This window comes from Meles meles, chromosome 16, assembly GCF_922984935.1.
Source record: "Meles meles chromosome 16, mMelMel3.1 paternal haplotype, whole genome shotgun sequence".
NCBI classification, from domain to species: domain Eukaryota; kingdom Metazoa; phylum Chordata; class Mammalia; order Carnivora; family Mustelidae; genus Meles; species Meles meles.
In genome coordinates this window covers 82,624,344-82,756,139 of record NC_060081.1, presented here as the reverse complement: position 1 = coordinate 82,756,139, position 131,796 = coordinate 82,624,344, and the positions used below count along the sequence as shown (strand labels likewise).

The window sequence follows — 131,796 nt, the reverse complement described above, 5'->3', positions numbered from 1 at the left end:
AGTGACCTGGGTGAGCTCCGTGTTGGGTGTTGATGGGCTCTGCGGGCTGACGGGCACCATGGGCAGGTCCACGCCTAGTCACGCGGGCCGTGGTACCGTCTCAGAAGTCTTGCAGGCAAGGGCCACGTCCTTGGCGATGCTGCGCACACGGTCGGACACCTGCGTCTCCCGGCGCAGGGCAGGGGCACAGCAGAACTTTCGGAAGCAAGCCTTGAAATTCTCATCCAAGAAGGCGTAGAGGATGGGGTTGAGGCAGCTGTTGACGTAGCCGAGCGCGGTGCAGAAACGCAGGACGGCCACAGCCGTCTCGCTGCCCGGCTGCACCCCCAGGCCCTGTGCCAGCACAAAGACCTGCACGGGCGTCCAGCAGCCCACGAACACGGCCACCACCACCAGCACCAGCCGCGTGATGCGCCGCAGGTTCCGGTCCTTCTCCCGGGAGCCGGACAGCAGGCGGACGCCACGCAGCCGCCGGATCATGAGGCTGTAGCAGATGGAGATGATGAGGACGGGAATGATGAAGGAGAAGAGGAAGATGCAGATGGCAAACACGGGGCCCCAGTAGTCCTGCGGGGCCGGGATCTCCACCAGACATTCGATCTCTGCGGGGAGAAAACCAGGGTCAGGGTGGGTGGACCGGGAAGGACCCTCTGTGACCCAGGCAATGGGAGCACTGGGGAAGGGGGGCCGCCCACTGACCTTCATCCTCGACCTGCGCCGAGCCCATGATGGCAACGGGAATGCCGACAACGGACGCCAGAGCCCAGATGGCCACGTTGACAGCCTGAGCCTTGCTGGACGTCCGGACGTCGAGAGCTCGGATGGGGTGGCAGATGGCTACATAGCGGTCCACACTCATGGCGGTCAGGGTGAAGGTGCTGGAGAACATGTTGTAGTAGTCGACGGCGATGACCGTCTTGCACAGGGCGTTCCCAAATGGCCAGAAGCCCAAGAGGACATCGGTGCCCTGGAAGGGCAGTGTCAGCAGCACCAGAGTGTCTGCCAGGGCCAGGTTAAAGATGTAAATGTTGGTGGCCGTCTTCATCTTGGTGTGTCTGCGGGGAGCACAGGGAAGAGGGAGGCTTCATCCAGTGCCCACGGCTGGACCTGGCAGCAAAGGCCAGGGCCCTTCTTATGGCCACCATGAGGAGCGCCCAGTCTGAGGCCCTTGTTAAAATGCAGGTTCCTGGGCCCAGCATAAGGGCATGGACCGGGGAGCAAACAGTCCTTCCGGCACACACAAAAGGGTTCCAGCCCCGAAGACTGGTCTGCTTTGGAGAAGGTGGGTATGTAGGGCAGCAGGGCACACATCTGACTCCACATGGGATCAAAGAGGGGGGACTCCTGAGAAAAAGAGCCTGTCCTCCTCCTCCCTTTCGAGTCCTCCTGAAGACCCTTCACGGACTACAAGGTTGGCCTTACAGACACCAGAGATTTCTAAGGGCTCCGAAGTCTAGAAGAGCACATCAACGGCCGTCACAGCCATGTTGTGGTCTGGGGACAGAGATGGGAGATGGTGACAGGCACGGGAGAGGAGCTAACGTGGTCTGGCTGCACCCAAAGAACACGCCTGGGGACATGACAGCTGCTTAAGAAATATCTGTTGACTGAGTCAATAGTAATGATATTGGTGAGTGTCGGGGGTGGTGAGTGTCGGGGGTGGTGAGTGTCGGGGCTGGAAGTGGGGGGCTGGAAGTGGGGGTGGTAAAAGGGTGGGGGTTGGTAACTGTGGTGGAGACGGAGACAGCAGTGATGGTCGTCGTGATGAGGTCACAGAGGTGTGAGGAGCGATGGTGGGCGTGACAGTGTTCGCTGCAGCAACACCAGCGGGGACAAGGCTCCGTGTCACTGAACCTGCCGTAAGAGGATCTGGGTCAGTTCTGCCTCTTAGAGAAGGATTTGGAATCAGCACGAACAGGCCTTAATTAAGACCAAATAACAGCACGAGGGCCGCAACAGCAGACATCTGAGCCAAGCTCGCCCCACGGATTTCATTCTCATTGAAGATTTTGAAAGGCAATGTTGGTCCACACTCGGTACAGGAGGACACTTAGGCTCAGAGGATCTAAATGGTCTTAAAAAGAGCAGGTAGGGACACCTGGCCGCTCTGTGGGTTAAGCCTCTGCCTTTGGCTCAGGTCGTGGTCTCGGGGTCCCGGGATCGAGCCCCGCATCAGGCTCTCCGCTCGGCGGGGAACCTGCTTCCTCCTCTCTCTCCCTGCCTGCCTCTCTGCCTGCTTGTGCTCGTGCTGTCTGCCAAATAAATAAATAAATAAAATCTTTAAAGAGCCGGCAGGAAAACGGAGCGGATCGAGAGAACCAGGCGACGAGCCCCAGCCACATCTGACAGAGCGCTGCTGTCAAGAATATACAAGAACCGTTAAAACTCAACAGTAAGAAAACAGAAAGCCTGGGGTGTCTGGGGGCCTCAATCAGTTCAGTGTTTGACTTCTGGTTTGGGCTCAGGTCCTGATCTCAGGGTCCCGGGATTGAGCCCCGTCTGGAGCTCCCTGCTCAGGGCCGGGTCTGCTGGAGAGTCTCTCTCTGCCCCTCCCCTCCCTGGATCCCTCCTCCTTCTCTCTCCCTCTCTCTCTCTCGCTCTCTCAAAAAAAAAAAAAAGCCAAAGACGGTACCAGACACCTCACCAATCAGAACCGGGACGCCTCCTGGAACGGGCACAACCCGGAGCCCTGGCACCTCCGGCCGCGAGCGTGCGGTGCCGCAGGAACCGTCGCCGTCGCTGGGGGAGGCAACAGGGCGCAGCCGCCTTGGAAGACGGTTTGGTGGTCTCTTACCAAGCGAAACACACTCCCTGATATTTACCCAAAGGAGCTGAAAACTTCCATCTACACCAGAAAAAACCCGCACACAGATGTCCGCAGCAGCTATATCCATAATTGCCAGAACTTAGAAGCAACCACGTCCTGCAGTGAGTGATGATGAGTGGGCCAGAAAACGGAGCAATATTCAGTGATACAAGAAACGAGCTATGGGGGCGCCTGGAGGGCTCCGTCGGTGAAGCGTCTGCCTTCGGCTCAGGGCATGATCCCGGGGTCCTGGGATGGAGTCCTTCGTTGGGCTCCCTGCTCAGTGGAAGTCTGCTTCTCCCTCGCCCTCTGCCCAGCTCTCCACTTACGTCCTCTCTCTCTCCCCCTCTCTCTCTCATGAATACATTTTAAAAATCTTAAAAAAAAAAAAAAAGAAATGAGCTTTTAAGCCACGAAAGGACATGGAGGAAGCTTAAGTGTAAATCACTAAGGGGAAGAAGCCGTCTGAGAAGGCTGCAGTGTACGGTTCCAAGTACATGACCTTCTGGAAAAGGCAGAGCAATGGAGACAGCGAAAGACCAGTGGTTGCCAGGGCTCGGGGGGTGGGGGGGTGAGAAGGCAGAGCATGAAGCGGTCTCGGGGCCGGGAGACGGTTCTGTGGTACTAAATGGTGGACACATGTCATTAGGTATTTGTCAAAACTCACAGAATGTACACCAAGCGTGAGCCATGTGTCAACTACGGACTTGGGGGGACCAGGTTGTGTTAACGTAGGTTCAGTTTTGTTTTAAGATTTTATTTATTTATTTGACAGACAGAGATCACAAGCAGGCAGAGAGGCAGGCAGAGAGAGAGGAGGAAGCAGGCTCCCTGCTGAGCAGAGACCCCCCGATGCGGAACTCGATCCCAGGACCCCGGGAACATGACCTGAGCAGAAGGCAGAGGCTTAACCCACGGAGTCACCCAGGTGTCCCCATGTAGGTTCAGTTATGAGACTAAGCTGTTATTATTGTAAAATGCACGATGCTGGTGGGGATGTTGGGAACAGGGAGACTATGCATGTAGGGAGCAGAGGGCATAAGGGAAATCTCTGTTCTTTCCTCTCAACTTTGCTTTGAACCTAAAACTGCTGTAAAAAAATAAAGTCTCGGGGCACCTGGGTGGCTCAGTGGGTTAAGTCTCTGCCTTCAGCTCATGTCATGATCCTGGGGTCCTGGGATCGAGCCCCGTGTCAGGCTCCCTGCTCAGCGGAGAGCCTGCTTCCCCCTCTCTCTCTGCCTGCCTCTCTGCCTGCTTGTGATCTCTGTCTGTCAAATAAATAAATAAAATCTTTTAAAAAAATAAAATAAAGTCTCTTAAGAAGAGCAGGGCTTGCAAGTGGTGTCTCTGACCCTTGGGGCAGCTGATCCCAGTCGGCGGGGTCAGAATACACTGTCCTGATGCGCAGGCTGGTCCCCGCCCATCAGTGTCTCTGGGGACCTTCCCCGGCTGCTCTGACGAGGACGAGAATGTGGCTCTGAGTGTGGATGCCCCACGGCAGAGGAGAGACCGAGAAGCAGTGATGACAGGAAGGGTGAAGCAGACCGCCGCAGGCTGGGACACTTGTCACCCGCAGCACACTCCCAGCCGCAGGGCGCCACGTGAGTCCGGTCCCTGGGGTTCGGCAGACAGACGGCTGCTCGTCCCTGCCCCTGCATAAGTGTGCACCACACACACCAACACACACACCTGTGCGCGCCCGTGTGCACGCTCACACCACACTGGTCTCACACTCACACGTGTGCACGCTCACACTCGGTGTGCCGGGGCACACTTGCCTGTGTGTGCTTGTACACGTGTGCCCGGCTGTGAGGTACACATGCATATCACAGGCAGCCGCACCACACGCCACCTCATGTGTGGACACGCTCGCCCGTGCATGTGTGCGGACACACGCGTGTGCATGCTGGCACCTACGTTATACACACGCACGCACGCACACCGTCCTCACAATGTCCCCAGGCTGCTCCTATGACGTCCCCTCTCCTGCAGCCTGGCCAGCCCTTCGGATCCCCCAGGCTTTCCCAGTCTGAGCACCAGCGCGGGCTGGAGTCAACCAAGACCCCCACCCCCACCCCCACCCCCCACCCCAGCAGTCGCCGAAGGGGAGGGGCTTCGGGCCCGGAACTGGCTGAGCCGGAGCTGCCTCACAGGGTCACGGTGAGATCCATGCGATCTTCCCACAGTGGCTGGGCGCCCCCCCATCGGGGATGTGATCTGTCAGGAGTCAGGGGGACATTCCAGCGGGGACACGGCTGCATCTCCCCGCCTCCCGCCTACCGGGACCAGGGTGAGCAAGGCTGATCCCTTCCTTTCCTTCTCCCCACAGTCCTGTGCCCCAGCCGTGAAGACGGGAGCACCCAGGGCCTCAGAACCGACCCTGCCCCTGACGCCACCCGACAGCATGACCAGAAATTGAACGGGAAAGATGCAGAATGTCTACCTGGCAGGCCCGCCCCACACAGCCCCTGCCTGCCTCCCCTCTGCCGTGGCGTGGGCGGGTCCCCAGCCTACCTGAGGACGACATACATGACGAGGCCGTTCCCCAGGAGCCCCCCAACGCAGACGGCCAGGTAAAGCCCCACAATGGCGACCTTGAGCCCAAGGGGCAGGAATGCGGCGTGGCTGGTGTTGAGCAGAAGGTGGGGGGGCGGCAGGCTGTGGTTGGGGCTCAGGAGGGACAGGTTGCCCTGCAGGTGGCCACTGTAGAGGACCTCCCAGAACGGGGCAGGGAAGAGGGACTCCATTCTGCCTTCCCGTGTGCAAGCCACCTGGTGCCTGGGAGAGAACAGGGACACATGACCACAGCACCTGACCCCCACCCAGCCCAGAGGCCTCCAAGCACAGGGTGCGTGGCCCCCGCCACCCCCCGCCACAGCCGTGGACGCAGAGGCACACACGCACACACAGAAACCATGGAGACGAGCAGACCTGTGTGCACAGACAGGGATGTGTCTAGAGGCGTGTGTGCAGAGGCGGACGCGGTCTCGCGCAGCCGACAGTCTCCTGCATGGACTTGCGCGTGTAGTCACGCAGTCACACACCGACACACGTGTCCACCCACAGTGGCTCAGGGGCACACAGCTATCCATGTGGGCACACCACCCACAGAAACGTCCAGACCTGACCTCGGGCACACACAGACACCGAAGGGGCAGAGACACACCCAGAAACCCGTGGGACACAGGACACGACTCCCTCCTGCCCCTCCCCAGTCCTGCCGAGGGCTGCAGTCTGCCCACACCCGACCCCAGACTCCCGACCCCGACCCCGCAGCTTAGGCCTTACCTTAGCAACCTCCGTGGGAGCCGAGGCTGTGGCGGCTCTAACCCTCAGCCCGGGCGGCGCGGGGCTGGGATTCCACTGCGGGACCAGCCGCAGGTCCGCGCGGGGCTGCACGGCTGCGGCTGCGGCGGGAGCGAGACTCCTTCCCAGCAGACGCCAGACCAGATGCCGCAGCCGGCGCGGAGCTGGGGGATGGGGCGGAGCCTGCGGCTCCCGAGGAGGAGGGGCCCTGAGGGCGGGGTGAGGGACCGCAGGGAAGGGAGGTCGCCGGCCCTGCACTGAATGTCCTTTGAGTGCACGCGGCGAGATGAACGACAGAGACCGGCTCCCTCACACAGACACAGGGACACAGATCCACACGGGAACTGAGTCGAGGGATAGACATACACACAAGGACACAGACAGGGACATGGGACGGAGACTCGGGGACGCACACAAGACGCACAGACTGGGACACGGAGGCGGGGCCTCGTCTAACACACAGAGACAGGGCCTCAGGTGGACCCAGACCAGCCCAGTTGGCATTCTGGGCCCAGAAAGGGCCCCTCAGCAGGTGTCCCCAGCGGAGCAGGGGCAGGCCAAGAGGAGGGTGTGTGTGCAGCAGGGTGCCTGCCCGGCCAGAACCACGTGGGTCAGAGCCTTGTGGACCAGCAGGGTGTCTCGACTCCATGGTGCACCCTGGTGCCCACTGCGCACTCCACAGGTCCGCGGTGAAGGCTCCTCAGTCCCCGCGCATGAGGTCACTGCCTGGGCACCAGCTTTCTGCAGACGGGAGCGTTAAGCCTCGGCGTTGTGAAACCCAGATCCATCTGCCACTCTGAGACACACCAAGAGTGTCCTGGCCCCCGTTGGGTCCCAAAGGGACAGCTGAGCTTCATTTCCTCACTGCCTGGGCCCCTAGCACCCATGCAGCAGAGCAGCGCCCACGGAGCTGCCTCCTTCCTCGCACTGGGGTCACATGCTGTGTGGGTGACCCCTTAGCTGAGTGACCAGCCTCCAAGTCATGGGGTCCTTCTTCCTGCACAGGCTCTACTCACACAGCCCAGACCCACTTGGAGCATCCATCTCCGAGGATGGGGCCCTGGTTGCCAGGCGACGTGCAGCAGCGTTGCTAGGATACCCGGCAAACCAGGAGACCACGGAGCAGGCAGATGCCCTAGGACTCAGCATCCCAAGCTGTCCCCCAGGACTTTCCTCTGCATCTTCACTGTAACAGATTCGGGGACAGTATGGAGACATGGGGCACAAGCACGGAGACACTCCCTCGGGACACGCAGGGACACGCGGGCTCACGTGCCCGCAAACACACATGAAGACGCCCAACAGACACGACTGAACACAAAAACGTGGGTTCGGAAATGCACACACACGCTCACAGGCACAAACACATGGGCCACGCACACGTGAACCCACAGCAACAAGCACTCGAGGCGCACGATGGAGGGGCAAGAGCAGGGAGACCCACAGATCAAGGCTTCCGGACCCCCGGGAGACTCACGTGCCCCCACACCCTCCAGACGAAGCCAGAAGCCCAAGGAGGCTTAGCCCCGCAGCCTCCCCCGCGGGCAGGAGCCCACAGAGCTGCGTTCCACGGTGGCCTCCGGTGGCTTCCCTGCTCAGGCACAGACTGGGGCCATGAGGCTGGTCTGGAAAGGCCATGTGAGTGCACCCAGTGGGCCTGGCACAACGGATAGCCAGAGGCAGATCCCTGGCCCCTCACAGGACAGTCTAAGGCAAAAGACAGGCTCGGTCACCCGGCTCGTGAGTGGCCAGGCTAGGAGGCTGACTGTGCTCCCTGGACACGAAAGGGACCCCACGGCAGGGGCCGGCAGCACCGAGGACGTGGCCCGGGCTTCTCTGGACCCCCGAGCAGCCAGGCTCAGACACCGAACACAGGTGTCTCACAGGGGACAGCAGGGACACGTTCCATGAGAGAGCATTTGTGTCCCATGCAGGCAAAACAAAACGCACAGGTGATGTGGAAATGTTAGGGTTCGGAGGCAACAGCCAAGAAAGCAGTCTTCAGTGGGAGAAGGTGTGTTTATTAGCGCACAGGGACAAGGCCGTGGGCACAAAGAGCTGCACGGGCCTTGTGAGGACAGGCCGATGACACACTTTTAAGTTGGAGGGGTTAGGGACAGCGCAAGCCTCTGAGGTGTTTCAGAAGCAAGGTTTCCAGGACACCGAGGGGGCTAGCGACTGTTAGGAAAACAGTGTTATCGCTGTCTAGTAAACCCGCGGTCATGGGACCTTTCCAATGTATATTGGCGGATCATACGCTTGGCGGACGGCGGCCAACATACCTTTTGGGGAGCAGAGATAAAGGAAGTTTCCAGAGGAATTTTTGTATGTTAAAGTAGACTCAGGGGTGCCTGGGGGGCTCGGTCGGTTCAGCATCCGACTCTTGATTTCCGTTCGGGTCATGATCTCAGGGTCGTGAGGTCGAGTCCCACATCAAGCTCTGTGCTGAGTAGACAGCCTGCTTGGGACCCTCCCCCCCCACACTCTGTCCCTCCCCGACACCCCACCCACCCCACTTGCCCACCCCCTTTTTATCTCTTTCTCTCAAGGAAAGAAAGTAGATTCACAGGACCCCGGGGGGTTGGTTAAGGTCGCCCGTAGTGAAGAGTCAACATCAGGGCCACTGAGCTCCCAGAGGAAGGTCAAGGATTTATTTGTCCATGGGTTATAAGTCGTAAGGACGTTTCATTTTTCTTTGGCCTTTGTTTCCCATATCACAGGGAAACCAGGGACCGCCCAAAGCAGGCAGCTCACATGAATGAGCACAGAATGCGTGTCCACAAACCCTGGCTTCGGCTGCCTGGGCTGCACTCGGGAGTCGTGGCCTACGTGGCCAGACCGGGTCCCAGAGAGATTTACACCCACAAAGAGGGGCGAGTGCACTTTACTCTTGCCTCGTGAGTCGGGGCCTGGGAACGCCACCACTCACGGCCCCAGGCAGGCACGCTGTCCCCTCCCCTGTGCCTCAGCTTGCTTCCCCATCCCTGGGCTGTGCTCAGGGATCCCGGCACAGTCACGGAAGACACAGAGCAGCCGCTCCGGGGCAGGTCAGCCCCAGCCCACTTGTGCTGTTAAAAAGTAAAAGGGCTTTAACGATTCTGAGTTTCATCATGATAAATTTGTTTGTTTAACTTTACCATAGTTATATAAGTAAGGCAAGAGGAGAATTGAGCTGTGCGTGGCTTTTCAATATAATGTTAAATTCTGTAGTCATTTAATAAAGCTTTGAATTTTATTTTGGCGTTTTATTTGCAGGCTCCAGAACCATCAACATGCCTTTAGCTCTCAGCATTTCCATAAGCCCTTGAAAAACATGTGAGTCCTGGACACAAATAGAGGAAAGACGGCTGCCTGGTCATCTCTCCCAGGTGCTGGGCTCCAGACACACGGGCGGCACCTCCGCCATCCACAAGGTGTGGGAAGGAGCTGGAAGAAGCTACTTGCAGGAATGTGAGCCGTGTGGGCACCAAGCCAATGAGGGTTAGGGAGGAGGGGTACCAAAGTTTTTCAACCCTACAAAAACGGAGGGAAAGTTACAAGTCCCTTCCTGCAGGAAAGCATGCCTCCACTTGCCCTATAAAACCCACCCTACTGCCAGAAGCCAGCAAGCAATTCCCCTTCTGTGAGGCCTCCTGGGCCACCTGGGAAGCTGAGAGGAGAGCCCAGACCTCTGTCTCCCAAAACTCACCAGCACGCACAGGAGAACAGAGTTGAGCCAGAAGCAGCCCCTGCCTCGGCTATGTGTCTCCAGGAGGCCTGCCTGGAGGAGGCTGCCGGCTAGGTGAGACTCCCTAAGCCCTCATTGCTTCTGGATCCCAGAGACCTTTGTCTTCAACAAGCCCCAGGGTGGGTGCTGAATCCCAAGGCCCAGGCCACACCCCGAAGGCACATGCTGGGCAGGAATGGATAGCACCCAGGGAACAGCTTGTGCCAAGGTTTGGGGGCTGGAAGGGTGGACAGTCATTCACTCTGTGGAGCTCAGGACTGGTGCAGGCTCTGCGATATGGGGGCACAAAGGCCAAAAGCTCCGCTGAGATCCCACCCCCAAGGCCAGGACAGTTCCCCGCTCAGGGGTGGTGGTCCTAAGCCGCCAAAGGCACCATTGCCTGACACACATCCATGAACGAAGGAGACCGTTATGAGGGTGCCCTGGAGGTCCCCCACGCACCAGCAGATTATGGTGCGACCTGCAGCACCACAAATTCTAGAACACACTGACGAGTGCACGGGTGAGTTACAGAATTAATACCTGATAAGTGAACTGGCTGTGGGACAGTACGGCCTTAACAAATATGCAAACAGACCACAGAAATCTAGGTCCCAGCACCCAGGACCCAGAAATTCTGGGTTCAGCAAAACCTGGCTCTGGGAACTTGCAGGACCCCCGAGACCCCAAACTTGCCCTGGAAGAGGTGAGGGGTCCTGAGCTCTGCCCCAGTATCCCTTTCCTGTGAACAGTAGCGGCTGTAGGAACCCTTTTGGCTCATGCGTCAGGAAAAACCTATCAGACAGGAAGGTCTCATAAGCGATGCCCTCTGCCCCCAAAACTAGCCCCCCAAGACCTCTCCAGCCAGGAAGCTGGCCCCAAAGACCCCCGAAGAGTGCGTTTGGGGCTCCCCGGGATGCCAAGAAAGGGCACGGGGGCTGCGAAAGCGGACAGTCACTTCCTCCAGCCAGGAAGAGGCCCTGCACAGACGAAAACATTTGGCCCCTGGAAAGGAGGCACCCTCCGAGGACCTGGACCCCCACTCGGCTCATGCCCTTCCCTCCCCAGGGACAGCCCGGCTCCCAGTCCCCCATCCCCGCTCCCCCTCCCCCACACAGAGGGCGGAAGGGGTGGGATTCCTGGTTGCCAGGCAACGGTGTCAACAAGCCCCAGGGAGTCAGGGCTCAGTTGGAGGCTCAGACCCTAGAAAGTGGAAAGTATGGGGTGTACAGAAGGGGATCCAGGGGTGGGTAAGAATGGGGTGGGGGAAGGAGCTGGCCGCCAGCAGACGCCACGCCACAGTGGGCCAGGATGTGGCCCAGGGACTGGGGCCTGAGGTGCTCTGGGCTGGAAAGGAGCCCTGCAGGGCTGAGCCTGGGGAATTTCCCTCTCCCGCGTGTGGGACCTACCTGGTCTATCAGCACCCTGGGCTCCGCTCTCCCTCCCTGCATCCAGACCCAGCAGGGACAGGCTAGGAGGATGGGGTCCCCCATTATCCCCACACCCCACCCCGCCTTGGGCAGCAAGCCTGCTGACCATCCTGCTTTCAGCGCCCCTGGAACACATGCAGGACCTTCACAGACGCACGGATGGACCCACACAAGAACATACAAACCCTCGCACACACATCTCCTCTGCCCACCCCCATCTCCAGCCCCTAGACTACAGCAGCCCTCGGTTCCGGTGTCTGGGGGTGCGCTGACGGACTGGCAACCACAGACATGGGGGGGGCCCTGGGGTACATCAGGGGTCCCAGAATTGTGGGGAAGGGTCCACCGAGCCTCACTCACATCAGTCCTAAACTGGCCTCCACTCCTGTGTAGGGCTGGAGGTCAACTCAGGGGTCTCAGCATTTTCTCAGTGGACAGAGAAGCAGCCCGTGGGCAGAAAGGGAATTTTCTGAAATTAAGTGAATCAGAAATTTCTGGCTGACTGCAAGGATAAATAGGACGTGTGCTAGGCTTGCCCAAAGGTGCAGAGTCTGGGGCACCGTGGGTCCAGCAACCGACTCTCGATTTCTGCTGAGGTCGTGAGTGGATGGGCGTGGGGCTCCCAGCTCAGCGCGGGAATCTGCTTGAGAGTCTCTCTCCCTCTGCCTCTTGCTCCCCGTGCGCGCACCCGCGCGCTCTCAAATAAATAAATCTTAAAGAAAGGGAAAAGGCGCAGAGGCTGGAGGTGCGCAACCTCAAGCCAGCTGCGGGGAATAGAGAGGGGCCAGGCCAGAGGGGCCGGCAGGTGCCCAGTGGGACTCACTCTCCCCTCGGCAGGGCCCAGGATGCAGGCGCGGAAGGAGGCCGGGCGCGGGGGCCCGCGGGAGCGAGCGGGAAAGGGGTCCCGTGAGGAGCGAGCCAAGGGGCCGCCGGCGGCGGAGCCCCCCAAGCCGGGTTGGGCCCTGTCGCTGGAGGGGCTGGGGGCCATGCGCCCCCCGGAGCGTCGTCGTCACATGCTCTTCGGGGACCTGCTGGAGGACGTGGGCGCGGCCGCCTCCATCTTCCCCCGCGACTCCGTGGAGCTGGGGCACCGCATGCCCGACCTGCGCGCCTGGACGCGGTCCCTCGAGCTGCCCGCGGTGCGCCAGGACCTGCTCCTCGGCGTCCTCAAGGCAGCCGAGGCCCGAGGACGGATCCGGGCCCTGCGGCTGCGCTACATCCGCATGCGAGTGAGGCCCGGGGCCCCGGAAGGAAGGGGCGCGCGGGCGGGAAGGTTGGGGTGCGGGCGGGGCGGGGAGACTCGGCCTGGTCCGCGAGCGGGGGTCAAAGGGCGGGAGGGGCCGGCCCGGGCGCCCCGCAGGAGGGGGCGGGCGGAGCAAAGCAAAGGGAGGCGTAGACTCGGAAACACCCCCGACCCCCCGACCCCGCCCCGACCCGCAGGCGGAGGAGATCGCGCTCCTCGTCCTGCAGCAGAAGTCCGCGCGCGCCGCCGTCCGGCTGGAGCTGTTCCTGCCGCCGCAGCTGAAGCCCACGCGGATCCCCGACCCGCTGGACCGTCGAGAGGTACGCAGAGGCCCGGGAAGGGGGGATTCCCCGCCCTCCTCTCCGCACGCCTGGCCCCAGCCCGTTTCACCCGCAGAGGAGGCGCGTGGAGACCATCCTGGAGGAGAAAGTTGATGGCAGCGTCTTCCCACGTTGACTGGGACCCCACGGGGTGCCGACGCGCCCCACCGTCCCACATAAAGTTCTCATTGTCCAAGCGTCCCCTGGTCGTCACGCTGCCTCTCTCCAGGGTCCCCGCGAGGGAAGGGGACAGTGTGGATGCAGCCTCCGGCATCCGATGTCACAGACATCTGGATACGTGGCGCGGACGTGGGAGGCGGGGAGGGCGGTCCAACAAGGTAGAAGGAAGGGCAGGTTCAGACAACAGAGGCCGCTGGTAATCCCTCAAATCCCGCGCTGCCCCCATCAGGCAACCTGGTGCCCTGCGGGTCTCGGAGGGCCCCCAGTCTGAGGGAACAGGAGTAAGAATTGGGCCAACCACTGTCCCAGCCCCAGCAGTGAAGGGCGAGCTCAGGGAGAAAGGGGGGGCCCAAGCGGGACCCCACATTGTAGGGTATTCCTTCAGGGGTCGGAGAGGAGGGTGACATTCTGGGCAGGACGAGGGACTGCACAAGCCTAAGGTGGCATTTGGAGCCAGCTGTGCCCCAGGGGTACTCCAGGGGACCATGGTGGGGGAGACCCACTCAGGGAGGCCCCTCCTTCTCCAGACAGAAAATCACCTTTTCATCTGGAACGACCTTCCCAGCTCTGCCCTGTGCCCCTTACGCATAGACGCACACATGCGGGAAGGAAACCACCCATGTCCCGTTCTGACAAGCCTCCTCCTGTGGCCGCTCCAAGTACTTACTTCGTAGACAGATTTTCCTGTAGAGAACTTACTCTTCTCACTGTCACACAATTTTTGAGCCTAGAACTTGGCCATGTCTCCCCTTTCTTCCCTCCTAGCGCTTAGATGGCTGCTGCAGTGGGGGCTGAAAGGACTGAGACAAACCCCCCCGGGGGGCCAGGGAGGCCTGCTGAGTGGCCCCAGGAAGCCCTTCTCCCCCTGTACCCGACCCTTCACCTTTTCCGTGCTGTCGCCGCCCTTGGCCTCGTCCGCACCCAGAGCCATGTGTAGAGTCTGCGGCAGGTCTGGGACGAAGGGGAGAGCCGTGCAGTGCGGCCGTGGTGAGGGGAGGGCGTGTTTGAGCAGAGCTGGGGAGGGAGGAACAGGGCAGAGCAGGGGCTGAAAACGAATCACCAGGGAGAGGGAGGCATTCTCTCTGTCACGCATAGGATAACGGCCAGCCCTGACTCTCCAGGACCCCAGCACTCTGTCTCTTGCGCAGGTACTGACCACCTAGGACCGTGTTATCTGTTTGGTAAATGCAGATCTCATTCCATCACTTCTCTGAGTCCCCATTTCTTTATCTTTAAAATCGAGATCTTGAGGGTCTCACCTGGGCCGTGAGTGAGCACAGTGAGGGCTCCACAAGGGTGTGGTCCCTCTGCCTCGGGCGACCACACAGAGTCCCGCGGAGAAGACCAGCCAGAGGGTGGCCGAGGGCAGCTCTGTACCGGGCACTGAGCTGACACATGGCAGGCGGGCCCTTTGAGCCCCACACCAGGGAGGGGGGCCCTAGGTCTGCAGAGGAGGCCAGGGCAGGTGGCTGAGGACATTTCTCTGGGGCCCAGAAGAGGCTTCTGCGATGGGAGAGCGAAGCCTACAGGCAGAGCCCAGCATCCTGGGGACTGCCAGATTGGCTGGATTCCTGGGGCTGTGATCATGCTCATGCCCTGCACAGAGGGTCCTGGTGTTGAATCCCACAGCCACCGCACCTGCTACACAACCTCCAGCAACTCCCTGCCAGCCCGTCCGGGCTCCCAGCCGTGGAAGATGGGTATGCCCTGGGCAGAGACAGACTCACCGGAGAAGACGCAGGACCACCAGGATAGCTGGGGTGAGGGGAATGGAGTGCAGGCCCAAGTGGCCCGAGGACATGGGTGAGTGGCCACAGAAGGTGCGGTGTATGGAGGGCTGAGAGGACAGGGGAGTAGGGAACAGCATGAGTGGGCCTCGGGGGGTGCTGAGCTGCCCCCATGGTCAGCTGGCCTCACACTTCTCGGGACGCAGCCTGGCTGTTCGACGGGCACAGCTGTGTCCTGGCTCTTTGGGACCCATCTCTCAGGATGGTGACCAAGGCTAAACAAGAAGCAGCTGCCCGCCGGCTGGACAGACTTCCAGTCTCTGCTCTGGCCTTGCTGTTGGCCCGGCAGCCAGAGAGTCTTGTGGTCATGCCGGCCAAGGCCCCCGGGGCACACAGCCCCAGGAGGCCCATCAGCCTGCAGGGCCCCCTCACCTCTCTGACCTTGTCCCACACTCTCCTCCAGCTTGGCCTCCCCTCTCCCAAGGCCCCTGCCTGGCCGTTCTCCAATGCTCTCCTTTGCTGAGTGATGCCTGCCTCCCTCTGCTCCGAGGTCCTCCTTAGCCCTCCTGACCCCTAACCCAGTCTGCCAGTCTGTTTCTTGTCTGCGCCAGGGCAGGTCGGTCTCACTCGCTGCTGGGGCCCAAGTCGGGCGCACAGGGAACACCCAGATAATTGCTGAATGAATGAGGAGCCCATGTAAAATCACCACTTCCCTGGTCACCTTGAAGAGTTCTGAGAAACGCGGGCATATCGACTTGTGCAACTGGAAGGCATTCTGTGAGCCGGCCTCAGGCATCAGGAGCCCACCGGGCGGCGGGCCTGCTAAGGGCCAGGACATGCTCGTGGTGCGAGGCCGGGGGCACAGACCCTCTGCAGATGTTTCCAGGGCAGGGTCGCCACCAGGGTGACACTGGCCCAAAGCATGCTGGGATAAGAAAGCTAACTGACAGCTGTAATGGGTCATAAAGTATCAGGAGGGTCAGCCAAGGGGAAGGGACAGGCATCGTGGCAAAACAGGGAGGGCGTGGCTTTAAACTTTAAGGCATCGTGGGGCAACTGGAGGCTTCGGAAGAGACTCAGCCTGCCCCACAGACAGGAACATTCGGTGACTCCAGATGTAAGAACCCACACCCCCTGCACCCGCCGGCACCTCGGCATCAGACCCCCTTTCCTGGGGAAGTCCCTCGAGCAGCCGGCGTACGCTTAACCCCACCTTACAGGCGCGAGTCCACAGTCGCAGAGACGCTTAGGGCTGGGCCTGGAGGGACCCCCGAGACTTGAGGGCTCTTGGGGTCAGACACTGGACCAGAGTCTCGTGAACACCCACAAGAATGGCAAAGCCGGACTGGCCCCCTGAACAGAGTGGGGGACCCGGCCACCCCCGTCTATCCGGTGCCGGCTCAGGCCGTCCTGGCGCCAGAGGCCCCGTTATAGCCCCCATCTCCACGGGCTACCCTGGGCGATGGTGGGGACCTGGGCGCCCCGCCGGACCTGCCGGGTGCTGGGGAGGGGGCGGGTGGGGCATGAGGCCCGCCGAGCGCGGGGCGGGGCGCGCCTGGCAGGGCGGGCCGGGCGCCTCCCCGCGCGAGGAAGTCCCGGCCCCGCGCTTTGGGGAAGTGCGGCCGAGGCGCCTGCGCACTGCACCCTGCGCCCCCTCCCCGACGATCCAGCCGGACCTCGGGGCGCGCGGGCCAGCGGCGGCGGCGCGAGCGGCTCGGGAGCGCGGCCGGTGAGTGCGCGCGCGCGCGCGCGCGCGGCGCCGAGGACGGCGGCCCTGCCCCTCCGGGCCCCGGGCCCGGGGGCCGTACGGGGCGGGAGCCGCGGGAGCTGGCGCCGGGATCCGCACCCCAAGGACTCCAGCCGCGGGGTCCACGTGGACCCTGGGCCGCGGCGAGACTGGAGCCAGTCCCCCGCGCGTGGGGGAGGGGGTGCTGCAACCCGGTTCCCCTTTTTCTGCAGCTCAGAACCTGGGGAAGTGATTGCTCAAGGGGGGGCCGGAAGAACCCCCGTTTCCGCGTCTCCCGCCCCCCCCAGCCTGGTGGGGAGGGGCCGAGGCGGGACACCCTGTCCGCCCCCACCCCCATCCCCTTGGATCTGGCAGCCACTCACCCTGCAAGGCGCAGGGGAGGCGCTGCGCCCCCGACCCCTGCTGATCGGGGGCTCCCGGCGCCGGCCTCCCTCCAGAACGCCGCAGGAGTACGTCCTGCCGTCCGAGTCGAGTCCCTGCTGCTGCGGTGCACGCCCCTTCGGCAGCCAGGGTGGGGCCCAGAGGGAACCTGGCACATCCCGCCCCCACCTCGCCTTTGGGTCGATGGTGAGTGGGGCGCCATGGCGAGTTCCTTGAGACAGGGGTGGGGGCGTCAGAGGTTAGAGGAAGGGGCCCCTGAAGAAGGAGACAAGCTCTACCAGGCCAAACCTTGCCAGCAGCAGGAGGAAGAGAGAAGTAGGTTGCCCCCACCACTGCAGAAGGGGGGGGCAAGGGTCACCAGGGTTAGAAAGACCTGGCCTGCCTTGGAGGAGTCAGGCTGGGGCTCCCCCCACCAATCAAATGGGGGGGCAGCAGACCTCAAGGGTACTGAGTACCCTCAGAATCAAAGAAAGGATCCCCTCTGTCAGCCCTCCGCCCAAAGGTTATGGCATTTTTTTCTGGGATTGTCACATTTTCTTCTTCTTTTTTTGGACTGGGCGGGCTCAGGGACGTTCTTTTTCCTTCTGCGGAGCAGAGTAGCTGCTGCTCCCAAGGGAACCTCTGTCCCCAGGGGCCAGGCTCGCTGCCTGTCCAGCCTCTCCCATCCCAGACTTGGGGACCAGAGCCCCCAAGGGGCTGGGAAAGGGGAATGCATCACCTCCCAAATGCCAGGATGGGGGACAGAAACCCCAGTTCAGACCCTGTCGCCCCTCAGGAGAGAGCGGGCGTCCAGAGAACCCCAGCCAGCCTGAGAAGGGCACAGGGAGCCAGTCCAGGCCTGCAAGAGGGACAGAAGACACGGACCCCAAATGCAGCCTCCAGCCCCAGGGCCCCCCTGGATCTGCACTCCCAGACAGGGCCCCTCCTCTAACTCAGAGCTGAGTCTTGGGGTGCGGGGGGGGGGAGGGGACAGACCCTGCCCCCACTCACCGTGGGGGGGGGTGCAGAGGAGGAAGAGCAGTTTTCCGCCTAGACCAGAGGTTGCCACACCCCTTCCTTTCCCCAGAAGCGCGACCCCTGAGGGAGAGGCAGGCTCTCAGCTGCTGCTCCCCCATCTGCTTGCCCAGAGTCTCTGGGACCCAGTTTGAGGGTCCCCTCCCCCAGGATCTCAGGGGAAGTCAGGTAGCTGGTCAGGGGCCTCAGCCCCAGGGAACCCTACACTTGACCCCTAGCTTTGGGTCAGGGCAGGGACTCTGCGTGCCCAGGTCCTGGAGGCAGGGGTGCTCTGGTGTACATGCCGTCCCGGCGTCCCTGCTCCAAGACCTGCCCAGCCTGCTTCTGCCATGGTGCCTGTCCTAGAGCTCCTCCTTCCCTCCTACCCTGGGAGACCCCAAGAAGCCAACATGGCGCAAATGGGGATTGAAAGTCCACAAGCAGAGGGGTGGGGACAGCAGGGAGGATGGCAATGACGTGAGAAAATAAAGTGAGAGCAAGTCATGAGCCTCCAGGCGCCAAGATGGGGGTGAGGGCAGGACCGGGTGGCTCAGGAAGGGCCTTATCAGCCGTGCAGGGGAGCCCCTGGGCCCTGTGTGTCCTCACTTAGGCCAAGGTGGGCGCAGGCAGGGGCCGTGCTGGGAAAGCATTCAGAACTGCCCCCAGGGCACTGATTGACCCCCTCCCCGCGGTGGGGACTCCGGGATCTGTGGTTGGCCTCATGAGGGGATGGTGGTGGGAGGGTCAAGCTCCTCACCCTGTCTTGGGACTCCAGGGCCCAGGGTCCCCTGCGTGCCTCTACCCTGAAACGTGGGTACAGGTACTGAAAAGGATGCTGACCCTCGCCTCCTCCAGCAACCCCACATGTCTGACTCAGGGAGCAGGACACCCCAACCCCTTGCTACCCCCCACGCCCCTCCACCACTGGCACCGAAGGTCGCATTGGTTTCCACAGCCTGGTGGGGTGGGGGGAAGGGAGGCTGGGAACCCCTGGGTGTGGTCAGTACCAGCTGGGGGTTGGGTCCTGGAGGCAGGGCCCAGGACCCAGAGGACAGAAGCCATGGGCTCACGGCTAGGGGGTTCATGGCCCTCCTCCCCCGCGCCCTGCTGCGTTTCCCACCCTGGGAAAGTCCTGGCCCACTCCTCTCCATGCTGCAGGCCTAGAGACCTGCAGACAGGCACTCCCGGCGGGGGCGACCCTCCCCCCGCTGCAGAAAACCCAGAATGGAGGGAGCTGGGGAGGGTCCAGATGTCCGGCCACCACCCCCGTGCATTAACCTGATAGCCCCAGACCCGTGGGGCCCCCAGTCCCCCTGGGAGGGGCCAGGAGCCGGAAACCAAGAAAGAGGAACCCAGACTTCCGGCTTCCCAGGGACGGAGCAGATGGGGGTGTCCCGGAACCTCCTGTGGAGATCTTGCCTGGGGCCCCCTCCTCACCAGCTCTGTCCCGGCTCACGGCGCTGGTGTCGGCCTGGGCGGAATAGGAGCCTGAACGGAGTGGGGGGCAGGGCAGCAGGCCCCCGGGGTCTGGGAAGGAGGGAGAGACTCTCGGGACCCCTTCCAGGGCACGAGTAGAGGCTACGGCCCCCGGTTCTCAGTGAGAACCTCCACTCTCTTCCCAGACCCCCAGGCTGTGGGGAGGGTCCCGGAGCCAGCACCACGGAGCCGGGCCACCGCCCCCCACCCATGCCCGCCCCACATGAGACTGAGAAGCAGGTGCACCACCTCCTCCCCTGCCTCTGCCCCCCTTGTGGGAACGGGGCGGGGGGGGGGAGAGCTGGGAGGCGGGAGGCGGGGGTTGCCCACCCAGGGGAGTCGGGGAGAAGGTGTGTGGGCCGCGGCTCGGCCTGGAGCTGAGGAAGCCTCCGTGTCACCAGCACGTCGGGCCGCAGGAGGCAGACCAGCCCCCCTCGATGTCCAGCCATGACGCAGCCCCCCCGGCTGCCCCCAGCCGCAACCCCTGCTGCTTGTGCTGGTGCTGCTGTTGCGGCTGTTCCCGGTACGTGGGGTCTGGGGAGTGGGGGGGCAGGGCCGGGGGGGCGAGCTGTGCAGATGTGGGGCTGTAGGGCCTGTCCCCAAACCCTCAGGTGGCCTCTGAGGCATCCCCTGAAGGCAGGAGGCCTGTGCCCCCCACAGCTCTTATCCCAGGGCCCCTGGGCCCTGCTGACCAGTGGCCAGTGCCCAGACCCCTCTGCGTGTGTGGCTTTTCAGGTGTAAAGGGTCTGAGGGTGTGCCCGTGTGCAGGCACTGGCCAGCCCACCAGGTGCACCACATCTGTCCATTTACTCAGCACTTGCAGACGCCGCTGGGACACAGCCTCAGCTGGCCCTGGGGTCCCACAGAGGGACGAGACAGAAGCCTGTCCTACACAATGTTACGGGGAGGGACAGTGAGCAGGGACCTGGCCTGGGGACGACGGGGATGAGCTTCCAGAGCAGCCTGCCAGAGGGTGGGGGTGGGGCCCCCAGGTGGTAAGGGGGTTCTGTAGGCCAGCAGAGATGCTGTTGGGAGTTTTCAATTGACAGAGGCCTAGCCCTATTCAGGCTTCCAGCTCCTGGGGGTTGAATGGACAGTGCTATGGGGACTTAAAGGGGGATCTTTTTTTTTAAGATTTTATTTATTTATTTGAGACAGAGAGAGAGAGAGAGCATGGGCACAAGTGGGGGGAGGCAGAGGGAGAAGCAGAACCCCCACTGAGCCGGGAGCCTGCTGTGGGGCTCCAGCCCAGGACCCCGGGATCACAGCCTGAGCCGAAGGCAGACCACCGACGGAGCCCCCCCCATGTGTCCCTCAAAGGGGTATCAGCTGACCAGTGAGCAATTCAGGCGTGAGATGGGAGAGGGGTGGCCACGAAAAATTAGGACGCACTGACTTTGCCTGTGGGACCGAGGGAGAGTTTGGGGTTTAGCAGGCAGGGTAAGAGAGGAACGGGGGCTGGCTGTTTGGGTTTGAGATGTCTGTTAGACGTGGAGGGAGGTCTGGCTGGAGGCGTGGCTGTGGAAGCCAGCCCTGATGCCATGTCTTGAAAACTTAAGGAAAACTTGTATCTTAATGAGAGAAAGACGCTGTTACTTTAGGGACACTTTAAACACGATGTAGTTTTGGGGTGCCTGGGGGGGCTCCGTTGGAGAAGCATCTGCCTCAGGCTCAGGACACGATCCCGGGGTCCTGGGTTTGAGCCCCACGTTGGTCTTCCTGCTCAGCGGGGAGTCTGCTTCTCCCTCTCTTGGGGCTCCTCCCCCCTGCTGGTGCTCTCTCTCCCTCAAATAAATTAATAAAATCTTTTTTCTTAACTAAGTAAATAAATAAACACAATGTAGTTTCAGGGCGTCTCCCTGCTATGTATATACATGGGTACTGTTACGCACACACACCCCCGAGTGACGACGCGGGTGCTTGAAGGCTCAGCCCTTCCCCCGCGGGTGGGCCAGGAGCAACTGCAGAGCGGCCCTCCCGCAGGGCTTCACGCAGAAGCTGGGCGCCCCCGTGCCTTGTGTGCGCGCGCGTGTGTGGGTGAGGGTGCGTGTGGGTGCGCGCTGTCTGTGCCGTGGGTGGGTGCGCGCGTGTCTGCCGTGCGTGTGGGTGCGCGCTCGCTGTATGGGTGCGCGCGCGCGTCTGAGCGTGGGTGGGTGGGTGCGCGCGCGTGTCTGTGCCGTGGGTGGGTGTGTGCGTGCGTGCGCGCACCCAGCGCAGGTGTACCGCGGAGGCCAGAGCCACCTCTCTCTCTGCGGGCAGGGCTGAGGAGCGGCGGCGAGCGTGGCGGGCCTCCCGGGAGAACAAGCTGCGGCCTCTCCCCGGCTGCGAGGCATGGTAGGTGTGGCCGACCGCGTGCGTGCGTGAGTCTGGGTGGCGGGGGGTGCAGGCCTGACCTGGCCTGGCGGGGAATGCCCACAGCGCCGCGCCGAGCCCCGAGGAGGTGCAGAGCTGGGCGCAGTCGTTCGACAAGCTGATGCACAGCCCGGCGGGACGGAGCGTGTTCCGGGAGTTTCTGCGCACGGAGTACAGCGAGGAGAACATGCTCTTCTGGCTGGCCTGTGAGGAGCTCAAGGCTGAGGCCAACCAGCACGTGGTGGACGAGAAGGCCAGGCTCATCTATGAGGACTACGTGTCCATTCTGTCCCCCAAAGAGGTGCGCCGCCGTGGGGACCCAGGGCGGGGCTTGGGGGGGCTGGGGCGGGGACCCCTGCAGGGCCCCTGACGCCGGCATCCCCTCCCGCAGGTGAGCCTGGACTCGCGCGTGCGGGAAGGCATCAACAAGAAGATGCAGGAGCCGTCGGCGCACACGTTCGATGACGCGCAGCTGCAGATCTACACGCTCATGCACCGGGACTCCTACCCCCGCTTCCTCAGCTCCCCCGCCTACCGCGCCCTGCTGCTCCGGGGGAGCTCCCAGTCCTCCAGCGAGGCCTAGGCTGCTCACCCGCGGCGGCACAGACTCGGGACCCCTCTGGCAGGAAAGGACTCGGTTACCTGCACAAACCTGCGCCAGCAGGTGTCCGGCAGGCCCTCGGGGGCCCAGCACCCCTGGGGGCAGTCCCAGACTGGAGCCCCCTCTCTACCCAAGGGACATGGTACCCTGAGGTCCTGCTGAGAGGCAGGTGGGAGGGCCTCTGGGACCGAGCAGCCCCTCCCCAACCGGCTCCCTGCTGGCGGCCCAGTGCTCCTGCGGGGGCTTCTGCTCGGGGAGAGGGACCCTCCCAGGAGTGCTCACAGGCCCAGTGGCTTGATGGGGGGTGGCCTCCTCCCCGGCAGCCGGGGACCTTGCAAAATGCCTCTGACGGGAAGCAGAGCCTCTGTGTCGTCCAGTTGTGACGTGAGGAGACCCTCTGACTCGAGCTGTCTGCGCCCAGATCAGACCCAGAACCTCAGAACTAGGCTCAAGGCAACAGGAGCCAGTTTCTTTTTTATATTTTCATTAAGTGTAAGCCTGGAAACATGTCTTTACTGTATTTTATCAAAAAAAGGAAAAGATGTTTTCATATTTATCTCCATTCCTTCTTCATCCAAAACAGGATCTTATTATTGAAGAAATTTTTAAAGCAAATGTTCTCTCCTTTCTTCTCACACTGGGGGAGAGTCAAGAGTGATGGATTGTCCCAGACCCAGTGCAGGGAGTAGAGGACACCTGGCCCCGGTGGGCCGCTGCGCTCACCCACGGGCCCATGAGGGGGGGCCAAGGCTAGGGCGGGGCACGGACGGGGCAGCCTCCAGGAGGCACACACGCTCGCCGCCCGTCGCCTGAATTTCCGGGCGGCGCAGCGACTCCAACCTGCAGCGGTTGCAGGGCCCACCCCATCCATTCCGTCATCAGGAGCAGAGGGTCAGGGTGAGGACATCCTTGTGGATGGCCGGGGCACCCAGACGCAGCCTCCTGCCCATAAGCCCTGGGCCCAGAGCTGTGGTGTCTGGGGAAGTTTGGGAGACCCTGGGTCCCGTACCTAAGGACCCTCCTCCCGATCCCGTGTGTGTGTGCCCCCAGCAGCTACCCCTTCACGGGCACGCCCAGGCAGAGTCTGCCCCCAGTGTCCTGAGGGCCCGAGGGCTCTTCCCTCCATCTCCGTTCCAGCAGAACCAAACCCGAGTGTCACCTGAGCCAAGGAGAAGGGTTGCCATCCCCCTGCCGTGGGGCGGGGGAGGGCCAGACAGTGGGGGCAGGAGACCCAGCTCACAGCCCAAGACTGTGCATGGTCCACCAGAACCAAGGGCCAGAAACATGACAATGGCAAAAAGAAACATTTAATAATTCGGGAGAAAGAGGAAGAAAGGTGAACCGCAGGCAAGGCTGGGGAGCAGGGTGCACAGCCCTCCGGGGAAGTTCGGGCGGGCACAGGGCGGGTGTCGAGAAGCAGTGTCTGTCGATAGAGGACACGGGGAGGCCGCGGCCACGTGCTGGCCACAGCCTGAGGCTTCACGCGCATCCCAAGGAGGCTCAGCAGAACTGCACCAGACGGATGAACGGGGTCAGCCACGTGGGCCGTGAGCCCCGCAGGGCAAGCAGCAGGCCTGGGGTCTCCACCCACCTACTCGGAAGCCCCAGGAGGCTGGCGGAGGACAGCTGTCCCCCATCCCCCGTTACATGGGTCCCACACCTGGGAGGACGGAGACACCCACCTTCAGAAAAGGCCCGCCTACCTTCCAGCGATTTCCACACTCGTTGCAGACGACGAAGGTGGTCATGGGCTCATCAGAGCTGCGCGTCTGCACCTGCCGGGAGGGCCGTGGTGAGAGGGGGCCACCCCCCACCCCAGGGACTCAGTCACCTGGAGCAGGAGGCCCGAAGGTGCAGGTCTTCCCTGGAGTCCCGACTCGGGGAGGCTGCCGTACCCTTGAGCGGTGCTGGTGTCGGAGACACCCTCCCCCCCGGCCGACCGGCCAAGGCTGCCACAGCGGCTCCAACCCTTCCCCCTCAGCAGGGACCCGGTCACACCTTGCGGTCCACATCACTGTCCACCTCCACGGGTCTGAGCACCGTCCAGGCAGCACAGCACACCCACCCACTGGCCAGCAACAACATCCCCTGGGGCCCCCACACGCTGGGGGAGGCCAGGTCCCCCAGTTTCAGTGCCCAGAGCAAATCACCGCCGAAATGCTGCGTGCGGGGGACCGGGGGTGCCGGGCAACCGAGGAGGAGCCCTGGGCCCTTCCCTGTGTGTGTGTGCAGGGGTCAGCCCCAGGCCCAGGAGCAGGTGCAGGCTGCTGGAGCAGGAGGGAGGGCCGGGGCGCACCTGCGTGTAGGTGCAGTTCTTCCTCCGGCACTTCCCGCAGGTGAACAGGTCCGTCTGAGTGCCCCCCGTGCGGGCCATCTGGTGCTCTCGGATAGCCTCCTTGGTCATGGCCTTCCGGATCTCCTTCAGCTCATCACTGGCCATCTCCTGGACAAGGCACCGTGTACTTAGCGCAGTGCGCGGGTGGGGCCCACACCCCTGCAGCGGGACTCACCTCCGATGTCATGACCGCGATCTGCTGGGGCGTGATGGCGCCACACAGGACGTTCCGCCGCAGGTCAGGGTTCTTAGCGTCCTTGAGGTTGGAGATGCGGCTCCGCACACGGTTTTTGTACTTCATGTCTGTGTTCCCCACGTCCCGGAAGATGCGTGCAGGTGTTTAAGGACCTGTCCAGAGCCTAGTGTGACCGCCTTCCACTCCCCATGGGGCCAGCCAAGGGGGCCAGTGAGGGGAAGGGGCCCAGCAACACGGTCTGCCACCCGTGCCTGGCAGCAAGGGGCGAGGCTGCTGAGCGGGGCCCCCTAGACCCCCAGCCGGCTGAGGCCCAGCCGTGGCTGCAAAGCCCTGGGACCCGTGCCCCGGTGCACTCAGTCCCTCAGCAGGTGCGGGGGAGCCTCCCGGTCCGCCGACCCACAGCCTGGCATGGCCCCCGGGGAGCAAGTCCGGCTGTCTTCCTGACTCCACCGGAAAGCCCCGGATTCCAAACCCCCGCGTAAAGGATATATTCCTCAATCTGGGCCGACAGGCCCTCGCAGTCCGCACCGACAGCCACGTGGTCATCTGCAAGAGACAGCCCAGACCGGTGGCCCCGCCAGCGGCACCCCTCCGCCAGCCACCCAGCCCCCGGCCCAGGATCCAGGGGCTCTGCTGGACCAAAAGGCCCCCCGCCCGCTCCCCCCGGATGTGGGCTCAGCGGCAACGAGCTAGGGGAGAAGGCTGTCCCCCAGGGCAGGCCTCGTCTGGTCTACCGCAAGACCCTGGGCGCGCGTTGGAGGCGCTCACGGTCCGTCCGCAGGGCTGCGGCCAGCATCTCCCGGCACTTGTTGCGCACGGCGTCGCACGTGACGGGCGCCGGCGGGAACGTGGTGATCCTTGGCGCCGACGGCATCCTGGGTAGCTCTGGCCTCTTGCGGCTGGAGAGAGACAGGCCCCCTCCGGCCGTGTGCACCCCCGGGACACACGGGTCCCAGAAAAGCCAACAGGACAGCCACAATCCCCAGCCCTGTTCCTTCTTACCTTGACAGCAGCCCGTGGTCCCCCCCCCCCACTCCAGCCCACCATGCCCCGGGGGTCTGCCCAGCTGGCCAGAGCCAGAAAGCCCAGCGGGTGGGACTTTCTTCCCAGCTGGGGACAGCGGGTCCCTGCCCTCCAGGAGGCCAGAACACAGGGCCACACCACTCAAGACCAGCTGCCAATCCCGGGAGAGGCAGATGGTGTCCGGGGTCGCCCAGACCACAGGTGGCCCCATCCAGCTCGGACGCCCCTGGATGGGCTGGGCACTCCCCACAAGCTGCCTGATGACGCAGCTGCACCCACCCAGCCCTCCCCCTCACACCCCTGCATCTTGTGAGCCCCACAAGTCAGGGGGAGCAGGGGCCTCCTGGAGGGAACAGGTGCCGATGGGCGGAGGAGCCCACAGCCCCGCACAGCTACGCAGAGTCTAGAGATCAGCCTTGGCCGGTCTCCTCCCACTTCTGCCCCATGGGGTCAAAGGCGAAGCAGCCTATGGGCCACAGCCCGTCCCCATGAGGACCCCCAGTCTCCATGACTGCCCTCCCTGGGGCCACAGCAGCGAGGCCTCAGGGCCCCCAGAACTCGCATCCTGCCGCAGCCTGGGGCACCCATGGGGGAAGGGGGTTCAGCAGCGGTGTGACTCCAGCTAAGGGGGCTGCTCAGCTAGAGCTGGCCAGTGAGCAGCAGACCCCAGGACATGGACGTGGAGCTGGGGGACAGCTGCAGAGGGTGGACACAGCCTCACCCTGCAGGTGGTTAGGGCTGGAAAGACACAGGGTCCGGAGGAGCTCTGGAAGAAAAGGGAGCAGCAAGAGGCTCCCAGGCCAGGTACGGCCCCCCAGGGAAAGTCCCCTCCGAGAAGTGTTCATTCCAATGGTCTCAGCAGCCCCAGGGCACAGGGAAGCCTGCCCCTTCCATCTGCAGAGCAGGAGGGACGGGGTGGGGTCAGGGGCAGGAGGGCAAGCCCCAGTCTTCCAGGGGCACTACCTGGGGTCCTTGGCCTCGGGGGCCTCCTTCGAGGACGATGTGGGGAGAGGCCCCCCCCTCCTCTGCTCCCTGGCTTTGGCATCAGAGGCATCTGCAAGTGCCAGGAAAGGGGGAGGCTGGCGAGGGGGATGCAGAACTGGAAGGCAGGGCCAGGCCAGGGAGGGGAGCCGATCGCTGCCGAGGCACAGCCTTGGTCAAATCACCAGCCCTAGCAGCCCGCCCTAAACCCCGCTGGGGCCCTAGCTGTTGAGACTTCTGCACCAGGGCCCTCTGTCCTCCCTCCTCAGGCGTCCCAAGACAGCCCCCCACCCCTTTCCTACCCCCTCATCACGCTGCGCTGCCTGAGGCCTCTCTGGGGTCTGCCAACCCAGCAGACAGCACAGCCGTCTGCCCAAAGTGACCCTTGAGTCCAGGGTCCCCTGCCTGACAGCCCCACAGACGGAGTGTTTGAACTTGGAAATAGACCAGGCGTGGTCACGCCCCCACTGGGCCTTGGGGGGCACAGTGAACCGCCGTTCACGGAGCACATCCCCCACAAGGCTCCTGAAGCCCGAGCCAATGCTGGGGGACCGTCCCAGCCCCCCCCAGCAGCAGAATAAACACACTTGTCCAACACGTAGGCCACCGGCCACTCAGGACTAAAGACAGACCCAGGACACCAAGCTCTACTTCGCAAGGGTCTGGACCAAGCCCAGGAAAGGCTGGGAAGGGGTGGGGGGCCTCAGGGTCCCGGGGGGGCGTCTTACGACTCCAGCTTCCCCCTTCTCCTCCTCTCTCCCTCGACCCCCAGCTGTCTCCCCCCTTCTCTCCCCCACAACTCCTCTAGCCCCTGCCCTCTAGCTACACTGACCCCCTCTCTGTGTGACCTCCCCACGCACCGCAGGTCCCTCCAGGGCCCCTGGCCACCCCGCAAGGCACTCCTGCTTCTACCTTCTACCTTCACAGTTCTCCTCGCTCTCGAGGGACCCCCTGGTGTCCCAGCCCCAAGCCTTCCCGGACCAGTTCTGGAACACCCGCTCCCAGGCGGCCCTGGCTCAGGAATAGCACTGCCCGCACCCTACACAGTGCTGACCAGCAAGGGGCCCCAGCTCCCGGCCCGTGCCGCCTGACCCGCACCCAGGAGCTTCTTCCAGGACTTGATCAGAGACTTGGCCAGCGCGATGACCTCCTCGTCAGAGCTCTGCTTCCGCAGGGCGTTGACGGACATGCCAACGCGTGTAGACTGCAAAACAAGCAGCCTGGGCTGGGGGGGGCGGCAATCACACCCCACAGACCCTCCAAGGCTCCCACGGGGCAGGGAACGGGGACCAGCTTGTGCAGTGGATACCCTTTCTGAGGGCTTCTGTCCCATGAGGAACCCAGGAGCATCAGCAAGAATCGCGGTGGGTTATCCTTAGGTGCCCCTTTGTCTTCCTGAGCAACAGATAGAGGCACGGACGGTGTCCTCCAGGACAGACGTTTGTACCAACCGAGGCCCCGAGGCAGGAGCCAGGAAGCCCTGCCAGGCCCCCGGGAGCTGTCCCAGGCAGGAGGCACGCAGAGCCCTACCTGCAGCAGGTGCAGCGTGACGGGCATGGCCTTCAGCTCCCGCAGCAGGTCCATGGCTCCCTCCTGGAAGGAGAAGGGGGACCTTCATAAATGACTTCGAGGTTTCTGTGGACAGTGCCCCTGCCTCCTATTAAAGAAGGTGGGGGGCACGAGGCGTAACAATCTGGAGATCCACCTGGGGTCAGATGCCCAGAGAGGGCCAGAATGAGACGGAAAGCGGCTTGGCAAACTCAGTCCCAGGATTTTGGGTCACTGACCAAGCGACGGCTGCAGGAAACAGCTCCAAGGACCGCAGCCCCCGCCCAGCAGGAGGGTCACACCCAGGGGAAGGTGTGGCCCCAGGGGTGCTCACTGCCCCATCCAGTCTCCTGACCCTTGTGGTGGGTTGGGCAGCTTCTCCCTGAAGTGGATCACCCACTAGCTGAGAGGGGTCAACCCGGCAAGGTCAGTGTCCCCTGCAGAGGCCAAGCATTACTGCTGTCACACCCACACCCGGATTCAAGTCCCATGGCCCCACCCTTCATCAATCCCTCCAGGCCTTGCCTTAACCCTCAGGCCAGCCACCTTCCCCTCCTTGCCCCCCCAACCCCACATCTTTTTCTTCAAAGCCCTCCCCCACACCGAGGCCATGCACAAATGGGCTGCTCTCTCCGTTCCAGGCTCAGCTTAAGGTTCCTCAAGAAACACCTCCCAAATATCTACAAATTTGCACCCTCCTTCTTTCAGTTTATTCAAAGGACACCTTGGCAAAGCCCCTTCTGCTGAAAGCTGTGACCACCCCCATGCAACACCTCCGCCCTCCTCCCTTCTTGCCGTCTTCAGAGCTTCACTTCGCAACACACGTGTGTTCGTGTGTGGGTCTTTCCCTTGACAGGAAGGGGCAGAAATAACCTGACCCGGCCACCCAACGTTGTGAGACCCTCGCGTCTTGCTGGGTCTTCAGGGCTGGCCCTGCCCCATCCCCCGATCTGGGTAACATCCATGCTCTAACCCGCCCCCCACGTCACCCCCAGCAGGCGCTGCCCCTCAGGCCGCGCAGAGTCCAGCCCTGAAGTGACCCCCTCAGAGGAAAAAAGATGGTCATCAGAGCCAAAGACAGGGCTGCTCACTGATGGGTTTTCCGTGGGCTCCAGACCACTGGCAGAAACACCATTCCTGACTTCCCAGTCATGGGTCCCAAATCCCCAAGGAGCCTCCCAGGCACTGGAACTTCTGGTAGCGCTCTCTGCCCGCACCGCAGTACCCTCAAACCCCAGGTGCCTTCCCGGCCCAGAGGGTGCTCAGCTCCCCCTCCTCGTGCTCCTTGCTTCTGCCTGGACAAATCCCCCAGCTCACCTGCCCCTGCCCAGCCCTGCGTGGACCCATCTCTGACCCCACCTGGGGGGTGTTCTTTGTCTCCTTCAAGAGAAGCAGCAGCTTCTTTCTCTGGTCACCTCTGGAAACGGCTCTAGGTTGCTGCCCACGGCCTCCCGGGGGCATGAACGCAGAGTGTGTGTGTGTGTGTGTGTGTGTGTGTAGGGGGCTGCCGTGTGCTGAATGAATGAGGGGAGCCAGCCCCCTTTCAGGTCCCAGTGTCAAACCCTGTCCAGAACCTGGTCAACAGGGACCCAGGAAAAGCCTGCTTAACCCAAAAAACCACTCGGAGCCCAGAGCGAGCAGACAGTCCTGAGGGGCCGCCCAGGGTCGCAGGCACATGATGGACCCTCCCCCACCCTAACCAGCTGCTCGCAGTCTTGGGGGGAGAAGGCCGTGTTTACAGAGCCTCTCAGGGAGCGGCCAGGACCCCGCCCAACATCCCAAAGGCAGGTACCGCCCCCCAAGGATGCGTCGGGGAGGCCAGGTAGGTTGTCAGGACCCCAAAGCTGACGTTGGAACCCCATGTGCCTGGTGCCTCTTAGAGACCACGGCACAGCCTCGTCCAAAGACTCACAGGCCAAGGACCACGGGCGCCAGGCAGCACAGTGGCCACAGCTGGCCAGCGGCTCTCCCACCTCCCAGGGCTCTGTCCCGAGGGTCTCTCTACAAAACTACCCATTCCTCAGTTGCTGCCGCCTGAGTCCTGGCTAGGAAGGGAAAGAATTTATTAGGGGAACCTGGCTCTTGTAGGGCGGGGACAGGTCCAGGGTAAAAGGGGCCGCTCCGCCAAGAAAGGCCCTGGCTGGGACGCGCAGCAGCTGGGGTGGGGGCGGGACGGGGGCGGTCGGGGCGTCCAGTCTCTCGCTCCGAACTCCTGCAGGCTAAGAAAGGACGTGGGGGGCCTAGGGCGGGACAGAAGGCTCTGAGCCGGGGGCGGGGCTCCGCGGAGAGTCCTGGGGCGGGGGCGGGGCAGCCGGGACGAAAGGTCCGCACGGGCTGGGGCGACCGCAAGGCCGGGAGGCGGCGCCCCACAGTGTTCCGCGGGCCGGCTCGCGCAGGGCGGGGCGGGGGGCAGTCTGCAGTTGGGGGCAAGGGGGGAGACGGGTCTCTCGCCCGGTAGCTGGGGTCTGAGTCCAGAGAGCGCGGCTCCCGGGACCGGGTCCAGGCCCGACTGCGGCCTCAGCCGTGGATGCGGGACTGAAGGGCAGGGCTGGCCCAGGGCAGGGTCGCGGCCACCGACGGGGTCTCCCCACGTCCCGGGAGTCTCTGCTGGGGCGGGGTCTCGTCCTGCCCCTCGGGTGGTCTCCCCGACCCTGAAGGGGGCTCGGCAGGCTCGGCGGGGGTCGGCGGGGCGGGGGTCCCGGGGTCCTGGCGGCCCGCGCCCCTCACCGCACTCTTCTTGGTCACCATCTTGTCCAGCCTCCGGGCGATCCGCGCAATCTCCTCTTCCTTGCCCATCATCGCCTCGGGGGCAGGGCCCCCAGCGCCCGCCGCGCCAGCCTCAGCCTCCGGGCCTGGACCCCTGGCCCGGCCGTCGCCGTCGCCCGCACCCGTCGCAGCCGACGCAGCCCGACCGCGGTCGGGAGACCCTCCGTTCAAACCCCCGGCCCCCGCGGTCGCCGCGCTGCATCGTGGGACATGGAGTCCCCGCAGCCGCCCGCCTCGCGCGCGCCGCCCCCGCGCTGGACCACAACTCCCAGAAGACACGCGGAGTCGCACGGCTTCCTGGGAAGTGTAGTCCTGACGCGGGCGGTCGCCGGAGACCGACGGGGCCGCGAGACTCGCAGTCCCACAAGCGCCCGCGCCAGCCCGCGAGCCGGCTGGGGGCGCTGCGGTAGCCCCGAGGCCCAAGGAGCGTGCGGGGCGGGCGCGACCCCGGGTTTGTGCGTCCCCGACTCCCCCCCCCCCCCCGCCCCGGAGCGTTGGGGTCCGTCGCCTGTCCCCCCCGCTCGGCGCCCTCTTCTCCCACCTTCCGCTACCGCGGCACCCCGCGGGAGAGCGCCCGACCCCACGCCGCGCCCCGCGGCCGCGCGGACCCCCTGCGCGCCCCGGCCCGGATCCTGGTCTCTGAGCGCGGGGGCAGTAGGCGGGTGCGGGGTCCGAGGGAGCCGGGGGACGCGGAGAGGCCGTGAGAGCAGGTCCCGGGCCTCCTCGGCGTCGCGAATCCCGGGCTCCGCGCTCCAGGCAGTGCCTTGACCCCTCGGTGCGTCCCGAAATGCCGCCGCGCGGCGCTCCTGTCGGCCGCTGACGCACACCTCGCGCGGAGAACGGCTCCGGGGACACCGCGCGAGCCATCAGGTGTCACCTTTGCGGGGGGCGCCCCTGGGAACGGCCGCCGGCACCTGGCTGGAGGGGGCAGGGGGGCAGATCCAGCACCCTCGGCATCTGCGGCGCACTCAGCGGCCCCGCGCCCGCGCCTGGCGACCGGGCACAAGTCGGGGGGAGGGTCCGAGCCCGGGAACTCGTGTCCGTGGTGCTGGGAGCCCCGCCGTCCCTGAAGTTCCGCCCAACTAGCTGTGAGCCCGGACAGATGGCATGACCAGACGGCCTGCGCCGACCCGTCGGCTGACCAGGCCTTGGACTCCCGGTGGTATTAATTCCATGATGACTGAGCTTCCCAGCAGCCAGAGTGAAAAGGAAAACATGGTTACTTACGAGATTCCTTAGTAATCATAAGGGAAAAGCATGGAGTTCCTTAGAGGGAGCCGAGGTTTTCCAGGACAGAGGCCCTGTGATGGTGAACACACCGCCTCGTTTCCAGACCAGCTCTGGTTCTGCCCCTCACTGTGCGCCGGGCCATAGCTCCGATCCTCCCAACCAAGCAAGCCCTTATGGCCAGAATCCCATGGTCTGAACATGCGTGCAGCCTCTGAGGGTCTGGCCACAGCAGGGACACGGGGAAGCTGGAGTGAACACCCTCCAGCCCCGCTCTGCGCAAGCAGTGACCGGTGAGGACGGAGAGCTCGCTGGGCTCCGGCACAACAGACACCAGCAAGAACCCCAGAGAACACCACCTCAGAGATTCACCCTGGCCCCCATCGCCCACAGGGACGTGTCCATGGAGGCTCCCCAGCCACGCCTCTGAGACAGACGGGTGAGCTGATTCAGGGGATTCCTTAGAGCAAACCCCCAGTCGTGCTGAAGACCTCCAGCCACCACAGCCCAGCACCCTGGGATGCTGAGCTCAGCCACAGCTTCTGACAAAGCCTGGACCACAGGGGAGGGAGGGCAGACAGAGCACTCAGCCTCTACCCTCCCGCGCGGGCAGGTGTATGTCCGAGAGCACTCAAAACAGCTTGAGGAACCGGAGTCCGAGAGAGCAGCACAGTCCTCTCAGAAGCATCACCTGGTTCTCAAGAGGTTCATGCCAGACACCGGACCTTGGCCAAAGGCATCAGTTGGGGCAGGGTCTGGGCCATCAGCACAGCCCCCTCGGGCAGGTCACTGTCAAGGCCCAGCCTCAAGGTCAGTCCCCACCTGATCTCCACTGGACAGATGAGCACCAGGTGCTGGGGAGGAGAGCAGGCAGGTAGACAGCCTGGGAAACCAGCGTGGGGCTTCACCTTGACCCTGCCTGGGAGCACCTGCTGCTGACCGACGGTCCCACTGTCCATGCAAGGGACTTAGTACAAGGAATGCCTCTCTGTGGGGCTGGCTGAATGGTTTAAGCCACAGAGATGTGACTAAAGCATGACCAAGGGAGCTGGTTGAAAATGAAGACTCTTAAGGGCGCCTGGGCGGCTCAGTCGGTGAAGCGTCTGCCTTCGGCTCAGGTCATGATCCCAGGCTCCTGGGATCGAGTCCCGCGTCAGGCTCCCTGCTTGGCAGGAAGCCTGCTTCTCCCTCTGCCTGATTCTCCCCCTGCTTGGGTTCCCTCTCTCCCTGTGTCTCTCTCTGTCAGATAAATAAGTAAAATATTTTCCTTTAAAGTGCTCAGGTTTCCATAACCCACTTTTTTTGTGTTTTTCTATATCGAACATTTTAGGAAATATTTAAATACCTGTGTTTCACTGTAACTGGTTTCCCTTGTAACCCTACAAGCTTTACTTCCTGCACTGCCCCATTACGTGGCCCCAAAGTGAAGACGTGGAGGAGAGAGAGCCCTTCCCCCACAACGCCAGAACGGAGATCCTGGCCTGACTGCCTAGGACCCTTTCTCCTCCAGGAGAAACCAGATGGTGTCCACCTCCAGGGCCTCCAGCGACAGACCTCCTAAGGAGCCTAGCATGTCCCCTCCGTGGACCTCCACTGAGACTGGAGACGAATGGAGACCGAGACACTGGGGCCTCTGCAGGGTGATGGCCAGGAGGTGGGGATGCCCTGCAAGAGGCAGGGTGTGTCCCAGGAGCTGGGGGTGTCCCAGGAGCCTGGCCCCAGGCAGGGCAGGTGACAGGAAAGAGGGAGTCGGCAGAACAGATCGGGGGTACGGGGCAGAGGAGGGAGGGTACTTCCAAGCTGGAGAGCTGGGCGCCACAGCTGCTCCCCGAGACAGGAGCCCTGTACCTGGCAGGTCAAGCCCTGCGTGGAGGGAGTAGGGCCCCAGGCAGCGTGAATGGGAAGCCCCGGGTTCGGGTAGCATGACCCGGGGGCGTGGCCTGTGTGTCCCATGAAGAGCACTGGCCTCTAGGTGGCGGGCGGGAGCCACAGACCAGCTGGCCAGTGCGGTGTCCACCGCCCTCCCTCTGGGGAGGTGCAGTCCATTCTGGCCACGACCGTGAAGCGGACCCAGTAGGACAGAGAGGACCTCGTGGGTGGGGGCTGTGAGGGCTCCCACCGTCACCAGGGCTAAAGCTGGGGCAGCACCCACCAACCCCAAAACTCAGTATTCCACCGTCAAAGTCCTGGTCTGGGGGCCCCCATGAGTTCATGACCCTGGGAACCTTGCTCAGGACGTTCGCAGCCTGCCCCAGACCCCTCATGGGCCCTACCTGACCTTGGGAACTTCCTCCTCCCAGAAGCTGCCGGGGGCCCCTGACCAGCCGGTGCCCTCTGAAATCTGCTCCCAGAGGGCAGCATCGGAACCACTCTCTTCTCCCCGAGGGGATTTATGCAAACCCGCTGTACCCCACTGGGGCCCTCCGCAGGGCTCCGGCCTTCCAGACCCTACCCTGACCCCTCTGCCAGTGAAGAACTTCTTTTCCTTCCTGACCCCCACATGAACCGCAGTCCCGGGGAGACAAAGCTGCTCACAGGCGCACACGACGGCCATGCCTGGGGTCTTCACACTCGGACACTCAGAACCACCTTGGACTGCCCGCCAGGTGTCTGTCTCCCAAGGACTACTCTGCTGGGAAAACAAGGTCTCCCACCCACCCTCTGCCACGTTCTCAGCCTGGGACACTGAAGAGCTGCTCAGTAAACATGTGTCTCATGAAAGGAGGAGAAGACAATAGCAGGCAGGGGGGGCAGGAAGGGACCCGTGTTTACCAGCCACCACCCGGCACCCGGCAAGGGAGCCCCAGAGACAGGCCCCACCCCCACGCCCAGGGAGGCCGGCTCAGAGCTGACCTCCCTGTTGCATCTGGGCTGAAGGCCTGATACACGGACCCTCCCAGAACCAGATGGGGCCCTCCTCCGAGGACCCACAGCCTCTCCTGCTGAGCCGGGTCCGGGCCGCAGAAGGGGTGGGTGGGGGACAGAGAGCTGGGAGCCAGGTGGCCCTGACGAGGCAATGGGGAGTCGAGGCCGGGCCTTGCCACCAGCTCAGGAGACGGAGTGAAAATGTGGATGTATGCGTGGAGACCCAGGGGCTCCTGATTGGAGGTCAGAGGTAAAGAGAGGTCAGCAAGGGGCAGAGAAGGAGCCCCCGGGGGCAGGGAGACCACCCCCCCTTACTCCGGAGTGCTCTCCCAGACACTCCGCGGGCCCACTGCCAGGCGCCCCCCTCAGTGCCCACGACGGTCCCATGGGGCAGCCCCCAGAGGAGAGAAGTACACGGACCTGCCCTCAGGAGCCTCCTCTGTGGGAAGCTGGGCCCTGTCCTGGGGCCTCTGAGGGGGAGACACCCTTGACAGTGGCCTGGGGACACCCCAGCGACACCGCCAAGGTCCAGGACCCACAGGCTGGACCACACCTTTGGCCCAGAGGCCTGCCCCTCCCCCATCCTCAGTCCGGAAACATCGGAAGCTCAGGCCATTTATTTTTCTATTTGTGTCCCCCACCCCCTGCCCGCCCCAAGCCGGCCATGACCCAAGCCGGTCGCATCCGCGCTTCCTTTCTGACCGAGGCAGGGGCCTCGGTGGGAAGGCCCAAGCCGCAGCGCTCACACGGAGCCCCGCCTCGCTTCCCGTGGCCCCAGAAGCCCCCACCCATCCCGTGCTACGTTTAGGCAGCTCCCCCCACCCCAGCCTGCGCCCCCCTCACCCCCCAGACCCTCAGCCCAGCACGGCGACCGCCACAGAGGCTGGGTAGGACGGTGACCCCAGCCAACCCCCCCCGCAGCTTCCCTCAGATCCTGGCCTCTGAGGTCCGGCAGGGCAGCGGCCAGGGACTGCGACCGGGCAGGAGCCCCCCCCACCCCCGGCACGACAGATCCGCCACCGCCACAGTCCTTCCTCGGGGCCTCAGTTTCTCAGTCTGCAGAGTGGGAAGAGCTGCCCACCCACAGGAGCATCTTCAGGAAAGTCCCCAGGCCGGCCCAGAGCCCTGGCCCGGTCCCAGCTCCCTCCCCCAGAGGCAGGACTTGGGGGAGCCAGGAGGCATCCCCTAGAGGCCAGCAGCAGCCCTGGCCGCCTGCTCCAGGCTCGAACAATGTGCTTCCCCCACACAATTCCCAGAAACGCAGCCCTCCCTGCCCTGCCCGCCAGCCTGGCGGCCACTCCACCCTCCCCATCCCCAGGGGCAGGGGGGGGGAGTGGGGGGGGGGGTCCAGGGCTACAGGTGAAAGGAGGAGGTCTGACTCCCAGGGCACCAAACCAAGGGATCCCTGAGGGAGCCTCTCCCAGGGGTCTGTGCGCACCACCCCCACTGCCCTCCTGGAAACTCCTCAGGGAGGCAGCTTTCCGCTGGGCAGCCAGGAGCAGACCCCCTCCCCTCCTTTCCTGGTGGTGAGTCCATCCTTCCTGAGCTGCCCAGGCCCATCTCCGCACAGCAGCTCCGCTGAAACGGTAAGTCACATCACACCCTCCTCTGCTCAAAACCCTCCTAAGTCATCAACTCTCCCTCAGAGAAAAAGACCCAGACCCTCCCAGGCCTCACACAGCTCCCTGTCCCCTCCCTTCTGCACTCCCTGCTCTTCCCCTATAGCAGCACACCTCTCTGCCTCAGGGCCTTTGCACATGCAGCTCCCACTGAGTACAACACTCTTTTCCAGGTATCCCTTCATCTCTTGTACACATTCCCTTCTGGGGTTGTCTCAAAAGTTACGTCACAGAGTGACAGGCCATGCACACCCGTGACACGGCCCTTCCCTCCCCCACAGCCGGCAGCACCGTTCTCCAGAGCGCAGTCTGCAGCCCGGCGCCCCATACTTTGCCTTGTTTCCGGATTTATTGACTGTCCCTCTCCAGTAGAACTGGAGCCCCCCGCCCCAGGCAAGGACTTGGGTCTGTTTTGTCCACTGTCTCCTAGAACAGAGCCGAGTTCACTCAATAATGTGCAAATGAATGAGTCCTGCCCCTGAGTGAGAAGGGGTGGGTGGTCCCCAAGAACACAGACCTGCCCCCCAGCCCGCAGCTGGTTGGGCCATCAAAGCTCGGGCAGCAGCAGAAAAGAAACGCGAGCTGCAGGGCTCTGCTCCTTCTCTGCTCCGTTCCCGGGGCAGCTGAGGACTGTCACCAGAGCCTGGCAGGAGAGCGAGAGGGGCCAGGCCAGCCCAGGCAGGGAGGTCAGGGTGGGCACTGCCCGAGACACCCAGACGGCCTCACCTCTGCTCCTCCAAAAGCCCCGGAGGGGAGTGGAGCCCAGCTCCTGCAGGACTAGGACCCCTGCCCACCCAGCCCCGGGGCGTGCAGCCTGGAATAAAGACAGCCATGGTCGCAGGGGCCCAGGGCGCAGATCGGGGGACCTGCAGGGCGGGGAGGGGTGGGGAGGCAGGGCTTGGGGCAGGAGCTCCGGGGCCCGCCGGACGACTGGACAGACAGAGTGTCTGGCGCCTGCTCAGCCAGGCCGGCCGGCTCCCTCCTCCCAGCTGTGGCCTTCCTTCCTGAGCCTCGTTTCCTGGCCCCGCCCTGCTGTTGCCACGGAAACCCAGAGCCTGGTTCCCATGGAGCCCCTGCTGCGCCCGCGGGGCCCACACAGCTTGCTGAAAGCTGGGGGACCCACAGGGCCGCCCCACGCCGCCCTGGGCCTCGCCGCGTCCAGCGGCCCAACTCGGCCGTTGCAACAGCCCCCCTTCTCCAGCAGCAGCCCTGGACACCTGGGGCGGCGCGCAGTGACTCCTGCCACAGGGGACCACGCCACCCTCCTCGCACCCACAAGGCCCTGCGCCCCTTCTCCCGGAGGAGCCCCCACCTGCTCCGTCCCGCGGGCCTCCGTCCACCCCACACACTGAAACACCCACAGCGTCAGCACCGTGTCCTCCGCTCCAGACCCCCAGCCAGTCTGACGCCCCCACGAGCCCACTGACACCCTAGTTCCCGAAACACCTAGCTCGGCCCACGACCTGGGTCCCCGTGAGGGGCCAATAACCCGCAGCCGCCAAGCCTGACCCTTGTGACAGCTGCTGCCGCTGAGCCCAGCACCCATGCCTGCCCCCGCCCCTTCTCGGAGCAAGGCCCGCAGCGTCTGGGAGGCCGGTGGCACTGTGCACACCAGGCCCAGCATCCTGGGGCTGAGAGCAAGAAGGCATGGGGGGGGGCACGAGTCCCAGTGTCCACCTGGACCGGCCCGTCACTTGGGGAGGGACACGCGCATATGCTTCTAGGCCGTTGGGCAGTTCCCTCTGAAGCCCCGAGCCCTGGACAGAAGTCAAGGCTGACCCGGCACCTTGCCCTCCCCACCCCCAACCTCAGCCCTTGCAGCAGGGTCTGAAGAAGGAGCATCAGGATGAGGGCCGGGCCCAGAGCCCCCTGGTCTCAAGGACCCCGAGGTGGGATTCGAACCGAGCAGTCAGGCTCCAAGCCAAGGTCTCAGGACACAGGAGACTCCCCTCCACCTGGACCTGTGTCTGATGGGAACCCTACCCCCACCTTCCAACAGAAGGAGGGTCCGGCCCGGAGGGATCCAGTAATTGGTCCCAGACTCCCGCTCCTGCAGCAGCCAGGGCCAGGCGGGTGGGATCTTGTGAGGTCTGTGCCCCGGGCAGCGCCTGGGAGGTCTGCCACTCCCAGAGCCCAGCCAATCCCCCACCCAGAGCCACCGAGGGGAACTGCCCAGCATCCTTTGCAGGCTTCACCCAGAGCCTGGGGGTCTGGTCCTGGCTGATGGAGGGCCGGCTGGAGGCCAGGGAGGGCAGTGTCCACTCGGCACTCAGCCCGGCCCCACACTTGCAGAGAAAGCGCGCCCCTCTACTCCGCCTTTCTGTCTGGGACACTGGGGGCTGCACACAGGGCCCCCATAAGGGTGGGCCGGAGCCAACCTGGGCCAGGCCAGCCCAAGGTGGGTTCTAGACATCAGGAATGGCCCAGACTCACGAATCACCCCCACGTTGGATGGAGCTGTGCTCTTGGGGACCGCCTCCTTGGTGGGTGTTGAGGGCGAGGGTTTCACTGAGCAGGACCCCCATTCTACCCTGTGGGACCCCCCCTCCGGCCGCCACCTGGCTCCTAAGGACGTGGGCAGACTCCAGCGCTAGACGCTCCCGCAGACACACACAGACCACACACAAGCGCAGACACACATCTGATGCCCCTCCCCCAGGGGCGTCCCCGGGGCTCTGGGGTCAGGGCCACCCCGACTGCAGTTCCCACCCCCCACCGTCTTCCCATCTGGACAAGGGGTCAGAGCCACTGTCCTCACCCTGAGCACGCAGCATGTGCACACACACGCGGAAAGACAGCCTGACTCTGAAGAGGCAGGGAGCCACCCTGGAGGCTCTCCTCTTGCCCTGCCCAGCCTCAGCCCACAGGACAGGACAGCTGGACACCTGAGCAGCACAGCTCTGCCAAGAGGGAGGGTCGCTGGCTGGTGCTGGGCGAGGTGGCTCTCCTGGGGGGGGGGGGGGGGCTGGAGGGGACCGCGGCCGTGGTCAGCTAATGCCGGATCAGCCTAGATCCATCCTAATGTGGGGGGAGGTTGCAGTGAAGGACGCTCAAGGCTCCCTCCCAAGCCCCAGGGACCACCAACCCAGACCAGCTCCTGGCCAGGCTAAGCCAGGCCCCGGTGAGCTCGGAGCACACCTGGAAGGGGAAAGGCCGTCTCGAGTGGGTGCTGGCTCCTTGGACCCTCTCTTCAGCCTGGAGTCCTGCTCACACGTGTGTACCCCAACCCCTCATGGTGCCCAGTCCACCCACTAACACTGGCCAGGCCGGAGCTGGCCCCACTGGGAGAGGACTGCGCATCTGCCCACCCCAGGGCCCCCCACCCTTGCCTGCCTCCCGGGAGAAGCTGAGCTGTCCCCAGACCCAGAGAATCCACGCCTTCGTGCCTTGATGGCCGCAGTACACCAACCCTGCTCTAGGTGGGGAATGAGGCTGTGGGGTCCCCGGGATCTCGAAACCGGTCGGGCACACCAGGGCTTCACTCCTCCAGGTGACGGACCAGGCCTGACATGACAGAACCCCACGCAGAGACAGGATGGACACCCAGCAGCCCTCAGGCTGAGGGTGAGGGACCTCTGCGGGGTGCTGCTGGCCTTTCCTCAAACCAGGAGGGCTCCTGGGGGCAGCTCGGGAGCTGCGCTGGGCGGAGCCGGAGGACCCGCCCCATTTGCCGCACTAAAAGGGCCAGGGGACTGATAGCCCCTGGCCACACAAGCCCAGGGTCACCGACACCTGGGCCCCGAAATGTGGAGCTCCCAGCACTTGGTGGGGAGGGGAGCACGGCTGCACAGATCCTGGGCTGTAAGTGGATGTCTGGGAGGGAAAAGGCCCCCAGAGCCGCTGAGCACACTCATCCCATCCTCAGCTGGGCAACAGTCCTGGGGGAGACCCCTCAGACCCCCCTGTAGCCCAGGTCCCCTCTCAGACTTCGAGGAGGCCCGAAGCTCCTCTGGAAACCCTCCCAGGCCCAGGGGAGGGCCCCCTTGCCCTCCCCCTCCCCCAACCCTGGATCCGGCGCCTCACTCTACTGCTTGGCAGAGGCCGGAGCCCGCCAGGGCGGGCGGCCAGGTGCAGCTGGTCCCAGCCCCTGACTCCAGCAGGCCGCGGGAGGGGGGACAAGGCCTGGGACTCTGCACCTTCCGTGGAGGTCCTGATGCCCTCTGGTTTCCCTTCACTCCCCTGTGGGTCCAAGGTGTCCAGCGCTGAGGTTCTCCCCGTCTGGAGTGGGCTCTGGGAGTGAGGCAGGGAACACCAAGTCCGTCTTCTTGAACCCCACGGACAAACAGGGGGTCTCGGAGCCCCCAGTGGTGAAAATTCCACATGTGTGCATAGGGTTGGGGACGTGATGCGCTGCGGTTACCCAGGACACGCTCCCCCAGGGACAGGGAACTTTTTCCAGAGTGCCCCCTTCTTTTGAGCTAGACCCCAAGAAGGCTTCTTAGGAAGCCTCCCAAGAACATGGCTTAAAATACGCCCCTCTCCTCCTCCCAGTGTAATTGCAGGAGGGGGCGGCCACCCTCCCCCAGAGACGGTCCGGTCCGGGGGTCTGACTCCGTGGGTGGGGACGGCAGCTCGTCTGAGAGCCGGACAGCCCCCGTGAGGATGCCGCCTCCCCAGCTCCGGCCCACAGGAGCGGCCCGTTCGCACTCCGGGCGAGGCGGCTGGGGGGTCCCTGGCTCACAGAGGGCGCGGGGGCCGCTGCGCGGAGGAGGCTGCGGTGGAATCCGCCGGGCGGGAGAAGAAAGGGAGCCCCCGGGGAGGGGGCGGCCCCAGCCCGCCCCGCCCCGCCCGGCCTGCCGCCGATTGGCCCCGCGCCGCTATATCTGGGCGCCCACCCGGCTCGAGGCCACCGCCGTCCGCGCCGCCGCCCGCCGCCCGCCGCGCCCCGCGAGTGCCCGCTGTCCGGCCGCCGCGCTCCCGCGCTCCGTTCCGCCCAGGCCGCGCCCAGCTGGAATGCAGAGATCGCCGCCCGGCTACGGCGCACAGGACGACCCGCCCGCCCGCCGCGACTGTGCATGGGCCCCGGGACCCGGGGCCGCCGCTGAGCCGCGCGGCCTCCCCGCCGCCGCCGCCCTCGCCGCGCCCGCCGCCCCCGCCTCGCCGCCCAGCCCGCCGCGCAGCCCGCCGCGTAGCCCCGAGCCGGGGCGCTATGGCCTCAGCCCGGCCGGCCGCGGGGAGCGCCAGGCGGCCGACGAGTCGCGCATCCGGCGGCCCATGAACGCCTTCATGGTGTGGGCGAAGGACGAGCGCAAGCGGCTGGCGCAGCAGAACCCGGACCTGCACAACGCGGTGCTCAGCAAGATGCTGGGTGAGGGGCTCGGGCGCGGGCGGGCGCGGGGCGGGGGGTGGGGGCGACCCGGAGCGGGGCTGGGCCGGGGCGCGGGGTAGGGGGCGCCCACCCTCGCGGTGCGGCCCCGGGGGCTCGCGCCCGCCCGACGGCAGCTGACCCGCGCCCGCCGCCCCGCAGGCAAGGCGTGGAAGGAGCTGAGCGCGGCGGAGAAGCGGCCCTTCGTGGAGGAGGCGGAGCGGCTGCGGGTGCAGCACCTGCGCGACCACCCCAACTACAAGTACCGGCCGCGCCGCAAGAAGCAGGCGCGCAAGGCCCGGCGGCTGGAGCCCGGCCTCCTGCTCCCGGGCCTGGCGCCCCCGCCGCCCCCGCCGCCCGAGCCCTTCCCCGCGGCGCCCGGCCCGGCGCGCGCCTTCCGCGAGCTGCCGCCGCTGGGCGCCGAGTTCGACGGCCTGGGGCTGCCCACGCCCGAGCGCTCGCCGCTGGACGGCCTGGAGCCCGGAGAGGCCGCCTTCTTCCCGCCCCCCGCGGCGCCCGAGGACTGCGCGCTGCGAGCCTTCCGCGCGCCCTACGCCCCCTCCGAGTTGCCCCGGGACCCCGGCGGCTGCTACGGTGCGCCCTTGGCCGAGGCGCTCAGGACCGCGCCCGCGCCCGCCGCGCCGCTCTCCGGCCTCTACTACGGCGCCCTGGGCGCGCCCGGCCCGGGCCCCTACCCCGGCCCGCTGTCGCCGCCGCCCGAGGCGCCCCCGCCCGAGGCCGCCGAGACGCTGGGCCCCGCCGCCGACCTGTGGGCCGACGTGGACCTCACCGAGTTCGACCAGTACCTCAACTGCAGCCGGACTCGGCCCGACGCCGCCGGGCTCCCGTACCACGTGGCGCTGGCCAAGCTGGGCCCGCGGGCCATGTCCTGCCCCGAGGAGAGCAGCCTGATCGCCGCGCTGTCCGACGCCAGCAGCGCGGTCTACTACAGCGCCTGCATCTCGGGCTAGGCGCCCCGGCCCGCGCCCCGCTTGCTCCCGCCGCGGCGCGACGGGATTGCTGTGCACCCCCGCTCTGGCTCCCGCCTGTCCTGGGGCTCTTCCAGGAAGCCCAGGCCTGGGACCTGTTGGCTGGCCCGGCCAGGGCAGTTCTTGAAGCGCCTCATTCTTTTCTGGCAGTGCATTTTCTAGAACCAGGCTGTATTTTTTACTTCGCCTTTTTTATCTACTTAATACAATATATTTAATTTTTAATTAAACTTTTAAACTTTTTCTTCCAAGGGGTTTCAGTGACCAAAAGCACCCGTGTAGCGAGTATTATGAACACAAAGAGTACCACTGTTTGTCTGCCTTAAAGCAGGAGCAGGAGCTGAGTCGCCCCTGAGCCAGGCGAGGCCACAATAAAGTGACGGGCTCTCTCCTCTGAACACCCGAGTCTGTGGTCCTTGGGGGAAGGGGGAGCGGGGCACTCCATGACCCTGGCCCTGCCCTTCCCCCACAGAGCCCCCCCCCCCCCCAGCTTGGGTCCCAAAGCACCCAACCCTCCAGGCTACCTGGCAGATGGAGCTGGCGGGAAGCATGAGGTGTGGGCGCCCTCCCCTCCTGCCCCACCCCCCGTTTTAACTGAAGCCTAGAAATCCCCCCAGACCCCACTCGCGTTTCGTCATCCTCGTCTCTTTTTAAAATTTTCTTCTAAACTGCAGACACACATACATAGAATGAAAATAAATAAATGCATAACTGAAACCTTCTTCAAACCCAGGCTCTACTGCTCAGGTCTGTCCTCTCCAAGGGGGTTGGCCTGTGACAGCTGTAACAGGCATGGCACCCTGGGGCCCCGTCTGTCATTTTTAAACCAGAGTGCCCAGAGGGGGCATGCTGCCCCCCACAGTAACCTCCAGGCTCTACTAGGGACAGAAGGCCAACGGCCGGGCAGGGAGGCTCCAGCCTCTCCCATGAGCCCTTCCCCACTTGCAGCGGAACAGGACACCCCCCTCTCCCGATTCCTTGGTCCCCAGTCCCTCGCTGGGGAGCTGATCACTGACACCCCGATGTGGAAAGGTCTCTCACAGCTCAGTGTCCCATGTGTGAGGGAGTCCCGGGGTTCTCCAGACGCTGCCTGTGCCCCAGGGCAGCCAGTGAGCCAGCTACCCAGGCATGTGTGTGCGGAAGGCTCCCAGCATGGCTGTGACCTTGTGACCACGGGGGCATCCACGAGGATGACCATGTGACCCTGTGCGTCTGTGTGTGTCCGTCCCGAGTCTGCGGCTGGGTGTGTGTGTGTCCCCACATCTGGGCCTGCTGCCTCAGTGTGTGTGTGGTGGGGGGGCAGGGGCGGTGCCCAGGCCGTGGGGCCGTTTCTACAGATATGCAGCCTCTCGGGGCAGTGACGTCACCTCTGTGTTGACTGGCCAGAGCTCCCCACCGAGGGGACAGAGCAGGGTGACCGCTGTACCTGAGCCCCCAGCCCTGCCCCAGAGCAGCAGGTCCAGGAAATCCAAAGACAGAGCCAGAGGCGTGGAGGAACAGAACCAGACAAGCACGGGAGGGCGGGAGATGAACTCACCAGTGCAGAGACACCCAGGGTGGGTGGGGGACAGAAATAGTCCACAGGACGCCAAGGACACTGTCTGCTCCTTCCGAGTGTACGTAATAAGTATGGTGCCTGGCAGGGACACGGAGGCACAAAGGCCGGGCCAGTCCAGCCACGTCAGTCATGGGCTTGGAGGGGAGGGCACTGAGGCCGCAGTGCCGAGTCCCGGGCTCGTGCGTGGAGACGAACGTGCAGAGCTGTGAGAGCAGGTCACCAGCTCTTGTGGCCAAACTCCTGCTCTGCTCTGGGCCAGCCCCTTAGTGGTGGGACAGCTGACTGGCCCCCTAGCGTCCTGCGTCCGCTGAGCCAAAGCATGCCCCACTGCGGGGACCCAGGAGACTCTGACCCCGGTGTGCACCTCCCTCCACACGCCGCACCCACTGGCCAGGGCAGAGAGGAGACAGCACCAGCCCAGATTGTCCTGGCGTGCAAACAAGCCCACTGAGGACCTCCCTGCCTAGGCTGAACCACTGTCCCCTGTCCCACCTGTTGGCCCATCGCAGACACACCGCGAGGATGGGCACGCAGGGGAGGGTGGTAGATGAGCGGACGTGGCCAGCTGTGTCTCCCCGTTTCCTGGCAGAGGCTGGAGTAATGGTCTCCCCTCCCCCATTCTGGGCTCTTCAGCCCACCCCACCCAGAGGGTCCACCCTTCCAGGGCCCGTGGGGGTCAGTAGGATGGGGAGCCGCAAGGGTGTCCCCCGGGGGGACGGCAGGCACCATTGCCCCAGTAGGGAGAAGGCAGAGAGCTTGACACCTGGAAGCCCCCCACCCCCGTGGCAGGGCAGGAGGCCAGTGGGGGGCCCAGCTTCGAGCAGGCCCCATGGCCAGGGGCTGGAGGAGTGCAGGAGCAGAGTGGGAGCAGGAGAGGGCCTCCCACAGAGAGCAGCTGTTTCCAATAGCGGCGCCTCCACGGCGGCGTGGGCTGGCAGAGCAGGGCGGGGAGGGGGTCTCCTCGAAGGACCCCGGCCCAGCGCCGTGCCTGGGGCGCTCTCTGCAGGGGCCCGCCTCGGCCCCCTCAGGAGTGAGCAGTGCCCCCTGCCCCTGTGCAGGACACACTCCCCGGGGCCGTGGGGGCTCCAGCCCTGGGTTTCCCACAGCTCACACTCCTGGCTCCACCCACCTGCCTCCAGGAGGGTCAGAGAAGGGAAGTCCGCACCCCCAGCCCCCGCTGAGTCAGGCTGGCCAGGAACAGACCCTGGCGGCCTAGAGCCTGGCGGGAAGTCCCAGCAGCCGGGGCTGGCACGGGCTACAGCTCCCACGCCCAGGTCGCAGCCGGGCCCAGGTGTCGTGCCCTCCCCAGCAACCAGCCCGGGGCGGGGCGGGGGGGGGGGGAGTCAGGGAGGCGGGGGCGCGGAACGGGTTAGGGGCACCCTCTCTCCAGGAGACACACCTGGGGACGCCACACGACCTCCAGCCGCTCAGCCTACCAGGAGACACATCGGGGCCCAGGCCGTGCTCCGATGCCCCACCCCTACACGGGCGAGGACGGACCTGCAGCTCCTCTCCGCTGCACAAGCACCCGGACAGCCCAGCCGCTTAGCCCGCACCCTACAAATCCTGCCAGGGACTCGGGCAGCGCAGTCAGGGCAGGCTGGTCCTGGAGTCCGCCCTTGGAGACAGAGCTGTAAGGCCACTGGCCGCCACGCCCTCCTCCCAACGTTCGCCCGTCGCGGCGACAAGAAGCCCTCGGTCACACGCAGCCTTCCGGGCCGCCCCCTTCTCTGCGGTGTGGCCTGTTCTGCACATCTCACAGGAACGAGGCCATGGTGGATTAGGAGTGTGGCTTTGTTCACTGAGTGCGACATCCTCAAGGTTCGTCCACGGTGTCGTGTCCTTCGTTCCTTTGCGAGGCTGAACCGTACTCCTCCGCATGACCAGACGCGCCAGCTGACGGGCGCTGGGTGGTGACCCTGCTGTGCGGCTGTGGGTCGTGCTGCAGTGAGCGCTCATGCACCGAGGTTTTGTGCGGACGTGTGTGTTTTCATTACACGTTTATACTGTGAGCCGGGGGCTAAGCACATCAGAGCCCTATGCTACAGCAGCTGCCCCAAGAAGGGGTCTCGAGCAGCTGAGCTGCAAACCTGCCAGCCCTGCCCAGCCTCCGTCTGTCCTCCCCACAGCCTATCCCACTCCGGCCCCAGGCTGAGGAGGGGCCCCAGGGACCAGGCTCCAGTCCACAGAGGGTCTTGGCCAGGTGTGTGGGAATTCCTGGCCCAGGATCGGGGAGAGAGCTGTGGGCTCCTCCTCATCGTGTGCACAAGTCTGCTCGGGCTCCCTCCCTACCTGCAGGCCTGCGAGGACACCAGGTAGGGCTCAGTGGGCTGGCTCAGTGCAGTGGGAGCTCCCCACCGTCCCCATGTCTCCTGTGGTCCCGCTCTGTCCCCCAGGACACAGCCCTGTCTCCATGACCCTGCCTCATGCCCCAGCACCCCGGCCCCAGCCCTCACTACCTAAACCTGTGCCCCAGGGCCCCGCCCCACATCCCACGCCCCTGCCAGCCTGTGCGCCCGAGAAAACAGGAAGGGGTGCTCAGCAGCGGCAATGCAAGGAGGTGCAGGAAGTGGACGCCGGGTGCGGCGCTTATCTTGGGCCCCAGCTGGGGACCCCTGGCCTCACGCCCCGCACAGGCCCGGTGCACTGGAGGACGGGGCCTGCGCACCTGGCGGGGAGCCCCAGCCACCTCCCCCAGGGGACAATGGTCCCAAGCAGCCTCTCGGGGCAGGACCCCATGGAGCCAGGCGGTGCCGCTGCACAGACTGAGCAGAGGTCCCCTCGGGACACAGCTCGGGGTACCCAGCGGGCTCAGCGGGAAGCGCCTGCACCTCTCCATCTCCGGGTCGTGAGCTCAAGCCCCATGTCGGACGCAGCGTTACTTTAAAAAAATGAACTTCAAACAAACAAAAACCCAGACACAGCCCAGAGGTGACCTGGGGACCAGTGTCCAATCCCACCTCCTCCACAATACACTCCCCTTCCCAGGTCCTGACCTTCCCATTTCCCCCCAAACAAGGACTCACTTCCCCCAGCAAGCGTGAACCCCTGCTGGTTCTTCAGGAGGAAAGCCGAAGAGGTGGGGTTCGTGGGGCTTGGGGGGATAACGGTGGTTGTTTTCGTCTGTGTTTACAAAGCCGGGTCTTTTCCTCGGGAGGGGACAGGATGGGGACAGTCCCTGGGAGCCCCCCAGAGTCCTACAGGCTGCTGGCGGGGACAATGGGCTCCAGCACCTGGCACCCCCCTCCCCCCAGCCCTGAGCACTGGCTTTGCTTCCTGGAGCCGGGATGGGACGTGTTTGTTCCCGCACCGACCGCAGCTGGCCCAGGCCGCCTCCTTGCACACCTGCAGGCCGGGGGCCCACACGCGGCCTCACACGCAGGGGCCAGTGCCGGCCAGGCCAGCGCACCCTTCAGCTCTGGGCGCAGATGCTTCCTCCGGCTGGAGTGTGAGCCCGCGCCCCCTTGGCGCCCAGCGCCAGGTGCAGGGTCTGGCGAGCTCCCATCCGGTCCTGCAGCCGTGGCTCCGAAAGCACGGGAACTGCATCTGCCCGGGGTCTGGGCGTGGGCGACGCTCGGCTTTCCCGCCACCTCCCCTTGCTCCGAGCGGGGCTGATGGAGGGACCCCTGGGGGAGGGACGCGGAGGAGGGAGGGGCCTTCTGAAGGGTCAGCACGAGGGGCTGGATGGACCCCCGTGTGGTCTCTGGCGCCTGCGGAGAGGCAGAGGTGGGAGGGCGGGAGAGAGGACGGGTGGTCGGGGTGGGGAACACACAAGTGGCAAAGTCGGGACAAACTTTCTGGTTTTCCAATCCAGGGCCGAGTTTGCCAGTCGCCCGTGTTCCAGATGTTCTTTCAAAAGCTCCCAGTCTGGGGAGGCTGCGGGACACAGGCTCCCCTTCAAAGTCGGCCTGGCCCCCTCCTTCTGGCGCTGCACACGGGGGGTCCGGCTCCCTGGCTTCAGGAAGTTGCACAACCCTGGCCCGTGCCCCGCGGCCCCATGTCCCACCCTGGCACGGCCCCTCCTTCGGGGACCTGGCCCCCACCTCCCTGGAAGCAGCGGGGAAGGCACATGGACAGGACAGGACGCCACCAGGTGAAACCCCAAGCCGACCAAGAGCCCCGACGGCGGCAAGAGGGACGCGCAGCACAGCTACGGCTTCGTCCCTGGTTGGGTCCCTCCATCTCTGCTGGCTCTGGTCAGGTCCAGCCTGCGGTTCTGTGCTGTGATGGGCAAGCCACAAGGAGGGTCTCGGGCTGAACACGTGAGCAAACGCCATGGGTCTGAGCGAGCAAGCCTGGCTTGCCTCTAATCTGTGTCTTGACAGGTCACTGTGGCTGTCCTCCTGCCCCCAGGCCTGCTCTGGTTGGGATACCTTCACTCTGGGCAAGTGGACTTCGTCCCAGGAGCCAGAAGCCCAACTTGCTGCCATCCTATGTGAGCCACGACATGGCCATGGTGGGATGGTGGCCCCAGGAGAGAGAGGGCCACCTCCCAGAGCCCATGGGTCGGGGCTTATTTAGAAAAAAGGCTCTTGGTAGATGTGTCTCAGGATCTTGAGGTAAGGAGATCATCCTGGATCACTCAGGTGGCCCATCGCCTGGGGGCAAAGACCCTCGTAAGAAGGAGAAGGCTGGGACGCCTCGGGGGCTCAGTTGGTGAAGCATCCGTCTTTGGCTCGGGTCATGATCCCGGGGTCCTGAGATCAAGCCCCGCTTTGGGCTCGCTGCTCAGCAGGAACTTGGCTTCTCCCTCTCCCACTCGCCCTGCCTGTGTTCCATCTCTCACTGCGTCTCTCTCTGTCAAATAAATAAATGAAATCTTCACACACACACACACACACACACACACACACACACACACACACACCCAGAAGGAAAAGTCTCCGTGGCTGTGGGAAGCCAGGCTGGATGTGGCCCAGGAGGGAGCACAGCCCGACAACAGCCCGTGACAATGACTTCGGGCCTCCAATCTTCAGGACTATGAGGGAAGAAATCTCTACTGTGTTAAGCCACACCACTGTGACCATCACGGCAGCCCCAGGACACTGATACAGATGGTGTGCGATTTGGGGAAAAGGGTCCAGGTCTCCACACCCTGTTATCAAGTGGTTGGCTAGACGACGTGTGGGTCTCCGCAGGGCATGCAGGCTGCTCACTCCAGTGAAAGGGCAGGAGGGCAGGGTCGGGCGGGGATCGGGGCTCACGCTGAGAACACATCAGGAGCGAGACTGGGGGCACTGGGTTCTGCCGGCTCAGGCCACAGGCCTCCAGTGTCTGCCCCAACAAGCTTACCTTGCCAGGGCAGACCAGAGTTAGACTTCAGCCGGCTGCCTGGAAGAGGGGGGCTCTGCCGGGCAGGGGGGCTGGGCCAGCTCCTCAGCACTCCCATGTGTACACACACACACACACACACACACACACACACACACACACAGGGCCTCCAGGCAGGAGCAGTAGGGTCAGTGCGCCCGTGCACAGAGCTGTGGTCTCGGACCCAGGACTGTGTCCCGTGCACGGAGCCATGGTCAGGATTGTGTCCCCAAAGCTCTGAGGCCGCTGCTCCCTCTCCTGCCACCCCCCACCCCAGGCTGTTGCTCAGCTTTGGCAGAAGGAGGGGCTGCCCCTCCCCCCTCCTTCCCGGACCGGCCGGCTGCTCTCCGCAGCGGAAAGGGGGCACTGTGGGTGGACAGGAGGCCTGACGCCCCAGAGGTAGTGCTCTGATACCACTTGGAGAGGAGTGTTGTCCCCTCAGGGTCTGGGTCTGGGCCAGACCTCAGGGCAAGGAGCCTGTTGGGAAACAGGAGCGGGGGGGGGGGGGAGCTCCATGGAGAGCCTGTCCCCCTCCTGTCCCTACACCCACACCCTCACACTCTCTTACTGACCTGCAGCCCTCAACTTGGTGGCCCCTACCTACGCTCCCACCAAACTGGGACTCTTCCTCCCACCCCGCCACGGAGGCAAGGGCACAGGAGAGGAGTCCAGCGATGGGAGCCGCACCACCCACGTCTGCTGCTCCGCCAGCCCCCTCCAAGCCACACGAGGACACATCCAGGCGCTCAGGGTCACTCCTCACCCCTGCAGGGCCACCGCACCTCCTTTGGCCCCATCACCACACGGCCCCAACCCCCACACTCCACGTCCCTGCAAGGCATAGGGATCTTTCAGGATCTGGACTCCGGCACCCCCCTCCGCTTAGACTGGACGCCCCCGGCCGCTTCCTCAGCCCGACTGCGCCTCCTCCCGTGGCCTCGAGCTCCAGACCACGGCACACGCACGGAGCGCGGGCTGCAGACACCAGAGCCGGAGGATGCTCCACGGGGCACACGGTACCTGCCCCGTAGACGCCCCCTCACCCCGCGACGGAGCCCCCGGGGCAGCTGCACACCGCTGGCAGGCGACCAACGACCCGCTGAGGTCTGGGAAGCTGGGTTCCCTGCCCTGCGCAGGGTGCACACGGGCCCTAACCGTGCTCCGGGCCTGGGTCTCACCCAGCTCTTAAGGCTCCGGGCTGTGTGCTTCCGGACAAGGGACGACCTCCCAGGGCCTGGGTCTCGTCAGGAACCTTTGTTCTGTTGCACAGACTAAACGTGCTCACACGTGTGCGGCGGGAGCTGGGTCCGGGTCGGCTAGTCTAGCTCTCCACGTCATGCCAGTGGGGACCGCCCCACCGCCATGGCCCTTCGGCCATGGCACCCCAGAGGCAAGGTGTGCTCTGCTGCCTGCTGGGTCCGTCCACCGTCCACGGAAGAGTGTGATGGGTGTTGGGTCCACCAGGTGTCCTCCTTGACCAGGGTCTCTCTCTGCCTGCCCCTCTCTCCCTCCCCATCGGGTGTGACTGGGGAGGGGGCCGTGGACACCCAGGTCTATGCAGCTGTGGCTTGGGGAGTCCAGGATCGGCCCCGCACCCTGCCAAGCAAACATACGGTCCCAGAGCACAAGAGTGGACCCCTGACCAGCCTGTCCGGGTCCAGAGAGGGGGCCGTGGCCACCCCTCCCAGGGCTGCAGGAAATGGCCCCACTTGCAGCCAGGGCCAGCGACTCTGGCTTCCCTTCAGGCCCGTTTCCTTTATCCGGTTGTTTTGCTCTGAATTCACAAAGCTCGGCCTTCTCTCCCCCTCCGTTTCCACCGCTTCCCCCACTCCAGAGCGGAGCAGGACGGATACCGGACATTTCAGGGCCCGCTAGAGCCCCCCACCCCCACCCCGCCCTCCGCCCGGCGTCCCGACCGCCCCCTGCTGCCCACGGCCGGGAGCACAGCGCCGCGGTCCTCGCGCAGGTGCGGGGCGCGGGCGGGCTCCGCGGCAGGTGCGGCGCCGCCCCCAGCGCCCACCCCCGCGCGGTCGCAGATGCGGGGCGGCCGGCGGGCGAAGGGAAGACGACCAGAGCGCAGCGCCAGCAGTTTATTGAGTCCTGGCCTGGCGCCCGGAGCATCATCTCCGGGTCTCGGGCCCTCGGAGGAGCGCGGGCCGCGGCGCGGGAAGGGCCGGGACCCCGCGCGAGGCCAACCAGAGGGAGAGACCGCGCTCGGCCCCAAACGAAGCTCGAGCCCAGGCCCCGCGGCCCCGCCGGCTGCTCCTGGGCCCGCGCAGGACGCGCGCTAGGGACCCCCGGGGGCCGCCGCCCGCAGCGCGAAGAGTTTCTCCCAGCAGGTGGCGACGGCGTCCAGGGCGCGCACGAGGAGCCGCCTCCGGCCGCGGCGACGCCGGGGAGGGCGCGTCTTGGGCCGCCGGCTCCGCTGTCGGGGACGGGACGGTCAGCGCGCGCCCACGGTGCCCGCCGTCCCCCCACCCCCACCCCCAGGCTCGCGTCTGGCCCCCGGAGCTCCCAGACGGTGCCCCGCGGGGCCACGGGGCGCGGTGGGGGGTGGCGGGCGCCCGTGGAAGGGGAGGGGCCCGCTGTGGGCGCGCGCACCTGGCTCAGCATCCCGCAGTGGCGCCGCATCACCGCCTCGGTGCGCAAGGCGACGGCCCACGCTGCCTTCTCCAGGGCCCCGCGGCGGCCCCGGGCCACCACCCTGCGCAGGGTCCGACCCAGGGACGCGATAGACAGGAGGATGCCGTGCTCCTGGGGAAGGGAGGGAGGAAAGTGGGGGCTGGGAGAGCCCTGTGGGGAGGCCCCCAGAGGGAACCAGAAGGCATGGGCGGGGGCGTGGACTCCGTACCTTCTGGGCACTGCAGACAGCTCCGCCCCGCCCCCGCCATCCAGGGCCCGCAGCTCCGGTCAGGTTTTTGTGAATGAAACGGAGGTGTGGGGAGCCTGGCCCCGGCCACTCTGCGCCTGGCCCAGCGCGCCTCACAGCTGCCTGCAGGTCCTCAAAGATGACGGCGCGGTAGTGGCGGAGCACGTCAGGGACGCTGCAGGTGCGGAGCCCGGACTGGCCTGGCGCCATTCCCAGCAGAGCCAGCAGGAGCGCCCAGAGCGCAGGCTTAGGAGGCACCTGGAAGGGACTCGGGGTCAGGGTGGGGTGCCCATGCCTGTGCAGGGGGCCTCCCCTCTAGCCACCCCTCGGGCAACTTGCTTTGGACAGTCCCCCAAGACAATCATCCCCGGGGGCTCGGAGCTGGTATACAACAGAGCTGTCGCTGGGCCATTCAGGACTAGGCACAGATCGAGCAGGACAGACAGACAGCGAGCCTGCAAACCAGACAGCTCAGCACTCATGCAGAGATCTGTGGGTGGATGATACCCGCACGGGGCATGGGGCTGGGAAGGCAGGCCCACTGGGCCAAGAGGGGATGGGGGCTCCAGAGGCAGGAGCATGGGGCGAGAGCCTGAAAGGCTGCGGGGCAGGGCTGACCTCGGTCCAGGGACAGCCTCTCCCCGGGCCATGCCTGAACTCATCCCCACACTTCCCAACACCACCTGCAGCAGAGCGAGGCCCTCCTCCAGGGGAGCAGCCCCTGCTCCCCAGAGCACGGCTCACTGTGGGTCCCCAGAACGGGGTAGAACTGACCGACCCCCACTCCTCACCAACAGACCTGTCGCAACCAGCTCTCACCGCCATGGGGAATGGGTTACCCCTGCACCTCCAGCCCAACCAGGACAGGGCCCAGCGCTCAGAGCTCAAGGCCACACCCCTTTGGGAGGGGAAGGCTTGGGGAAACCCCCAGAGGCAAGGGAGGAAGGGGCCACATTGTGGGCCCACCCTTCTTTCTCCAGGCCTCCCCCTGCAGAAGGGCCTGGCTCGGGGAGAAGCCCACCCCCACCCAGAACCCCAAGAACCAAACACAGGGAGCAGCTAGTTCCCAGACCCTAGGCCACACACCCGCCCTTAGGCCCCCAGGCAAGAGTCAAACAGCCACTGGAAAGTTAATCATGTGCAGCCAGCGAGACGCAGGACTCGACTCCGCTTCCCAGCCCCAGGGGTGAGCCTGACTGAGCAGTACCCCGACCCGCACAGAGCCCGGGGGGCCGCACTGGCAGGAGTACAGATGTGATTTGCTGAGGCCCCTCCTCCAAGCTGCCCGCGGGCGTGCCCAGCAGGTCAGAGGTCCCAGCCAAAGCAAGAGCCGTGGGCACTGAAGGCAGACCCACGTGGGGCAGGCTGGCCATCTCCCAGCCCAGCCAGGGAGGACAGGACAGCCCTAGCACCAGGAGGCTGACCTGGGGGGCCCAGGAGACCCCATCCTTCCCCACACCCTCTGCCCCCCCGCCCCTGCCGGGAACAACAGGCAAGAGCACCCAGGGCCAGGTCTGGCAGGCCGAGGTGACCGGAACCAAGGGGGATTTCCCAGTAGGGCACAGAAGGTCACCGAGCCTCCCTCAGGCTGCGCTCACTCCCAAACCCTCCGCGGCACGGCCGTGGGTGAGCCCCCTCAGCTGCCCAGCGCAGCTCACCATGGGGCTCTCGGGGTGAGGCCCTCCCTTACTCCCGCTGGCGGGCCTTCCACATGACCATGGGTCCTCAGGTAGGGAGTGTGGCTGCTGCTCCAGGGCCTCCTGCTCCAAGCCTGGCCAGCAGGGCTTCCCAGGACAGGCTGTGGCAGGGCGGGCTGGCGGCAGGCAGACAAGGCTTTTGAAGTTGGCTCCTCCGAGCAAAGGAGGGAGGGAGCAGGAGGGAGGCCCCAGGATCCCAGCCCTACCCCCTCCCTCTCCCCACCTCCTATCCAATCGCTTCTTCAATTAACCTGACCCTGCAGCGCTGCAGCTGCGGGCTGTCTTCCCACCCAGTGGGTCTTGGACTAAGCCATCAGCCCCGGGAAGATTCGCTCAGCGGAGGTGGAGGTGGGGTGTCTGGTGGGCAGGGCCAGGGCCCAGCTGGGGATGGGGTGGGGGGGCGGGGAGGGCAGCCAGAAGAGGCCAAGGGCCTGTGCACCCCTCCACGGGGGCCTTCCCCAGTGGTCAGTAGGTGCTGCCTCTTCTGGGAACCTGGCTGCCGGCAGAACGAGGGGAGCTGGACCTAAGCCCCAAGCACCGTCACAGACACCGGCCCCCGCAGGTCCCAGGTGTGGGACTTCCCGGGCTCCTCCTGCCGCTCAGCCCTCCTGGGCTGGGGGCAGTCACGGCCGCTGGCCAAAAAGGCTCTCCCGGAGCTGGGCCACCATATCCCTGCCTGGCGGTGCCAGCTGGTCGTCCCTCCAGCCCACACCGCAGAACGAGGGCAGCCAGAAGCCAACCTGCCTTGAGCTGGAACTGAAGAAACGTCAGCTACAGAAAACCCAAGGTCTGTTTTCCCCAGGGAGGAAAGCGGTCTCACCACTTCAGAGCGAACGACCCCCGTCCAAAGGGGAAGACGACATTCACACTGGATGGTCCAGACGCAATGGAACTTTCAAGGGCTCTGCAGAAGGCCTCACCTGACAGCGAGCTCCGAGGGGTGTGGGGGAGAAGCCACATCCATCTCAGGGCCCTGGTCTATGTGTGGAAACCGGCTAGTCTTCACGGTCCCCAAAGCTTCGGGACCCTGTCTTCAGTGCAGCAGGGCAGGGTCCCCCTCGCCTCCTCCAGGAGATTGAAGGAGACACCCCAGTCTCCGTGAAGGCCCTGTGAGCCTCCCCGCGCCGCTTCCCAGGCCTGGCCCTCCTCGGGGTGAGCAGAGGAGGCGTCTCCCGACCCACAGTCTGTGAGTGGGACCCAGGCCACACGGTGGTCTGCTGCCCGCTCTAGGCTGGTGGCGTCCTTGGGCTCCCAGCATGTCAGAGGTGGACCCAACAGGGCCTGCGCTCTCCAGGCAAAGGGGCCTGTGCCTCAGGAGCAACGTCAAGGCAAGCGCTCCCCAACCCGGGCCACCTGGGAGGGCTGAGCCGTGGGTCAGTGACTGAGCCCCACCACAGGCCCCCTCATCCGTGTAACCCAGGGGCTGCTCTGGAATCTTCTCATACACGAACACGGGGGAGCAGCTGCCCTCTACTCTTCTCCGCCCCGCACGAACAACCAGCATCTCCTCTCCCCGGCCCACGGCCTCCAGGAAGCCCACGGCCTCTGGCCACATGTCCGCACCCTTCTTAAGAGAACCCGCTGGTTTCCAGACGGACACACACTCGGGGCCAGAGCGAGGCCTTTGTCCTCACATAGCATTCGCAGTGAGAACACGCCAAGCCTCCCAGGTCACGCATCTTTCAACCCAGAGATATGGGCAGTTATAAGTGCCTCAGGGCAAAACGGCTGATTATAGATCAGCAAAAACTTATCCACATGCAAATGTGAGAAAATCGCTTCCTGGTCACGCTTCCCTTCAGCACACACCCGATGGGCCTCACGGTTACCCCTTAGCAACACACTGTGGAAGGCACGTCAGGAAGTGGGGCCTGGTGTCCGCATCGCTTAGGAAAGTTACCTACCCTGGCGGGCAGACCTGCGGGGTGCCCCCCACCCAAAGAGGACAGATGAGTCACCAGGAGAGCCTGTCCCAGCTGCTCCCATAACATGACCTGCCCAGCCCCTTCTCCCAGGGAGGCACACAGCTTCCTCCGAGGCACAGAGGCCGTCTGCACGAGGCCCCCGCGAAAACGGGAACCTCAGTGAGCCGACGGGGGTCGCAGACCTAAGTCTGCTCGTGGGGGAGGCGGCGCGGAGAAAAGCTGCAGGGCACCAACCCGGACACGCTACCTGGAAAACTTTTAATTAAGAACGGGACGGCCCATCCCTGGGACGACGGCTCGGGGCCCCTCGCACCCGCTCCCACCGCTTCGTGCTCCTGCACGTGCTGCCCCAAGGGCTGCGGCCGCAGGGCCTGGACGGACCGTCAGAAGGCGTTCCTGATGCGGGCCGCCACCAGCACGAGGATCTCCCCGATCTTCCTCTGCCAGTTGGTGGTGTCCTTGGACACTGCGCACCACAGCTCCCCGTGCCGGGGCTCGGCGTTCTCACAGCGCCTCCTCACCTCCTCTCGCTGCTCCTGGGCAGGGACCAGCGGGCACGCGAGTCAGGCGAGTCCCCGGCTCGGCCCACCACGCTCACCCAGCTCCACAGCCCCGGGCCTGGCCGGCAAGGGGGCAGAGCAGTCTTTCCGGTGTGTTTGTCCAGACGGCCCCTCCGCCGGGGGGCAAGCCCCGCCACACGGACCCTCCCCAGAGCTGGTTTCAGTACACACGGGTGAAGTCAAGCCCAGCCCACGTCTGTGCCGCGCCCGAGTGCCCCGGGCCTGCCTTCTCTGCACAAGGCGCTGCCCGGAGCCCACGCGGCACAGCTCCCACCTCCTGCAGGGACCCCGGGCCAGCCTGGCTACCCCCACCCCCACGAGCACAACCCTGACAAGGTTTAGTGCTGGGGGCGGCGGAGACGAGCGGCTGCTGCCAAGGCGTCCCTGCACGCTGCCCCCAGGCTGACATGTAGACAACACTCCGTGGAGCAGGAGGTGAATCTTCAGGGCCTGACCACCACCCGCGTTCCACTGCGAAGCCACGCCCCAGCCGCCATGCGGCCTCACCTCTGTGCCGTGCTGCAGCTCAAACTTGTAGAAGAAGGCCCAAGCGTCCCCAAGGTCTGAGTCGATCTTGACGGTGCGGTGGAACCACTCCCTGGCCTTGGTGATCTTCCGCTCGCTCCAGAACAGCCTGTGCGGACGCATCCGTGCGGGGACCCGTAAGTGGCGCCGTCTGGGTGCCTGAGCAGTGCTGGCCAGCGTGAACCACAGAGGGCCCGGCCCTGGCCTCCTCCGGCTGCGGCGTGCCCATGCGAGAGGCGGACGGAGCCCAGTGCTGGCGGTGGCCGGCAGACTCTGCCCCTCTCCCTGGCGAGCCCCCAGGCGCCCAACAGGAGGGCCGAGGAATGGCGCCTGGCTCCGTGGGGGTCGCTCCAGGTCACTAACCTTCAACTGTCCTTCAAGGGTCTAAACAGCTATTTCTTTAAAAACGCCCACATGAGAACTTCAAGTTCCTGTAAGTCATCACCTTCCCCTGGATGAAATACTAGAGGGTCAAAGTAAATCTGACAAAAACCCAAGTTAAGACTTTGATCAGAGAAAGTGAAGTTTCAACTTGCTCGTCAATGGACACCTTCTGGGTCATTCTTCCCACCCCTGGCCGCCTCCAGCAGGACCCAGCCCACCTAACAAGAGGGGCCTCGGGTCAGCCCCAGGTACCCGAACCGCAGCAGACGCAGACATCCGAAAACCACGCCCATGCTAGAAGCCACGAGCGAGGAAGTTCAGAAACCAAACCAAGGACCTGTAGTGCTCTCCTGACACACCAGTGCAGGCAGGAGGGGTGTTAGGATGACCCTCTGATGGCCGGAGCGCCAGGGGCTGTTCCTCGAGCACCTCTGGCCCCGCAGCCACAGGCCCCCGAGGCGACCACACCACCAGCCCACGGGTCAGGCAGCTGCTTGGACCCGCCTCAGTGACAACACAGAGTGATTTTGTGCCCTGATAGCTTGATTGTTTTTTAAGCCTTGTGGTATTCTTAATTGCTTGGTGTTAGATAAACTATGACTTAAAGAGCACAAACCCTGATAGCAGGTCCCGGGAGCCCCAACCTGGGAACAGCAAGGAGTGACTTATTTACTCTGCAAAGCCTTTTACGAGGGTTTATGGCCACGCTATCAGGGCGTCCTACAGAACAGTCACTCCAGGAGGCGGAAGCACAGGCCGGAGGGAGGGGTCCCCAGCGGCGCAGGCAGGGCCTCAGGAGCCGGTGGGTGGGAAGCCTCCACGTGCAGTGCCCTCAGCCTCCCAGCGGCCCCGACAGGCCCTGTAGGACCTGAGGGAGTGGGCCCCCCCCCCCCCGCACCCCCCCCCCAGGCCAGACTCCGGCTCTGGGCGAGGGCAGCACATGGCAGCTCGGGGGCCACACATGCTGCCTCCCCCAGGTGAGGCCTGAGCAGCAGTCCTGGGAGCCCAGTCAAGGCTCTTCCTGATGACCGTCCACCTCAAACCCACCGGTCACCTCCCAACCTCCTCTGAACACACCCAACCCCCACCCGGCTCTCAGGCCCCCACGCACCAGCCGCAAGGTCACTGGATCTTCCCAAGGCCCCGCCCTGCACACCACAGGGCTCCCCAGGACGCTCCTGACTCAGCCCTGGACACTCGAGCTGATGGCATGGGGTCACTGGCTGACGTCCTCTTGCTCTCAGGCTCGTGCACCCTGGTGCACCCTGGAGGAACCACGGTCTCCAGCCCACGCATGTCTGCGCCCCCAGGCAGGCTGACTGGGCCTGACAGACAGACCCTGGACCGTCCTCGAGGTCACCACGGTGAATCTCTCTGCTTTCTCCCTCCCACGGGAAAACCCGCCCAGAGCCCCTGCTCCGCTTACTACTTCAATTCTGTGTGGACCGACGTGAGCGCTTTGTTTCCTACAACTCAGGACCGCGCCGACGGGAAGTGCCCCTTTAAAAGTGCCACTCCCATCAGAAGGGTCAGGATGGAAGGAAGGAAGGAGGGCCAGGCCCAGAGGAAGCTGCCCGTTCGTGGTCAGGGTCGGCCTCAGCCATCGGGTCAGCACGGGGCTGCACGGCCTCTGCCTGCAGACGGGGCTGCTCTGGGTCAAAGAAAAGTGCTTTATCCTGGAGCTCTGGTGGCCAAAAGGACTCTGAGAGGTTCCACCGGTCCCACGGTCAGCGACCCCACGACGAACCCCCCACTCACTTGGCCACAGCCAGGAGGACGTGGGGGTCGTGCTCACACTTCTTCAGGGCATCAACGCTCTTGGTCTTCCTCTGGGGCCTTGCCTCAAGAAAGATGGCTTCAGACCACAGGACACCTGCAATTCAGACACAAGGACACCACCACTCAGACCCGCCTCTGCTGTCAGCAGCGACCTGTTCACGAGCAGGCTACCCCAAGAGGGGCTAACCCGGGGTGTCCTCAGACGGTGGCTAGGACCTCCCAAATGTCTGCCCACGGGGCCTGCCTAGAGAGAACCGCAGAGGTCGCCCCACCGGCCACCGCACAGCAGCCCTGCGGGCACAGGCTGACAACTCTCCGGCAGTGACTGGGTCGGATGAGCCCCAAACCTGTGAGGTTCACTCCCGCCAACTCTAATTCCACATCTGGGGGTTCGCCACAACAAAATGAGCAGAAATACTAGTAAAGATTCAAACTGACCGACAGGGCAGTGGTATACTTCTGGTATAGCCACATGGGTACATTTTATGAAACCACTAAAAAATTCACTTTCTTGAAGACTGGTTGGCTCAATCAGTTAAGCATCTGTCTTCAGATCAGGTCATGATCTCAAGGCCCTGGGACTGAGCCCCAACTTCAGGAGTCTGCGTCTCCCTCTGCTTCCGGCCCTCTCTCCTGCTTGCGCTCTCTTTCCCTCTGTCTCAAATCTTAAAAACAAATAAAATCTTTAAACCAAACAAAACTTTCAGCTTTAAAACAAGGCACAACCCTAAACGTAAAACAACTTCCGTGGGTACAGTAACACGCACTGTAATAGTACAAATAAGCTAAAAGCAACAATTTCTCAGTAGCAGACTTACAGAGGACTTTTTTTTTAATTACTTTGGAGTAATCTCTCTGCCCGCTGCGGGGCTTAAACTCACAACCCGAGATCAAGAGTTGGATGCTACACTGACCGAGCCAGGGGCCCCTACGGGTGGTTTTTAATATCTTATTTAAAGATGTTCATGCTACAGGCACGTTTAGATGCGGGGTGAGATAAAATGGAAATTCGGTTTCAGAAGAAAAAGCAACGGGGGCGCTTCGGAACAGGAAGTCAAAGTCCCCCTGCCGAGCACCGGAGACACCGTTCGGGTATCTGCTGGAACTCTGACCGACCGCACGCTTCACGGACACCTCTGAGCCTGAGCCCTGCTCCCTCAGGAAATGCCACCGCCGGCCAGCCCGGGAGCCAGGAAGCCGCTTACCGGAGCTGGGGCACTCCTGCAGCGCCTTGGCCATGAGCGTGTTGGCGATGTTCTTCAGCCCCGCACGGTACTCCAGCCTCACGGACTCCAACCTGAGGAACGGGGCCCACGGAGAAGGTCCGGCACCCACGCGCGCAGCCCGAGGACAAGCCCAGCTGCAGTCCCGACGTTCCCGGGACGCCCCGGGGCTGAAGCTCTCCCACCAGAGAAGCGACGCACTGGTGCCCCCCCCGCACCACGAGGGTCCCCGGCGGCTGCCGCCACGGCCGAGACCTGGGAGCCCGACATCACACAGGCGCGAGGAAACACGTGCAGGACGAGGGCCGGCTGGCATGCCGTCGCCGCCGGGACGGGGAGCACCACATCAGCGGCGTCCAGGACCTGCCTATCTTTCTGGGGTCTCCTTGGGGAATCACCAGGCCCCACCCCTGACATTATGAGCCCTACACAAGCCCTCTCTGCAAGCGGTTTCCTGCGGACAGAAGGTCATCCTCACCTGATGACCTGCTCGCTCCTTAAAGCCTCGTCTACACATCCCCTCTTCTGTGCGGTCTCCTGGCTTCCTCCAGCCGGCTCCCCCACTGTTAGCTCCTGGCTCCCCTGGGCACCGTCTGCCCGAGCACCCAACTCTCTACGGGCCCATGTGAGAGTCCAGGCTGAGCCTCCTCACCGCCGGCACCTGCCCCCCTTCCCCGGGCCCGAGCGGAAACGCTGCCGCGCACGCGCACGTGACTGCGGGAGCAACCGTGGGCCGATGGTCGTCGGAGGGGGCCGGGCCGCAGGGACGCACCAGAGGCCTGGGTTCTTTGGGTTCTTCAGGCGTGACTTCTCCAGGATGGCCCGAGCTCGGGTCAGCTGCCCGACCTTCTCCTCCAGCCGAGAAAGCAGGAGCCACAGAGGGGTGGAGTGCGGACATTTCTTCAACTACAGACCACAAAGACAAGCAGGAGTGGGCTCGCGGGTGTCAGGGAGGGTTTGTGACAGCTGTAGCCAGCCCCTCAGGCTGGGACGGGTTGCAGGGGCTCATGTCCACAGAGACCTGCCCATTTCACGCCTGGGTGTGGGGCTTTAAGTGCACTGCCGGGGCACGTGCACGCGTGCATACGGGAGAGCACACGGCGGCCCTTCCATCACGTGTGGTGCCACCCGCAATCCCTGCATGCAGGGCACAGAGTTTCGCAGAAGGAGAAGCGCGGGCCTGAGTGGGTACCAGGTCTCGCCCTGCTACCACTCTCACAGCTGGGGCCCAAGCAAGTCCCTAACCCCTGGGCCTCCCATTCCCATACCAGGGGAGACGAATGGCACCCTGGAGCCCAGCGTCCTGTCTGCAAGGGCCAGCTCTGAGTGGCAGCCCAAGACGCAGGCTCACCCCCTGGCCGCAGGCCTCCCGAGCCCCCAGCTCACCCCCTGGCTGTAGGCCTCCCGAGCCCCCAGCTCACCCCCTGGCCGCAGGCCTCCCGAGCCCCCGGCTCACCCCCTGGCCGCAGGCCTCCCGAGCCCCCGGCTCACCCCCTGGCCGCAGGCCTCCCGAGCCCCCGGCTCACCCCCTGGCCGCAGGCCTCCCGAGCCCCCGGCTCACCCCCTGGCCGCAGGCCTCCCGAGCCCCCGGCTCACCCCCTGGCCGCAGGCCTCCCGAGCCCCCGGCTCACCCCCTGGCCGTAGGCCTCCCGAGCCCCCGGCTCACCCCCTGGCCGCAGGCCTCCCGAGCCCCCGGCTCACCCCCTGGCCGCAGGCCTCCCGAGCCCCCGGCTCACCCCCTGGCCGCAGGCCTCCCGAGCCCCCGGCTCACCCCCTGGCCGCAGGCCTCCCGAGCCCCCGGCTCACCCCCTGGCCGCAGGCCTCCCGAGCCCCCGGCTCACCCCCTGGCCGTAGGCCTCCCGAGCCCCCGGCTCACCCCCTGGCCGTAGGCCTCCCGAGCCCCCGGCTCACCCCCTGGCCGCAGGCCTCCCGAGCCCCCGGCTCACCCCCTGGCCGCAGGCCTCCCGAGCCCCCGGCTCACCCCCTGGCCGCAGGCCTCCCGAGCCCCCGGCTCACCCCCTGGCCGCAGGCCTCCCGAGCCCCCGGCTCACCCCCTGGCCGCAGGCCTCCCGAGCCCCCGGCTCACCCCCTGGCCGCAGGCCTCCCGAGCCCCCGGCTCACCCCCTGGCCGTAGGCCTCCCGAGCCCCCGGCTCACCCCCTGGCCGCAGGCCTCCCGAGCCCCCGGCTCACCCCCTGGCCGCAGGCCTCCCGAGCCCCCGGCTCACCCCCTGGCCGCAGGCCTCCCGAGCCCCCGGCTCACCCCCTGGCCGCAGGCCTCCCGAGCCCCCGGCTCACCCCCTGGCCGCAGGCCTCCCGAGCCCCCGGCTCACCCCCTGGCCGTAGGCCTCCCGAGCCCCCGGCTCACCCCCTGGCCGTAGGCCTCCCGAGCCCCCGGCTCACCCCCTGGCCGCAGGCCTCCCGAGCCCCCGGCTCACCCCCTGGCCGCAGGCCTCCCGAGCCCCCGGCTCACCCCCTGGCCGCAGGCCTCCCGAGCCCCCGGCTCACCCCCTGGCCGCAGGCCTCCCGAGCCCCCGGCTCACCCCCTGGCCGCAGGCCTCCCGAGCCCCCGGCTCACCCCCTGGCCGTAGGCCTCCCGAGCCCCCGGCTCACCCCCTGGCCGCAGGCCTCCCGAGCCCCCGGCTCACCCCCTGGCCGTAGGCCTCCCGAGCCCCCGGCTCACCCCCTGGCCGCAGGCCTCCCGAGCCCCCGGCTCACCCCCTGGCCGTAGGCCTCCCGAGCCTTCTCCGTCAGCTCCTCCTGCTCCTCGATCTGCCCCTTCATCATCCACAGCTTGGGGAAGTCCTCGTAGTGCTTCAGCGCCTCCTCGCACAGCTCCTGGGCCGCCGCGAGGTTCCCCAGCACCCACTCCAGCTTCACAGACTTCATGAACACCTGCGCGGCAGACCCGCCGTCAGACGGTCCCCGTCGCCGCACCCAGCCCGTGTCTGGACGGCATGGTCACCTCCCGCACTGGGCCCGGCCAGGCCAGGCGCCCCCGCCGGGATAACACTGGCCTCACCCCACAGCGGCCCTCACACGCCCTCTGCCCCGCCGTGCTCCACAGACTTTCATGAGCGGCTTCCCGTGCCCTGCGTCGCATCTCAAAGTCGAGGGTGAACATCAAGACCACAGTACTGTGGCCTCAGTGGGCACCTCACACCTTCCTGAGGCCACAGGCCCCGGGGGCCCCGGAGGGCCCGGGCAGCCCGCTCACCCGGGCAGTGGGCGCACTGCTCCGCGCCTTGGCCAGCAGACGCCGGGCTCGCTCATACTCGTTGTTCTCAGACTCCAGCTTCACGGCGGCGAGCCAGATCTCCTCGCTGTTGGGGTTGGCCTGCAGGGAGAGTGCAGCAGCGTCAGGAGGGACCCGAACCCAGAGGCAGGGCTTGGTCACACTTAATCAAGAGCAGCCAGCTGGGGCATGGGGCTGGGCCTTGCTCTCTGTAGCAGGACAGTCTGATCCCACCGTCTCCAGGGCTAACAGATGACAAAGTCGGGTCTGGCCCAAGAATGCTGACCTACCTGAAAACAAGCCAGCCCACTTTGCAGGCGCCCAGGCACATTTTCCCAGGGGCCTCTCGAAACCACCAGTGTGCATCGGCCACACCCATCCCTCTCCCAAGCCTGGTGACGAGGCACTGGCCATCTCAGTGCGTCCAGGGGAGCAGGAAGGAAGGATGCCCAGGGGTCACGGACGGTGTGGAGGGCTCCCACAGGCCAGGACTGGGCCACATGCAGAATCCAGCAGACCCAGGAGTGGGGTCCTCACGGCCTCCAGAAAGCACAGCGACCCACCAGCCACACTTGCCTGGCTGCATCACAGACCCGGCAGGCAGCCCCAGGGTGACCCCAGGGTAACACCCGAAGTGGGGCGTTAGGGACAAGCAGCAGCATCCAGGCAGAAGGCAGGAGAAGCTGTGAGCCAGACAGGAGCAGCGTCCTCAACACGTAGCTGTCCTCCAAAGGACAGCAGAAAGCCAAAGCCCAGACACAGGCCAGTCCCCTCTCGTGGCCTTTACTCAAGGAGGAACAAATGTCATTCTCACGCTCGTCAGGGTTGCAACAACAGACAGACATTCACGCTGGACTCAGCAGTTTATAAAAACGCAAGCTGTGAGCACCGAGTGAGGGACAGAAGTGTGGGATCGCTGTGTCGCGCACTTCCCGAAACTACCAGAACACTGAACGGCAACTCTCCTGGAATGAAAACTTCCAAGGACTTCAGTGCGCTGCAAACTGCTGACACGGAGTTCATGCCCTTAGCCGCCATGAGCCCAACCGGGCACAGCTGTCCGGGCGCAGCTCCACCGGCCCGAGGGGCCCGGCTGCAGCTAGTGGCCCGTGGGCAGAGTGTAGGGACCAAACAACCGCGTTTCCACACAGGAGAGAGGTTATCACTGTGCTCTTCTGAGCACTGTGGGGAAACGGTGGTCTCTGGCGACTGCTCCACTCCCCTGGGGAATGCCGCCTGTCGGCCCTATGTTCTACGTTCTGGAACGTGTAGCCTGTGGTCACAGCGAGCAGCCAAGACCAAGAGCCCGGTCCACCAGCTGGCCGTTCTCCTGCTCCTGGGAGCCCTGGGGCCCCAGCTGCCTGTAGAGCACCCAAGCTGGGTGCAGCCGACCGTACACATCCCCTCTCTTAGGCCAGCTCCCATCAATGAATGGGGGAGGGCTTTGGGTCACGTGCACTCTGAGCCCTCAGTCCCCCACAGGCCCTGGGTCGGGGTTCAAGTGCACACGCCCCCGAGGCCCAGCTGGAACCAACCCACCTGAAAGGCCAGAGCCAGGATGCTCCTCGCTGCGGGTACATCCCCTGCCAGCCACTTGGACTTGGCGCCCATCAGCCACAGCACCTCCGCTTTGGGGCAGTGGGCCACGGCCCTCTGCAACAGCGCCTCTAGGGACTCCCTGGAAGACAGGGGGCCACAGTCACCGCCAGGGCACGCGGGGCGCTCACGGCCTCAGCGGGGTGCTGAGAAGAGAGTTACTGCTCCAAAGTTCGGCGCCGTCAATGATTCACCAGGTTTTACGATGGGGAGAGTGTGGGGAAATCTCTTCTCTTCATAAAGGTTCTCAAAGCAACGACTGAAGAGGGTACCACAAAGCAAGGCATTGTTACAGGGCGCAGCCCGATGGAGGGACTTCTCGGGGCCCTTTTATGGTCGGGTGTCCTGAAGGGAATGATAACTTCACGGTCCGGGTGGCAGGAGACGTCTTTTCATCTGTAACCACAGATCCGCCGATAAAGATTATGACCCCGAACCCACTCTTCGGTGTCCAAAGAGCCGGTCTGATTGGAAAGCAGTTACTTTGGTCACTGCTGAGCGAGACAACGCCAGCCCGGGCACCCGGTACGAAGCCCCCGACGCTCACAGCCACCGGCCCTTTGCGGCGCGCCGGCACTGATGGCCGCTGGGGCCTCGAGGGCAAGAGAGGGACTCGCTCTGTGTGGAGTGAAGCCCATGAGCGGACACCGTGCTTCCCAGACAACACCAGAACCAGGACCCCAGACTGGGAGCGCCCCGCCTCCTTGCGCCATTCCATTGTGTGAGTCAGCCGGACGGGAAGGGCACCAGGGGCGGCGAGGGAACTGCCCTGAGCCCAGGACCAAGGGGAGCAGTGCCGGGGAGGCACACATCCACAGACCACGGGGCCAGCAGAGGCCCTGCTCAGGCCTGGCGTGTCCCAGGTGAACTTGCACAGGGGTGAGCCGGCAGTCATCTCAACGCATCCCCCAACGAGTTAATTCCCAAACACCAAACCAGATGGTGGGAGTGGGGAGGAGACAGGCGCCTCAGCGACACCCCAGGGACAGGCACCCTGAGCAGATAGAGATTCAGTAACGCCAGGAAAAGAAAAAACGGGCCTCGGTGGGCTCCCAGCAGAAGCCTGCAGAAATCAACAAGGCCTACCCCCCTCGCGGCACCCGAGCTCAGGGAATTGCCGCGGAGGGCACGGGCAGAGGGCGCACACAGCGATGGGGCCTGGTACCCCAGAGAGGCACCCTGAACACCAGAAACTGCAACACCTAATTTAATCGGCAGCTACGGCCAATAAGGCGGACCCAAAGCTTTTTTCAATTAAAGAATACAATTAGAGAAAACTGTCAAGGACCTCCTCAGAGCACAAAACAAGCCCAAACCCCCAGTCAGCACAGCTTTAAATGAAAACCATGCCGGTCTGGGCGCAGACGCCACGCCGCCCACACTGCCGGAGCTGGTGCTGGCACAGACATGGGGCTTCGGGCCCCCGCCTTGCCCCGGGGACCCCTTGGGCCGGCAGGCACCCGCCGGCTCGGCTGCAGGCACGGCCGTGAAGAGACACCCTCGGCAGCTCAGCCTCTTCGCTACAGAGCAGTGAGGACCCTAGCACAGAAGGGGCCACAAAGACAGGCCTCCCAGCCTCCAGGGCCGCAGGAGCCTCTGCCCCTCACCGCAGAGAGCTGGATCGCAAAGGGAGGCCCTCGCCCACCGGTGGGGACGTGAGGGTCACGTTCAGCTCTGCCCCAGCCGGGGTCAGAAGCTCCGTGCGCGCAGGGGTGGGGGCCCCACCGCGTACCTGGTGCCGTGGTTCTTCTCGAAGTACGCAGCCCGCAGCCACACGCTCTTCTTGCTGGGGAACACCTGCAGGGCGTAGGCGTAGATGGCACGTGCGCACTCCAGCGCGTTGTGGGCCACACACTAGGGCGGAGAGACGGGTGTGAGAGCCCGCAGCCCCGCACAGGCCTGCGAGCAGGAGGCCCGACGGCATCTGCTCGAAGTCACACAACGGGAGGACCCACGGGAAACCCAGTCCGGGAGAAGGACGCCCCGCGAGGACGGGCGCGGGAAACACCCAGGGCCACCGCGGGAGCCGCTGCGGGGGGGACGGCAGCACCAGCCGCCAGCGAGGGAGGCCGGCTGTGTGACCACAGACCACACACACGGGCTCCTTCGCCGAAGCGAGGTGTAGCACAGAGCTTCCGTGACACAAGACACACTCCTTAGCAACCTGTAAAACACGGGCGAGCACAGAGACGAGAGCAAGCGCCCACGTACAGGAGCAGGAGTGGCCGCGGGTTCCGGCTGCTAGTATAGCCCTCTGGAGCCCCTGGGCCACACGCGGCCAGGGGGCTGGAAAGGCAACTGTGAGGGGAGGTGTATTTTTTTTTTTAAGATTTTGTTTACTTATTTGGGAGAGAGGGCAAATGAGGGGGGTGGGGGGACAGAGAGAGAGGGGGAAGCAGGCTCCCCCTGAGCAGGGAGCCCGATGTAGGACTTAATCACAGGACCTGAGCCAAAGGCAGACATCTGACTGAGCCACCCAGGTGCCCCAGGACGCGTGTATTTTACCATAATAAAAAAATGCAGCTGAGGGGCACCTGGGGGGCTCAGTGGGTTAAGCATCTGCCTTCGGCTCAGGTCCTAACAGTGAGCCCCACGTCGGGCTGCCTGGCTCAGTGGGAAGCCTGCTTCTCCCTCTCCCACTCCCCCTGCTTGTGTTCCCTCCCTCGCTGTGGCTCTGTCAAATAAGTAAACAAAATCTTTTAAAAAAATGCAGCTTAAAAAAGAACGAGCCCGTCCACTCCGACGGACCTACCATGAACAGTCACTCAAGAATGACTTTACTCCCTGGTGAGCATCAAGCAACACACGAAAACCAGGACCTATCTGTGGTGATCACGTCTCTAGATGGTCACAACCCAGGGACACTCGCTGGGACAGGCTGACAGCTGGGGTCACAGAGCCTCCCACAGGAGACAGGCCGGCACACAGCTCTCCCACGCGCGGCACACGCGGGAAGCACTCTCGTACCGAAAGAGGTTTTGTATCCTGAGGTAAGTGAAAAGCCACCAGGAAGAAACAAGGTTTTGCAACAGCGACCATCAGAATGGCGCAGAGAGACCCAGACAGGCAGCCCCCGAGGCCGCCTCCCAGATGCACAGCCGCGTCCTCGCAGAGAGCCTCGAGCAGGCCTCCTGCTGCTCAAAGTCGGCCGCGTGGACACGGGTGTGGAGGACTCAAAGAGCAGAGACGCAGCTAAGACCTCCTTGTTCAGACCGGGTTCCTCCTTGGCCACATGGCCTCAATCTGACTCAGCCACCACAGAAACCAGGAAGGGCCCTGTCTCGGGCATGTCCTGACCAGCAGCGTCTGGAAAAGTGAGGGTTAGACCCCACACAAACTGGTCTGTACCCCTCTCTGTGGCTTCTGACCAAGATCCTGAGGGCAGTCAGCCCAGCCGCCAGGATCACGTGACAACCTGCCCAGGGTCTTGGGTGTGGGTGACCTGGGCCAGTCCCCGAGGGGCGGAGTACCAGGAAAACACTCCGAGCTTCGAAGCACAGAGACTCCATTCTCCCTCGGAAGCCCGCCGCCCTGTGACAGCTGTGCTCGCTCCGGGACACGAGCAAGAGCCAACAAAGAGAAGTCTGCAGCGGCTGGTGGGCTTCTGCTCTCACAGTCCGTCATCCGCAGGGCGATGCCCCCCACCCCGGGCTCCCCGGGCCTCTGATGCTGTCAAAGACAACTCGGAGAACAAAAGGGAGTGGAGCGTTCAACGCCACACGCAGGGTAACTAGGAGCTCAACCACCAGGGACTGGGATTCCCTTGTGCGGTTCGGGGTTTTCCTCCAATACACAGACTGAACGTGTGTGTTAAGTGATTCTTTACGCTTTGCATCTTGACTATTCCGTCGTGAGCAGCATTTAAAAATCATTATCGTTGGCCTGGGTCTTGCACTCCGCTAAAGAACCAAGAGTACCTTCGCTGTGCACAAGGCCGTATGTCGGTCACAGGCCCCGGAAAAGGACTGCGCGGCCGGCCCCTGTGCTCAGGGTCAAGGCACACAAAGCCTCCGAGAGGCGGTTAGGTGAGCTCCACACAAGGGAGGGCAGCAGGCGGGGCAAAGCCGCAGAACAGAGCCGGGATCCTTAGTCTCTGCTAAGGTAAGGAAGCAAATACCCAGTGAATCAGGGACAGAGGAAAGCTCTTCCAGACTAGAATCCAACTGATAAACACTAACGCTACGTAGAAGACACAGTACGTAGAAAAGCACCGCTTGGCAAATACCACAGTAGTAACTAACGCAGGACAAAACCTCATTAATGGACCTGCAAACGAGTAGGTCAAAGTCTGACAAGAAACAGGATGTTTCGTCTCAGAGTGTCTCCCCACGAAGCACTTATTCGTCACAAAGGGCAAGAAGAGCAACCTTCCAGGGGAGAAACCTGACAGGCGCCACTTGAGCTGGCTGGCGCTGAAGGGGCACCGGACCTTCCAACACAGCCAGGAGGACCCAACGTCCCGCCAAGATGCAAGCCTCAACTCCACAATGCGGAAACGTCACGGAGACCTGAGTCAGGGGGACCCCACGGCGTCACCGGCCTGTCCCGACAAAAGCCAGCCTCATGAGAAACAAAGGCAGACCAGAGCCCCTGCAGGTATCGGGGCCACGGAGGCCTGACGGCGTCCCCCTGGGCAGCCGCCACGTCACAGCACAGCGGGGCCTTTCCTTCTGCTAACGGGACGCCCAGGAGGGCGACGGATGACATTTGGAGAAGGTCTGCAAACTACTTAATTGTACGGTAGCCACGTGACTGCGATTCTGCCGGCTATGCTGAGACTGTGAGAAAACGTCCTCTAACACACACTGAAGGACTTCGAGGAAGGCCACGGCCTCTGCAGCAGGCTCTCACGCACTCGGGGGAGATGTGGGTGTGTGAGCGTGGCTGGAGAAGGCAGGCGTGGCAAAGTGGTCAAGTGTGGAGGAGTCTGCATGAAGGGCACGGAATTCTCTGTACAGTTTCGCGACTCCCCTATAAAGCTAACATTATCTCAAAGTAACGGTAAAAAATAAGGAGGGCCACAATTGTGGCATGAACTACCTAAAACGTGTATTGCTTTTGACCCCATGCTCTCTTCTCTGGAAGCCTGTTCTAAGGAAAGAATCTCAAAGCAGGCCAGAGTTCCCACAGAAGCCACAGGGCGGGGACGGGAGACAGCCACGAGAGCTCTGCGGGCTCCCGCTCTGCACCGGCTCTAGGTTCGCGGCCCAGAACTCACCGCACATCGGAGGTGTGCGGAGAGTGGCTCCCAGGCAAAGCCGGGTGAAAAAATTCGTTCCTACAAATGCAACACTCAAACGTCAGCAGCTCAGAAACGCTTTCGGCGGCCCAGCGCCCCACACACGGACTCCGGCCCGGGAACCGGACTTACACTGTCGGCGTCTTCCATCCACGTGTGCTTCCGGTCCTCCTCCTCGATGCCAATGCCGATCACAGCGCGCATGACGGCCTGGCAGGTGGCCACACTCCCAGCCTTGTCACACTCCTCGGCATCCTGAAAGGGGGACACAGAACTGTAGCCCGGAGCTGCAGGCGCCTGATAGGCGTGCGCCGGTCCAGCGGGCTGAGGACCCAGAGAGCCTCCGCAGTGCAGGCGGGCAGGGGCACGCACGAGGCTCCGATGCCTGCCGGACCCTGCCCCAGTCCACCCACCTGGATCTGCTCGGTCACTGCGTACCCACCCCTGCCACGAGCAGATAACCGCCATACAAATACCTGAGGGCTTGCCAAAGCTGCCTCTACCTACTCAACAAACATTCCGTGAGCACCTACTGTGTGCAAAGTTCCATCGGGGATGGCTCAGGGGCTAGCAGGTTCTTACACAGAAAAGAAACTTCCCAAGTAAGAGCAATCAAGACGAGCTCACTAACATTTGTGTCTGTTGGTCTGAACTCAGGATTCAAAATGGACAAAAGAAACAGTCTAACCAGAACAGACGGGGGTGTGGAGGGAGCCTGACACACAGAAGGTGAGAGAGAAACCCAGAGCGGGGACCCACCACAAGGGCTTCCCGTCAGGCAGGCGGGCAGGTGGCCCCAGGACTGGACTTTGGGAAGCAGGTCTCAGGACGTGCAGACAACACAGCCGTGGGTGTCCGGCTGAGACGCGGAAGTGTCACTGAAGCCTCCTGTACGTCAGTCAGGGAAGGACCAAAATAACAGTCGGGCAAGGATGTGAAACACACACAACAGTTCTCCAGAAGACAAAGCTGTAAGTGGCTTTCAAACATCGGAGAAGCTGTTCTTCTTTTTCTTTTTTTGTTTAGATTTTATTTATTTATTGGACAGACAGAGATCACAGGCAGGCAGAGAGAGAGAGGAGGAAGCAGGCTCCCTGCTGAGCAGAGAGCCCGATGCGGGACTCGATCCCAGGACCCTGGGACCATGACCTGAGCCGAAGGCAGAGGCTTCACCCACTGAGCCACCCAGGCGCCCCTCTTATTTTTCTTAAGTACCATTTTATACACATCAGATCGACAACACGAAAACACGTGCCAACACACATGTACGGCCGAGGTGGGGACACAGACACTCACACACGGCTGAGGACCACACGTGGACAACCCCCAGAGGGCAATTTCATGTTCGCCATCAAAGAAAGAAGTACAGGGCACCTGGGCGGCTCAGTGGGTTAAGCCTCTGCCTTCGACCCAGGTCGTAATCATGATCCCAGGCTCCCTGCTCAGCGGGGAGCCTGCTTCCTCCTCTCTCTCTGCCTGCCTCTCTGCCTACTTGTGATCTCTGTCTGTCCAATAAATAAAATCTTCAATGCCACTTTAAGTAATTCCTCTTACAAATACGTTTCCGTATGTGCAAACCGACCTCTGCAGCGGGACACTTTCATAGCACTCTTTGCAACAGAAAAGGGTAGAAACCGCCCTCTTCTACCTCCTGACAAGAGATTTATGATACGTGGTAAGGGAAACGGTGCAGGAGACATGCTGGACATGCTGACCCAGAGGCGACCATGGTCAGAGCTCCATGTGAAAGGGGCCAAAGAAGCCCCACCTGGAGGTCCTTGGGTCCCTACGAGCCTCAGAGAAGCACCCCAAGCAGAGAGCAGAGCCAACGGCAAAGACCTGAGGAGAAGGTATGATGAGGCCAGTAATGAGCAAGGAAGCCTCGTGGCAAGTTAGTGGAGCGATGGCCCCGAGCCCCGACCTCAGGGCCCGCAGGCCTTAGCAAGAGCTCTGGGTTCTACTGCAGCGGCAGGAAGGCACCCAGCGACTTCTAAACTAGAGAATGAGTCCTATGATCAACCTTATTTTTTTTTTTAAAGATTTTATTTATTTGTCAGAGAGAGAGAGAGAGAGAGAGAGAGCGCAAGCAGAGGCAGAGAGGCAGGCAGAGGCAGAGGGAGAAGCAGGCTCCCTGCCGAGCAAGGAGCCCGATGTGGGACTCGATCCCAGGATGCTGGGATCATGACCTGAGCTGAAGGCAGCTGCTTAACCAACTGAGCCACCCAGGTGTCCCTGATCAACTTTATTTTAAAAGGACTGCCTCCAGGGCACCTGGGTGACTCAGCTGGTTGAGTGACTGCCTTCCCCTCAGGTCATGATCCCGAGGTCCTGGGATCGAGCCTCACATCGAGCTCCCTGCTCAGCGGGGAGTCTGCCTCTCCCTCTGCCTCTGCCCCCCACTCCTCTCCTTGTATGCTCCTGATCGCTCTCCCTCTCAAATAAGTTAAGATCTTTGGAAAAAATTAAAAAACAAAAGGACGGCCCTGACGGTGGTGTGTAGCATCAGCAGGGATGGGCGTCAGGAGTGACTGCCATGTCCAGAGGAGGCTGTGTCTGGCCGAGGACGGCCGCAGCCGGCTGACAAGCAGTATCCGGAGCAGCGATGGACGGGAAGGCAGACACAAACTGCTCACCAAGGTGAGCTCGGCCGGGACGGGCAGCGTTTGTGGGCAAAGCAGGGGATGCGCCCCAGACGCCCCCGGCTGCGGCCCTGGCACGTGTTCCGGGGGGGACACAGGGCAGCAGGGGAGTGATCCAAGACCCGGGGAGCGCCCAGAGCACAGTCCACATTTGGGGGTTCCTGGCGTGGAAGTTATGTTCCTGACAATGTGGGAAGATGAGATCTCCACAGAAGCAAGCACAGAAAAGTCTCGAAAGGAGGCGGAGGGCCAAACCACCAAGAGATTTAGATTCTGAGAAGAGAAGGAGAGCAGCAGAGGGCAGGGCGGGGAAGGAGAGGCCCCTCAAGACAAAGGAAACACAGACACAGCTCGAGGGCGCAGGCAGGCTGGGCGGGACCTGCCGGGAAGGCTCCTGCCCATAGCAGGGTGGTGGGCCTGGACTGGGCTCCACAAACCGCGGGAAATGGGAAGTAAGGAGGCAAGGGTTCATGCGTCTAGCAGAGTCTGGCACACCACGGGTGCTCAGTAAACGGTGACTTGCTCAGGACGTGAAACACCTGAGAGCCACGTACTCGGCAGGACGCCACCACGGAAGTAAGTGCTGACCTTAAACGACCGAAGCGAAACCATCAAACGTCCAGAAAGACCCTTCTCATCACATTTCAGTAGAAGCAAAACACGAAATCTGCAGAGAGTTTCAAATGATTCTAGATCATGTTGCCTTCCGCACTGGTAGTGCCTAATGGAGGGTCTGTAGGAGGCTGGTCTGAGAGCCGGCAAGAGGAGAGGGGGGACAGCCACGGTCACCTCTTGCAATCGTCCATCCTGACAACATGGAAACACAGATGGCAGAAGAAATGGACGTGCTGTGGCCAAGCAAACGCACCCCAGAAAGGGGGCTAGGACCGGGAATGACAGGTGGGCGTCTCTGGGACCACAGGACCCTCAGCTCTACCGTGGGCAACACAGTTCCCAGGGCTCAAGGGAGACCGAGAAGGCGCTCAGAGAGCTGGAGCAGCACACCCTGGCAGGGGCACCATCAGCCTCCAAAAGCCCTCAGAGGACCGGAGAAACTGCTGACCCAGCTGGAATTCCCTGCTCCTGAGACAACCACAGCCCCAGACAACATCATGAAACGGGGGTCGCTACGACCCCTGGATGTAGGGGGCAAAGGGGTGTGAGGGTTGAGACCCAGGAACAGACCAGAGAAGCCCCTGCTGCTCCAGCACACAGCCCAGAGACTTTCCGGGCCACGGTGCAGGGAGGGGAACCCAGGCAGGGTGGGTGGAGGAGGCAGAGCCGAGCCCCAGAAGCTCAAGGAGCAACCAGTACACGGGACTGAGCACCAGAGAGGAGGAGCGCTGCGCGGGGGGAGAACCCTGGCACGGGCTCTGCAGAGGGCCGCCCGGGAGCGCTCACGGAGCCCCAAACACAGCAGGAGTGTTGGGAAAGAATCCCAAAGGGTCAGAGCAACCCTCGGCAATCACACGGAACCGGGAGCAGTGCCTGTCTCCACCAGCCAGACCGGAAACCCCCAGGAGAAACAGGCCACCGGGCAGAGTGCACAGAGAGTGCACAGACCTCCATCGGCCGACTAGGCCTGATTGTCCCAAACCCACTACTGCTGGGGCTCGACCCAGCAAAGCACCGAAGCAAGAGCCACAGGGTCAAAGGTCCGGAAACACAGCTGCACTCCAACAGAGGAGTCTAGGGCATGCATAGGGCGCCAAGACGCTAGCCCCCAACACGGGAAAATTCACCACGTCTGGCAACAAATCAAAGATGACCAGCCCCACAAAGAAACAAGAAACGCAACCTGTAATGAAAGGAAATGTGTCCAACAGAATCAATCCCAACCTGACAAAGGTGCCAAGAGTTCGGAGACAAGGGAGCTCAAACAGCTATGACCACTACATTCCATGTGTTCAAAATATCAAGCGGAGGCAGCAAAAAATCTAACATTTCATGTTAAAAATGAGAAGCAGGTTTTTTAAAAGATTTGTTATTTTTAGAAAGAGAGAACATGAGTGAGAGAGCACGAGTGGGAGGAGGGGCAAAGGGAGAGAGAAAATCAAGCAGGCTCTGCGCTGAGCACGAAACCCGAGGTGGGGCTTGATCCCAGGACCCTGAGATCACAACCTGAGCTGAAACCAAGAGATGGACACTCAGCTGACTGAGCCACCCAGGCGCCCTGTGAGAGACATTTTTAAAAGAACAAAATTAAACTTCTAAAAATGAAAAAAGACAAGATCTGAGGTGGAAAACCCCCTAGATGAGATGAACAGCAGCTCAGACTTTGAGGACAAACCCACAGAAGTGATCCAAATACACTGCTGAGGAAGAATTAGTCTTTCAAACACGACCAGAGAGCATCGGTGAGCTACAGGACTAACACGACACTCAACTGCAGAACCTAGATACCTCGTCCTAAGATCCGGAAGGAGACAAAGATGTTGGCTCTCCCCACTTGTAGTCAACACTTCACCAGAGGTTCTAACCCAAGACAATTAGACAAGAAACAAAAAGGCATTCAGAATCATGGGGGGGGGGGGGGAGGTGGGCAGGGAGAAGTAAGATTATATAGGCAGACGGCATGATCTCGTATACAGAAAATCCTAGAGAATCCATGAAATCTTTTATGACTTAAATTTCATCAAGGTTATATAATATAAACTCAGTATTCAGAAAACAACTGTATGTCCATATACCAACAATGAACTACTTAACAATGATATTAAAATTCCACTTACAGGTGCGCCTGGGTGGCTCAGTGGGTTAAGCCTCTGCCTTCAGCTTGGGTCCTGGGATCAAGCCCCACATGGGCTCTCTGCTCGGTGAGGAGCTTGCTTCCCCCTCTCTCTCTGCCTGCCTCTCTGCCTACTTGTGATCTCTTTCTGTCAAATAAATAAAATCTTAAAGAAAAAAAAAAGATTTTATTTATTTGACAAAGAGGGAACACAAGCAGGGGGAGCAGCAGGCAGAGAGAGAAGCAGGCTCCCTGCTCAGCAGGGATGCAGGGCTCGAGCCCAGGACCCTGAGATCATGACATGAGCCGAAGGCAGAGGCTTCACTGACTGAGCCACCCAGGCGCTCCAAAGGTGAGGGATTTCTTCTGGGAAATAATAGAGAAGAGAAGACGGCAGAGATCTCTCTTTGAAGTACTCCCAAAAAAGGAATGTCGACCTAAATTCTATACCCAGGGAAAATATCTTTCAAAAACAAAGATGAGGGGCGTCTGGGGGGCTCAGTGGGTTAAAGCCTCTGCCTTCGGCTCAGGTCGTGATCCCAGGGTCCTGGGATCGAGCCCCACATCGGGCTCTCTGCTCCGCGGGGAGCCTGCTTCCCTTCCTCTCTCCCTTCCTCTCTCTCTGCCTGCCTCTCTGCCTACTTGTGATCTCTGTCTGTCAAATAAATAAATAAAATCTTAAAAAAAAAAAAAAACAAAACAAAGATGAACTCGTAAGAGCTGGAAGAATCTACCATCAGACCTGCAGTGCAAGGAACACCAGTCCCGCAGGAGGACGACAACACTGGCTGGACAGGTGGGTCTGCACGAAGGGATGAGGCATCAAAACTGTAACCGCATGTCACCACACGTAACCACGTGGCTAGAAACACCGGACAAATCAAGGGACTGAATCTCAATGATTAAATTTTAGAGAAACATGCAAGGCCTTGCACTCAGGATTAAAAAAAAAAAAAAATTGCCTAAACATAGAAAGGGGCCACATGGCTTAATACCCATGCAAGAAAGAGGACAGAGTAGGGGCTCTGATCCAGAGGGACCCCAGGAATAGGGTAGCACCACTTGAGACCCTCCTGGCCACACTGGGAACAGTTCGGCTTGGGGGCTGTTCCGAGAATGGTAATCAGACGTGTGGCAGCAGGAGCAGGCGCGGGCGCAGAAGGCCTGAGACCATCTTCCCAGGGCCAAGGGGCAGTAGGTGAAGCAAGGAGCCTTGCTCTATAGGGCTCTTCATGGTGGAAGGGAGCAGATCACTGTGAAGAAACACTTTGCCCTCGGCTGACTATACTTCAGGCAGGGCCCCCCAGGAGATGGGGGGCCCAGGCCCAGAGAGCTCACATGGTGGAAGTGGAAGGTAGGAGAGGTCGCCTGTCCTGGAGGCTGGGTCAGAAGATCTTCAGACACCGCACTAGCCATGGGCCTATCATTCTCCTTACACCGTATTATTTCTACTTGCAAAGCGGTACTATTCCCCAGTGCCCATACACAGGAAGCTCCTTAGAGTATCCAACCCCAAGACGTAATCAAAGTGCCAACTCTACCAAAACCGAGGTTATGATCACATAAGGAAAAGCCACACATGCCTGCTTCCCCGGCATGCAAACCGTTTCTCAGGTGCTATCCAGCAGTCCCTACCCTAGGAGAGACCCCACCGTGCACTGTTAAAGCAGACAGCAGGACACCTGCCCGCAGTGGGGACCCCACCTGCTGACCTCACCTGGATCCACTGCTCGCGGTTGATCTCCACGCCGTTGGCCCGCAGAGAGGTGATGGCTCGGTCAATGATCTTCTCTACCATCTGTGTGTTCCCGTTGGCTTCCTCCAGCTTGGCAGCCGTGATCCAGATGTGGCGGTCTGTAGGGATGTTCTCACGGGCCTTATTCAAGACCTTGCGGGCATTCTCATAGGTCTCTAGCCTTGCTAGAGCAAGCCAGAGCTGTGTGCAGAGAACACCAGCAAAGGAGAGGACAGTACTCAGCACAACCTGCCAGGTGAAATGGTGAGCCAACCTTACTGGCCCACAGCACTTCCACAGAACCCTTCCTTCCTTCCCTTTCTTTTAGATCTTATTTGAGAGCAGCAAGAAAGAAGGTGGGGAGGGAGAGGCAGAAGGAGAAGGGAAAAACCTCAAGCAGACTCCACGCCGAGCACAGAGCCCAACGTGGGGCTCGATCTCATGACCCTGAAATCACGACCTGAGCTGAAACCAAGGGTCGGACGGTTAACCCGACTGAACCACCCGGGTGCTCTCATGGATCCTTTAAACAAATCCACAAATGTGTACAACATTTTCACTGCTCTGGCCAACTGTTCAGTTATGCTTCTGACTTAGTGCCTCTCTGGTGAACATGAGACGTTGACAGATTCTCAGTCACACCAGTTAGTTACACGTATACAGCGTGTCAGACCCATTCCAGGTGCTGGACAGAGCACGAGCAGGACGCGACTGCTGACTTCACAAAGGACACACGGGTATCCAGCCTTCTGGGGTTGAACACCCCAGCTGCTGACCTGCAACATCTCATCACCAAAAATGTGGATGGGTTCTATTTACTTTTACATAAATAAAGATTAATTTTTCTTGGAGAATTTCACAATACCTCTGAGGATAATTAAGGACATAATGGATATCATAAAACCAAGACTAAAAATCACTGCACAGAACGTCGTGAACCTAAATGTTTGAAACTAAAGACATCCAACCAGGGGCGCCTGGGTGGCTCAGTGGGTGAAGCCTCTGCCTTCGGCTTAGGTCATGACCTCAGGATCCTGGGATCAAGCACCGCATCGGGCTCTCTGCTCAGCAGGGAGCCTGCTTCCCCCTCTCTGCCTGCCTCTGTGCCTACTTGTGGTCTCTCTCTCTGTGTCAAATAAATAAATAAAATCTTAAAAATAAATAAATAAAATTAAAAAAAAAAAAAAAAAAAAAAAGAAATCCAAGCAGCTTTGAGGCAACGAGCCAAGCTCATGCTGGGCTGAGAGAAAGATCAATCGGTATTTCCTATCGGCCTCCACTGTTCAGGTCCCATTTACAAACTCTGAGCTGATGTGGGACTGGCCCTTGAAAAAGACTGCCCCGCACAGAGAGCTCTGGAGTGGCCAGAGATAGGCTAAGCTTCCATTCTGCACGTCCACCAGAAGCGCGACAGGCCGCAGCCAGCTGGTCACTGTGCCGGGCGGCTGTGTTACTCGGGGGCCTCCTGTGACTTCCCACTGCCTCACGGGCCCAGAAATCACAGTTCAGTGCTCTGCTGATGCCACTGCGGATGCCTCATCAGACTCAGGCAGTGCCCGGCAGACTCACCTCCACACTGGTGGGGCAGCACTCCACAGCTCGACTGAGCATGATTCTAGCATCTTCGGGCTCCTCAAGCTCAACGGCCGCCTTCCACAAGCGGACGGAGTTTGGAACATGTTCAAGCGCTGGGAAAGGTCAGACAAGAAACCAGGTCACAGAAAAGCAGAAGCAGAAGCAGGAGGCTCATGTCCCAGAGGACACTCCGGCCAGCAGAGTCAGAAGGCTCCGTGCTTGGCACTGGGCCAGGTTGTCCACCTGCCCCCTCACATCTGGGGCAGACACAACCGAGACTAAGGCGGGACACAGCAGACAGCAGGAGTGACGCAGGGGCTCTGCAATGTCTCTGCTCCCGCTCCGGCTTGAAACTCAACGTCACAAAACAAAGCCATGCAACCACAAGAAGGCAACCCCCTTCACGTGAAGGGCCAGGCAGGTTGTGTGTGAGCGTGTAGAAATCATAGGAAAAGAAAACAGAAGTGGCCCTGGGATATGCATCTCTCCAGGGTGGCGTGCATCAGAGGGCTGGCTGGGCACGAGCTCCTTCCTGGCCCCCGAGGCGCACTGTGACATCATGCTGACGGCAGCCAAGCCTCCTGGGCTCTGTGGCAGGTGGACTCCCTTGGTGGCCCAGAGGCAGCCAGTACATGGAGGGACATCAGGGAAGGGGACAGACACTCAGAAGAGCTACCACTTTCTGCAATCCAGAAACTTCCAAACCTTTGCTTAAGCAACAGAGCCCTTTCTTCACACACAATTCACCAAAAGCCCCCAAAGGCAGATAAACACAGAGCTCTGCAACGTGAGTATTAGTGGAGAGCGAGGCCAGGCCCCCTAGTGAGCCCCTGGCGGGGGTGGGCTGACAGAGAACAGCACAGCTTGGGTCACCATCAGGAAGCCAGAGCACCTCTAAGGCAGATCCCAAAGGGCTCTTGTTTCTCAGAAACGCGTGAGCCAAGCATGTGGAAAACAGGCCTAAGATTTAGTAATGCAGAGCGTGCAGACCCACAAAGTTTCCCGCACGAAATCAGGGACAGAACAGGGCCTCTGAGGACACCTGGATGAAGCCAGGATGTGACACGCCAAGCCTCCCTCTCCGGCAGCAGCAGCTGGCGGGCCTCGGGGCACGTGTGGCCCCTGCCGGCGCCATGGGGCTGTGCACACGGAGCAGGACCATGAGGGCCACTCGGGGTTGACGGGACCCTCCCAAGGGGGACCCGATGACGCCGCCGAGCCCCCCGCTGAGCCAAGCCCCTGCCCAGAGAACTGTTCCCTAGTCAGTCCCCGGACTCGGCTGATGTCCTGGACCCACTCCACCTGGAGCGGCAGGGCCCAGCTCTTCCTGGGTGGCTCCTTCCCTGCCTGCGGACCCTAGCCAGCACCACACCCCATCACGTGTTCAAGAAACTTTCCTCACACAGAAGGCGTGCAGCGAAGGGTTCCGGCCACGGGAGTGCCTGGCCTTACAAAGCCGTCATTTGAAGCCAAGGCCTAGCAGGACAGCACTGAGCAGTCAGAAGGACGGGCCGCGAGTTTCCGGGACGCACAAACACCACAACACAAGGAAAGGCTATAGTGGGGCTCACACAGTCCGGGAAAAAGCAGCATCACCCAAGGGCTCCCCAGGCCACACAGCAGAACCCAGTGGGAGAGCAGGTTCCCGCCTCCACACCCGTGAGCTCTGCTGTCAGGAGGCCTCCTCCCGAGAGAAGATGCGTGCCACGTGGCGCCGAGCCCCGTGGCGCCACACTGAACGCCGGGGCAGGCGCCCACCTCCCCGTCTTCTGACGCCAGCGCACCGGCCCTGGCTGGAGAGCAGGGCCCGGACTCCCACGGTGTCCTGGGGGACGAGAGCCCAAAGAGTCCCAAGCACGGGCTCCAGATTCCCAGTCCTAAGGGTTAGTGCATGCAGGGCAGCAGCCCGAGAAAGCAAGAGCACTGAGGACGGCGCCGGCGCAGGAACACCAGTCTGAGCCCCCGGTCCACGGAAAGAGCCCTGACCAGGTCGGGGCTAGCAGAGGGCGCTAACCTCCAGCCCAGAACAGCCAGAGAAACGAGGGCTCAGCACTGCCCATGCCCTGCTGCTTCCGCAGACGCACGTTCACGCCTCCGCCTCTACCTTCCTTCTCCCCGAACACGGGGTTATCAGTGGAACTGAACTCCGTAATTCAGCCCCCGGGGTACAGAACGTGCCCGTGGGACTGAACTTACGGAGTCACTAACTTCACCCGGAGATGGGTATGACACCAGGAACCCGTGTCTCTGCTGTTCAGGAAACAGCGGGAACTCCTGCGCTGGTGACCCATCAGCAACCCCGGGCACAGAAGGTAAAGCCAAGTGCTGCCGGCCGACCCCGCGCCGACCCAGGGTCCTTCGGGAGGCGGCTGCCGTGCTGCAAGGCTGCCTGGACAGGCTACCGGCACTGGTGCGGAGGGGCAGCCCCGATGGGAAAGACCGGTCTGAACTAGGTCTACCCGCCGGCAGAGGAGGGGCTCAGCCACGACCCCGGCAGGGAGGACACCCCGGTGCTGTGTGCTCACGGTGACCCAACACCGACAGCTGCTGGAGGCTGCCGCGCGTTGCACACCACAGTATAGGGCTTGGGGGTAAAACCACCTCACTTTTGTAGAACTGTATTAATTACGGAGTAACACCGAGCTTCATGCCTTGTCGCAGTGACTGAGCTGACAGGAAGCAGCCAACAGCCCAGCCGCAGGCCCACGTGTGCCGGTACAGATAAGGACACCGCAGCTCAGAGGTCAGGGATCATGCTCGGCCTCTTCAGGTGTCAAACTAGCATCCCAAGCTCAAGTTCTTCCAACAAAGGACTAAGATGTCAGCAGCACCCAGCTGAGACCCAGAGCTCACACGCCAGCGACCAAGGGCCGGCAGGGCGTCCCACGGCACTACCGAAGTACTGTTTTCACCCAGAAGTGAGTGAAGCACCGGGTGAGGCAGCACCTGGCTTTGCCCCGGGCACCTGAAAAAAAGAATGCTGTTTCTGGAAGTACTCTAAGGATGGGGGCAGGGACAGAGGCTGGCTTGGGGACTCAGGGTTCTTTCTACCTCAGCACGGCTCTCTGAGGGAAACAGAGCCAGGACAGCCACGGCCCCCGAGATCTGGGACGTCCTGGAAAAGTCATCACTCAGCACTGCCCGCAGCCCCCCTCCGAGCCCACTCCCCTCTCCAAATCGGAAGCCAGCTGGAAATGAACCCAGGTAATCTGGCGGTGAAAAAGGCGTGGCCACAAAGACATTCTGACCATTCATCATGATACCGTGGCAGGCAAGACTCCGGAGAGCTTTCCTAAATAAATAATGCTAATTACCCAGAGCTTAATGTGTTTGTCATTAAAGAACTATTTTTCTGGCTGAAAAAAGAGAAGTTGATTTTGTTTCTTTTTAAGATTTTATTAATTTATCTGCTCGACAGAGAGAGAGAAGGGGGAAAGAGAGGAAACGAACAGAGGGGGAAGAAGAGGGAGAACGAATCTGAGGCAGACTCTCCACGCAAGGCAGGGCTGGACCCCACGATCACGGGATCATGACCTGAGTCCAAACCAGAAGTTGGATGACCGAATGACTGAGCCATCCAGGTGCCCCAAGATAAGATGGTTTCTAGAAACCAAGACAGTGCTGACTTTCTGTTCCTGGCCTCGTTTTAAGAGACTGGCTCTGAGTATTTGATGGGTCATAGGGCTGCAATCAGGAAAGCAGACCCAAGAGAGAAACACGCACCTGAATGAACGCACACAAGCACACAGTCAGGGTGTGGCGGGGGGACTCCGCCGGGCCTCTGTCAAACAAAGAAGCCGTGTGTGATGACACCCACGTGGCCGGACGTCAAACCCTCTAATGTCGGACGCAAACACAACTTACAAACGAGAGCTGGAGCCCTCACTGGAAACTGCCCTTGATCCCACACGATGTACCTTATCTGACCCACACCCCAAGTTCAAGCAGAATAGGCAATCTGCACAGGTTTCCTCCTCATCAACCCTCTGACCCCCATCTGCTCTAGAACTCGAGAGCAGCACCTACTATACGGTCCCGGGGACTATACGTCTGGGGACCACAGCCCCAGAGGCACCCGCTGGTGACGGCATCCCCACGGAGGCTCACCTTTCCGAAGAACCCGCTTCTTGGCACGAATGTCCGTTTCCAGCTCTGCTGCTCTGATGTAGATCCTAACAGACTGTGGGAGGTGACGGACAGCTTGGGCCACCACAGCTTTGGCTGTGTCCCCAGGCTGCAACCTGGCTGCTTCCAGCCAGACATCTTCACTCTGTGGGGCGAAACAAAGGAACAGGAAGTGGGGGCAGAGGCTGGAGGCTGAGACCGAGCCTCAGGGACGGGCCGGGCTCGTCAGACCATGGTCCCGGGTTTACAATCACACCGAAGTCCATCGGCCTGGCCTCAGGTACGCCTGCACCAGAGACCCCGGTAATGCCACTACCTGGCACCGCGGCTACAGCACCTCTGTGTCCCCAAGTCGGGGAGACACACAACAGCACCACGAGAGAAGCACACAGACTGTCCTTCGGGGCGACAGGTCAACCAATGACAAAACGGAAACCTATCAGCACGTGGCTGTGCAATGGCCTGGGAGGTCCTCATTGAGGCCTGCTGTCCTGGTCTAAGTATTCGGAGAGGGTATCTTCCACGGCCAAGGGCACCCCAGGCCGCACAACAGCGAGGGAGCTTTAGAGGTTCTCAGAGCACTTTTCAAAGCTTGTCTAGTCACTCTACCTCCCAAAAAAGTGCTGGAGTAGTGTTCTAAGACTTACATTAATCTTCACGTTTCCTACATTAGGTGGGCCGGAAGAGCTGATCAATTTAGCCTTCTTGTTAAGGTTATCCTGGCATTAAACTAATCGTGGGTGGGCCTTTGCTCTAAGTGCAAATAAGCAGGAAAAGCCTTTCCCCACCTTTCCCCTCTTTCCTTTTTTTTTTTTAAGATTTTATTTATTTGTCAGAGAGAGTGAGCACAGGCAGACAGAATGGCAGGCAGAGGCAGAGGGAGAAGCAGGCTCCCTGCTGAGCAGAGAGCCCGATGTGGGACTCGATCCCAGAATGCTAGGATCATGACCCGAGCTGAAGGCAGCCGCTTAACCAACTGAGCCACCCAGGTGTCCCCCCCTCTTTCCTCTTGACTGTCCTACTGTCTGCAGTTCCAACACCGAAAGGCAGGCAGGTGAGTCTACCTTAAGTTCACACCCCACGGGTGTCCCGCCTACTACAGCCACCCAGGGTCCCTTGAGGGGCTGGCACTGTGCAGCCTTCCAGGAAAATGCCCTAACTCCGGCCTTACCTTGGGGCACATCTCTGTCCCCTTCATGATGAGGTTTCGTGCTACTTGCAGCTTCCCGGTGACTTCTTCCAGGCGGGCTGACGCAATCCAGGCTGGCGGGTGATGAGGGTTCGTCTCCCGAACAGACTTGAGGAGCAGCCGTGCCTTCTTGATGTCACTGCAAGGGCGAGAAAGCAGACAGGGTCAGCTGCCACACTGCTGAGGACGTGCCCAGCCGCAGAAAGCAGCAACGACGGCCACGACACCGGCGTAGCACCGGGCGAATCTGCTGTCCACGTGACAGAGCAGCGGAGGACACGGGAGCACGTGCTTTCCAGCTCAGCTCGCACGCGGGTTCGGACTATCATTCATACCACGGTCCGCACCCACAACGCACAGAGGTAAGTGCAGGATAAACCTGTTTCACTGTGTATTTCTTAGAATACCCCCATCCCATGTTGGTTGCGTATCTTTCAAATAAAATCCAAAACACTCTAGGCAACCTGAGTCCCGCCCAACCCCACCGGTTCCACAGAGCACTCACTTGATGTCCCCTCCGTGGGTCGGGATCATGGAGTTTAAGTCCGTCAGGTAGCCTTTGGGGTCGACCACAGTCTGCCCGCTCACCGAGTCAGACACCTACAACACAGGCCAAGCCAAGTGCATTGCAGAGAGTCAAAGATGCCCAAAACCAAGTGCCCAGAGGCCCCTGGAACCCCGCCCACAATTCTGATCCCCAGTGAATATGGAAACTATAAAAGTAGGACAACTGGGGGCGCCTGGGTGGCTCAGTGGGTTAAGCCTCTGCCTTCGGCTCAGGTCATGATCCCGGAGTCCCGGGATCGAGTCCCGCATCGGGCTCTCTACTCTGCGGGGAGCCTGCTTCCTCCTTTCTCTCTGCCTGCCTCTCTGCCTGCTTGTGATCTCTGTCTGTCAAATAAATACATAAAAATCTTTAAAAAAAGTGACTTCTTTATATCAACCTTGTGTTCTGTAGCCTTGCTAAAATCGTTTTTATGTTGCTTCTTTGGTTTTCTACATCAACAGTTACCTGCAGACAGAACTTTATCTTTTCCATCCCAGTCTGTGCCACTTTCCTCCTTTTCTTGTCTTGCTGTATGCCCTAGCACTCTCTGCCCATGTTCTGCTTGTGGGTTTTTTGAAGTTTTTTATCATGGTAATTTTAAGACTCACAGCCAGAGGGAATGGTATAATGAATTGCTGGTTGATAATCTTTTACTTTATAATTTCTAGGTTTCACTCATTTTAAGTAGACTTATCTTAAGTATTTTTTATGGGGTTTTTATGATCTCTTTTTTAAAATACGTATTTTTGTCTTATAGATATGAAATTTGTGATCACAAACTGTTGAGTTCCAGTTGTCCTACTTTTTTTTTTTTTTTAAAGATTTTATCCATTTATGTGACAGATAAAACACCAGCAAGCCATTCTGCGAAAGGCGATTCCAGCGTTTCCACGGAGAAACAAAGACCCACCGGAGCCAAGGAGACCCCGGAGCAGCACAAAGCCAGAGGGATACTGCCGCCGACTTCAAGACCTACTGCGGAGCCACAGAAACCAAGACAGTGTGTGTGACGCCGAAACACTAGACAAATACATCAGTGGGACAGCAGAGAGCCGGGGCGCCTGGCTGGACAGCTGCTCGAGCAGCAGCGGGTGTGAGTCCGCACGGGACGTCCAGCACTGTTCGCAGAAGAGGCCGTCCTTGCGCCGTCACGTTGCCTTCACGCCTTCGTCTGAGATCAGTCGACCGCATTTCTGGGCTCTATTCCCGCCCACCCCCACCCCCAAGTAAGTTCTGTGCCCAACATGGGGTTTGCACTCAGGACCCTTAGATCAAGAGTCACATGCTCCAGCGACTGAGCAGCAGCCCTCTGGCTTCTCCCTCTCCAGCTCCCCCTGCCTGCGCTCCCCGCCTCGCTATCTCTGATAAAAATAAATAAAATCTTAAAAGAAATGAAGTTCTTTTTTACATTCCACAGATAAGTCTAGAAGAGTGACAGCTACAAGACACATGCAAAAGAAATGCTGATTCTTATCAAAACAGACTTAGGAGGGAAATGGGCAGAGCAAATGACCAAAAAAAGCTTGTCACAGAACTGCCAAAGACTGACTAACACACTAGAAAAGATGCTCGACCTTACCACTAACAAAACCCAAAACTAAACTGAGCTTGCTTATTAGAGGGGTGGGGGCAGGTGTCTGCCCTCAGATCAATGAGGACAAGAGAAGCAATGCCCTCAACTCAGCGCTCGCAGACGCTGAAATGCCAAGAGACAATTTAGTATTTAAGTGAAAAAAAAAATCCATTAACTCCAGTTTAAAGATACTACAACTATGTTTACTTAAATGATGGAATCACGAGAGGGTCACCAAAATACTGTCATAGCAAAAAAAGTAAAAACCCAAAAAAACCCCTCAAAAATTGAATCGTGATACCCATAAACAGTGAACTACTTTCCAATTTATAAAATACACAGCCAGGAACATAAAAACCTGTAGTTTTTTAAATTTACAAGCTACTTATTTTTATTATAAAATATCTGCTCACCATAAAGAATGTAAGTATAGTAAAAACTCAATTAAAATGTACAAGTTTGGGGCGCCTGGGAGGCTCAGTGGGTTAAGGCCTCTGCCTTCGGCTCGGGTCATGATCTCAGGGTCCTGGGATCGAGCTCCACATCGGGCTCTCTGCTCAGCAGGGAGCCAGCTTCCTCCTCTCTCTCTCTGCCTGCCTCTCTATCTACTTGTGATCTGTCAAATAAATAAATTAAAAAAAAAATCTTTAAAATGTACAAGCTTCCCACTGCCTCAAACAGTAATGGCTGAATACTACACCAACTTTCCACATCCATGTGAAAGCTTTTCTTAAAATCATTCAACACGAAGCTCCCACTGCACACCCATTTCATGCCCTAGTGGTGTGAGTGAGCAGCCCTGGGAATCCCTTAAGTGTGTGCAAAGGCATCTGCGTGTGCACAGCAGAGCTACACGCACAAGCCCCCACCGGCAGTCCAGCATACGAGCACTCTTCTTCCCCGTTCGTGTCTTCTGACTTTACAGTGCCGTCTGCTACACAGTTTTTAACTTGTCTCCAAATCCAATTTGAAAGTCTTTTGCTTCATGGTTTCTGGTGTGCATGTCGTAATTAGAAAGGGTCTTCTAGAGAACTGAACAATTCACTCAAGTGCAGGCAGAGAGTTATGTGCACTTGACTTTTTTTTTTACTGAAGCGTAATTCACAGACAATGAAGAATAGGTATGTGACAATGATTCGACGACTTCATCCATCAGTGTTCGCCCCATAAACGCGGTCACCATACATTACGTTACTGACCACATTCCCTACACTGCCCTTTTCATCTCCATGACGTGCTTTATGAGCAGAGGTTTGTACCTCTCAATCCCCTTCATTTCACCCAACCACCCCCACTCCATCTGGGCAACCACCAACCTGTTCTCTGTGTTTCAGAGTCTGGTTTTTGGTTGGTGGGTTTATTCATTTGTTTTGTTTTTTAAAGTCCACACATAAATCAAGTCATATGGTATTTATCTTTTTCTGACTTATTTCACTTAGCATTCTGGGCCCACCCATACTGCTGTAAATGACAAGATCTCATTCTTTCGTATGGCTGAGTGACATTCCACTGCGCACGTACACACGCACTTGATTTCTGCATTAAGGACAGAGGGACTAAGCTTCAGCAACAGCAGGCACGCAGTCTGTCCTCGGCGCCTTGATTCAGCCTGCCTGCCAGGCTGCCCTCTGTCAGCTGCAACAGTCCTCAAGCCCCAAGAGGGGGGCGGGAGTGCCACACGGGCCACACTGCACCCATGCAGGAGCTGGGGGCGGATACACACACCCATGTGCATGCGGGGTCCTGCCGATCTTTATGACGGGAAAAGAAACTACACCGTCTCTGGTCTGCTATCTTGTGATAAAGGACTTAGAAAGATGAACTTTCCACTGACATAGATCAGTTTTATAATCAGAAAACAATTTTCTTAAATTTTTTTTTAAAGATTTTATTTATTTATTTGACAGAGAGAGGTCACAAGTAGGCAGAGAGGCAGGCAGAAAGAGAGGAAGGAAGGAGGCTCCCCGCTGAGTAGAGAGCCCGATGCGGGGCTCGATCCCAGGACCCTGGGATCATGACCTGAGCCAGAGGCAGAGGCTTAACCCACTGAGCCACCCAGGTGCCCCAGAAAACAATTTTCTTAATCTATAGGAAAATGTTACATGACAAGACTCACCTGGCTCAGCCTCATGTCCATCAGCGTGTTCCTTGCTTGGCCTATCTTCCTCATGTCCAGGTCACCTGTGCCAGGTGTCATCAGACCAGGTGTCATCCCACCTGGGTATGGAGTGTTCAGTCCGCCTGGATAGGGTGTGTTAAGACCTCCAAATTGCTGGGGGTGGGGGCGGGGAGGACAAAAAACACTGGATTGCATCTTCATGCAGAAGAATCCTACCAACCCTGCCATCTTTCCATTGCAGCGTGACAGACTTGCGGCCGCGCAGACTCCGCACAGCCCAGCTTCGGAACTACAGACACACTTACTGCACCACCACGCATGGCTCCCACTACCACCCACCTAACCAAACTGAAGACCTATCTGCCTCTCTTCTGATGCTCACAGTCTGTCGGGGATCCACTGAAGTATGGCTCTCTCCAGTCTGTAAGTGTTTGGCAAAGAAACTGTCGGGAACGGGAGTCAGCTTCTCATAGCGCGGGTTCCGCTGACGCTTGTTTCTGGCGTCGCCGACCTCAGGAATGCTCAGCCACTCTTCCTCCGTGACTTCCGCTAACTTCCTCTGGAAACATGTGCCCCCCAAAACGTTGATTCTCTGGCAAAATCTCATATGCACAAGAAAAACTATGCTCTCCTTGACCCCTAAACCCCCAAACTGTCACGGTTTAGAAAGAATTTTGGTGCAGAAATGATCTACTTTACCTAGAAATTCAATTTGCTGGATCTGCTCTACCTCACTCAAATGGAAATTGTTCTGCCAAAGCCCAGAAGGTGCAGTGCGGAAACCTTACGTACAAACAGTTAAAGCTGCCAAGAAAGTAAGTTCACGTGTCCCATTTTTTTTCAGTGGAGGGAGAAGGGACGTTTTTACACACATAACTCACAAAGTTAAACACACTAAAGCAGGAACCTTCCTCTCCCATCTGAGTTTAATAAAGACCAAAAAAGCAAAGTTAGTAAAGTCTCATCAATTCTACCCAGTTCTATGCTGAGCAGGTTAGGTGCATGCTATCCATCCACGTACTTTGAGGTCTGAGAACTGCTGTTGGATTTTGGGGCGTTCCATACGGTATTTCTCAATTTCTTCTTTCTCCCTTTGCTCCCTAGGAAGTAAAATGTGTGCATGCGTTAGAGATACTGGAAACCCATTCTAAGGAAAAGTCATCTCAGTAGCGTAACTGCATCACGGGAAGCGCAGCCCCGTGCACGCAGCCGCTGCAGCACGTCCAGGAGCACGCTTACTCGGTCGTTCCCCAAACGGAAGGAGGCAGAGACTCACGAAAATAAAAACAAGTTGTCTTACTCTGATACAAATACTCGTATTGGAACGTGAGTGTATTTACAGCTTGAAACTTCTACAAAATTCCAAAGGTGGGGCCGCCTTAGGAAGACTGCGGGAGGCTGGCACCGTCCCAGCTGCCCGTCCGACTCTCTGCCTGTCACTGCCTCTGCCGCCTCCAAGCAGTGCGTGTGCCTCACCGCACCAGGTGCTGCGGTAACAGCAATAAACAAATCTGCTAACCCTCGGGGCCCCTGGGTGGCTCAGTCCGTTAAGTGTCTGCCTTTGGCTCAGGTCATGATCTCAGCGTCCTGGAATCGAGCCTGCGTCAGCCTCCCTGCTCGGCAGGCAGTCCGCTTCTCCCTCTCCCTCTGCCCCACCCCTCAACCCCTTCTGCACGTGCTCTCTTGCTCAAATAAGCAAATAAAATCTTTTAAAAAATGTTGCTAGGCGCGCCTGGGTGGCGCAGTGGGTTAAGCCTCTGCCTTCAGCTCGGGTCATGGGTCCTGGGATCGAGCCCCGCATCGGGCTCTCTGCACAGCAGGGAGCCTGCTTCCTCCTCTCTCTCTCTCTGCCTGCCTCTCTGCCTACTTGTGGTCTCTGTCTGTCGAATAAATAAAATCTTTAAAAAAAAAAAAAATGTTGCTAGACCAAATGTCAGAGCAAGACACCCACCTGAGAGCCCCACAAATAAACATGAGCGCCACGAATAGTCTTCTCTTGAGCAGGCCCCCAAGGAAGAGGTCGCCTGCCCCCTCCAGCTCACTACAGTCTGTCCCCACCAGCACAGCCTAAATCCACACAGGTGTGTCCCAACATGGACGTGTGGAATGACGTTCTCAAGACACAAGCCCTGCCTGCGAGGATTTATATATTCATTTGTCCTCTTCACTGAACTTCCTAATTACTTAAAATACATTAATCGACACCACTACACCCATCTCAAAGAAGACAGTAATCCTCACTTGTGGTCAGAATAATCCCCCAAATTCCATCCCTTTCTGGAAAGCCACAGAAATCTTAAGCTCTCCACTCTAGTCCCTACGATTACTCTCTAGTAGCCTGGTGTTTCTCCAAGTGTGGCTGCCCCAAACCGAGATCCAGGCTGCCTGAGAGCTGAGCAGACACACATACTACGCTTGCAACTTCTGTCCATGTCTGAAATATACCAAAGCACAACTTTCTTTTAAAGTTGGATAAATATAGGGGTATCTGGCTGGCTCATCAGGAGAACGTGTGACTCTTGATCTCAGAATTGTGAGTCTGAGCCCCACAAGTGTACAGATTACTTAAAAATAAAATCATTATGAGGCGTCTGGGTGGCTCAGTCGTTAAGCATCTGCCTTCGGCTCAGGTCATGATCCCAGGGTCCTGGCATCAAGCCCTACATCAGGCTCCCCGCGCAGCGGGAAGCCTGCTTCTCCCTCCCCTGCTCCCCTGTTTGTGTTCCCTCTCTCCCTGTCTCTCTCTCTCAAATAAATAAATAAAATCTTAAAAAAAAACAATAAAATCTTTATAAATAAATAGACAGGGGCACCTGGGTGGCTCAGTCAGCTAACCGTCTGACTCTTGATTTAAGCTCAGGTCTTGAGTTTGAGCCCCATACCGTGCTCCATGCTGGGTGCAGAGCTCACTTAAAACAGTAAAATAAAATAAGATAAAATAAGATAGGGGCACGTGGGTGGCCTAGTCAGTTAAGCGTTTGCCTTTGGTTTGGGTCGTGATCTCAGGGTCCTGGGACCAAGCCCTGTGCCGGGCTCCCTGCTCAGCAAGGAGCCTGCTCTCCCTCCCCCTCTGCCTCTGCCTTACTTGTACTCGCTCCTGTTCTCTCTCACTCTCAAAACAAAATCTTCTTTTAAAAAATATATTTAAAACATGTCAGACAAATAAAGTTGGGTAATCATAGTGTAAAGGGCATTCATTTCTCTTACCTTCTTTCTTTTCTTCTTTCATCCATCCTTTTATCTAGAGCGGCATAAATAGCATCTGCTTCCTCGTCGTCTTTTTCATAGGGCCCACTTGAGAAGAGGCTCCCAGCATAGCCATTAAACTAAGCACAAAACAACACCAAGGGTCAGCTTTTCCTCCAGCACAATCCCCTCGAGCAGAAACAAAGAACACCTCTCGTTAGAAAATGCTTGCTGAATGACTGTTTCCAATCAGACAACCCGGAATGAGGGAAAGCAAAATGACTCACCAGTGTTCTACAGACGCGCCATGGGGCTGGGGGGTGGGGTTAGGGGCACCTGGGTGGCTCGGCTGGTTGAGCGTCTGACACTTGATTTTGGCTCAGGTCATGATGTCGGGATCATGAGATGGAACCCCGCATCGGGTTGCGGGATCCGCAGGGAGTCTGCTTAAGATTCTCTCTCCCAGTGGGACGCCTGGGTGGCTCAGTGGGTTAAAGCCTCTGCCTTCGGCTCAGGTCATGATCCCAGGGTCCTGGGATCGAGCCCCGCGTCGGGTTCTCTGCTCAGCAGGCAGCCTGCTTCCTCCTCTCTCTCTCTCTGCCTGCCTCTCTGCCTACTTGAAATCTCTGTCTGTCAAACAAATAAATAAAATCTTAAAAAAAAAAAAAAAAAAAAGATTCTCTCTCCCCGAAAAGGGGAGCACTCTCACACTGTCGGTGGGAGTGCTAGGTGGTGCAGCCACTTTGGGAAGCAGTGTGGAGGTTCCTCAAAACGTTAAAAATACAGCTACCCTACGACCGAGCAATTGCACTATGGGTATTTACCCCAAAGATACAGATGTAGTGAAAAGGGGCACGTGCACGCCAATGCTCATAGCAGCAACATCCATGAGAGCCAGACTGTGGAAGGAGCCGAGATGCCCTTCAACAGACGGATAAAGCTGTGGTTCACGTATAGGGAAGACTACTCGGCGGTCACAAAGGATGAACACCCGGCATCTGCATCAACATGGACAGGGGACTGGAGGGGATCATGCTGAGTGAAGTAAGTCAAGCAGAGAAAAACCATTATCACACGGTTTCGCTTATTTACATAACATAAAGAGTAGCACTGAGGACATTAAGAGAAGGAAGGGAAAACTACAGGGGGGGATGGGAGGGAGTGGAACTATGAGAGACTATGGACTCTGGGAATCAAACGGAGGATTTTGGTGGGGGGGGATGGGTGAGCCTGGTGGTGGGTATGAAGGAGGGCACGGATTGCATGGAGCACTGGGTCCATGGAACATGCAAACATTGAATCACGGCACACCACGTTAAAAATTAATAATGTACTTTATGGTGACTAATATAATAAGAATTTTTAAAAGAAAAGATCCTCTCTCCTCCTCCGTCTGCCCCTGCCAATTGTGTGTACGCATGCACTTTCTCTAAAAAATAATAAAAATAAACCTTTAAAAAAAAAAAAGTGTCGGGGCGCCTGGGTGGCTCAGTGGGTTAAAGCCTCTGCCTTCGGCTCAGGTCATGATCTCAGGGTGCTGGGATTGAGACCCGCATCGGGCTCTCTGCTCAGCAGGGGGCCTGCTTCCCCCCTCTCTCTGCCTGCCTCTCTGCCTAGTTGTGATTCTGTCAAATAAATAAAATGTTTAAAAAACCAAAGGTGTCATGGGTGTGAAAGACGGAGGGGCTACCCCAATGGGAAGACACTAAGAGACCCAAGTACAAGCGACGCAGGGTCGTGGATCAGAAACAGACACCAGCGGAAAACCAGTGGAATTCAGCAAGACCTACAGAGACGACCTCGCCATGTCAGCAACTGTACTGAAGTCACAGCTAGTGGGGGTACGCAGGAATTGCCTATACTGTTTTTGCAAGCTCCTTGGAAGTTTTCAATCATTTCAGAATTGAAATTTTAAAAATCTCTATCTCCGAGCAAACTTCTGTCGGGACACACCTGAAGAAGACTTCAACTGACCCAACGCCAATGACGTCAGAGCGCGCACGGACACAAAGTACTCGAGTACCATCACTAATGCCACTTAGAATTCGCATCAAGGACCAGCGGAGACAAAACCCGAGTGCCAGAGCGTCTCTCCTGAAGAAACAAGATGCACACTTCTTTCCCTGACTCCCTGTTCCCCTCTCCCACTGTGCTGAAGACACCCTGGAAACGGGCCGAAACCCTGGACGCGTCCGCCTCCCTGAGCACACTGGTTAAGAAGCTGGCCGGCCGGCCTGAACCCTGGCTGGGGTGCACCGCAAGTCACCTCATCATAGTTGGTGTCATTCAGATCCTCGTCATCGTCATCTGCAGCCTGGCTTTTCTTCATCTGGTCCCCGACGGTCCTCTTGCCTGGGGGCGCATGGCGGTCATCCACAGGGTCATTCGCGTCGCGGGCGGGCCCGATGTCTGACCGGGTGGTGAAGCCGGTGGCGCTGCAGGAGACCCAAGACCCCCATTCACCTGGGTGACCTTGTTCCTTTGCTCTTCCCTCCACAGTCCTCACTAACAACACCTCCTTCTCCAACGTCGCTGAGAAACTGCCGAGGATCCAGGGAGCAACCAACGAGGCACGCTGTGCTCTCCCACATTACCAGGTGAGAAACTTGCGACCCACCCTGAGGAGGTCACCACCCCACACTCTCCGAAAGAGATGCACCAGAGCATCAGCCCTCCCTCCTCCCAACGTCCAGGCTCCCACTTCTAACAACCTGCTGATCATCTCCCCACCCGGCCCTCCAACCCAGCCTGACCCAGTCGGAATTCCTCTCCCGTGTTCATCCTGCAGAGGCCCTAGGCTGTCTCAGCTGATGGCTGCGGGGCCACCCCAGAACCATGGCAGGCACCACAGCCTCCCTTTGCCTCCCTTGCCCTCCTGCTCCGCCCCCTCAGTCATCAAGGTCTGGGAGTCCACCTGCGAAGTCCGTCCTCCCCAAACCTGGACTCCCATCCCAGCTGGGAACCAAGTTAGCCTCGCGGCCTCCGGCCTTCCTGCTGCTTCAACCCAGCTCTGACCGGGCACTTGGAAGCTCAGTCTCTCCTGCAGCTCCCGCCCCTCCGATCCCACGACCCCACTCCCCAACACTCCAATCACACAAACTCTTTGAAAGTCCCTCGTCTTCCTCCAAGCCGGGCCTTTTTTTGCCGAACTACCCAACACACGAAACGTCAGCTTCTCCTCTGACCCCACCACGTTTCTACACCCTAAATGCAGCTCTTCTACCAAGTGGGGCGCGGCCGCAGCGGCGCAGAGCGTCCCCTGATGGCTGCCACTCCCAGACGCCCACTCCGCTGCTCCTGTGCGCTTGGGAACGCGCATCGCCTAGCCGACTGCGGGTCCTCGGAAGAAGGTGTCCCCAAGTAAGGCCGCGTGTTCCCCACGGAGGCCGACACCCCACCCCACAAGGAGACCGGTGTCGTCCTCAACGAACGAATGACCAGACAGACGGGACCACGGTGCTGCTCATTTATTCGACAGTTTACGGTAGCCCCGCGCGCGCCAGGCCCCGGAGACCCCGCCCCGGTCCCGCACACGCCGACCTGCGGGGCGGAGCGTTTCCCCGCGCGCTGCAGGACGAGCAGCAGCGCAGGCAAGCACGGCTCGCGCCTCAGACGACGTGGGCGCCCGCGGCTCCCCCACAGCTCGAGGAGTCGCCCGATCGCGCCTCAGAGACCGAAGGCGGCTGAAGCCGAGCCACAGAGCCGCGCCCGCGCTTCTCCTCCCGGTGGCGCCGCCCGCCGCCCGCCCCCAGCGCACGGCCCGCCCGCCCCGCCGCCCGCCGCGCGCCCCCGCCCCCCCCCCCGAGCGCGGCTCGCCCCAGGCCTCACCCCCGGCCCAGCCCCGGCACGTAGCCGAGCGGCGCGGGCATGCCCAGGAACGGCTTCTTCTTCTTGTTCATGGCGCCGGTGATGACGAGGGGCCGGGAAGGGATCGGATGGCAGCCGCGGCCGCAGGCTGGAAACACCACCGACCACCCCGGTTCCTCAGCAGGAAGCGCCGGCGGGACCTGCGTCACCCGCGACCCGGAAGCAGAGCTCGCGGGGAGCACGAGGCCCCGCCTACCCTGCCGTCCCCGGGCGGAAGTTCCCGAAGAGCGACTTCCGGCCGCGTCGGCGGCGAGGGGATGTGACAGGCGCATGCGCGAGGCGCCCGCCCGTGGGGAGGTGTGCGGGCGGCCCTGCTGGAGACGTGCAGGAGCTGCAGCCTCGCGGGGAAACCGTGCGGGCCCTCGAACTGAGCCTGGGGCCGCCTTCCTCACTGCGCGCCCGCACCGCGCCACGTAGTCCCGTAGGAGCGGGGCCGGTGCCCCCCAGGCACCCCCGCCGCCCAGGACCCCCCGGAATCGGGTCTAGCCGTTCGCCTCCCCTCAGAGTGGGGCTGGCCCCGGGGCTGGCCCTGCTGACCCGTCCGGGCGGAGCCGCACCGCTGTTCGGCCGCGGACGGCTGCTGCGGGGGCGCGTGTCGTGGCTGGGAGCGCACCCGTCTGCGTGTGCCCCGGCGTGCGGGCTCGAGCTCTCGGCGCCCAGACTGCGGAGCCGCGGCTCGGGCCCGGGTCCCGGTCCAGGCTCCGCCGCCGCCGCCGCCGCCGCCGCCAGACCCTGAACGTGGCGGGGAGGGCGGAGGTGCAGCCCCCGGAAGGCGCGTTGGCGGGAATAAGTAAATGCAGGCGGCGTGCCGGGCCCCGGTGCTGGCCCGGGGGCGCGCCTGGCCGCCGCGCGGGTGTCCGGAGCGTGCCGCGGCTCGGCTGCCGGTCGGACGGCCCGGGCTCCTGTTCCGGGTGCACGCGCGCGCCTCCGTGCGCCGTCGCTCCTGCTGCTGCGCGACCGCCTCCGGCCTCCCCCGAGCCCTTCCCGGGGAGCCCCGAGGGCAGCACATCCCTCTGGCCTGCAGCCTCCGCGGGACTCCTCGCTCCCCCCCATTCCCAGCCGAACGGCTTTCCGGGCCGCCTCCTGGGCGCTGAGTCAGAGTCCGGGGCACCGGGGAAGGGAGAGACCCCGCCGGGCGGCCTTCCCGGAGCTCGCGTTGGGGGGGTCGGCCAGGGTCTAGGGAAGCAAGCGCGCGTTGGAGGGAGAGAGCTCTGGAGAGCGCGTGAACGGAGGGCTGAGTCCGTCAGCCGAGGGAGCAGAATGGAGGGGAATGGTTGAGCGGGGTCGGTCTAGCCATTGACCCTGGGCCCCAGTGGACAGGCCATCCCAGGAGCAGGCAGGACGCTCCTCTCCTGCCCCCTCCCTCCCCGCGGGGACGATCAATAAGGAAGTGAGGCCCCTCCAGACGTCTGGACCCCCTAAAGGTGCCCAGAGTCACTTGTCCTTGAGGCCGTACCCAGGTATTCGAGGTCGCCCCTTCCCCGGGCAGACACCCTTTGCGTACGCAGACCTTTGCGCGCGGCCGACACACCTCGGAGCTCCCGGAGCGCGCCCGGCTCTCAGGGCTCACAGGCAGGTGCCTCGCCGCGCAGACTCGCCGGGCGCGGGGACCGGCTCGGGCGCGGGGCCGGCTGGGGCGGGGCAGCGGCGCGCGTTCCCCGCCGGCCACACCGGCCGCCGTGCGCCCGGCGAGGGGCGTGTGCTCGGGCCCGGAATCCTTGGGCCCCATGTTCACGGAGCTGAGGACCAAGCTGAGCCCCCCGCGAGGCCGCGCCGGGGCTGTGCGTGCCGGCTTCGGGGAGCGCCGGGATGTGGACGGTGAGCAGGGCTGGACCAGGGCGCGGGGATATCGCGGTTGGGGGCTCGGGAACCGGGAGGGGCGGGAGCAGGATCTGGCGGACTCCAAGCTGCGGCTTGGCGCGGAGTGGGGGGTGGGGGGGCGCGTCCTGGCCGAACGGGGTCCCTGGTGTCTTTGTCTTGAGCTGGGGGGTGGGGGTGGCCTCAGGCCTTGGGGATCAACACATCCTTGGCCTGGAGGAGGTTACCGGCTGGGGCTCCTCTCCTTAAACTGGCACCATCCCGCGGTCACCTTTTCCTTTGCGCGCCCTTCCTTCCCTAGCTCTAGCAGTGGGGCCACGAGAGGGTCGAGGCCACAGCTGGGCTTGGGCGCCCCCGCCCCATTTTATGCTGGAATTCTGACGTTGGGACTAAGAGGGAGGGACGGAACGACGGGCGGACAGACGGAAAGAGGGAGATCCTACTCCGAGCACCGGCAGGGAATGGGCGGGGCCCAGCTGGACCCGGACAGGTGAAGCACAGAGCTTCATGTTCCTGCCTTGGCCTGGCCTGGCTCCGTGAGGCCCTGTGATGTGAGGCCAAGTGGCTCAGGAACCTGTGCCCTGAAAGATGCCAGCTTAGAATAAGTCTTTTCCTACGATTTTAGAAGGCACATCCGGGCAGCGGCCACACCAGCCGCACCTACTGTTTGACCCCGGACCTCAAATTTAGAGTCACCCGCGCTCGCTCAATTCCCTGAGGTTGTTAGAAAGAAGAGGGGTGCTAAGTCCAAGGAATCTTAGGGGGTAAGGGGGGGTAATGTGTTTTCCCCATTACTGAGACCTCCTGGGCACATCCCCAAACCCTGCCCTCAATTGGGGGTTTGGGGTGTGTCCATGGTTGGGGGTGTCTCATTGTACCGCTGAGAGCCAGCGAGGCAAGGGCCCTGGCCAGGAACCTGCTTCTGACTGCTGAGTTGGGACCTAGATGCCATAGAGATGAAGGCAAGCCTGGGCTTGTCTTCCACCCTCTGCCAGGTTCTACTGACTTGTGGACACCACACAGAGCCTTTCTCCAACCACCCATCCATCCACAGTGTTTCTGGACACCTCCGGCCTACCAAGACCTGTGCAAGGGCTGGGAAGTGACCATTCGGGTGTCTGCCCTCCCGTGACCTGTGCGAGCAACACGCGCAGGAATGATGGGAAAACTACAACTTGAGTATCATGAAGTGTGTGTGGGAAGAGAGGGCACAAGGTGTCACTTTGGCTCCCCGAGCCGGCGCCTGGGCCCTGCACCCCTGCACAGAGCAGCCCATGCCCACTGGACACCCACCATGCATAGGAGCCGTCCTGGGCCAAGGGCCCTGGGGCAGGTGGAAGAGCAGACGCCCTGGCTGCCGGCTTGCCCAGAGTTCATTCAGGCTTCTCACCGATGGGTCGGCAGATGAGCCCAGCAGGGCAGGAGCCGAGCCTCAAATGCCAGGTGTGGCCGCAGAAACTGGGTGCCTTTAGCGGTGATGGGCAGGCAGCGTACTCAGATGGTTGCCGTCATGCAGGGTCTCCCGGGACATAGGAGCCTGGTCTGGTTCCCTGAACCTGATCTGGTTCAGCCTATGTCAGCCCAAAGCAAGGGTGACGTGAGGCCTGTCTCAGGAAAGCCCCTCAGCAGACTGTGGGGCTTGTGCTCCCTGGTAGGCACACTGGCTCTCTAATCGAAGCAGAACCCAGTCCACTCCTCAGAGTACGGACGATGCACACAGACAAGGAAAGAGGCTCCTAGTTTGTCGTGTTTGGACTGCGTGCGGTACTAAAGACAGCTCTTGCACATTTCCTTTCCACCCTTGGGGACGTGGGACCCTCTAATTGGGAAAGTGGCTCTGTTGGAGGGTGTGTTGAGCAGGAAGCTGGTGTGCAGAGAGGTGATCGTCTGGCCCTGCCCCAACCACTCTGACCGGGCACCCATGCTCTGCAGCCGCTGCCCATTTGAGCTTCTGCCGAACCCTCCTGGAACACACGGTGTCTGCCGAGAGCATCCCCTGCCACCCGCCTCGGACACCAGGCACCAGCCTCACGTGGCATGATTCCCGTAGCCAGAGGGCCGGCGGCGGCCGGCCAGTCAAGCTCCTGCAGCAGCCGGGCACGGAAGCCCCCCAGGTACCCACGCACCGTACCCGCCTCAGCCCCCGCCTTGCCCGCCCCCTCGCCGCAGCTGCTGCCCGTCTCGTCCACAGGCCCGGCTGTACTCCGACCCCTACGGCCGGTACCGCACAAGCCCCCCTCTGGGCGGCCTGACAAGGCCCGTGGCCCTGTGGAGTCAGCAGGACGTGTGCAAGTGGCTCAAGAAGCACTGTCCCCACAACTACCTCGTCTATGTGGAGGCCTTCTCCCAGCACGCCATCACAGGTGCCCTTCAGGGCTGGGGGGGAGGCAGCCCTCGTTCCCTCTCTCCTCTGTTTCCTGCGGGGCCAACCCCTCCTCCTCGTCGCTTCTCTGTTCTCCTGGCTTCCGCCTGCCTTCCCGGGGCCTCTCAGCCTCCTTCCCTGTCTCTTTCTCGCTGTGTCTCTGCCTCTCTCTTTCCGTCCTCGTGCTCGGGTCTGTCTGTGTCCTCCTCTCTCTCTGCCCCTCGGACGCTGACGGTGGCTCGCTCTCAGGCCGGGCGCTGCTGCGCCTGAACGGGGAGAAGCTGCAGCGGATGGGGCTGGCGCAGGAGGCCCAGCGGCAAGAGGTGCTGCAGCAGCTGCTCCGTCTGCAGGTGCGCGAGGAGGGGCGGAGCCTGCAGCTGCTCAGCCAAGGTCAGTGGGGGGGGCAGAGACACGGAGGGGGGCCCCTTGTGCGCTCGGGGGGGGGGGGGGGGGGGGGCTGACCTGGGCGGGGGAGCAGCTGCAGGACGCCAGCGAGAGCCGTCTTGCGCCCAGGGCAGAAGGGAGGCGCCAGCGACCTGCACCCTCCTCACCCCCCACCCCTAGCCTCCTTCGGAAACACGTCGTAGCCGACGCCTGAGGCTCGAACCCCAGACCCCAGCACTGTGACCAGAGCCCGTGGCAAGGGCGATGCAGAGCCGGCCCACAGCCCCTCTCGGACCCCGCCAGAGGCACCAGGGGCTGGACCCAGCCCAGTGGACAGGTGGGGCCGGGATTGCCGTCTCCAGTTGTGCGTTCTGGGCTGTGGGCAGGTGGGGGCTGCGTGGGTGTGGGCCTTCCTCTGGGGACCTGAGCCGAAATCCACCCTCGGTGCTGCTGGCGGCATGCGGGGCAGCTACCTGGAGCCAGAGCAGGGTCTGGTGACTCCCCCAGCCTCCCAGGGAGTCTGTTATTTATATTCCCCTCACCCACACCCAAGCCTGTGCCCCTCCTGCCTGCTGAGTCACGCTTCCTCTGGGCATCCTGCCCTCCCCCAGGGCGAGAGGTCTGTCTGTCTGCCCGTTTGTCCAGTTCTACACCCTAACCCAGCACCTAGAGGATCGCCCGCACAAGCGGGATAACCTGTGGAGGCTCCGTTTGGCGCGTGCCCTACCCCCGCCCATCCAGACAGCAGCAGCAGCTGCTGCCAAGAAGGCCCCCTCGCAATTTCTGACCCTCACCACACCCCTATCCACTCCCAGGAACCGAGGTGAGAGAGGTCTGGGGACTGCTCAGGCGCCCGGGACCTAACTCAGCACCATGAGGGCCCCACAGCCAGGACTGGGCTCAGCTGGGTTGCAGCCTTAGGCTTGAGAACCCGGCTCCCACTCCCCGCACATCTGGGGGCATGTGTGTTCTCACTGCTCCTTTCCCAGGAAAATCCCAGTTCACAGACGAGCCGGTCCTGAGGCCTGCATCCCCTACACGCACCCACCAGAGACCCAGCCAGCGCCAGGGGGCCCATGTTTGGGCCTGGTGCTGTCGGAGAGGGACAGGGAGGGTGGTCCTGATAGCCCCCCACCCTCTGGCTCCTTTGCCTTCCCCCTCCCTCAGGAACTCTGGAAATCTCGGGGACACATGAGGCTGAGCCTCCAGCCTCTTCTCTGTGCCCTGAGCTGGCCCCCAGGTGGGAGGCTGGCTGTTGCAGGTGAATGGAATTTGGACGACTGGCCTGGTGCCCTCCATCCTGTAGGCCCATACAGGAAGCCCCCGTGTCCTGTCTGGCCACCCTGATTGTCCCAGCCCACCCTGTGCCATCGCAGCGTTGTCTTTCCCGGAGGGTCTTTCCTATCACTGCCCCACCTTCTCCCTCCTTTGTCTTGCCCCCCATGCCCCATGCTCTTGTCTTGTCTTCTTTGTTTTGCGCTTTTTTATATTCTGACAAAAAGACCAGAAATAAACCCGGTTCTCAAGTGCCCCAAGTGTGTGTTCGGCTCCAGCCAACTGGGTGTCAGAGCGGGAAGAGCCCTGGGAGGGGAGCAGGAGGGGCCTTGGTTGGCATGGGGGCGGGAAGTGCCCAGTGCCCAGTTCAGGTGCCCAGTGCCCAGTTCAGGTCCCTCCGCAGGGCCACTAGGGGGCAGTGGTGTCGCATCTTGAGGGCGCACCTGTTGACCTCAGGACCAGGTGGGGAGGAGCGGCAGAGGCGGGAACCCTGGGCCCAGCCCTGTGGACTGCACCCAGACGCACGGACACAGGTGCGTTACTTTCCGGGGGCGCCAGAACAAAGGACCGCAACCGGGAAGCTTCTCACAGCGGAAACGGATTCTGTTCCGGCCATGCAGGCCACGGGTCTGAAACCCAGCAGGGTCACGCTGCCTCCTGGAGCACAGGGTAGAGCCTCCCTCCCCTCTCCCAGCTCCTGGAGGCTGCCCCAGGGATTCCTGGGCTCCCGTGTGTCACTCTGCCCCAGCCTCTGCTCATGTCACTTTCTATCTATGTCAAATACCCCTCCCACGGGGAAACTTGTCAGGGGATTTAAGGCCCACCTGGACAACCCAGGATGGTCTTCTCATCTCAAGACCCTTCACTTCGGCAGACCAGCAAAGGCCTTTTTTTCCAAATAAGGTCGTATTCATGGGTTCCAGGGATTTGATATGGCAACCTTCCAGGGTCCCCATTAAGCGCCCCGCACAGGGTAACGCTCTGACATAAGAAACAGGTCACAACACCCCCGACACAGGTACCCACACGGCAACCAGACACACGGTAGTAGGCATAAACGGACCCCTGGAGTCTGGACACAGAAACACAGGGTTGCTGGTATCCAGACCCACGGTACGCCCTGACGCAGCGATCCCCTAACGTACAGGGGGCACAGTACACAGTGCCCTGACGTCCAGACACGCTGTAGCCGAGACACCCATCTGCTAAGACACAGGAGCCCCTCCCCCCGCACACGTCTTGCATCTGGTCATTCGGATACTAACATACAGACAGGCATCCTTCTCCCCTGGTACAGGACACACAGACATACCCTGACGTCACATGTCCACCCAGGACACAGCTCAGCACGTGTGGTCACTGAGACACACACCTACTAATGGGCATGGTTACGCACATGGACATGCAGACTTACATGGGGAAAGGTGACAAGAAAGCTGTCTGCATCTCATGCGCTGACTGACCCCTCCCCGAATCCTGCATGTCCTGCCTCCAGTGTGGGCTCGGTAAGGGAAGGATGGGCCTCCCTCTTCCTCCCGGGGTCACGTGGGCCTTTCTCTGGCTCTGATTTTCCAGGGAAGGTCCAACCTCCGGAATCCTCCCCAGAGGGCCCCCACCCCTCTCTCTGGGAGCACTTTGTGCCAGCCACTAGAGAAGCAGGTCTCAAGAGTCCTGTGAGGAGAGGCAGACCCTAATCTGACCTTTTGTGCTCTGCCCCCAAACAATGCACCCAACCTGTTCCAGGGCAGCCAGGGGTGAGGAGGCGATCGGAATAGGGGGTGGGAGACACTTGGAGAAGGCAGTGCACACTGTAACCGTGTCCCACCTAGTACCTCTTCCCCTGCTCCATTTTTTCCCAACTCCTGGTAGGGTTGGGGCCCCATTTCCCCCAGACCTGATATACGGGGTGCCCTCCCAGGCCCGGGTTCTGGGGCGCTGCAGAGCACAGCGCAACTGATCTAGGCTCACCCCCACGGGAAGCAGACAGCGGCTGGTCCAGGGGTCAGTAGCCCCAATAGGGCCCATGGCCTCAAACGGCCTAGCACTGCTAGGAAGCGGGCGGTGCCCTGAGTGTGGCCACAGACAGGTGGTCACGGGGCTCGTTGGAAGACCCCCAGATCCTGCTCTGCAGCCGTAGGGCTCCCAAGGGCCAGGAGTTCAGCTCCCGGAGGACGGGGGTCTCCATGGCTGCAGCTTCCCAGAGCACCTAGAGGCATCCGCTCGCTTCAGTCCGGGACGCTGGGCTTCGGGCAGTTCCCAACACCCCTATGGTGCCTCAGTTTACCCCACTGCCCGAGAAACGCCCCCTGCCCTACGGGGCGGCGTAACGGGCCACTTCGCACGGGGGCCCAGCCGACCGCGGCCCCCGAGCCAGGGGCCGGGGCCGGGCCGGGGCCGGGGCGGGGGCGGGGTTGGGCCGAGCGGCCCCCGTCCCTCCCCGGCGCGGCGCGGCCGCAGGATACCGCGAGAGTTCGCCCCCTCCCCCCCGCAGTAAAACTGTCAAAGGTGGGAGGGGCGGGAGCGCGCATGTGCGCAGCGCGGCGCGCAGCCTGCGCCGCCCGGACCCCGCGCCCCGCGCCCCGGCCCCGGCCCCGGCCCCCGCCCCGGCCGCCGTCCCGCTGGGCGCCGCAGGTAAGCCCCGGCCGCGCCCCGGGCCCGGACCCCGGGGCAGCCCTCGCTCGGCCGCGTTCCCGACCCTGACCCCGCGCACAGGTCGGGGGGTGTCCGGGCCCGGAGCCCCCGCCCGCCGCCCCCCCGCCCCCCCGCCGCGCCCGGACACCCCCGCCCCACCCCACCCCCTACGCCCAGCGCCGCGCCCCGCGCCGGCGCCGCGCTCCTGCCTCCTCCTTCTCCAGAAAAAGTCGCCATTTTGGTTCACTGCCTTCGCCCCCCCGCCCCCCCGCGCCCGCGATCGGGCCCTTTCGGGGCCAGGCCGGAGCCCCGCACCCGGGCCGCAGGTGACAGGTGGGTGGCAGGGCCGGCCTCCAGGGGTGCGGCCGCCGGCCGGCCTCGTCCGTGCGCCCGGCCTGGGCCGCGGTCCCGCCGCCGGCGCTGCTCGTGGCGCCCCCTCCCCTGCGAGGGTCCCACCTCGGCGCCCCTGCCCGGCCGGAGGCAGGGTGGAACCCCTTTTCCCCCTGTTGTCCAGGTGACAGGTGCTGGGTAGGAAGAGGGCGTCTGTCTCCTGGGGCAGCCTGGCCCCAACCCCCCAACTCTGAATTCTCCACCCGAGCTGGAAACTGGAAAGCGGGTTCTTGGCACCCACACCCCAGGCTGCTGGAGTCGTCAGGGGCTGCGGCGAAGGACGCTGCAGGTGTCCTTTAGAAGTCTCCGTGTGAGGACTTCGGAGAACTTTGCTTAGGGCCGGGAGACCCGTACCTCCCCTTAGGAGGTGGCGGGCAGTGACTGCCCTGACCTTGACCTCAGCCTTTGGACCCTCTCTAGGCGCTGCAGTTCTTCCCCATCTCCCCTGGTCTGAGTTAGTTGGGAACTGCCAGAGGAGGGGCCCCCTGTCCACACAACTGTCCCAACCCCCTTCCTGTGGCCTTTGGGTGTCCGTGGGGGAGGATCTAGTAGGACCTAAGGTCAGAGTCCCTCCCCCCAGCTCTCAGGGTATGGGGTCCCGCAGCAAAACGGGCCTATGGAGGCCCAGCCCTGGGCAGTGGGGTGTTCGCTGTGGCCAAAGACTGGTGGGCCTGTAGGTGGGGGCCAGAGAGGCTTTTACGTGGGGAGGTGGGGAGGAGGGCAGCCAGGTGGAGGGTTGGCTGAACGATTCCTGTTGGAGACAAGGTTGAGAAGAGGGTCGATGGGACGGTTCGGCTGGCGTGGGGACCGGACTGGGTGCCTATAGGGTGCTCTGTCCTTGATCTGCCCCACACACCCCTTGGGAACTTGCGAAGCTAGGGAGTAGGCTAGGGGTCCTCAGTGCCCATCTTGGCCATTTTCCATCTGTGTTCTGGAGAGAAGGATCCGGGGGTGCCCCCCCAGATGGGGAGGCATTGCCTCCGGTCTGGGTGAGGCTGCGGAGGAAGGTGTCCCAGGGTCCCAGGCCAGCACAGCATGTGAGCTAGCGGCCGGACTGGTGTCATAACTGGCCCTTGGGAGGGCTGCTCTTCACTCTTTGCTCCTGAACATTCCACCTCTCTAGGGGCCACCCCTAGCCCTGTACAGGCGTGATCCTTGGCACTCTCTGGGACTGTGTGTCTGGGGACAAGGGAAGTCTGTGGGAGCTGATGAGGGTCAGGGTTAGATGCTTCCAGGATGATTGTGTCTCCTGGATAATATGGGGGGACCTCATCTGGGCAGCCCCTCCCCTAAACCAGAAGCCTCCGTCATCTACTTTCCCATGTGGCCAAATACACAGGTGGGCAGGCACTGCTCTCCTGAGCCAGAGAGGAGCCTGTCTGGGGGCGGGGCTCAGGGCCAGCCCATTTCAAGTCCTGACCCGGGCCTGGTAGGCCTCACAGGTCTGTCCACTTGCTGTGCAGAGATGACTGATCCCTTCTGCGTTGGAGGAGGCCGCCGGCTCCCAGGGGCCACCAAAAGTGGACCTGGGAAGGATGGAGGCCGGAATGAGGTCCGCCTTCCTGTGCTACACGACCCGCCAAAGTTGGGTAAGAGGAGTCAGGCCAAGGTCAAGTCCAGGTGATTGCAGGCAGCCAGTCCTGGGTGTGGGATCCCTCGCTGGCTCCCAGCTCCCCAGTGGTCCAGCTCCTGGGTACTCAGCTGGGCTGCCAGGGCTCTCGAGGGCCTTCCCAGGGTGGGGGCAGCCAGGGGCCCTGGATTCTTGTCCTAGGATGACCACAGTCTCCCACTCCCCATGCTTCATGATGGGAGAAGCAGGCCTTACTGCAGGCCTGACCAGCCCCGGGGCGGCCGGCAGGGCTGCGGGAAGCACGGCTTCCAGTCTCGGCACGTCCCGTGTTGCAGGCATGCCAGTGGCCCGCGGTGGGCAGACCGTGTCCAGCCAGGCCCCACTGTGCTTTGACCCGGGAAGTCCAGCCAGTGACAGGACCGAAGGGAAGAAGAAGGGGCGTCCGAAAGCTGAGAACCAGGCCCTCCGAGACATTCCTGTGAGCTCCCCGAAGGCCGGGGTGGGACCCGCGCTGGAATCTGCCTCACTCAGCTTTGCCATGCATCCAGGGTGCCATGCACCCAAGCCCTCCCTCCCTGCGGCAGAGGGTCGCTCCACGCTTTAAGGGTTCATGGTGTGGCCTGGGACCTAGTGGACCACGTCCATGGGGCTTTGAGAGCTGGTCTAGTAAACTGTGGCTGCTTGGAGTGGCCTGAATCCCCCTGCGGTTGTGGCTGGGGGGGCTCCTGCCGCCTGTCTGCGCCCTGCAGGCCTGGGGAAGGGGCTGGGGCTGGGGCTTGGCTTGGCAGAGGCCCAGCCGGCTGAGGGGTCAGCAGACTCGCCTTCTCCGTGCCCAGCTCTCCCTGATGAACCAGTGGAAAGACGAATTCAAGGCGCACTCGAGGGTGAAGTGCCCAAACCCGGGCTGCTGGCTGGAGTTCCCCAGCATTTACGGGCTCAAGTACCACTACCAGCGGTGCCAAGGGGTAAGGGGCCGTGTGGCAGGAGGGGAAGAGGCCTGGGACCCGCCCTGCCTGCGTAGGGTGCGTGTGGGCAGTGGCCTCAGGCTGCCCACCCTCATGCCTGCCCTTTTCCCTCAGGGCGCCATCCCAGAAAGGCTGACCTTCCCCTGCCCCTTCTGTGAGGCTGCCTTCACCTCTAAGACCCAGCTGGAGAAGCACCGCATTTGGAACCACACGGACCGACCCCTGCCTGCCCCGAAGCCTGGGCCAGTGAGCCGGCCAGTCACCATCAGCCGGCCTGTTGGGGTCAGCAAGCCAATTGGAGTGAGCAAACCTGTCACTATTGGCAAACCTGTGGGTGTCAGCAAGCCCATCGGCATCAGCAAGCCCGTGACGGTCAGCAGGCCTGTGCCGGTCACCAAGCCCGTGACGGCCAGCAGGCCTGTGCCGGTCACCAAGGCTGTCACGCTCAGCAGGCCTGTGCCGGTCACCAAACCCATACCAGTCACCAAGTCTGCGCCGGTCCCCAAACCTGTGCCGGTCACCAAGCCAGTGACTCTCAATAAGCCAGGGCCAGTCACCAAGTCCGTGCCGGTGACCAAACCGGTGACCGTCAACAAACCGGTGCCGATGACCAAACCGGTGCCAGTCACGAAGCCGGTGACGGTCAGCAGGCCCATTGTGGTCAGTAAGCCGGTGACGGTCAGCAGGCCCATTGTGGTCAGTAAGCCGGTGACGGTCAGCAGGCCCATGGCCGTCAGCAGACACACACCGCCTTGCAAAATGGTGCTGCTCACCAAGTCTGAGAACAAAGCTCGAGCCACAGGGAGGAGCAGTGGTAAGAAAAGGTACGGGTTCTCCTCCTGGGTTGAGGTGGTACCGGGGCCCAAAGGGGGCCTCCTGCCCCTCACCAGCCTGCTCCCTGCAGGGCAGCAGACAGCCCGGATGCGTGCCCCATTCTGCCGAAGCAGGCGAGGCCGGAGAACGGGGAGTACAGCCCCTCCACCACGGGCCACAGCTCGGCCTTCCAGCTGAGCACAGACCCTAGCGGCAGCCCCCTCTCTCTGGGCAGCAGGCTCTTGGGAAGCAAGGAAGCCCCAAGGGCCTCGGGCCCCATGTCCCCACCTGAAGAGGGAGCAGAACGCACAAAGCACAGTAAGAGGAGAGCGGGGGGCAGTGACTGGGTGGGGCGGCCATCGGCTGGCCCGGGCCTCCCAATGGTTATTTGACCAGAACCTCGGCCCCTGTCTTCTCTCCCCCGAGTCAGGAAGGAAACAGAAAACGCCCAAGAAGTTTACGGGGGAGCAGCCGTCCATCTCAGGGACCTTCGGACTCAAAGGTAGGGCCCTGGCCAGTTGGGCGTCTGGGTCTGGGTGCGCACACAAGTGTGACCGCACCCGTGGCTCACAGCTGCCCTCTCCGGTGTGTGCACGCTCAGGCCTGGCCAAGGCAGAGGACAAATCCCGCGTGCACCGTGCAAAGAAGCAGGAGGGGCCGGGCCCCGAGGATGTGCGGAAGAAGGTGCCGGCTCCCGGGAGCACCGTCAGCAAGGATGCGCCCGCCCCCGCGGCCCATGCAGCTCCAGGTGGGGGGGCTGCCGGGAGGCGGGGCCCAGGACAGATCTCGACTCTGGGGCAGATCCTGGACCCCAGGGACTGGGGGCTGAGCGTGGACCGTGGGTCCTGTGCTTGGCATCCAGGGCGTCCGGGAGCCCCCACCAGTCGCTGAGGCCCCGGCCCTGCCCCACAGGTGGCCCTGAGGAGCAGTGGCAGCGGGCCATCCACGAGCGGGGGGAGGCCGTGTGCCCTACCTGCAACGTGGTCACCCGAAAGACCCTCGTGGGGCTCAAGAAGCACATGGAAGTGTGTCAGAAGGTAAGGCCGCCCCGGGGTCCCCGGTGGGGGGGACGTTCTGAGCGCGTCTCACGGCAGGGACGGGTCTGCAGCTGCAGGACGCACTCAAGTGTCAGCACTGCCGGAAACAGTTCAAGTCCAAGGCCGGCCTCAACTACCACACCATGGCGGAGCACAGCGCCAAGGTACGCCCGGGCCCGCTGACCACCGGCCTCCGCGTCCGTCCCGGCCCACCCCCAACTCCCCTGACCCTGCCTGCCGGCCGCTCGTCGCCAGGGGGCCACAGAGCTCAGTGGTCCCCATGCCTGACCGTGGGCATCAGTGGCCCTGACCCCCCCCCGGGCAGGGACTGGGGCCCCGGGGGGAGGATATTAAGGCCGGGCCTGCCCCCCAGCCCTCGGACGCCGAGGCCTCGGAGGGGAGCGAGCAGGAGGAGCGCGAGCGGTTGCGCAAGGTGCTGAAGCAGATGGGGAGACTGCGCTGCCCCCAGGAGGTCAGTGGGATGGCGGGGGCGGGGCGCATGAGTGGGGCGAGGCCGGCCTCTCCGGCCGCTTACCCTCACCCGACCCCAGGGCTGCGGGGCTGCCTTCTCCAGCCTCATGGGCTACCAGTACCACCAGCGACGCTGTGGGAAGCCGCCCTGTGAGGTGGACAGCCCCTCCTTCCCCTGCACCCACTGCGGAAAGACCTACCGCTCCAAGGCCGGACACGATTACCACATGCGCTCAGAGCACACGGCCCCGGTGAGCAGCCCCCGGCCGGTTCCTCCCTCGCAGGGGGGTGGTGGGCGGCGTGCACAGGACTTGCGAGCCTGGGACCACGGGGCGTCTGTGTTTGCCACGCGAGGCCCACAGCCCCGCGGCTCACCCTGGCCTCCCTGCGCTGCAGCCACCAGAGGAGCCTGAGGACAAGCCCCCCGAGACGGACGACCTGCTGGGGGTCGAGCGGACCCCCAGCGGCCGCGTCCGCCGCACGTCCGCCCAGGTGGCCGTGTTCCACCTGCAGGAGATCGCAGAGGACGAACTGGCTCGGGACTGGACCAAGCGGCGGGTGAAGGACGATCTGGTACCTGAGACTGCCCGGGTGAGCGGCCGCCGGGCCCCCAACCCCTGTCTCTGAGCAGGACGTGACGGAGCTCTGGGTCCCCGGGGACAGCCCTGCCTGTGATCTGGGGCATTGGCCGACTGTCCAGGTCGAAGTCTCCCACTGGTGGAGGGTACAGCTGAGGTCCTCGGAACAGCTGGGGTACCGGGGCCAGCTCTGGGCTGCGGGGCTCACACGGTGCCGCCTGTGTTCACAGCTCAACTACACCCGGCCCGGCCTCCCCACGCTCAACCCCCAGCTGCTGGAGGCCTGGAAGAATGAGGTCAAGGAGAAAGGCCATGTCAACTGCCCCAATGATGTGAGCTGGGGCAGGCTGGGCGGGTGGGGACACTGGGATTCAAGGACAGAGAGCCCAGGTGTGGCCCTGGGTAGGGGCCCTCCAAGGTAGTTTACCTGTGGTCCCTGGGCCCCTGCAGGGTCCTTGGGTGGAGGGGTCCCACCTGCCCATACCCGCAGATTCCTGGGGTCAAGCCCCGTGCTGCCCCAGAGGAGCCCCATGTCCCTTGGGCAAGGGGTGCAGGTGTGCTTGTGTGGGGGCGTCTGCCAGGAGCCCACGGTCGCCTCCTGTCCCCAGTGCTGCGAAGCTGTCTACTCCAGCGTGTCCGGCCTTAAGGCCCATCTCGCCAGCTGCAGCAAGGTCAGTTTCCAGGCTCTTTCTCAGGGCGAGGTGGTGCTCGGAGCTCCCAGCCCCTACAGGTCCCCACACCTTGTGAATGTGACGCTGCCCCCACGGGGCATCCTCTTCCCCCTCCTCCTCCTCCTCCTCCGGGAGCCCAGGGACTGCCCAGTGCCTGATGGCCAACCTGGCCCAGGGTTCTCCAGCCCTGTCCGTGAGTCAGTCCGCTCCCTGTTCTGCCCAGAGGGGCTCCATGTCTGTGGGGGTGTAATGGGCACCTTGACCTGGGCGTGGGGCAAGGGGCCCTCAGGCAAAGGCTGCAGCCCTTCCCTGGGGCACCTGCCTCTTCCCATACTCTTTACATCCCTTCCCTTAGTGGGGGCAACTCCAGGGTCCCTGAAGCCCACCTGCTGAGCGTCCATCCAGATGAGCTGTGGCCGCCCCGACCCTGTAGCCACACGGGTGCTGGCAGCAGGGCGGGTGTCCTGCTGCCTCTGGAGCTTCTGGTCTTCAGGGGTTGGGGGCGGGGTCCAATCTCGGGCCTGCCTGCCTTTGCCTTGCAGGGAGACCACCTGGTGGGGAAGTACTGCTGTCTGCTGTGTCCGAAGGAGTTCAGCTCTGAGAGTGGCGTCAAGTACCACATCCTCAAGACCCACGCGGAGGTGGGACTGGCCGAAGCCCTGCTGCGCCTGTGGGGCTGGGCCAGGCTGGGAGGGGGCGGCGGTGGCGGCAGCCCGGGTTGAGGGGGGCTCCCGGCTTCCCTGGAGGAGCAGAGAAGCGTGGGTGCCCCTCCCCTGGCAGCCCGGGCAGGAGGTGCCCCTTTGGGTGGGAGCCGTGCCGCCCAGCCGCCCTAGCACCGCGGCCTGCCCTGCCCCAGGGCTCGGCACCCTCTTGCCGCAGGGTCTGCATTCCTGCTGTTTCTCTTCCCAGAACTGGTTCCGTACTTCGGCAGACCCGCTTCCCAGACACAGGAGCCAGGACTCCCTGGCGCCCAAGAAGGAGGAGAAGAAGAGTCTGGCGGGTGGGAAGAAGCGAGGCCGAAAGCCCAAGGAGCGGACCCCTGAGGAGTCCGCGCCCAAGACGCCCCCCCGTCGCGATGACTGGCCCCCAGGAGGCAGAGACAAGGGGGCCCGGGGTGCCACTGGCCGGAAGGTGGGAGCCAGCAAGGCTCCTGAGAAGTGAGCGTGGCGGCTGGCAGGTGGGTGGGGCCTGGTCCCCACACTGGACGCCGAGTCCACTCTGTCGAGGGTGGGGGCAGCTCCGGCCCCTCCTGCCCTCCAGCTCCCCACCCCCCACCCCTGCCTGTTCATCTGTCCGGCGGAGGCAGCCAGCCCCTCTCTCCTTCCTGAACGTGGCCCTTCCCCTGTGCAGGCTGCGTAGGGCACACAGGGCTGGGGTCCCTCGGGGGATGGCCCGCAGCGGCAGCAGAAGTGTGATCGTGTGGAGGGACGTTCCCGGGCCTGGTGGAGCCGGGGGCCCCCGCAGGGCCAGGAGGAGGGGTCTGCAGCTCAGGCCTCAGGGCCACGGGGCAGCACAGGGCGGGCAGATGGCCTTCACCACGGGAGCTCTGTGCCCGCCTGCTTTCTCAGGCCCAGGGCTTGGGAGTCGTCGGAGACCCGTGGTTCTGGGCTGACGGGGGCACCTGAGCAGCCTCACCTCTGCCCGACACTGGACCCCAGCGCCCCAGCTACCTCCCAGGACAGACCCTGAGTCTGACTGCTACCGTGCTGACCCGACAGCTTGCCCCAGCGTGGCCTCCCTTGTCCTTCCGCCTCTGGTCCCTCTGCTTCTCTACCTCTCCGGCTCCCCTTCCCCCGCAACCCTTTGCTGCGCTCAGGCCCCGGCGCGGCTGGCCCCCGTCTGTCTTGGTGGGCGGAGGTAGCCCCCTTAATGGAGGGGACTCTCTGCCATCCCGGCTTCATGGGTGCTCCCTGCCTGGGGCGAGGGGAGGGTTCTGGTCTGACCTGCAGGGCTGCAGGGGCAGCGGGTGAGGGGGCCACGTGGAGCACAGCTTTGCCTCCAATCTGCAGCTTCGCTAACACCACTGGTCTGGGTCGGGGCAGTCCAGTGGGTTAGAGATGGGCCAGTCTAAGCTCCGAGGTCAACCTGGGGCCCACAGGCATGTGGGGTGTGGAAGTGGGGCCCAGCTTTGAGGAGTAATCCCTGTGGGAATCAGCCTTCTGTCTGCTGGTCTGGGTTGGCTTGTGGCTAGGCTCCCGTGGGAGCCCCTTTCCCCACTTTTTACCTGCTCTTTTGTTTCTGGTTGTGTGGTCTTTTGATACGAGAGCCGAAGGCCAGGGAAGGAGCTCGGCCAAGGTCCCGTTGCATTGGCGGCAGCTCTGCAGCTCTGTGTTGGGCCCCAAAGGGGATGGCGAGGTCTGCAGGTTGACCAGGGTTCAGGCTGGAGTTCAGGGCACCCAGAGTTGGTGGCCACACTGCCTCTGGTTTCCTCCCTGGGCCCCACCTTCCAACTTTGGCGTTGTAGGGAGGAGGAGGGTACTCAGAGCCACTGGGTTTAGACAGAGGCTGTTTCCCACTGGGGGGTGGGGGTGGGCTGAGGGCGAGGTCTGGCCGATCCTGGACGATGTGAATTTTGATATTTGCCCGTGTGCGTGTCTCCTGGGTGTAGTGGATGCCAGTCTTGTTGCTGTGACAAGTAACAACCTTTTTTTATTCTGTTTTTTATACAAAAACAACAATCTGACATTTTGGTGCTAAGGGTTTCCTGGTGCCGACGGTAGATCTGGGGGCTTGGGGGTGTCTCTCCCCTGCTCAGGGAGGCAGTGCTTACTGGGCACCTCTCTGCCCCCGACCCCCAGCTCCTGTCCTCATCTAGTCCCAGGAGAGGAGGAGCTCCCAGTCGGGCTCAGCTCTGCAGTCGGGAGACAGGTCCCGGGCGGCCTTTGGGGTCCGTCGTGCTGCCTGTGTCCAGCTTCTTCCTTTGGCCGAAAGGCTCTGACTTGGGCAGCCTGGCCTGATGTGCTAGGGAGGGGGTGTAGAGACGTGGACTAACTCCCAATCACACACACCTTGATTTGATTAAAGGGTGAGGCCTGGGCTGGCAGGTGCGATCAGTGTCAAAGGTCAGGGGCGGGCAGCTTGGGCAGGGCTTTGAACTGCGTGGGCAGAAGGGTTTTCTTTCCCGTGTTCCCGGTTGTCACTATGATATACAGCTGGTGGGGGCAGAGGTGGGGTCCGGCAGCCACTACAGGGGCAGCCTGGGGCAGGGAGGGGACGCGGGTGCTGCCAGGAGCCCTAGGTGCATTTTGTCCTTGTCACCAATGGCTGGAGGAGGTCGGACCTCAACATCTATGCTGGGGACAGCCACCCACCCCAGCCTCTCAGGTACTTGGCCCTTGGGGAGTGGGGGGCTGGTTTTTTGCTAGGGGTTAGTTTCCAGGTCACCCCCTGGGTCCACAGATGGTCCCTGGTTTGGGAACCCAGCTGTGACGCGTGGGAGGAGGTGGGGTCCTGGGTAACTTGATGTTCAGCACTTTAACCCCCTTCTTTGTCTTTAAAGTGGGTGTGGGGAGCTGCTGCCAAATGTGGCTGTTGGGTCGGACCCCTCTCCCTTCTTCCTTTCCTGCTTCCCATGCTCTGGTGAGTGGCCGTGGTGAGCTGGTGGGCAGAGTCCGCCTCCAAAAGGGGCAGAGCCCTGGGGGCCTCAGCAGGATCTGCCCATCTCCCACTCTGGTGGGAATTCGGCCAGGTGACCGCCTGGCCTTGATTGACACCTTCAGTGAGAGGGACTGCAGTGGCAGACACCCCCACCCCCACCCCGGGCATGGTGGGCATGGACCCTGCCCAAGACTGAAGCCCAGGGCACAATGCCAGGTCCCTCTCTGAAGATCTACCTCTGGCCCAGCCCACCCCCTCCCCACCCTGCCCTGAGAACAGGAAAGGGCCGACTCATGGGCACTTAACACAGAAGCAGGGTGCACGTGTGTTTGCTTGTGCAAAGGCGGATGAGGGTGTGTTCCTGGTGTGACCAGTGGCCATCCGTGGCCCCCCCTCCTGTCCCTCTGGACCAGAAGGGAGAGAATGGGGGCACCCTGGCCCATGGAGGGCAGGGCCATCCCAGCGTGTCCAGGTCGCCCTGGAGGCCTGGGGTTCAGGGGGCCTGGCCTGGCAGCCACATATCCCTGTGTTTTGGGTTTCTTGGTTTGGGTTTTTAAATGCCAGTTCTCCGTACATAAGTGCATTTTGAAAGAGAGGTTCCAGCTATCACTTGTAACCATATATATACATATATATTCTATCTACAAAGTGTTTATTTGCAAGATGTTTTGACGGTGAGCTAGGGCCCTGCCCGCCTTGTGACCATCTGTCCCCGGTCCTCGTCCCCGCCTCCCCGGCCCCAAGTGGTGCGGGGGTGGGCCATCAACTGTATGTATTAAATATGACTGTATCAAATAAATGTTTATTGATTTTTTTCCAGAGGCTTTGTGCGGCTGAGTTTGTGGTCAGTCTCGGGCGGGAATCCTTCCCCGCGGAGGACGCCCGTCCCGGGCGCGTGAGGCCGGACTACGAGTCCCGGCATGCCCAGCCGTATGGCCTTGTGGGACTTGTAGTTTGCGGGGCGCGGCAGTCAGTGCGTGGCGCAAAGCCCTGAACTACGACTCCCGAAGGCCAGCGCGGCCGGCCCCAGAGCCCCGCCCCGCGGCCGGCAGCCCGCGGCGAGGCGTCCGAGCTCCATGGCGGCGCCCCCGGTCTCTGCAGACGCGCCCCGCTCGCCTCCGGCGCCCGCTGCGGCCGGAGACGGGCCCGACCGGCCGGCGGAAAGGAGCGAGACCGCGTGCGAGGACCGGTAGGCGCGGCGCGCCGAGCTCGCGCTGGGGGCCGCGCACGCCCCCTCGCGTCCGCCGCGGGCGGGGGAGGCGCCGGGAGCCGCCGCGGGGCCGTGGGGCGCTGGCCTGCGGGCAGGGGCGGCCGCGGCCGGCGGGGTCTGGGCGCGCGAGGGCGGCGGGCGCCCGCGGTGGGAGGGCGGCCCCGGGGCCCGGCCGGGGGCGCCACCGAGCGCCCGGGGCCCGCGCTGGCGGCCGCACTGCGGATAGAGCGGCGTCTCCGGGGGTCGCCTTCCGTGTCGGTCCCGAGGGCGGGAGCGTGGCCCGACGCTCCGAGGGGCCAGGCCCTGCCTCGCTCTGCCCCGCGCCGGAGCCCAGGGCTGGCGAGTCCGGGTGTCCTCGGCCGGCCCCGCCGTGGGGCCGCGGCTCGAGGCTCGGTGGAGGGCGGAGCGGGCAGGAGCCGTCGTACCGCGCCGCCCGGGCCGGGGGGTGGACGAGGCCCCGAGGACGGGCTCCTGCTCCGTGCGTGCCGGCGCGGCCTGGCCCAGCAGGGCAGCCCCGGCCTTGAGGGCTTCTGGGTGGGATCTGCCCCCGGAGGAAGGCGCGGCGGCCCGCGGGTCGGGGTGTGAGAAGCCTGGTTCCGCCGCGCGCCTCGCACCGGCCGGAGGACCTCTCCGGGGCCTGGACTCCAGGATGGTCTGGGGCCGGGCCGCTGTGTTGGCAGGGAGAGGACCGAGGCGAGGGGCCGCCCGGAGGAGGTTCACACCTTCCCAGCGAAGAGCGACTAGATAGATGGTGGCCCGGGGTGGCCGCGTCTCGCTGACCCGAGCGGCTCGGAGAGTCTGAGTTAGCCCGAGATCCGAGAGGGCCAGGCCGGAGGAAGACACCGGCCGGTGGCCCCTGCCGTCGGGTCCCCGCCCGGTGTGTGGAGCCAGGTAGTGGGCACACGTGCCCCTCCCGGTGCCTGGGGAGCCAGAGGTCGGAGGAAGGGAGCCAGGGCTCGGCAGCGGCACGTGTAGACTCTGGCGGCTTCTCCAGAGGCCCGAGGGGGGTCTGTCCTGACTCTGCCCCTGGGCGTCACGGCTACTCCCCAATGCTGGCATCCTGAGCGCCGCCCCGCGGGCCCCAGAGCCGTCTGGTCAGCATCCGGGTGTGTGTGCCGGTGCCTCTGACCGTCCTTCCAGCTTCTCCACGCACACCATGGCGGCTGCACCCGTGTGGTCTGTCCGCCTTGCCGTCATGTCTTGTCTGTTCGCTCCTCTAGAGGGTCAGGGACCTCGGACACCTTAGCACGGGATGTGCTGGTAGGTAAGTGAGCGTTCTGGTGAGGACAGTGAGCCCCGCAGGCAGTCTCCTGTGCAGTCCAGGTGGAGACGGGTCGGAGGCTGTGGGAGGGAGGGAGGGAGGGAGGCTGACCGGACTGTCCAGAACGCAGGGTCAAGCCCTTCCTGCAGGCGGGTTTCCAGGGTGGTGGGGGAGGGGTCAAGCAAGTCCCTGGAACCTGTTTCAGCCCCTGCAGGGCTGTAGCCTCCCAGCCCCCCCAGTTTTTTATCTGTCCTGAGAAAGCCCTGATGCCTCTCTGTCCCTTAGCTAGTCTGGGGTCCCTGGGGCCAGGGCCAGGGGATCAGCCTCCCTCCTCCCTCCTCCCTCTGGCCTCGTTTTTTACTCATCCAGCAAACTTCCCTAAAGCCGGGCAGGGCGTCGGGCACCAGTGGCCAACTCTGCAGCCCTGCCCAGGACAGCTCCCGCCTCCAACGTGGGGGCCGGCCCCTGCCCGTGTGTCTTGTGGGCACGGCTCCTGTGGGCAAAGATGGACAGTTCTGTCCTGCTCCAAGTGCCTCTGGACAGGGAGGCAGACTCCGCCGCCTTCTTACTGGGCGGCCGGGAGAGGCTGCTCCCGAGGCAGCTTCCAGGAGTGGCCCCTCTCCGGGTGTGTGAACCCCACACGGAATTTTCCTTCCCTGAGCCTCCGTGTTGCTAGCAGGAAGGCTGGAAAGGAGGCCAGGGACTTAGGGATGCAGACCCCTTTACACATGGCAGGAAAGACTCTGGCTGAACCCTACGCCAGCAAGCTGAACCCATTCTACCTCCTGCAGCCGGGGTGGAGACTGGCTGTGTCCCCCGGCTGAACGCTGAGCTCCACGTGGCCTTGGGGACGGGCTGGAGCCTACCCCTGGAGGGGAGGGGCGGGGCGGGCTGCTAGCAGTTCGGGTTTGTTTATGCCTCTAGGAGGCACCTTGGGGCCGAGGGTGTGACGCAGGGCTCCGCAGGGCTTGGCTGGGAGAGGGTTTCGGGTTGCACCAGGGTCGTAGGAGGGGTCGGTTCTGCGGCCCCAAGCCGGCCTGGGGTCTGCAGATTCTTTCCCCGGCGTTCTGGGGGAGGTGCACCGTGATCCCCAGCAAGCCTGGGCCAGCAGTATACCCACAGGCGCGCAGGAGGGGCAGTTCACACCCAGGGCTGGCCTGAGCTGGGCCAGGGCCCCACGGCCGTGTTCTTTCCAGCAGGGTCAGTGCTATTAATACCAGGAGAGCTCACAGCCCCCAGCCGGGTGAGCCTCTTAATGCCTGTGGCCTCAGCCTCTGAGGCGGCCGTAGGTCCTTTTCCTTCTGCACCGGGCTCTTCCAGCCCGCACCCTAGCCCCGTACCTGCTGTGCCGCCTGCCCGCCCATGGGGGCGCCGTTCAGGTGGCCCCTGAGCTGTCCCGAGGGGCTGCTGTGGGTCTGAGGGTCACAGTGGAGGTGTCCCTGTACACACCTGGGCTCACCCTGCTGTGCGCTGTCCTGTGACCCAGACATGAGCAGCCCCCCAGATTACCCTGGCATCAGGATCTCGGGGTGCTGGGCCCTTGGCGCGGAAGGCAGGTGAGTGGCAGGCGTGTGGTCTCCGCGGCTGTGACGAGGCAGGCTGCCTCTGCTGCGTCCTGGCCGCTCGCAGCCCCGTGCGTCTGTGTCTGATCGCCGTCGGGAGACGAGCAGGCTGGGTGGGGGCTCTGGAGGCCCGGCTGGGCTGGCCCCTAGCAGCGGCTCGTTTTGCTCGGGGCTGTCTGTCACAGGTGAGTCTCTGTGCGTCGTGGCTCGTAATCCTTTGGTTTGAAATGACCTTTTGTCACTGTAACCAGCACGTCGTCCGTCTGTGGACTGGGAAAGGAGATCTTGGGTGTGACATTCCCGCTTCCAAGGTCGTGTCGCTGAGGAACTGGGGGAAGGCTTGCTCTGAGGCCACAGCGAGGCTTCTCCCTCGTTCCCAGAGAGAGACGGGCTTTGGGAAAAGCAGTGGAGTAGGCTTGGCTGCAAACCCAGCCCGACACCGTTCAGACCCATCACACGCCCCAGATGCTTCTGGCAAAGCTCTCTCTGGCCTACTTTCCGCTCTTCCCGGCACATGGGCACCCTTCCCGGGGACAGTGTCTGCCCGGGGCTGCTGGCAGCAGGAGCCTCAGAAGTCGTCAGTGGTCGTGGCCGTCATTACCTCGGCAGGACAGGGAACACGAATAAGGGTTCAGAGTTTCCTGTGGGAGAGGCCGGGCCACTGCCCTGGGGTGAGAAGCAGGGATGGGAGCCGGGCCCGCCCGTGGTGGACTGCGCGGCCGGCCGGCCCAGCTAAGAGGGACTTGTGAGCGGCTGAGGCCCTCCTCCTTCGCAAGCCAGGTTTTCCACGTCAGAGTCTTCTCCCAGAGGGCACGGGGGCGGGGGGCGGGGGGCTGGACTTCGTTTTCTGCCCCCCATCACCTCCAGGGCCGCCGTGGAGCTCTCCTGCCGCTGGGAGGACAGTGCCTCGGGGAGCCCTGAGGGCTGCAGGCCCTGTGTCCTTAGAGGAGTGTTTCCAGCGCCTGGAGACACCCCTGCGCGCTCCCTCCTGCCCCCACCCCTGCCGTGTTCATCTCCGGCTTAACTGAGCAGGAATGTGGGGCACCCCTGGGGCAGTTCCATGCTGGGCAGAGCCCCCCCCCCCCCACTGCTGCGTGGCAGTGCCTGACTCCAGAGCTGCACAGGGGACCCTGAGCACATAGACCGGCTAATCACCTCTGTTGCTGTCCCGACAACACGGAGCCACGACAGCCCTGTGTCGTCTGTCCTCCGGGGTGGTGCCACGTGGCTCTGTCCCGTGATGCCTGCTGTCTTGCCGTTAGGACTTGGCTGCAGCCGGGCTCCAGTCTTGAGTGCTGCTGGCGTGGCCGGTCCCACCTTCGGGTTAGCAAATGCCTTCCACTACCTCCTGCCCCAGACACACGGGCACACCGTCCTCCCCGCCCTTGGAAACACCCGCCACTCCGGGAGGACTGTGCCGCGGGCGGTCGGCATTCCCGAGGTGGAGATGGGCCGTTCCAGGCCAGGAAGGCTCTCCCGTGGCCCTGAGCTAGCTGGCATCGCCCTCGTGGGCGGGATTCCCGGCACCCTGTGGCCTCGGGTGTCGCAGGCTTGGTCTGTGCGTATAAGGCATTCAAGGCGACAGGATCCCAAATCCTCGTCCCCGGGGCGGTCGCGTTGGTGTCTCTCTGCGTCCGGTCCTGCTCGCGCACTCACGAAGGTGTGTGAGGGGAGCCCGCGAGCTCTGAAGCCCGCAGAGCGGGTCCGCGAGGGGACGCTTTGGCCAGCCCAGCCCCCTCTTGTGCAGGGACCACGAGTGCCTTCTCTCCCGCTTGCTCTGGCCGCACCGCCGTCTTCACAGCAGGCTTTCGTGACCAAGCCTGACGGCACAGACTGAAGCAGGCATCTCGCAGATGCTCGCTCCCCACTGGGCTGCTAGACGGAGCCTCCCCGGAGCTGTCCCTGTTGGGACTGAGGCGTTGGGCCAGCAGTCACACCGTGCCCCTTATGAACTGACGGGGAAGTCAGCCTGTCACTGGGCACGGGGGGCACAGCACAGGCAGGAGCAGGGCTCAGATGCTGCCAGGGCCTCGCCAGGTGGGGTTTTCTGGTCGCGGCTTCTGGGGACGTGTGCCCTCTTGGTCTGCAGCGTGCGGGACAGCGGGAAGCAGGGGCTGCTCTGCGGGTCTCCCAGCCCAGGGTCTCTACCCTGCACCCATGGCCTCCACCAGCCCGCTCGGCCGTCTGTCTGTCTGCCAGCCTCTCCCCGTGCGCCCCGCTGGGTGGCAGGGGCTGGGTCTCCTGGAGAGTGTTGTGGGAGGGAACGCAGTCCTCGACGGGGTCCTGACGGGCCCTGCTCTGCCCTCGTCCTCTGAGGGGCCAGGCCCCGGATGGCACTCATTTCCCCTAATGCCATTTGCTGTCCCTCTGAACGTGTGTGGACAGGGACCACCCCAGGCCAGGAGCCCTGTGGATGGGCTGCAGGCGGCTTTCCTTCGCACCCCTCCCCCAGTGGAGTCTGCCCCGCTTGGCGGTGTCCGGGTGCCTGCCTCGGGGATGGGCCCCGGGGCGATGGCAGCGTGGCTGGCCCTGGGGCAGAGGCAGGCGTGTCCTCTCCTCTGCAGCAGCAGCGCGGAATCCTTGGACAGGCTCCTCCCGCCCGTGGGCAGCAGGCGCTCACCCCGGAAGCGCACCACCAGCCAGTGCAAGTCGGAGCCGCCGCTGCTGCGCACCAGCAAGCGCACCATCTACACAGCCGGCCGGCCGCCCTGGTACAACGAGCACGGCACACAGTCCAAGGAGGCCTTTGCCATTGGTGAGCAAGGCGGGGCCTGCACCGAGTGCCCGGGCGCGGTGCCGCTGACCAGAGCTGCCGCGGGTCCTCTGGGCGCCGCCCTGGAGAGCGGGGAAGGTGGGCGGGGGTTGGGGATGCTGCAGGCAGAGTGTCGGCGTGGGGGGGGGGGGGCGCCCCTGGAGCCAGGCTGGGGGCTGGCCCTGCTGCTCTCGCTCAGGGTCGCTCTGCCCCTTTCTGCAGGCCTGGGAGGTGGCAGCGCCTCCGGGAAGACGACTGTGGCCAGGATGATCATTGAGGCCCTAGACGTGCCCTGGGTGGTCTTGCTGTCCATGGACTCCTTCTACAAGGTGAGGAGCGTGCCTCTGAGTGCAGGCCACGGCCACAGAGGGCCTGGAGGCCCCACCCGGTCTCTGGCATGGTGTGGAGAGGCACACAGAGCCCCGGTGCTCTTGCCGCAGGTGCTGACCACGCAGCAGCAGGAACAGGCCGCCCGCAACAACTTCAACTTCGACCATCCAGACGCCTTTGACTTTGACCTCATCGTGTCCACCCTCAAGAAGCTGAAACAGGGCAAGAGTGTCCAGGTGCCCGTCTACGACTTCACCACCCACAGCCGGAAGAAGGACTGGGTAGGCCTCATGGGCTAGGGCTGTGCGTGCCCACCTGGGGACACGGCGGGCGCAGCGGACGACCGGCTGCATGGTCCCTTTGCAGAAAACACTGTACGGGGCAAACGTGATCATCTTCGAGGGCATCATGGCCTTTGCTGACAAGGCGTTGCTGGAGGTGAGGACGGGGCTCAAGGCTCATGGTCTTGCTGGGAATGTCCGTCCCTGCTCAGCTTCCTGCTTCTCCGTGGTTCTGACCCTAAACTGGCCTCCTGCAAGCAGGCCAGGCCGCTTGCTCTGTCCCATCGGGGTGGTGCAGTCGCTGTGTGTCGGGTGGGGCGCAGCCTCTTGCCGGAGAGCGGTTCAAGGTCACTGGGTGGAACAGGCCCACCACTCCCCCAGACAGAGTGAAACGCCCTTGGGGGAGGCGGCCTGAGGAGGGGCTCACTCTCAGCTGTGGGTGTAAAGCCCTGGGCCGCTGCCTCCACCGCTTGTGTGAAGTTCCTCTGCGGCTCTCTGGGGCCCGTGCAGTTGCTGAGGCCAGAGCGACCTTGGCACAGTGGGGGCCGGTCCACGTTGGCGTGCACATGTGTGCTCTTGCCTGGACGGAGGCGGCCTCCTGCGCCTGCGGACCCCTGAGAGGTGCGCTCAGCAGCATCCTTCCGGCCAGGCCCTGCTCTGGGTGGCGGCCTCTGCCCCCCCCCACGGAGAACAGCAGGGCGGCCTGTGCTTTGGTCCCTGTTCCTTGTAGTTTTGAGGCCAGTCAGTTTGGGCTCAGGCTCAGGGAACCTTGTCGACTCCAGAGCAACTCTCCAAGCCCAAGCGCTATGGTGGGGGAGGTGGGGAGGGGACAAGTCCCTGTGCCCTGGCACGTGCAAGGGCATGTGGACAGCTGGCGCCCCACAGAAATGCTGCTGGCTGCATCCCGCCTGTGCAGCCAGGGTCCGTCCAGTGCCCTCGACTGAAGCCCGGTGGACAGTGGCCCGCCCCCGCCGAGTTCCCCACGCCCGTGCACGCTGCCCGCCAGACCTGCAAGCTGCCCCGTGGGCCTGGCTTGGTCCCAGGTCGGTGCCACGCTCGGCTCAGCCCCTCACTGTCCCCATCCAGCTCCTGGACATGAAGATCTTTGTGGACACAGACTCCGACATCCGGCTGGTGCGGCGGCTGCGCCGGGATATCAGCGAGCGTGGCCGGGACATCGAGGGGGTCATCAAGCAGTACAACAAGTTTGTCAAACCTGCCTTCGACCAGTACATCCAGCCCACGATGCGCGTGGCCGACATCGTGGTGCCCTGGGGTGAGCCTGCTCACCCGCCGCCTGTCCGGAGCGTGGGCGGGAGGGGCCTTGTCCCCTGTGTGACCCTCCTTGCCCGTCCTGCCCCAGGGAGCGGGAACACGGTGGCCATCGACTTGATCGTGCAGCACATGCACAGCCAGCTGGAGGAGGTGAGCCCCTCCCCGCTCCCCTGCTCCCCGACCCGCTCCCCGCTCCCCTGCTCCCCCTGCCCCGCTCCCCGCTCCCCTGCAGCCCCTGCCCCGCTCCCCTGCTCCCCCAGCCCGCTCCCCGCTCCCCTGCAGCCCCTGCCCCGCTCCCCGCTCCCCTAAGCCCCCCGCCCTGCTCCCCTGCAGCCCCCCAGCCCCTGCAGCCCCCCAGCCCCTGCAGCCCCCCGGCCCCACTCCCCTGCTCCCACTCTCACAGCCGCCTGCCCTCCAGCCCCTGTGTGTCCAGTGTCCCCTGCCCTGTTCCGGCTTCCGGTGCCCCAGGCCTGCTCGCTCAGCCCCAGCCCTCTGTGTGGGCCAGAGACTGCGTGGGGCGCCTCCAGGGCCTCCTGGCCTGAGCTGGGCCTTGAGCGGAAGGGTGCACTCCTGTCCTTCCCAAGCTTCAGGGTACTTTGGGGTTTTCGTGCTGAGTTCCACATCCGGGGCGCTCCAGGAGGGTTGCCCCAAGCTGAAGTTACGTGCCCTGGGCTTGCCAAGGGTCCTGCCCCTCTAGGCAGGCTTCGTAAGGGGGTGCTAGAGGCCTGAGGAGCGGCGCCCCAGGAGCCCAGGCTCGTCGTGCCCAGTCTGGAGGGTGCCCAGGCTACGGGCCGTAGGAGCGGGCATCCTCTGGTGGTGGGCGGCTACCCGGGACTGTCCCTGGGGACTGAGGCAGGGCCTTTCCCGGGTGGGTGGGCCCAGCGGGTCGAGGCGCACAGTGGCAACGGGCTGTGCCGACCGGTGACTGCGAGGTGAGCCGCGCTGCCGCCACTGACTCGCCACCCCCATTCCCTTGTGTCTCCCCGTGTTGCTGCCGCAGCGTGAGCTCAGTGTCAGGTAAGACTTCCCAAACCCACGTCTGCACAGCCGGAGGCTCTCCCAGCATCCACAGGCAGCTCGGAATTTGGGGTGTTGCCCGGGCAGGTGGGAGGGGCCTCTGGTGTCACACCCTTCCCCGGGGGCAGCCCTGCCCTCGCAGAGAAAGGATGGCTTGGTGGCCCCCACCCTGCTTGGTCTGTCTCTTCGGGTAGCTGAGGAAACAAAGGCACAGAGAGGTTAAGGCACTTGCCCGCGATCACACAGTGCCCTGACCCCATGCTGGTCAGACGTCTCTGGAGGGGTCTGGTTGCGTGGGGTCTGCCTCCAGGGGGCACCGTGTCCCGCGCCGGCACTGCTGGGCCCCCCAGGTTAGAGCTCACAGGCACGTCCCTCGGCAGCCAGAGGGTCCTCTGCCTGACCTTGGGCTCCAGTCTGGATGCCCCCAGACAGTGAGGCCCCAGCCCCCGACGCCCCCATCACACTGGCCCTGGGAGCCAGGGGGAGCTCCCGAATGCCCCAGGAGGGCGCGGATGGAGCGCCCCGCGCTAGCCACCTGCCTTTAGCCTGGGCGTTCTGTGGAAGCGGGGGGGCACCAGGAGAGCCCCGTTCCTGCCTGGGAGCCCTGGAGCGTGCTGCCCTCGCATGAGTCACCGCTGGGCTTTCATCCAGACTGAGGCACCTGCAGGGCTCGCCCTGCCAGGCCCCCTGGGCAGCCTTTGTCGTGAGCATCAAGTTTCCAGGGTGGCAAACTTAAAAAAAAAAAACGCCTAAACGCGGCGGGCTCTTTTCCGCGGTGCGGCCAGCCCGGGAGTGGGACTGGTGGGCGGGAAGCGGGGCCCGGCAGCGGGGTGTGGGCAGAGCCTCCCGGGTCTCCCTGTCACCCTGCCACCTGCCTCCTCTCGCTCTCGGGCCAGCTGGTGGCCCCGGGGACTCGCTCCCTTGCTAAACGGTCTTTTTCTCTTTGTTCTTTTCCTCCTCTTTGTAATCCCTTGGGTTTCCTGCCCTGTTCCCTCCCTGAACACTCTTCACCTGGCGAGCAGAGGAAGCTGCGCTGGGATATGTGAGGACAGAGTGCGCTGCCTGAGCTGCTGTGCTGTGTGCGCGGGGGGCGGGGGTGCTGCTCCCGCTCGCCCGGCCCCTCCCCTCCGCCCCGCCCCGCCCCGCCCCGCCCCGGGCGTGTTGCCGCGGGGCTGGCCCTGGAGGGGCTGGACCTGCCCGCGTCTCCCGTGAGGGGGGCCCGTGCGTCCCCTGGAGGGGAAGGGTCGGGACGAGGCTTGGCCCCGAAGCTCAGCTGTTCCCGAGAGACGAGTTCGGGGGTGGAGGACCAGTTGCCCATCCCGGGGGCTGAGGTGCCTTCGCGCTCCCGCCGCCCGGTCCCCTTTGGCTTTGTCCGAGCAGGCGCCGGAGGGGCTCTGGGCTGGGAGGGGAGGCTCACAGCACAGCCCGTCGCTTTCCCTGGTGGTCAGCCTTCGCCCGGCGGGCGTACTCGGGGCTGGGGCCCGCCCTCCAGAGCAGCCACAGGGAGCCCCCCACCCCCCACGGCTCATTGTCCCCATCGCGTGCGCCCCGCCCCCACACAGTGTCCGGGGTGGGAGGACGGGCCTCTGGGAGGAGACACCCCTTCTTGAGTCCCCATCCGCTGTGTTCCCAGGGCCGCGCTGGCCTCGGCGCACCAATGCCACCCCCTGCCCCAGACGCTGAGTGTCCTCAAGAGCACGCCGCAGGTGCGGGGCATGCACACCATCATCAGGTGAGGGCCGCGTGCGAGGCGAGGGGACCCGTGGCCCGCGCCCCCGCTTAACCCACGCGTCCCGCAGGGACAAGGAGACCAGCCGCGACGAGTTCATCTTCTACTCCAAGCGGCTGATGCGGCTGCTCATCGAGCACGCGCTCTCCTTCCTGCCCTTCCAGGTGCGGGGCGGGGGTCCTGGGCGGGGCGTGGGGGGAGGCGGCGGCTCCCCGCGCTCAGCAGCGCCCCCCCCCCCCCCCCCCGCGCAGGACTGCGTCGTGCAGACCCCGCAGGGGCAGGACTACGCGGGCAAGTGCTACGCGGGGAAGCAGGTACCCGCTGGGCGCGGCGCAGGGCCGGGGCGGGGCGGCGGGGGGCGGTCCGGCCGCTCAGCGCCCCCCACGTGCGGGCCCCCAGATCACCGGCGTGTCCATCCTGCGTGCGGGCGAGACCATGGAGCCGGCGCTGCGGGCCGTGTGCAAGGACGTGCGCATAGGGACCATCCTCATCCAGACCAACCAGCTCACCGGGGAGCCGGAGGTGCGCGGCGCGGCTGCGGGGGTGGGGGCCGCGCGCAAGGACCGAGGGGCGCGGAAGGGCGCAGCGACCGGCTCTGACTCGGCGCCCCACAGCTCCACTACCTGCGGCTGCCCAAGGACATCAGCGACGACCACGTGATCCTGACGGACTGCACCGTGTCCACGGGCGCGGCGGCCATGATGGCGGTGCGCGTGCTCCTGGTGAGTGGCCGCGGGGCCGCGGGGCCGCGGGCAGGCCCGGGTCGGCATTGACCGGCCCCTTCGGGCGCAGGACCATGACGTTCCGGAGGACAAGATCTTCCTGCTGTCGCTGCTCATGGCAGAGATGGGTGTCCACTCGGTGGCCTACGCCTTCCCGCGAGTGAGAATCATCACCACGGCGGTGGACAAGCGCGTCAACGACCTTTTCCGCATCATCCCCGGCATCGGTGAGGCTGCGGCGGGCTGAGCGGTGGTGCCCACGGCCTGCTGGGCCTGAGCCCCCACCACAGGGCTGCCTCCTCTCCCCAGGTAACTTCGGTGACCGCTACTTTGGGACGGACGCGGCGCCCGATGGCAGTGATGAGGAGGAAGTGGCGTCGGCGAGCTAGCTGCCGGCCTGAGCCTTCCTGCCCTTGCGGCCCCCCGGCCCCTTCCTGCCTCAGGCCCCGCGTGCAGACGTGTCCTAACTTATTTTAATTAAGAAGGTGTTACGCTGTGACTCGCTCTACATTTTATAAAATAAAGTTTGGGAAAACGAAGCCGTGCCTGGTTAGCTGGGCGCACTCGGGTGCCGTCCTGCCTGAGACCTGGGCTCGCGGAGTAGCCCCAGCGCCCAGGCTGCTGGGCCACCACGGGGAGGGAGGGAGTTGAGGGGCCCCTCAGAACCTCTCCTTACCCGGCGGAGAACTTGGCATAGAACTTGCGTTCCTGCTCCCGCACTGGGCTTTCCCCACAGTCTGGGCTCAGTGTCCGTATTTAGGGGGGTAGAGCTGGGGCCCACAGCTCCTGGTTCTGCTAGATGGGGCCCTTGGTGGCCCCCTGGCCTGGACCTAGGGCTCTGGGTCTCAAGAGGCCGCCTCTGCAGCCCTCGCCAGCCCCGCCCCCACGGCGAGTGCGCACAGTGCGGGAACCCAGCGGAAATGAGCGCGTGGGCGGCTGCAGGAGGGGGTGACGCTGGTCCCTGCCGCTGGCCAGAGCCTCACTCGCAGGGCAGACGGCCACACTGCCCGTGGGCCTGCCGTACTGCGGAGGCCCAGAAGCCCACCTCCAGCCCTGCCTTCACTGCTTCTGCAGCCCTCCCCAGACAGCCTGTCTGTGGCAGATCCGCCCGGGGGTGGGGGGTTTGTGCATGGGCCAGACCGCCAGCTGCTGGGAGTGGGCAGTCCAGCCTCCTTACCCTTCTGTCGTCCAGACCTGGGTCTTGCCTCTTTCCCGCCCTTCTGGTCTCCTTGCATCCCCCCCCCACACACACCCCAACAAAGGCCATGTCATGGAAAAGCTTGTGGGGGCGGGGACAGGAAGTCACTGGGTGGGGGCCAGGCCAAAGGCAGGCAGACACAGGCAGGAGGCTTGTCCAAGGGGTGGCCAGACACAGGGGGCAGCAGGAGGAGCTTCTCCTGCCAGAGATGGTGAGTGGACCCCCATGTTCCAGAACCCCCGCTCCCTCTGTCCTGGTGCTGCGTGCTGGGAGCCCGGCTGGACCGGCTTAGCAGGGGTGCTGGGAGGCTGAGGCTGGGAAGACAGCTTCCAGCCAAGCCAGGGCTTCTAGATACCGAACAGTTACTGGGGAGCAGGGGCCGGGGCGGGGGGGGGAGGATCCTGGATCATGTCTTGGGGACTTCCCCAGAGTCCAGCCAGGGGCCGGCCAGCTCCCCAAAAATAACCCAAACCCACAGACGCACATGCACGAACGAGCGCCAGGCACAGGTCTCACGTGCTGTGGCACAGAGGCCCTCACCCCACTCAGCCACCACCTCCGAGGGAGGACAACACGGGGGGCCAGGGCAGAATGGGGAGGCAGGAGGCCTGAATCAGAGGACCTGCCCCCTCAGGCTCTGGGCCGCTCATCTGAGGCAACTGGGGGAGGCTAGGCACGGGCTAGGGGACCCGTTGAGCCCATTTCCTGCTCGGCCGCTGTGGCAGTGGCAGAAGTGGGTCCCTCTCCAGCGCGGGGCGAGGGTCTTCCGGATGCTGATGGAAGGAGGGGGCAATTCCGCCCGCCCCTGGGAGCCTTCTAGTCCCAGAGACCGGCCCGGAAGCAAGATCCAAGACTCCCCCCGGGACACCCAGCACAGCTCACATCAAGGGACTGCCGCATGGGGAGAAGGCTTAGGTGTCGCCCTCCGGGGCGGAAGACCCCATCCTTGGGGGACTCTGGCTACTCGCTGGGGGTTGGGGGAGGGCTGGGGCAGGCACCTGGGGGAGCGGTTGCGGGGAGCTGGGAAGGCAGAGCTACCTGGACTAGCCTCAGAGCCTGGTAGGGGAAGAGGCGGGTGGGGCGGCGACCTGGGGCCCACCCTCAACACTGGTCCAGAAGCTCCCACGACACACCGGCCTGCTGAGGGCTTTGCCTGCCGTCCCTGGGTAGTGCCTCCGGGACTGGCCAGCCTGAGAATGGTGTCTCCAGGGTCGATCTCAGGTTCGTCAGTCCGTGAGGTGCTACCCCTTCCCCAGCAGCGGCAGCCACGAGGCAGAAAGGGAAGCTTGGGGTGCAACCCTGCCAGGAGACGGGGCTCCAGACCCAGCACTGGGGACATACGGTTGTCTCACCAAGTGGGGCAGGCCACTGCAGGCTGTCGGTAGGGGCTGGGGGCTGGCATGGCCAGGGGAAGGACTCCACCCCTCCTGGGGCCTCAGTGGGCCGCCTGGAGTCAGGACACAGGCTGGAAGATGCCTGAGTTCCCAGGCCCCAAGTGCTCCAGCGTGGACCCGAGCGGAGGGCGGGAAGCTGGGGACTTTGAGGCTCCGCACCGAGGGGCTGGAGATTTGGTCTGAGCAGATTCTGAGGTGTGAAGGGGCAGGGCAGGGGTGAGCGGGTGAGCTGGGGCTGGGCTTGGGCTCGAAGAGCAGGAACCGGGTCATTCGCGCGTGGATGCGCACGGGGACCCGCTCCCGGACCGCCACAGGCCGGGGCCAGAGGAAGGGGGGGCGGTGCACCGTCCTCCAGCGACGCATCAGGGGTCGCTTGCGGGCCGATGGGCCTGGCTCCCTCCTCAGGCTCCTCTGGTCATCGCCCCACTTCCAGCGGGGGCCCCCAAACCGCCGCGGCTGGCGCGGGGCCGCGTGGAGCTAGCGCCGGCCCCGCCCCTCCCGGATGTCCCCGCCCCCACCGCGCCCCCGACCCCGCCCCCGCCCCCGCCCCCGCCCAGCCGAGCGCCTTCATCCTGGACCGAGAGGCGCCCGCGTGGGAGCGAGCGCGCAGGGGTGGAGGGGGCCGCGGCCTCGGAGACCCCCGGGGTTGTACCGAGGGCGGGGGAACCGGGGCGCAGAGCAGGGTCTGGGGAGGAGCAGGGGGTCCCTCTGAAGCAGGAGAGAGCCCGGTGCCCGCGGCTTGGAGGGTCCTTCCCGCCAGGGCCTTCCCCTCGGGCTCGGGCCGGGGACCCCTCCAGACCCGGCGCCCACCCCCCGCGTCCTGCCCGCGCTGGTCTCGGCTGCCCGGGGTCCCCCGGGGCTGCTGAGCGTGGGGCTCCCGCGGCCAGGCTGAGCTCCGGGTCCCCAGACCCCTGCCCCCGCCGCGCCCTGCGAGCCCCCTCCAGCTCGTGTCCTAAGTGATTTCAAATGGTGACGGGGGGGGGGGGAGCGGGAGCTGGGCCCCCCCCCCCGCCTCTCCTGGAGCCCACGCCCCCCGCGCCCCAACACCGGCCCTGGGCGCGCTCCTCACGGGCGGTGCGGAGAGGGAGGGGCCGCGCACCTAGACCCCGTCCGCACCGGCGACCGCGACCCCCGCCAGGAGCCCCGAGTTCCGAGACCGGCCGTGGGGCAGGGGACGTGGGGAACCTCCGGGAACTGCCGTTGGGCCGCACCCCCGCCCCGCCGTTGGCCCACAGTCCCCTAGGTCAGGGGTACAAGACGTGGGGGCCCTGGTCAGGGGGAGGAGCGAGGTCCCGCCGCCCACCACCCCGAATGGCGGGCATGAGGGCTTGGCGACCGCCGTGTCGCTGCGAGAACCCCACAGGGATGCGTGCGGAGGCGAGGAGGGGACAGGGGCCTCCCCGCCCGGACAGCGCAGCCGCTGAGGGCAGCCTGCGGCGCCCCGGTTGGCCCAGCTCCGGTCCGGGGCGAAGAACTGAACGCCGTGTCCTCCGCGAGCAGGGGCGGCAAGCACCGGCCCTCAGTGCCTCGGGTGAGACGCCGCGGGCCGAGCCGAAGCGACCTCGGTGGCGGGCGCCTGGAGAAGCGCCCCTGAGTGGAAGCTCCCAGCGGCCCAGCACCCGGAGGCACCTTCAGGCTGGACATCAATGACATCGGAACAAAACAGGATCTGCGGCCGCCCACACTGGCCGGCTGGTGGCCGCCGGGGAGGGGCGCTGGGTGGGGGTGGGGACGGCCGGCCGGTCTACACCGCCCGCCGTTCTCTGCTTCACGGATTCCGCGTCCCAGCCACCTCGTGTGTCCCGGATGAAGGGTTCCTTCCAAGGTGCTTCTTACATCATTCTCGGTGCTTTCCTGCTGCTTTGTCTTTTTCCAACTATTTTTGCCCGTGCTCAGTCAAGGGAACAGAAGACCCAGCACCCTGACCTCAGGGGGTCCCAGGTATGAGAGGGTGTGGAAGGCGGCACCTGTGGCCTGGCCTCGTGGTCACACCCACAGAACCTCCTGGGTGTAGGTGGCCTCTCCCACCTAAGGCCAGGGTCCCTGGGCGGGAGTCTCCGGTTAGGCCCTGCCCACGGACAGGACCGCACCCGCCCTGATGTGTGCAGAACCCCAGGGACACACCTGCCCTGAGGCGAGACGGCACTTCCCCGAGATCTGCCACTGGACACTTGCCTCCGGGGAGAGAGGACAGAGGCAC

The 131,796-nt window shown here is 63.0% G+C and overlaps 10 protein-coding genes across 31 annotated transcripts in view; 6 read left to right on the top strand and 4 right to left on the bottom strand.

Annotated features, from left to right (window-relative positions):
• The window catches only part of OPRL1 (opioid related nociceptin receptor 1), an 8,033-nt gene extending 1,359 nt beyond the window's left edge, over nt 1–6,674 (bottom strand). Inside the window, exons 1-4 of one of the 2 annotated variants that reach the window (XM_045980240.1) lie at nt 6,095–6,674; nt 5,321–5,584; nt 700–1,055; nt 1–602 (exon numbers count right to left, since the gene is read on the bottom strand). The exon at nt 1–602 is cut by the window's left edge and continues 1,359 nt beyond it. In XM_045980240.1, the coding sequence (XP_045836196.1) occupies nt 79–602; nt 700–1,055; nt 5,321–5,553 (1,113 nt within the window). In that variant the 5' untranslated portion in view covers nt 5,554–5,584; nt 6,095–6,674 and the 3' untranslated portion in view covers nt 1–78. Of the gene's footprint in view, nt 603–699; nt 1,855–5,320; nt 5,585–6,094 lie in introns of those variants that run through there. The other variant, XM_045980241.1, reaches the window with a different exon arrangement.
• Nucleotides 6,675–11,696: 5,022 nt separating this feature from the next.
• On the top strand, nt 11,697–13,167 carry LKAAEAR1 (LKAAEAR motif containing 1). Its single transcript, XM_045980282.1, has 3 exons — nt 11,697–12,477; nt 12,689–12,811; nt 12,888–13,167. The coding sequence occupies exons 1-3, from the start codon at nt 12,094–12,096 to the stop codon at nt 12,945–12,947; spliced, it is 567 nt and encodes a 188-aa protein (XP_045836238.1). The 5' UTR covers nt 11,697–12,093; the 3' UTR covers nt 12,948–13,167.
• A 1,511-nt stretch (nt 13,168–14,678) lies between these two features.
• On the top strand, nt 14,679–22,820 carry RGS19 (regulator of G protein signaling 19). Of its 3 annotated transcripts, none has more exons than XM_045980245.1 (6): nt 14,679–14,794; nt 16,903–17,032; nt 19,717–19,838; nt 21,575–21,649; nt 21,734–21,968; nt 22,059–22,820. In XM_045980245.1, exons 1-6 carry the CDS (start codon nt 14,688–14,690, stop codon nt 22,248–22,250), a joined length of 861 nt encoding a protein of 286 aa, XP_045836201.1. In that variant the 5' UTR covers nt 14,679–14,687; the 3' UTR covers nt 22,251–22,820. The 3 variants fall into 3 exon arrangements, with proteins under 3 accessions (XP_045836201.1, XP_045836200.1, XP_045836202.1); XM_045980244.1 differs by lacking the exon at nt 14,679–14,794 and adding an exon at nt 16,228–16,447; XM_045980246.1 differs by lacking the exon at nt 14,679–14,794 and adding an exon at nt 19,462–19,555 and having other exon boundaries at nt 16,570–17,032.
• A 737-nt stretch (nt 22,821–23,557) lies between these two features.
• Nucleotides 23,558–31,319, bottom strand: TCEA2 (transcription elongation factor A2). Of its 2 annotated transcripts, XM_045980262.1 has the most exons (10): nt 31,079–31,319; nt 28,334–28,396; nt 27,902–28,007; nt 26,786–26,876; nt 25,568–25,698; nt 25,289–25,345; nt 24,779–24,933; nt 24,565–24,711; nt 23,972–24,043; nt 23,558–23,777 (listed from the first exon to the last, which is right to left on the bottom strand). In XM_045980262.1, exons 1-10 carry the CDS (start codon nt 31,148–31,150, stop codon nt 23,769–23,771), a joined length of 903 nt encoding a protein of 300 aa, XP_045836218.1. In that variant the 5' UTR covers nt 31,151–31,319; the 3' UTR covers nt 23,558–23,768. The 2 variants fall into 2 exon arrangements, with proteins under 2 accessions (XP_045836218.1, XP_045836217.1); XM_045980261.1 differs by lacking the exons at nt 26,786–26,876; nt 27,902–28,007; nt 28,334–28,396; nt 31,079–31,319 and having other exon boundaries at nt 25,568–26,776.
• Nucleotides 31,320–41,418: 10,099 nt separating this feature from the next.
• Nucleotides 41,419–43,811, top strand: SOX18 (SRY-box transcription factor 18). The gene is made up of 2 exons (XM_045980236.1): nt 41,419–42,136; nt 42,296–43,811. Exons 1-2 carry the CDS (start codon nt 41,431–41,433, stop codon nt 43,102–43,104), a joined length of 1,515 nt encoding a protein of 504 aa, XP_045836192.1. The 5' UTR covers nt 41,419–41,430; the 3' UTR covers nt 43,105–43,811.
• Nucleotides 43,812–52,096: 8,285 nt separating this feature from the next.
• Nucleotides 52,097–55,524, bottom strand: C16H20orf204 (chromosome 16 C20orf204 homolog). Its single transcript, XM_045980280.1, has 4 exons — nt 54,518–55,524; nt 52,842–53,117; nt 52,592–52,744; nt 52,097–52,415 (listed from the first exon to the last, which is right to left on the bottom strand). Exons 1-4 carry the CDS (start codon nt 54,518–54,520, stop codon nt 52,278–52,280), a joined length of 570 nt encoding a protein of 189 aa, XP_045836236.1. The 5' UTR covers nt 54,521–55,524; the 3' UTR covers nt 52,097–52,277.
• Nucleotides 55,525–56,718: 1,194 nt separating this feature from the next.
• PRPF6 (pre-mRNA processing factor 6) lies at nt 56,719–96,501 on the bottom strand. Its single transcript, XM_045980221.1, has 21 exons — nt 96,265–96,501; nt 94,703–94,871; nt 92,458–92,576; nt 90,272–90,350; nt 89,633–89,809; nt 89,248–89,403; nt 85,517–85,611; nt 84,994–85,150; nt 83,805–83,967; nt 79,692–79,810; nt 78,105–78,323; nt 71,153–71,275; nt 67,514–67,635; nt 65,725–65,863; nt 64,168–64,287; nt 63,669–63,845; nt 61,725–61,858; nt 60,935–61,026; nt 59,709–59,823; nt 57,549–57,675; nt 56,719–57,017 (listed from the first exon to the last, which is right to left on the bottom strand). The coding sequence occupies exons 1-21, from the start codon at nt 96,333–96,335 to the stop codon at nt 56,865–56,867; spliced, it is 2,826 nt and encodes a 941-aa protein (XP_045836177.1). The 5' UTR covers nt 96,336–96,501; the 3' UTR covers nt 56,719–56,864.
• Nucleotides 96,502–97,991: 1,490 nt separating this feature from the next.
• On the top strand, nt 97,992–102,387 carry SAMD10 (sterile alpha motif domain containing 10). Of its 7 annotated transcripts, none has more exons than XR_006815261.1 (6): nt 97,992–98,121; nt 100,054–100,235; nt 100,313–100,484; nt 100,733–100,833; nt 101,048–101,204; nt 102,035–102,387. XR_006815261.1 is itself a non-coding variant. In XM_045980276.1 (5 exons), exons 1-5 carry the CDS (start codon nt 98,031–98,033, stop codon nt 101,108–101,110), a joined length of 609 nt encoding a protein of 202 aa, XP_045836232.1. In that variant the 5' UTR covers nt 97,992–98,030; the 3' UTR covers nt 101,111–102,387. The 7 variants fall into 7 exon arrangements, 2 of the variants coding, with proteins under 2 accessions (XP_045836232.1, XP_045836231.1); XR_006815260.1 differs by having other exon boundaries at nt 101,857–102,387; XR_006815259.1 differs by having other exon boundaries at nt 101,479–102,387.
• A 2,330-nt stretch (nt 102,388–104,717) lies between these two features.
• Nucleotides 104,718–121,589, top strand: ZNF512B (zinc finger protein 512B). 2 transcript variants are annotated; one of them, XR_006815245.1, is made up of 18 exons: nt 104,718–104,773; nt 106,627–106,752; nt 107,069–107,211; nt 107,570–107,698; nt 107,813–108,522; nt 108,603–108,829; nt 108,942–109,013; nt 109,113–109,259; nt 109,424–109,548; nt 109,620–109,712; nt 109,922–110,020; nt 110,100–110,270; nt 110,416–110,610; nt 110,828–110,929; nt 111,206–111,268; nt 111,811–111,909; nt 112,178–114,592; nt 121,463–121,589. XR_006815245.1 is itself a non-coding variant. In XM_045980222.1 (17 exons), exons 2-17 carry the CDS (start codon nt 106,629–106,631, stop codon nt 112,427–112,429), a joined length of 2,751 nt encoding a protein of 916 aa, XP_045836178.1. In that variant the 5' UTR covers nt 104,718–104,773; nt 106,627–106,628; the 3' UTR covers nt 112,430–115,670. The 2 variants fall into 2 exon arrangements, 1 of the variants encoding a protein (XP_045836178.1); XM_045980222.1 differs by lacking the exon at nt 121,463–121,589 and having other exon boundaries at nt 112,178–115,670.
• Nucleotides 115,805–127,543, top strand: UCKL1 (uridine-cytidine kinase 1 like 1). Of its 11 annotated transcripts, none has more exons than XM_045980227.1 (15): nt 115,805–116,054; nt 121,466–121,653; nt 121,873–121,979; nt 122,091–122,261; nt 122,347–122,418; nt 123,348–123,537; nt 123,625–123,686; nt 125,576–125,595; nt 126,187–126,285; nt 126,353–126,446; nt 126,534–126,596; nt 126,682–126,804; nt 126,897–127,004; nt 127,075–127,231; nt 127,314–127,543. In XM_045980227.1, exons 1-15 carry the CDS (start codon nt 115,942–115,944, stop codon nt 127,391–127,393), a joined length of 1,647 nt encoding a protein of 548 aa, XP_045836183.1. In that variant the 5' UTR covers nt 115,805–115,941; the 3' UTR covers nt 127,394–127,543. The 11 variants fall into 11 exon arrangements, 9 of the variants coding, with proteins under 9 accessions (XP_045836183.1, XP_045836184.1, XP_045836181.1 ...); XM_045980228.1 differs by lacking the exon at nt 125,576–125,595 and adding an exon at nt 124,537–124,553; XM_045980225.1 differs by having other exon boundaries at nt 121,463–121,653.
• Nucleotides 127,544–131,796: the final 4,253 nt, after the last annotated feature.

Excerpts from the sequence above, each read along its gene's own strand:
- ZNF512B (XM_045980222.1), top strand. The coding sequence starts at position 106,629 with ATGACTGATCCCTTCTGCGTTGGAGGAGGCCGCCGGCTCCCAGGGGCC. Across the intron at positions 107,212-107,569 it reads AGGCCCTCCGAGACATTCCT|CTCTCCCTGATGAACCAGTG; the intron begins GTGAGCTCCCCG and ends CTCCGTGCCCAG. Across the intron at positions 110,611-110,827 it reads TGGTACCTGAGACTGCCCGG|CTCAACTACACCCGGCCCGG; the intron begins GTGAGCGGCCGC and ends CTGTGTTCACAG.
- LKAAEAR1 (XM_045980282.1), top strand. The coding sequence starts at position 12,094 with ATGCAGGCGCGGAAGGAGGCCGGGCGCGGGGGCCCGCGGGAGCGAGCG. Across the intron at positions 12,478-12,688 it reads TGCGCTACATCCGCATGCGA|GCGGAGGAGATCGCGCTCCT; the intron begins GTGAGGCCCGGG and ends CCCGACCCGCAG. Across the intron at positions 12,812-12,887 it reads ACCCGCTGGACCGTCGAGAG|AGGAGGCGCGTGGAGACCAT; the intron begins GTACGCAGAGGC and ends TTTCACCCGCAG.
- PRPF6 (XM_045980221.1), bottom strand. The coding sequence starts at position 96,335 with ATGAACAAGAAGAAGAAGCCGTTCCTGGGCATGCCCGCGCCGCTCGGC. Across the intron at positions 89,810-90,271 it reads AGCAGTTCTCAGACCTCAAA|AGGAAGTTAGCGGAAGTCAC; the intron begins GTACGTGGATGG and ends ACATGTTTCCAG. Across the intron at positions 85,612-89,247 it reads TGGACATGAGGCTGAGCCAG|GTGTCTGACTCGGTGAGCGG; the intron begins GTGAGTCTTGTC and ends CCTGTGTTGTAG.
- SOX18 (XM_045980236.1), top strand. The coding sequence starts at position 41,431 with ATGCCGCCTCCCCAGCTCCGGCCCACAGGAGCGGCCCGTTCGCACTCC. Across the intron at positions 42,137-42,295 it reads GGTGCTCAGCAAGATGCTGG|GCAAGGCGTGGAAGGAGCTG; the intron begins GTGAGGGGCTCG and ends GCCGCCCCGCAG.
- UCKL1 (XM_045980223.1), top strand. The coding sequence starts at position 120,915 with ATGCTGCCAGGGCCTCGCCAGGTGGGGTTTTCTGGTCGCGGCTTCTGG. Across the intron at positions 121,654-121,872 it reads CAAGGAGGCCTTTGCCATTG|GCCTGGGAGGTGGCAGCGCC; the intron begins GTGAGCAAGGCG and ends CCCTTTCTGCAG. Across the intron at positions 126,805-126,896 it reads AGCTCACCGGGGAGCCGGAG|CTCCACTACCTGCGGCTGCC; the intron begins GTGCGCGGCGCG and ends GGCGCCCCACAG.
- TCEA2 (XM_045980261.1), bottom strand. The coding sequence starts at position 26,033 with ATGGGGCCACCTGTGGTCTGGGCGACCCCGGACACCATCTGCCTCTCC. Across the intron at positions 25,346-25,567 it reads CGCAGCCCTGCGGACGGACC|ATGACCACGTGGCTGTCGGT; the intron begins GTGAGCGCCTCC and ends TGTCTCTTGCAG. Across the intron at positions 24,934-25,288 it reads GTCGGCCCAGATTGAGGAAT|GCATCTTCCGGGACGTGGGG; the intron begins ATATCCTTTACG and ends AAACACCTGCAC.
- RGS19 (XM_045980244.1), top strand. The coding sequence starts at position 16,242 with ATGAGGCCCGCCGAGCGCGGGGCGGGGCGCGCCTGGCAGGGCGGGCCG. Across the intron at positions 16,448-16,902 it reads GCGGCTCGGGAGCGCGGCCG|AACGCCGCAGGAGTACGTCC; the intron begins GTGAGTGCGCGC and ends GCCTCCCTCCAG. Across the intron at positions 19,839-21,574 it reads TGCTGTTGCGGCTGTTCCCG|GGCTGAGGAGCGGCGGCGAG; the intron begins GTACGTGGGGTC and ends CTCTGCGGGCAG.
- SAMD10 (XM_045980276.1), top strand. The coding sequence starts at position 98,031 with ATGTTCACGGAGCTGAGGACCAAGCTGAGCCCCCCGCGAGGCCGCGCC. Across the intron at positions 98,122-100,053 it reads GGAGCGCCGGGATGTGGACG|CCGCTGCCCATTTGAGCTTC; the intron begins GTGAGCAGGGCT and ends CATGCTCTGCAG. Across the intron at positions 100,485-100,732 it reads CTCCCAGCACGCCATCACAG|GCCGGGCGCTGCTGCGCCTG; the intron begins GTGCCCTTCAGG and ends GCTCGCTCTCAG.
- C16H20orf204 (XM_045980280.1), bottom strand. Across the intron at positions 52,745-52,841 it reads CTGTCTGCAGTGCCCAGAAG|GAGCACGGCATCCTCCTGTC; the intron begins GTACGGAGTCCA and ends TCCCTTCCCCAG. Across the intron at positions 52,416-52,591 it reads ACTGCGGGATGCTGAGCCAG|CGGAGCCGGCGGCCCAAGAC; the intron begins GTGCGCGCGCCC and ends CGTCCCCGACAG.